The 129,578-nt window shown below is 45.0% G+C and overlaps 3 protein-coding genes across 23 annotated transcripts; 2 read left to right on the top strand and 1 right to left on the bottom strand.

Annotated features, from left to right (window-relative positions):
* Positions 1-22,558: 22,558 nt before the first annotated feature.
* Positions 22,559-80,505, bottom strand: LOC125518776 (exocyst complex component SEC8). Its single transcript, XM_048683646.1, has 34 exons — positions 80,449-80,505; positions 80,019-80,363; positions 70,961-71,092; positions 70,548-70,759; positions 70,221-70,467; positions 69,985-70,083; positions 69,119-69,145; positions 68,777-69,062; positions 67,983-68,176; positions 67,685-67,897; positions 67,384-67,557; positions 61,834-61,938; positions 61,423-61,532; positions 60,976-61,149; positions 60,377-60,500; positions 60,182-60,288; positions 54,978-55,279; positions 54,729-54,895; positions 54,308-54,423; positions 53,125-53,192; positions 52,772-52,884; positions 52,633-52,682; positions 47,986-48,086; positions 42,080-42,192; positions 41,888-41,995; positions 38,848-39,036; positions 37,208-37,293; positions 36,540-36,735; positions 36,376-36,453; positions 23,512-23,613; positions 23,342-23,416; positions 23,155-23,250; positions 22,997-23,046; positions 22,559-22,913 (listed from the first exon to the last, which is right to left on the bottom strand). The coding sequence occupies exons 1-34, from the start codon at positions 80,503-80,505 to the stop codon at positions 22,826-22,828; spliced, it is 4,704 nt and encodes a 1,567-aa protein (XP_048539603.1). The 3' UTR covers positions 22,559-22,825.
* LOC125523591 (neurofilament heavy polypeptide-like) lies at positions 61,946-65,789 on the top strand. 3 transcript variants are annotated; one of them, XM_048688611.1, is made up of 5 exons: positions 61,946-63,439; positions 63,635-63,685; positions 64,221-64,622; positions 64,702-64,818; positions 64,867-65,789. In XM_048688611.1, the coding sequence occupies exons 1-5, from the start codon at positions 63,408-63,410 to the stop codon at positions 64,994-64,996; spliced, it is 732 nt and encodes a 243-aa protein (XP_048544568.1). In that variant the 5' UTR covers positions 61,946-63,407; the 3' UTR covers positions 64,997-65,789. The 3 variants fall into 3 exon arrangements, with proteins under 3 accessions (XP_048544568.1, XP_048544567.1, XP_048544569.1); XM_048688610.1 differs by having other exon boundaries at positions 64,702-65,789; XM_048688612.1 differs by having other exon boundaries at positions 63,630-63,685; positions 64,702-65,789.
* A 1,103-nt stretch (positions 80,506-81,608) lies between the features above and the next one.
* Positions 81,609-95,316, top strand: LOC125525985. 19 transcript variants are annotated; one of them, XR_007291486.1, is made up of 8 exons: positions 81,613-82,226; positions 82,402-82,508; positions 82,605-82,665; positions 82,920-82,974; positions 83,511-83,629; positions 83,744-83,777; positions 86,379-86,482; positions 94,784-95,316. XR_007291486.1 is itself a non-coding variant. In XM_048690996.1 (7 exons), the coding sequence occupies exons 2-7, from the start codon at positions 82,411-82,413 to the stop codon at positions 86,405-86,407; spliced, it is 396 nt and encodes a 131-aa protein (XP_048546953.1). In that variant the 5' UTR covers positions 81,613-82,226; positions 82,402-82,410; the 3' UTR covers positions 86,408-87,004. The 19 variants fall into 19 exon arrangements, 4 of the variants coding, with proteins under 4 accessions (XP_048546953.1, XP_048546951.1, XP_048546950.1 ...); XR_007291498.1 differs by lacking the exons at positions 86,379-86,482; positions 94,784-95,316 and adding an exon at positions 82,774-82,821 and having other exon boundaries at positions 81,612-82,226; positions 82,900-82,974; positions 83,415-83,629; positions 83,744-85,193; XR_007291490.1 differs by having other exon boundaries at positions 82,923-82,974; positions 83,511-83,777; positions 94,784-95,293.
* The last annotated feature ends 34,262 nt before the right edge of the window (positions 95,317-129,578 follow it).

The following is a 129,578-nucleotide window of genomic DNA, read 5'->3' as shown; positions in this document are numbered from 1 at the left end:
CACCGAGGTCTTTCATTGAAAAATTCTTATTCAGGTATCCTTTTATGCTATCCAGAAATTCTATATCGTTTACAATCAATAATATGTCATACACATATAATATCAGAAATGATATAGAGCTCCCACTCACTTTCTTGTAAATACAGGCTTCACCATAAGTATGTATAAAACCATATGCTTTGATCACCTTATCAAAGCATATATTCCAACTCCGAGATGCTTGCACCAGTCCATAGATGGATCGCTGGAGCTCGCACACTTTGTTAGTGTAGCGACCCGACCTCAAACGGTCAAGCCTCATGAATGTAAATATCAAAGTGCAATCACATGTATACATAACATAAACGAATATATACCTCATAAGTCTCAGCGAAAACAAACAATCGGGTGTGAAGTCCCATCAGCGCCATCGGCAAGTTGAATGTGGACCGTAACCCTGAACCGTACTCTTACTCGTCGGAAGAAAAATATCTGCAACATGAGACGTTGCAGCCATGTAGGTCAGTACATTGAATGTACCGACAAGATCACTGTAATAAAAACAGATGATAAACTATACTATATGCAGTATGGCTTTGTGGCTCTGTATCTGAGTTTTGTTTGCGTAAAAGCTGGTTTTATTTTCCCTACTTCAAAGGAATATTAGGAGTCTATACTATAGAGTTTTCTATCATGACATGGTTCCGCCAACCGATGTCTCATAGCCCAGAACAATCATAGGTTGCCCACAATTAAGTTATCAGTCCGGTGTTGAGAGTTCCGAGATAGATCCAAGTCCAGAGGCTCAAATTGTCAGTAACCAGGGACATGGCTAATCGATTAGGTTTTAACCCTCTGTAGAGGTTTGTACACTTTACCTGCAAGATTCGATCCCTCCCTTTTCGTCCTTGCACTTCATGATGTTTGAGAACAGGACGATCAAAACATGGTCTTCCGAAGAGTTCCTCTGGCCACTGTTCGGTGCTCATCCAATCCTATCGTAGTTCTACATCTGCTAGCACCGTCCCAGCCAGAATCACAACTAAGGTCAACCAAGCCAGAGCCCAGAGTGACTTGCGGTTGCACGGGTAAGCTTCCGGGCATGAAGTATTCTTCTGTCTCTTTGAGTCTGGGTGAAGCTTTCCGCAAGATGTCATGGTGCTTCTCCATGCATCCCGGCCATCCACTGGTTGCTCCAGGGTGCCCATCAAATCCGTCCTTCACCCAGTAGTGTGTATTGAATTCTTGTCTCGAGTCTCGAAATCTTGAGGTCTTGAAGTCTTGTGGTCCTGAAGATGCAGTCCTTGCAGATGCCATCATGAAGTTGTCGTCATTGAGGTAGAGTCCTCCATTCTCACACCACTCCCGAGCACTCATACCAAACCTGTCTACTATAGCGTAGCATTTAAACAAAACAACGTCCCGGGCTTGGTAACAGGGAGATGGGTTCCTACCTCATGCATTCTACTCAACTACAAGATACAATAACACTACTAGAGGGATTGTTGAAAGGGTGCTACTACATGCAAATAAAACATAGGTATGGAAAACATGGTCAAAGTGAACTTGTCTGGTATTACTTGATGAAGATAATAACGCTCTCAAAAACTTGATACTATCCGTCACTCCGATGTAAAATCTATTAAGTCAACATAGCATTCACATAAGCAAAACACTCTAGCAATAAATTCTATCAATCATATTAACACTCAATCAAAATAAAAGCAACAAAGAAATCCATAAGAAAACCAAATAGAAATCCAAAGAAAATTTTAAGGAAAACTACAAGGAAACTATAGAGTTTTTACTACAACCAACACAAAAGTAGTTTTTGACCTAATTAAACTTAACAGCAAATAAAATACTAAAGTGATAAGTTAACAGAAAAGAAAATAGGTTTTCATTAAAATAACAGAAAGAACTTTTTTATAAACTTTTAGTAGCAAAAGAAACAAATAAAAAGCTTTTATAAAACTCCAACTATGATCTATACAAGTTTTCATACAAAACTAAGGAAAATATGTTTTTAAAGTAAAATAAAATTGCTTACTGTTCAATAAGTGAAACAAAACTAAATTTATCAAAATTACAAAAAGTTTTTTTAAAAACAAAAAAATACTAAGAGACAAAAAAATAACACTAAACTATATAAAATGGTACTGTTTTGCCTAAAATCGTATTTTAAAATAAACAAAAACTAATTTTCAAAAGCCTACTGTTTAGACAAAAGGTCAAGTGATCACTGCAAAAAGAATAATTCAAAAAGATATTTTTAAATAAAAGTTATTAGCAATCTAGTGTTTGTAACAAATTTGTTTGAATTCGAAATGTAAAAAGTTCAAAAATATTTTTTGTTGGTTTTTTTGAAACCGTAGAAAAAAGAATCATCAAAATCGGAGTTGTAGATCTTAAGATATAAAAAACAAAACTAAATAAAAAACAGAAACGATAATAAAAAACAAACGGGTGCTATAGGGCCTAGGTGGGTGCGATCTGTAACTAAACATCGCTCGGGCGATAACTTAACAAAGCGTACACATGTGTTTTTATAGAATGAAACCGGTTGGCTGGTTTGATCTGAACCGTAAACAAATCGTTCAAAAAAAACGATCTACTACACCTATCTAATCTAACATAACGATTCAATAAAAAAATAACAGGAGCGAATAGAGGAGGAGGGTTCGTGCTTACAGAGAAGAAACATGTGTGGCAGAGAAGAAGAGGCCGTTGGGCGGCAGGGCTCTGGTCGTCGGCGGCAGCGAGGATGTCCAGGTGATGCGGAAGTTCGGGGCGTTCCATTTACTGTGGAAGGTGAGGCGGGGGAACGTCGGGGTCGAGCGTAGTGATCTATCCATGGAGATGCACGGAAAAACAAAAAAAATATACGCACACGCAATGATCTATCCATCGAGATGCATAGCAACGATAGGGGGAGAGTATGTCTACGTACCCTCGTAGACCGTAAGCGGAAATGTTTCTCAACATGGTTGATGTAGTCGAACTTCTTCGCGCTTCAACCAATCAAGTACCAAACGCACGGCACCTTCGCGTTCTGCACACATTCATCTCGGTGACATCCCTCGCCTTCTTGATCCAACAAGACGTCGAGGTAGTAGATGAGTTCCGTCAACATGACGGCATGATGACGGTGATGATGAAGTGATCTCCGCAGGGATTCGTCTAAGCACTACAAAAATATGACCGGGGTGTAAATGGTGGAGGGGGCACCGCACACAGCTAGTCAATTATCTGGGGTGTGCTAGGGGCGCCTCCCCCACATATATATAGGTGAGAGGGAGAGGGGAGGCAGCCAGGGTGCGCCCCAAGTAGGATCCGAATCCTACTTGGGGTTCCCCAAATGGTGCCCCCTACCTTATTTCACCGGAGAAGAAAGGGAAAGGGGAAGAGAGAAAGGAAAGGGGGGGCGAACCCCCTTTTTCCTTCTCCCAATTTGGCCTCCTGCCATAGGGGGGCGCGGCGCCACTTGTGGGCTGGTGTGCTCCCCTCTCATGGCCCATATGGCCCATATATTCTCCCGGGGGGTTCCGGTAACCCCTCCGGTACTCTGATAAATACCAGATACACTCCGGAACACTTCCAGTGTTCGAATGCTATCGTCCTATATATCAATCTTTACTTCTCGACCATTTCGAGACTCCTCGTCATGTCCGTGATCTCGCCCGGGACTCCGAACAACATTCGGTCACCAAATCACATAACTCATATAATGCGATATCGTCATCGAACGTTAAGAGTGTGGACCCTACGGGTTCGAGAACTATGTAGACATGACCGAGACACCTCTCCGGTCAATAACCAATAGCGGAACCTAGATGCTCACATTGGCTCCTACATATTCTACGAAGATCTTTATCGGTCGAACCGTTATGACAACATACGTAATTCCCTTTGTCTATCGGTATGTTACTTGCCCGAGATTCGATCGTCGGTATCTTCATACCTAGTTCTATCTCGTTACCGGCAAGTCTCTTTACTCGTTTCATAATACATCACCTCGTGACTAACCTCGTGACTACCTCGTGACAAATCTTAATCTCGATCTATGCCAACTCGACAAACACCTTCGGATATACCTGTAGAGCATCTTTATAATCACCCAGTTACATTGTGACATTTGATAGCACACAAGGCATTCCTCTGGTATCCAAGAGTTGCATAATTTCATAGTCGAAGGAATATGTATTTGACATGAAGAAAGCAATAGCAATAAACTGAACGATCAGTGTGCTAAGCTAACATATGGGTCTTTTCCATCACAGCATTCTCCTTATGATGTGACCCCATTATCAAATGACAACACATGTCTGTGGTTAGGAAACTTTAACCATCTTTGATCAACGAGCAAGTCTAGTGGAGGCTCACTAGGGACACGGTATTTGTTTATATATTCACACATGTATTTAAGTTTCCGATCAATACAATTCTAGCATGAATAATAAACCTTTATCATGAATAAGGAAATATAAAATAACAACTTTATTATTGCCTCTAGGGCATATTTCCTTCAACTTGCATGAAGATTGTTGGAGTGGATCCGCAAGCGATCCCCCTACCTGGTGCGCCAAAGATGTCGGGGTACGATGATCTATGGGACCGACAAGGATCCCTTTGCAGTTTGGTTGGGGTGATCGACAAGCACAGAGAGCAAATCCAATAGTACATGAGCGAGGATTTCTCATGTTTGGGTCGCCATGGAGGTGTAAAACCCTACTCCTGTGTTTGGGTGGTTTAACTTGGGGCTCAAGTTACAAGCACAGCTTGCCGGAAAAACGTGAGCAAGGTGCAACTACTATGTAAGCATGAGCAGGGTGTCGACCCATGCTAAGGTAGTCATGGGCCTCCTTTTATAGACGAAAAGGGGTCACCATAGTGGCAACATGGTCATCACATGTATGTGAATAGTGGCCTCGATGCTATCCAACCTAATCCTGCTGGACAAGAATAAGGGCATTCCATGCACCTTGAGCTGGTGTCCATCCTTTGGCAAAAGACGTATCTCCTTCTGCCCCGTCGACGTGGATGAGCTTATCTTATTAACACGTCCACTAGACGAGTGTTAATAAAGTTGATCTGCATCCGACACGCGTCCTATTGACTCCCCCTAGGCCGCCTACCCGCTTGACACCTAATCTTGATGAGCCATCAGCTGGTCGATGAGGTGGAGCGGCTGAAGGTGTGACGCCCTCGATTCAATCGTACACTAATCATACACGCAAATGTGTACGATCAAGATCAAGGACTCATGGGAAGATATCACAACACAACTCTAGACACAAATTAAAATAATACAAGCTTTATATTACAAGCCAGGGGCCTCGAGGGCTCGAATACATAAGCTCGAATACACAAGAGTCAGCGGAAGCAACAATATCTACAAGTTTTGCCTTAAGAAGGCTAGCACAAAAGAAACATTGATCGAAAAGGCAAGGCCTCCTACCTGGGAGCCTCCTAACTACTCCAAGTCGTCAGCGGTCGTCACGTAGTAGTTGGCACTCTCGGGGTAGAAGTATTCATCAATGGTGTCGTCTGGCTCCTGGGATCCGTCATCTGGTCGCATCAACGGGTATGGGGGAAAAGAGGTAGCAAGAAACCGTGAGTACTCATCCAAAGTACTCGCAAGACTTACATCAGATCTAAACTAAGTATGCATCTGTATCAAAGGGATGGGTTGTATCTGTGGAATAAACTACAGGATGCCAGAAGGGAAGGGGAAAGCCTAGCCTATCGAAGACTAGCATCTTCTGGAAACCACCATCTTGCAGCAACAGGAGGGAGTAGAGTAGCATAAAGTAAAGTAGCAGTAGTGTTATCAACCTCGGCCAGAGATCCTTTCTCAACTCCCTGCGAGAAAGCAATCCCAGAGCCATACTATCCAGTTATCATCACAATCCAATTCTCATCACCATCCGTTTCTCATCACAAATATCCAGTTCTAGTTGTATCGATCGGGATACAACTCCAAGTGTCTGTTACCGTAGGACAGGCTATCGATAGATGTTATCTTCCCTGCAGGGGTGCACCAACTTACCCACCATGCTCGATTAACTCCGGCCGAACACACTTTCCTGGGTCATGCCCGGCCTCGGAAGATCAACACGTCGCAGCCCTACCTAGGCACAACAGAGAGGTCAGCACGCCGGTCTAAATCCTATGGCGCAGGGGTCTGGGCCCATCGCCCTTTGCACACCTGCACGTTGCGAACGCGGCCGAAAGCAGAACTAGCCCCCTTAATACAAGAGCAGGCTTACGGTCCAATACGGCGCGCGTCGCTCAGTCGCTGACGTCACGAAGGCTTCGGCTGATACCACGACGTCGAGTGCCCATAACTGTCCCCGCGTAGATGGTTAGTGCGTATAGGCCAGAGGCCCCTCGGATCAAATATCCAAATCGTAGTGGATTAGGAACGTGCAGTAACGAGCAAAGACTCGCGATCGATGTGACCCCGTCGCCCCGTCTCGAGTACTTGCGGCAAGGGCTAAGAATGCCCGGCCACACCTCGTAAGTATCTCGCGGGCACCTTCCAGGTCAACCCGACTCCACATCACTTGCTATTAAACTCGCGCGGGTACCCCTCAGGGTCGACCCGTCTTTAGTAACATGGCTCAGTGTAAAGTCATAGTAACCATAGTAACTGTGTGTCTAACACCAAGGGGAAAACCCGAGGAATCACCCCCGGTGAATCCCACTCGATGTTATCATCAAGGTGAACGTAGGAGGATCCACCCTCGAGGTTCACACTTGAGGGGTTGCACGACAGAGCGGTAACAGAAGTGGTTAAGGAGGAAATCACCCTCGATGACCTCGACCGTATAGCTACACTGCAGAGATCTCATCAGGAGTGATGTAAGAGGTTCCACCCTCGGCACTCGATGGTAACTCAGCAGAGTTGTACAACTAGGGGGGTGATGTGCGGTGTCGGGGCCTGGACGTCGATCACGTTGATCGAGTCATCGAACATAAAGCGAGGCAACTAGGACAAGCTGGGGGTCACTGAGGGATCACTAACCAACCTATACTAAGCAGTTTAGGATAAGCAGGTAAGGTATGAAAGCAGGTAACAAAAACAGGCTATGCATCAGAGTAGGATCATACAGAAAGCAGTAGCAGTTCTAATGCAAGCATGAGAGAGAAAGAAATGGGCGATATCGGAATGCTCAAGGGGGGGTTTGCTTGCCTGGTTGCTCTGGCAAGGAGGGCGGTCGTCGTCGACGTAGGCGATCACAAGGGCAGCATCGGTCTCGGGATCCACCGGAGAGCAGAGGGGGAAGAAACAATAAATATAAAGCAAACATAGCACCACAAAGCATAACATGGCAATAAGATGTGCCGGGTGTGACCTAACGCGGTAGGAGGTGATACCGGCGAAGGGGGGTAACATCCGGGAAAGTATCCCTGGTGTTTCTCGTTTTCGGACAGATGAACCGGAGGGGGAAAGTTGCATGTTCGCTATGCTAGGGAAGCGTGGCGGACGAACGGGCTGCGTATCCGGGTTCGTCTCGTTGTTCTGAGCAACTTTCATGTACAAAGTTTTTCCATCCGAACTACGGTTTATTTTATAAGAATTCTAAAGTTTAAAGGATTTTTTTCAATTTATTTAATTTGAATTATAAACAGTGAAATGGTTTTTTAACTCAGCAAGGGGCTAGCCACACTCAATGACATGTGGGGTCAAGGAGTTGGGTTGACTCAGTCAACACTTTTACTAGTCAACCAATGAACAGTGCATTGGGCCCTGCTTGTCATTGGCACAAACTATTAATTAGGCTTTTAAATAAAAGAGGCCACATGTCATCTGTATATAGACTATTCTAGCCACTAATTAACACCTAGTAGTACTAATCTAAGCAAGGGCCGGCCACTGCTCTGGCCACATGCACGAGGCGCACACACACAGCACACAAGTTAGTAGGCTAGGAGTTATTAACATAAGATGCTATTTTGTGATTTTTGTAGGATTTAAACTATTCATCAAAAGGATTTGGTCTAGTGGGATAAAATGGAGTTGTCATGTATACTTCCTTCACATATTATTTTTACTAGCGTTAGCACTTGATAAGCTGTGGTTTAGGGGCTGTCCATAGAGCTAGTCAGGTTGAAAAGGCAGAAGCTAGCAAGCGCTACAGTAACATTCAGTTTACTGTAGCGCCGTAGTGCAGGCAGAGGCGCAGAGCAACGGTGGGCAACGGCGTGGCGCGAGCACGGCCAAGCGCGGGAGGGCGCGTGCAGGCGGAGGCGGGGCCTGAGAGCGGCGGGACAGTATGCGGGCGGCAGCAGCGACGGCGGTTGAGTAGTGGCAGCAACGCCCAAGCAGCAGCAATAGCAGTCGGCAGGAGCAGCAAGCACTGGCTGCGGGAGCACGCAACAGCTCCAGTAGACGAGCAGCAGCTGCACGGAGCCATGAACCAGGGACGCAGCCACGAGCCACAGCCACGAGCAGGAGCAGCAGAAGCATGGCGCACGCGCACGTGCAGCTCGAACGCGAGCAGGGGCGCGACGATTGGCCGAAGCGCGGGCGCACAAGCGGTGCTGGCCGGACCACAGGAGCGCCATGAGCACGTTCATGTGTTCAAGTGGCCACGGCAACGAAGACATCGACGGCTGGGAGCACCGTGGCAGAGCTGAGCTCCGGCAATGGTGGCGCGGCGTGGGGAGCGTGCTACGGGTAGAGGGACAGTGAGGGATTGGAGATGGCGCGGGGCTCACCTAGGGAGCGCAAGGTGGCCCGTTGATGCTTTAGTAGCAGCAGAAGGCGGCGAATCGGGGCGGCGGAGTTCATCGATGCCGAGGAGCAAGACGAAGGTGATCCGGTGACGGAGTGCTCCCCGGCTCGCGTTCCTGGGCGTAGAGGAAGTAGCGGACGGCGGCGTGTTTTCTGAGCAGGGTCCCGAGGCGCTGGGAGGATGGTGGCCGCGGCTCCTACGGCGGCGAGGCCCTGACTGCGCTCAGCGAGGTGAGGCAGGCAGAGCGAGCGAGATGGAGAGGGCCAGGGATCAGGTGACATGCACCTTTGCATGTCATGGTGTGACTTGTGGCCCAAATTCATATTTAAACATTGTAAAAAAATCTAAAAAAAATTATGCATGTTCATAGCACATATTAAGATAATTCCTAAAAAATTCAGATCAAAATTTGAAACATACACCAAGAAGCAAAAAAGAGAAACTCATATGTGAATAGTATACAGAGAACCATTCGTAACTATTCATAACAGATTTCTCTTTTTTGCTTCTTGATGTATGTTTCAAATTTTGATCTGAATTTTTTAGGGATTATCTTAATATGTGCTATGAACATGCATGATTGTTTTTATATTTTTTTACAATGTTTAAATATGAATTTGGGCCGCAAGTCACACGGTGACATGCAAAGGTGCATGTCACCTGATCCCTGTCCGATGAGGGCTAGGGTTCGACAGCGGGAGAGATGAGGGGCTCGGGGGGGCTTTAACCTCTCAGGAGCATCGCCGGATGGTCGCCATGTGGCCATCCGCGGCCATGGACGAGGCGCGCGCATCCACGGCGCTCCCGGTGAGCAGTAGGAAGGAGGATGTGGCAAAGTGGGCTGGGCTCCCACTGTTGACCTAGAGCCCAGTCCACCAGTAGTTTAGGTCCTTTCGTATTTTTCTTTTCTGTTTTAGCTTTTATTTATTAACAGAGAGATAAAGGGAACTATTTGGTCAACTATTTCACTTAGGAAAATTTTGGGAGGAGTCCCATTAAATCCCTGGTGATTATGTGACATAAATATTTTGGAGACCAGAATAATTCATTTGATATTTTTCATAAATAGGATAGCATTTAAAAAAATGCTGAATTGGTGTTGTTATAATTGCTAATGCTCATCTTTGCACAGAAGTGATGTTGTGTTCCTTAACAAACAATTGTTATGGAAGTTTTGGCAAATGATGAACATTTTTCCAGCAACTTTTGAGCAACTTCAAAATTCACTTGAAAAATGAATTTGATTCCAAAGTGGAATTTCAATGAGATTTGAATCAAGGGTGATCAAGCAATGCTTAGTTAGCTTAATCACAGAGGTTTACTGTAGCATGACACCGGGGGTGTTACAGAAGGGCGAGAGGGAGAACTTTCCGACAAGTAGCTTGCCAGGTCTTGGCTTACCGGTGCGAATCTTGCCGGCAACTGAAGTCTTGATTCTCAATACTAATTTAGTACTTCTCAGTCATCTGCCTAGAGGTCTTCTTCACGGTCTTGGTGCCCAAGTGTTGAGACTTGGATTGAGCTATCCTCCGGCAAGCCCTTGTCGCCCGGAGGCCTGCAACTGCATGTGCACAAGTCTAGGGTACTAAAGGACCCCTACTTTAGTACACCAACACATGCCGACTTCACCATGGAGCAGGCATAGGTGCACTTCAATGCCACCATGGCGGATGTGCAGCCTGCACCGGCGCCTTTGTTGGTGTTCCAGCAGGCGCAGGAGGAACAAAGATACAACTTGTTCCTCCTCGAGCAGCACCTGCTAGAGGAGAGCCAGATCTACGGCTAGCACGAGAGCGAGGTGGCCGTGGCGGCCATTGCCAGGGCGAATGCCAACTTCGTCGTGGAGCAATGTGCCATCTACGATGCCATACGTGCTCAAGCCATCACTCGCCAGGAAGCGACCGTCGCCAAGGTGCGCCTCCAGGTGATCGCGGAGGAGAACAATGCGAGATGCACCTCCTACACGCCGTCGATGAACTACCTGTGGCCTGGTGGGACGACGACAGCGCGGGCGGCTCCATTCCCACCATGGACCTCGTGTCCACCGGCAACGAACAAGGCGCGGACTCCTCCGAGGATGAGTACCGCATGGGAGGCGGTAGGGCCTTGTGTCCCATGTGGGCCAGTCCATCTCCCACATTCTACTCTTCCTCACCGGAGATCACAACTTCACTTCATCGGTCTTATCACCAGTGCTCATGGAGACGGCGGATGGAGGATGACACGGGCTTGGTTGCCGGGCGCCGGCGCCATAGGATAGGTTTATGGTTGATAACCCACAAGTATAGGGGATCAATTGTAGCTTTTTCAATAAATAAGTGTCAAACCTAGGGGGGAGCTAAAGTAGAATTTATATTCTCTTCAAGTTCTATCGACCACCGATACAACTCTATGCACACTTAACGTTTTCTTTACCTAGAACAAGTATGAAACTAGAAGTACTTTGTAGGTGTAATGCTAGAACTACTTTGCAGGAATAAAACTAGAAGTACTTTGCGAGCTAATAAAAGTTGATTGTTTAGTGGGAAGCTTTTTGTAACACAAGAGAATGATTTGTTCCTAGGCAATCGATAACTAGACCGGTAATCATTATTGCAATTTTATATGAGGGAGAGGCACGAGCTAACATACTTTCCGTACTTAGATCACATGGACTTATGATTGGAACTCTAGCAAGCATCCGCAACTACTAAAGATCATCCAACCATAGCATTAAGTAACAAGTCCTCTCCCATACGCAACAATCCCCTTACTCGGGTATAAGCTTCTGTCACTCTCGCCATCCACTATAAGCGAATTATGAATGTATTGCAACACCCTATGGTGGTAATCCCACACGCTTGCACGACACGGAGGGCACCATAGGATGGCACCAAAATAAAACATACAACTCAAACCAATCACGATCATCAATCAATCCATAGGACAAAACAAACCTACTCAAACATCATAGGATGGCAACACATCACTGGATAATAATATGTGGCATAAAGCACCATGTTTAAGTAGAGATTACAACGGGGATAAGAGGTGTTACACCGCTGCATAGAGGGGAGAGAGTTGATGATGACGGTGGCGAAGTTGTTGGCGTAGATCGCCTTCATGATGGTTGCCTCGACGGCACTCTGGTGCCATCAGGACAGAGGGGGAGAGAGCCCCCCTTCTTATTCTTCTTCCTTGGCCTCCCCCCTAGATGGTGGAGGTTTCCCCTTTGGTCCATGGTCTCCATGGCTCCCGGAGGGCAGGAGCCCCTCCGAGATTGGATCTCTTCCTCTATTCCCTTTTATTTCGCGTTTCTGTTTTCTGGCCAAAAACCGTTTCTTAAATTCCTGGAGACCCGTAAATCTAATTTGGCTGAAATTTTGAGAGGCTTTTTATCCGGATATTATATTTCTTGTGGCTGAAGGACACCTCTAACTGACTTGCAGGTGCCCCACAAGCCTGCCCGGCGCGCCTAGGGCAGGGGCGCGCCGTCTAACCTTGTGGCCCATCGAGCATCGTCTCGCGTTGATTCTTTCTCTCAAAAATCACTTATATTCCAAAATAAATCTCTGTAAATTTTTATCGCGTTTGGACTTTGTTTGATTTGGATATTCTACGAAACAAAAAATATGCAACAAATGGGAACTGGCACTGGGCATTGGATCAATATATTAATCCCAAAAATAATATAAAATGTTGTCAAAAGTATGTGAAGGTTGTAGAATATTGGCATGAAATAATCAAAACTTATAGATACGACGGAGACGTATCAAAGGTCGGGTCGGTTTTTTGTTTTATATGTTTGAAAACTAATGAAAATCCACCGTGTTTGCATGAATGTCGCCTGTTTGTATGAAATCAGCCCATGTTTGCATGAATTTCATCTGGTTTGTCGAAAAAGTGTTTGCAATGTATGCGAACAGCGTTGGACGGCGGTCTCCCGCATCCGTGTCCGCGGACTGTTCCCCTTGTCCGCGAACGGATGTGGGAAGAAATTTGCGGGTTTCCGTTGGAGATGCCCTTATATCCTTCTTTTGGGGTTTAGAAGAATATCCATATTCAATTGGTTTATGTGGAGATAATGCCAGAAAAGTATTTTAGGCTTGTTTCCATCTTAAAGGTTATATATATTTCATTTTGCCCAAGTTAAGTTAGAAAAAATTCCTAAATGGATTAAGGCACAAATAAGAAGCTTGTTAGTACAAAATTACGATGTTCTTCAGTGTGGTGTTATGAAACACAAGGAGTGACAGGCGCTCACAAGACATGCTCCGCGTAATGTTTTTGGGTGGGTTTATGTTAGTTAAATTTTTGTTGATGTTATACTCAAGAAAATCTCTATAATGCCATAACTCATTTATTATTAATCAATCAAACTCATCAATAGTATAGTCTTCTTGCTGAAGAGCATGCTTATGGCGAACCATAAATAGGTAGAAAGAATCATCAGACGGATGATAGCGCTGGCAAAGATGAATCCACATCTCAAAGACATTACTCAGCCCCATAAACTCAAAAGCAAATTGAGGTAGAACACTCGAAGCGAGGGCAGCCGCAACACGAGCATCACATCACATCACTGAGTGTAGGCAGCCAGATCATCTTGATAAACGAAAAGAATCCGAATAATCCAAGACCTGCTAGTTATAAGGGAAACGTTTATGATCGTCGTGCCGGCAGAACTTTTGCGCCGGTCCGCTGCATGCACGTGACGTGGACTGGGTCCCACGCACATCTTTATCCCAGCGCTGCTAGTCCACAGAAATATTATCCCTTTGATCGTCTTTTCTCCCTTCGAGAGCTCGTCCGCCTGCACCGCTTCTTTCCTCTCCGTTGTCGTCGCCATGGCCAGCAACCAGGCTAGACCGGCGAGGCTGCTTGCGTTGTCGTCGCCATGGCCAGCAACCACCCCAAGATGCCTCAAGCTGGCTCTGTCGGCACTGCTCCGGCGAGCGCCACCCTCCTCCTCTGCTGGAACTGCCCTCCTCCTAGTCCTATGGTTGCATCATCGAGAAGCAGACAGCGAAGCTGGAACCAGCCATTTTTTTGATACAATCGACCAACGCAAAAGCTAGAACCATAGTTGATTTTTGCTTCAACCAACAAGCGAGCTGGAACCATAGCTGGGTTTTGCTACAACCAGCATCGATATTTGCTACAATCGGCGGCTGTGTAGTTTTGTGGCCGGCGACGACAAATGGATGCAGGTGGAGATCAGGAAGCTACAACCGTGCTTCGAAAAAGCTACGAGAGGTTACAAAAATGTTTCAGCAGGGTGGACTGGCATGTTTGCATCGAACGACGGTGAACTTGTGACCGGTGATGGCAGGCAGCTTCAACCTATGACTAGAAAGCTGCAACCGGCAGAAGTAAATGTTACAACCATACATGCACGAAGCTACATCCATGTTATCTAGATGAAGCTTTTTTCATCGTCGGATGAAACTTTTTTTGTCGCCAGATGAAGCTTTTAGTGATCCTGGAAGACGTCCTGGAAGGCGTTGGGAGGGAAGAAGAAGCAGTCAACGACCTGCGCCGGGGGAGGAGGAGGGGGAGGAAATACAAGTAGGCCTGCGCAAGCGAGATTAGCGCCGGGGGGCGAGATGGGGAGACGTGCGCGAGCGAGATTAGCACCACGGGGATGAAAGGAGTCGTTGCTGCTCGTGCGCGCAAAAAAAGGGTGATGGAAGGGCGTGATCTAACGGCCCGAGCGAAGCGATCGGACGCTGGGCATTGGACCGGCCGAATCGTTCGGCCGGCGCACCGGCGCGGATCAGTGCCCTAGTTATAACCAGATCAGCGGCAATCCTGGTTGCATCCCTATCAGGATCAGAAGAACTGGACATTGCACTCTCTTTTTTTATGAGCAAGCCAACTAGTCCTCAGAACCGAGTCAGAGAGCAGTCCAACAACCGAACGAGCATAGCCGAGCCGGACACGAGAGCTGAGCCAGGCTGGTCACATGAGCCGAGCCGGTCAGAAGCAGATCACAAGATGCCCGCGATCACATGAACAACTCACAAGCAGTCGATTTGATTAGGACAGCGAGGACACTCGCGTCGATGGGGGCCGGCGGCAGATGTGCAGAGGACCCGCGGCAGGCTGTCGGTGGCTGATATGCGGAGGGCAGGCGGAGCAGAGGCTGGCGGTCCGGCGGCGACGGAAGGCGGGCGGAGCATAGGCCGGTGGTCACGGCAGCGGGCGGAGCAGAGAAGCAGCCGGTGACGGGACGAGTTGCAGCAGGAGGCCCTCGTGAACAGGGCGACAACCTGCTGAGGCGGGATGGACCAGGGCCGTACCTGAGAATCTGGGGCCCAGTACAAAATTTGAAATTAGGCCTTTTATATGCAAAATACTAATTATAAGGTTACTTCAGATGGTTGGCGTTGTGTCATCGTGTGGGATGTGGTTGGCGTTGGAAGTTGGAATGTTGCACAGGAGGTTAAACATTCATTTTTAATTACTCTCATGATTAATACGGCTAATTGCTATTTAAGATAAATTTGAGGGCCCAAAAATTTTAGGGGCCCTGTGCTGCACCTGCTTGCGGTACGGGCTTGGGATGGACCAGGTGGAAGATCCGGCTGCAGCGACCGAGCTTGAAGAGGAAGAGTCGGCGGCCCGTGCGAACCAGGGCGACGGCCTGCTGGGACGAGTTGACCAGGAGGAAGATCCGGCGGCGACGTGGGGACGCATGCAGGAGCGGCTGCTAGGGCACATCAACGGGAGATCAGCCGGACGCTGGAGAACCACGAGCACGGCTGCTCGGATCGATCGAGTTTGATCCAGATGGATAGCACGAGATGGTGATGCTAAACAATTTAACATTGGGAAACGCTTTGTAGCAGTAGTCTGATTTAGAAGCAAACACCCTACCACTCAGACCACTCAACACCCCTTGGTTCTAGCTTAGTCTCACGGTTTTAGATAAAACCGTTTCACACATATGCTAACCACCGGCATATCACGCTATGTATAATAAGATGACATAACCAGGCTATAAGAATTAAAATATTATATCTTTGCTTAATTGGAGGAGAAAGAAAAGGAGAAAGAAGAGAAGCGGGCTCGCCGTCAATCGCACCTCTGCTGTACTCTCCAGTTGTGCCGCCAGTTGCCATCTACTACGCGGCGTGCTGCCTTCACACCTCAACGCCGGCCACACCATCCACCCACTCTGCCCAGATTTGATCCCCCCGCTCCATCTCCCACACGATGGGCCCCTAGGGAGACCTCGCCGGTGAGCCATCCCGACATTAGGGGGACGTCCCACCCATCTCCTCTACGTTTGATGCGACGGTTGGAGAACAAACAGATGCATCCAGCCTTTTTCCTCTCTTTGAAGCCTCCCTCTCAGAATAGAAGGTATCGTCAGTGCATCAATCTTCTCTCATTTCATCATCGTTTTTACTTGGTTCACATTGTTCTCCGTGTGATGATCTTTAATTTCAACACTGTAACTAGGTGTCAGTGTTGGGTGTGGTATATTCATAGGTACACATGTTTATTGTGCGCCACATATTGACTATTGTTGGTGTGAAATTGTTCTATTCATTATTACGTCACTAAATCATCATGCAATTTAGTTGTTTTTGGTTTTCAAATCACCCTAACTTCCATAGCTATGTTGACGACAATCGATGTTGTCTTTTTAGTGTGGAAGTTCAATGCTTCCAATGAAGTTGAGAATTGTTGAGATAACAACCTTCACGTGCTTCCTATATATGGAGCTTCCAAAGTATACTACAAATATATCGATAGTTTTTTCCTTGAAATACTTCAACCATTATTGTTGAATTTCCAGTATAGTTGACAGAAAGATGCATCTACATGTTTGTGTCTACGTTGTTTAATTTCCATTTCAATTTTATGCTTCCAGTTTAAGTTGGCTCCTACTGACATAGCACATGCATCGTACCCAATAATTCCTCATCCGGAGCACCCTTTTCATGCTTCATATTGACATGTTCTAATTTCAAAATTCCATGCTTCCAAGTAACACTTGTTCTGTTCCTTGGGCTCTCCTTCCATTCTTCTTTCTCAATGAGCTATGTTTTTTGGGCTAGAAAATATGCTTTCATTTTCAATGCTCTATGATTTCATTGAAGATTAATAATATGTATATATCATATTTTCATGGTCCCTGCAAATTATGCTTCTGAATCACCCCTCGACTGCTTCAACCAATATCAGTTTGTGCTATAGACACAACAATGTTGCATCTTTAAAAAAAATTATTGTTCATACATTTTTCTTGCAACAATTTTTTTGTATGAACCACTACTAATGTATGCTTCATTGAATCTCATTTGTGTTTTCATGAAAAATATACAAGATGCTTCTAAAATTTACTTATAAATGTTTCCATGGTAGTGAATCTCGGCTTCAAGCATTGTCATGTGGGCTTCTGTTGTTGTCTAGAGATATTGGTTCAAGCAAGTGAGTGCTTGAACCAATACATGTGAATCTTCTTTTAGTCATATTATTGTACATGCATGTTGCTTCGTGCGGCAATATTTTTTGTTTCAACCACTACTGAGGTTAGCTTCATTATTTCTTTCTCATGTTTTCCATGTACAAATATTTTTCCCACTTGATTCAGGCGCGTCTTTATTTCCAACATAATGCTAATAGTGTTGAGTGTGCTGGACCAAGCATCACTTCTTATAAGAGGCTATCTTGTTGAAGAAAAACTTGTGACGGTGCGGAGGTTTCATATGATCAGTTAATTGAAAACGTACATCGAAGCTGACAATGCATAAGTGAAATTAGTGTTGTTGTTGTAAAAAGAATTGTTTATGATTTGTATATGAATTTTGAGGCCCTCTATATTTCTGTTTTGTGTTTCCACAGACGATTCCATTGGCGAAGCAAATGTTTTTATCAAATGTGAATATTATTTTTGGTACACCAACTAATGTTTCCAAAGCAACTAAAAAAAGTCTTCCATGTCATAGAAATAATGCTTCCATGGATAAAATAAAAAGATTTTTATCGCATGGTTGAATGATATGTTTCCATCGCAACGTGAAAGGGTGCTTCCATCGATAAAAGTAATGCTTCTATGATTGAATAATATGTTTGCAACCTGAAAGCGTGCTTCCATTGACAAAAAGTAATGCTTCTATGCAAAGTTGCCACGAAAAAGTTCTCAAAGAAAAAACTTGCCATGAAAAAATGCATCTACGAAAATATATTTTTTGTATTTGTTTATTTGAAGCACATCGCAATGTAAAAGTGATGTTTCCTTGCACAAAAATGCATCTGGAAAAATAAAAATATATTTGTTTCCTGGAAGCAAATCACAATTATTTTCGGTAAGTAATTAGATGTGATTAATGCATAAATCCCCTAACTAACGGAAAGCATCCATTAATTAAGCAAACCAACACACCAAACGTGGGATTTGTACTACCAAATCTGACGGCGGTGATTCTTCTCATCCTACGGTCATGCACTGGTCTGATGAGAAGCAAGGGATCAGTAGTCTGATCCCTAGCGGCTCCCTTTAACATTATGGGGAAACGCTTTGTAGCAGTAGTCTCAGGGAAACCAATAGCGATCAAACTACTAATCCATGTGCTTCCATCAGACCATTGCTCTACCGTACAGTTGGATAGGAGAGCGTAGGATGGCGCCGCTACATGTAAGTTTCCACTTTATTGGTAAGCAATACTCCTTTGATGACACCCTTTAACTATCCCGAAAATTACTCACGGTTAGTGCTCTGCGCTACCTTCGAAATTTGCTCCCGTAAACAAACTACCCCTGAAATTACTCATGGTTCGTTCCTTCAATGTTGAAAGCAAAACCCAGGCATAGGTGATATGGAATATTTGACGCATACTGCGCTAAGGTTGGAAGCATTATTTTGCTGTGTATGAAACATATTGCACTAATGTTGAAAGCATGAACAGTACCCAATAGAAATTTTCGTTCAAGTTTAGATGTGTTGCATCATTTGGCTATTGTGTAATGCTCCCTCCGTCCCAAAATAATCGTCGTTGATCTAGTACAACTTTAGTACAAAGGTGTACCAAATAAACGACACGTATTTTGGGACGGAGGGAGTAGATAATAGAAGCATCGTTCTTATGCGTAAGAAGCAAAAATAGAGCAAGGACGGATACACCATTGGCAAAAAATGAAGTATTTAAATGTGGGAAGAAGCAATTAGATCTGTTCCAAACACAGTGAAAAAATGCTTCCAGAAAACTAAAAATTATGTTTTGAGAAACAATTACATGTATTTCTGGTGTGAATGCATGGTTAAATGTATGCTTCCAAAATATTGGAAATCTATTCAGGTACATTCCCATCGAAGAGAAAGACTAGGAGAGTTACACGGTTATCGGGTAGCATAAAGGCTTCGGCCAAAGACGCGTCCGCTGGACCATAGCAACAACAACGCAACCTGGGTGCCACCACCAACTACGTTGGCAACGGGAACAAGAGGGATCGATGCAGCGCGCTGACAAGATCGAAGCAATGGTGGTTAGCACCAAGGCATGAGCACAACAAAAAAGAATTGAATGTGTTCGTCACCAGGCAGCAAGCCGAGGGAGATGGAGCACGGTGGTGGGACAGGGCAGCAGAGATCTTATGCGCCTGACGTCCTCTTGCGTGGGCTTCGTCGCTTCGACTGCGACTTCTGTGGAGCGTCTCCTTCATGTCGCCATGGGATGAGGGTGCATGATGATCTCGCTGTGGCCAGAGCGATTAGTGGCACAACGAGATCGGATATGCAGGCGGTGGATTTTTCGGCGTTTCACGGATAGAGCATGATACCGTTAAGGAGATTGGTGTATGGAAGCCGTCAATAGGTGGTTAGGGTTCCAAGATAATGGATGAAGAGGTGCAGTTGGTTAGCAAGTCTCAAGTATGGGAGTGTCATTGGATGGAAACGCTTGCATCAACGACCCTAAAGGCGTTTGACGAGATTTCAAGGATCATTATACTGATAGGAAGGGTTTCCCATATTACAGGGAGGCCAAAACCATCATTTATTTATGTACAAGTGGGATGCCACAAGACTAGAATGTGAAATGTCAAAGGGCATCATCAACATAACTCTAACACTATTTAGAAAACACATGTCACATAACAACCCCCTCCTCGCAACACGATTCTACAAGAACACACTAACTATTTGGTACTTGTAACCTAATATGACTCTTTGTCCAGGCAAATTTGAACCCAAATAGATCTAAAAGTACCACCCTCGCATCAATGTGCCAAACTTTTAGAGGTAGCCAACATTAGTTACACATGACGAATTACCAACATAATATGTGATAAACATATCCTTAATCATAAGAAAGTGCATTTGCAGCAAGATGCTCATCCATAGGGACCCTACGAAATTTAGGATGGTTTCTTAATCATATGTTTGGTTCACTGTTAAAAAGTCATGACTCACACATTGTCCTCGTTCTCCCCTAGAAACACGTAGTCAGCCCCTACCCTAGCTGCCACTAAGGTTTTCTCATCGCCTCGCCTCGATGCCCCTCCTTCTCTCATCTGGCGTCCTTATTGGTTGCTAGTCTAGTGGGGACCTGCCCCTTTCGTTTGTCTTAGTTCTAGTAGGTCATTGTTTTCCTTAGGTTTTGATTTACTAGCAGCATCGATGATGTGGTGGTAAACAATGACGCATTAGAATAAGGTCTCTCTGACCACTACTTACCTGAACAACGTATAAGCCATGAAGGTTATCTTTGGATATTGGTAGTTCGTACTTTAATTAAGGAGGCAGTTGATTGTCTTTTGGTACAACAGTTTCGATCTCTTTCGATTTGTTCGAAAACATGGTCCTATTTCAAGATTGCAAGTGTACGCTACACGGGGGAGTGAATTACAAAAAACATTGACATTGAAGGCTAGGGTTGCAGAAACCACACTTCTACAGTTTTGTGCCAAAAACCACTAATTTCGAGGCTAATTTTTTGCAAAAAACACTAGTTGACGGATTTGATTCATTTGATGACAATTATGACATGTGGCGCCCACAAAAGCTGACGTGGCATAACGGTTCGGACTAACGTTGTTAGACTTTCTTTTTGCAAAAAACTCCTTCGAACAAACAAACAGCCAACTCCCAGAGGTGCCCGATCCTGCCGCCGTCCAGGAGCCCCCGCACGTCCTCGTCCGGCCGGCGAGCCACCGAAGCTGCAACGCCACAGCTGACCTCCTCCCCTCTATATCACTCGTGCGCCACCGCCGCCATTTCCCCGCCACATCGGGCCGCCGCCGTCCCCAAGCCGGATCCGGCCACATCTGGCCGCCGCCGTGGCCTCCAATGCTCCCGCCCGGTACTGGATCCGGCGAGGACGCGCCCGCCTGGGAGGGCTGCAAGGCGTGGTTCCAGCTCCGACCTCCTCTCCCTCCTACGCACCGGATCCGGCGGAACCCGACCGGGAAAGCGAGCCGCCACCGCCCGTCGCCATGGCTGTGGACCTCGCCGTCGCGCCTGTCCCTCTCAGTGACCTGGACCTCGCAGAATTCGACCGCGTCATGGCGTTCAAGCACGACGTGCGGGTCATGCTTGCGGAACAACCACCGTGGTCTCCATCGACGGCCGCCATATCCGCGTGCGCAGCGACGGCGGGAGCCGGAGACCTCGAGCGCCTGGTCGACGGACCCTGCGGAGGCGAGGTGAGAAACGACAACGGTGTAGGTGCGCGTGTCGGGGAGATAGCAGAGGGTGGGGACTCCGGCTGCCGGCGCCGGCGCTGGCCACGAGCACACGCCGCTGCCACCTCCGTGGAGGACAGATGAGGAGGCAAACGACGAGGCGGGGGCTGATTGCTTTTTTCATTTTTGAGTGAGGGTGTCTTTGTGAAATTACGGGGACTGTTTTGTAAATCTGTATAAATCCACCGTCGAACACCTCAAATGTCAGCCGTTACGCCACGTCAGCTTTTGTGGGCTTGACCTGTCATAATCGTCATCAAATGAGCCAAATCTGTCAACTAGTGTTTTTTATAAAAAATTAGTCTCGGAATTAGTGGTTTTTACAACCTTAAGCTTCAATATCGATGTTTTTTGCAATTCACTCCGGGATGATGCCCCAAACTAACATTACTTCAGCATTTACTAGTATGACAAGAACTTTTGTAGGCGTGTCCTTCCCTTGCTCCATGTTCAGCGGAGAAGACGATCAATATGATTTTTGTATGTAATTTAATTTTAACTGGTTGTTTACGCCTTCTTGTCTTTTCATTGTATCGAGACTTAACCAATATGATTTTTGATGTAATTTATGTTTAACTGGTCATCTGAGACTTGTAACCTTTCAACTGTACCTATTACTATTTTCGTTCAGAGTCATCAGATACCCTCTTCATTCACAAATATACGTTTGACCTACTACTCTTTTCTTTTATAATTATCAGATACTCCCTTCAATCACAAATATACAATGTTATAATTTTTTTTTCAGAATTGAATGTATATATACACATTTCAGTGCGTCTATTTACTCATTTCAGTCAATATATAGTCCATATTAAATTATCTAAAACATCTTATACTCCCTCGGTTCCTAAACATTTGTCTTTCTAGAGATTTCAACAAGTGACTACATACGGAGCAAAATGAGTGAATCTATACTCTAAAATATGTCTACATACATCTGTATATTGTGTCCATTTGAAATGCCTAGAAAGACAAATATTTTGGAACGGAGGGAGTATTTGTTAATGGAGGGAGTACCTTTTAGTGTCTTTCTTTAAAACTAGAAACTATGGCTCACCACAATTTGCTAGCACATGGCTCGCATTCGGTCTTAAATTCATGGCCACAATTGGCACATTTGTGGTGACTATTTACCATGTGCTATGTGGCGGCAACAATTTGAATAACGGAACACATGAATCTGAGAATTTTATTAAAATTACGTCCAAAAGATTACACATTTACAACAATCAAGAATGAGCATTCCAGTCAAAGCACTACAAATTTACAGTGAATGAGACAACAAATAACACATTACCTACACTGTAGACATCAAAAGAAAAAAACCAAACAGAAATAACAAAATTAACTACAGCTACAAAGAAAGCCGAGAAAGATACAGTGAGACATCTGCCACCACTTACAGCTAAAATCATCTTGCCCAATTCAATTTAATGACTCAAAATCTGTGAGATACGTCGTTCAGCATCCATTGGTATCTCTCTACCAGGTACATTGACCTTTAGTATGCTCAAGTATCTACACAAACAAAGTAACATCAAACTAAATATGGTTAACCAAAAACAATGACAATGTAAATGAAAAATATTCGACACGCTTACTCTTTTGCAGAAAAAAAATATTCCTGTTCAGCAATGAACCCAAGCAAAGACTGCACATTGAGGAATAGGGTGATTAAAGCTTCAAAGAAAAACACGACTATATTCGCAAAAAAGGAAAAAAACACGACTATGGATACGTGGTATTATTATTAGTGTACCTCGAAAGGCAGGTTTAGTAGCTCATAGAATGTCCGAACACGATCTAATCTCTGTTGGACTGCCTCACTATCAATGGAAGGTATGGCTGCAAGTGCCTGCATAGAGAGAAATAATTTACACATGTGACTATGGAATCGGCCATCTACTTGATCTATCAAAAACTATTACTGCAAATGAAAGTCCTACCTGTTCTAGTGCTATCGAGTTTCTGCATATTTGTTGAACTCCCAACAGGTTGATGGACTTCATTAGTGCGAGTGCCTTTCATAATTGAACAACCGTAAGTAGGATATCTGGAATCTGCTTTGACAGTAGAGGCTTATAACAAGAAGAATAAGCAGTGATTCGGAACAAACCTTTATTGATGCATTAGCAGCAACACTAGAAATCCCACCAAATACATAGTTCCTTTTCGATTCTGCGATGTAAGGAGCCATTTCTTCATCCCTACGTGCAATCTGTCACATTGTAAAGCCCAGCACATGTTAAAGGGCCCAATAATATCAGTAAATTGAAGAATGCAGCATTACTCAATGTGCACTATGTGATGTGTGAGTACAAAATATGAACTTGAATTTTTATCTAGATGCATATGCATCCAAATCGATACTCCTGTTTCACTTTTAATAGTGTACCTATTCAAAAGTTTAGCCTAAACAAACTCTTATAAAATTTCGGTAAGGATTAAATTAAGAACTAAGCCAACTACATCCTCTCACAGTGTTTTGAGGCTCTGAACCATTCGATCCGCTCATTTAACGCTCCAGATCATCCGATCACCTGCTCCTCCCACCACGCCCCCGTGAGTGAGGGCTTTGCACCACGCTGTCCTGGTGTCCCGGCCAGCCCAACTTTATTGGACTGCTGCTCCAGAAACTGAGTTGGGTGCCTTCTAAACTCTACGCGCAACGCAGATCCTCCGAGACCTTTTCTGAGTCTTTCAGTCAGAGGCTGCACTGACTGGTGAGTGTTCCATGGGTCTCCAGCACCTTCCCAGATGTTGTCCTGCCAGCTGCAACGGTTCGACCCCATCGTATACAATGCCTCCTGAGTCAGGTGGCGGAAGAATAATGGCAAGGTAGCTCGACTATCCGACTTCCGTTGCAGTTACTCTTACTGAAGAGTGGAGATGCGTTACTGCCCGTCTGCCTCCTTTTTCTAGCTCCACCCAAGGTTTGCATCTGCCTTTCTATGTGATAATTTGGCCACAATCAAAATAGTATTGCCATTGAAATTGAAAAGAAAATGGAAGAACTTGTGGCATGTGGAGCAGATGAAGGAACTGATGAGTACTTCACAGCAACCAAGTTGTTTGCTAAGTTTGAAAATCGTTGCTTCTTTAACAATATGAAGACTATCGAAATAGGTGTTAGGATCACACTTTAGACATGTGATCATGGAAGTGTTATTTCCTTCCTTTATGTTATGTCGCTTGAGACTTATTGAACTATATTCCCTTTATGTTATGTCGCTTGAGACTTATTGAACTATATTTCCCTTTATGTTATGTCACTTGAGACTTGTTGAACAATATTTCCCTTGACGTTATGTCACTTGAGACTTGTTGAACAATATTTCCCTTTATGTTATGTCACTTGACACTTGTTGAACTATATTTCCCTTTACCTTATGTCACTTGAGACTTGTTGAACAATGTTATTTTGTTATCGCTCGTGTTGATCATGACATGCACATATTACTTTGTTATCTTTTGTGACTATGTAGATGAGCACAAGTGGCAGCCATAGTGAAGAGTCCGAAACTGATTCTGATGCTATGGCAATCTCAAAGGAGGCAAAGGCAGAAAAGGTACATGATGGCTGCACTTGTTGGTTACTTGTTTCACTTGCAAATTTGTGAATCTCTTTCAACATTATTGAATCTTACTAACAATTGCATAAATTTTGTGCCAACATCCTCACCAAGCTACTCCAAAAGCTTTATTTGTGTAAGTGTGAGAATTGACAAGATCCGCTACCAATTGTGCTATTTCCATAATACCGAATTGGATGATCATTGATCCATCTTCAACATCGGATAAAGTACACTTGGTCTGGTTCTTTCGTTTCTTTCACTAACATATTTGCTTGAGAAGATGGATAGGCCAAGTACTTCTACAAACCCTCTCTTCGACAAGCAAGAAGAAGAGCCATACAACTACGTCACCAAGAATCAACTATTTGGTGCGCAAAGAGCTTTGTATCAAGCTAATGAAGCTTTGAGCGACCGCGTCGAGCAACACACCAGCGACTTGAGGCACTCCGAAGCAAGAACAAGAGACTACCTCGACAAGAAGCTGTCATCACAAATGGACAAGTTCCACACCTTGATGGTCAACCGTTCTTCTACAACTTCATCATCATCATGACGGCGCCACTCAAGCCTACATTCTCCGAATTCATCTTCGGACGCAAGCCTCCCACAAGTTCGTTCGCCTCGTCGCCAAGCGCATCAAGATCATCAAGCTTCCGACAATCCTTTCCATGGCAATGGTTTGCAAGACCGCGTTAAGGAGCGTGAACGTAATTGTCGCCAAGAGCAAGTTCCACAACGCCAAGAACAAGAAAACCAAGACGGCGACGCTCTACAACAAGAATGACAACACCGTGAGGAACAAGCCCTAGAAGCTCAACGTGCCCTGCGCGAAGCCACACGAGCCGTCAACGACCGCAACCGCCGTGTGCGTGAACAACAAGAGGCCCTCCGACGAGAGCGACAAGACGAAGCCGCACGCCTTGAGGAGCGCCAAGAGTTGAGGAACCGTTCAAGAATTCCACGCCCTCAACGTTAAGTTAATCAAGCGGAGCACAAGGAGCAAGTAGTTCAAGACCCTCCACCAAAACGAGAGCGTCAACACCATCGTCACCTACACAATGAAGAGCAACGCTACGACAAGCTCAAGTTCAACATGCCAAAGTTCTCCAGTAGCAACGACCCCGAAGATTGCCTCTCATGGGCATTGAAGGACGACAAGATATTTCGCCTTCACAATTATGACTAAGAGAAAAAAAATCGCCATAGCCTCACTTGAGTTCCAAGATTATGTCTTCATTTCGTGGGAGCAAGTCATTGAGCGGCGTGAAGCAAAAGGTGACCCACCCATCATAACATGGAATCAAATGAAGGAGGTCATCAGAGCGCGTTTTGTGCCTACTTACTATAGTAGAGATCTCTTCAAGAAACTGCAACTTCTCAAGCAAGGCACCAAGTCCGTTGAAGAGTACTACAAAGAGATGGAGATTGCCATGATACTAGCCAATGTCACGGAAGATGAGGAGCAAACTATGGCACAGTTCTTGAATGGACTCAACCACACTATCAAGAAGATCACCGATTTCCAACCACACACAAATCTTCTCGAGCTAGTGCACCAACCTACCAAGGCGGAACGACAAGTGCAAGAGAACTACAAGTACGCCAAGTATTCCTCCCAAGACCTACTGTTCATACAATCAAGCTTCAACGACTACGACGCCTTCTCCCTCGACTAAAGCATCACCAAGCAACAGTGAAAGTCAAGCTACAAGAAACCTTCGACATCTTCAAGTCGTCCTCCTACTACAAGCAACTATAAGCCCAAAGCTTCATCATCACCTACTCAAACGGATGAGACCAGCACCTATGACTCTATGAGTGAAAGAAATGGAAGCACTTGAGCACATGACAATGCACCGCCAAGTGAATGAAGATGAAGACGAAGTCTTTTTCTGACAATGACTTGAGCCCCGCCAAAGCAGGCCTTGACACTTCAACACCAACAAGACGAAGACCAACGTTGCCATATCTTCCACGCCAAAGCAGGCATCTACGGACGCTCCATCAAGGTCATCATCGACGGAGGAAGTTGCCACAATTTGGCAAGCGAAGAGCTATATTCCATGCTACAATTGGTAAAGATGAGACATCCTCGCTCCTACAAGGTCCAATGGCTTAGCGACTCCGGCACCATTCAAGTGGAGCACACCGTGCAAGTATCATTCAAGATTGGGCCTATGAAGACACCTCGGAGTGTGATGTGGTTCCTATGTCCATGTGCCATCTCCTCTTAGGAGGACCTTGGCAATTCGACCGCGGCGTCATCCACAATGGGCAAACCAATCGCTATACTTTCAAGATGAAGGACAAGGAGTACGCGCTACAACCCATGTCGCCAAGTCAAGTGATCGCCGGCAAGCAAGCATCTATTCATCATGGAGAGAATAGTGAGCGGGTGAAGCACCCAAAAGAGAGTGAGCGCCACAAATCAAAATTGAGTTCCTACACAATGAGCAACAAGAAAAACTTAGTGCTTTTAGCCACCAAAAGAGACATGAGGGATGTGAGTGAGAGCCCATCGAGTGTCCTTCACTTTGTACTTGTGTGCAAAGATGAAGCGGTGAGGTCTAATACTTCACGGGATCTACCTTTGGTGTTGTCTCGTTTGTTGCAGGAATTCAAGGATGTGTTTCCAGATGAGCTACCTCCCGAACTCCCTCCACCTCGCGGAATCGAACACCGCGTTGACCTCATTCCCGGTGCACCTTTACCGAACAAGGCACCATACCGCGTCAACCCCGACGAGACAAAAGAGATTCGACGGCAAGTCCAACATCTCATGGAGAATGGGTATGTACGCGAGAGCTTAAGTCCATGTGCCGCTCCGGTTATTCTTGTGCCTAAGAAAGATGGTAGTTATCGCATGTGTTCGGATTGTCGTCCCATAAATGCTACCACCGTTCGTTATAGACACCCCATTCCACGCCTTGATGATATGCTGGATGAACTTAGTGGAGCCACCATTTTCTCAAAAATTGATCTTAAATGTGGCTACTATCAAATTCGCATTCAAGAGAGTGATGAATGGAAAACGGCTTTCAAAACCAAATATGGCTTGTATGAATGGTTAGTCATGCCTATGGGCTTATCCGAAGCGCCTAGCACTTTTACACGTGTGATGCATTATGTTCTTCACAAATATATTGGCATATGTGTTTGTGGTATACTTTGATGATATACTTGTGTTTAGTCAATCTCTTGAAGATCATGTCATACATCTTAGGGGCGTCTTGCAAGTTCTTAGAAGCAAGTGTCATTATGCAAATATGGAAAAATGCGCCTTTGGTGTTGATAAGCTTATTTTCTTAGGCTTTGTTGTGTCTTCTAAGGGTGTTCATGTTGATGAGTCTAAAATTGACGCAATTAAAACTTGGCCACAACAAACCAATTTGCAACAAGTGCGTAGTTTTCTTGGTCTAGCCGGTTTCTATCGTCAATTCGTTAAGGACTTCAGCATTATTGCATCGCCATTGCACGCATTAAGTAAGAAGAATGCACCATTTGTTTGGGGTCCTTCCCAAGACACTGCATTCCATGAGCTTAAAAACTTGCTTACGCATGCTCCATTACTTGCCTTACCCAACTTCGATAAAACTTTTGAAGTGCATTGCGACGCTAGTGGTAATGGCATAGGAGGCGTGTTGATGCAAGAGAAGCGCCCTATAGCATACTTTAGCGGGGGGAAATCCAGAGCACAACTTAACTATCCCATTTATGACAAAGAGTTGTATGCTTTGATGAGTCTTGCATATTTGGGAGCATTATCTTCGTCCTCATGAATTTGTTCTTCATACGGATTATGAAACGCTTAAATACCTTAAGGGTCAAACGAAATTGAATAAGCAGACATGCCAAATGAAGTGAGTTCATTGAGTCATTTCCTTATGTGATCAAGTACATCAAGGGTAAGGAAAATGTTGTGACGGATGCTCTTTCACGCAAATGCATGCTTGTGACCCAACTTGAATTGAATGTCATAGGATTTGAGCACATTAAAGACTAGTATGCGCATGATGCTTCATTTGCTATTCCGCATAAAACTCGGGAGCGATATTATATCAAGGATGATTATCTTAACAAGCTTTGTATACCCAAGTCTTCTCTTCGTTTGTTGCTTTTGCAAGAGGCTTACGGCAAAGGACTTATGGTACACTTTGGACGCAACAAGACATACGTAACGCTCTCCAACAACTACATTTGGGCCAAGATGTTCTGTGACGTCTCACGCTACACCAACCGATGCTCTACATGTCACAAAGCTAAGTCTAAAGCTCAATCCCATGGTCTATATATGCCACTTCCTATTCCTTATCACCCATGGGAAGATATTAGTATGGATTTTGTGCTTGGTTTGCCTAGAACTCAAAATGGAAAAGATTCGGTATTTGTTGTTGTGGATCGTTTCTCTAAGATGGCACATTTCGTTCCGTGCAACAAGATAGATGATGCTTCGCATGTTGCAAATCTCTTTTGTAGGGAAATCTTGAGATTGCATGGAGTGCCCAAGACTATTGTGTCGGACCGCGACGTCAAGTTCCTTAGCTACTTTTGGAAGACACTATGCGCCAAGCTCGGAATCAAACTACTCTTCTCATCGGCATAACATCCGCAAACCGACGGCCAAACGGAGGTCACAAACCGGACGCTATCTACTCTCCTCTGCGTGTTCATCAAGAAGAACATCAAGGAGTGGGAGGAATGCTTACCCATCGCCGAGTACGCCTACAATCGAGCAAGACATTCTACTACTGGCAAGTCCCCTTCGAGGTCGTCTACAGATTCAACCCGTTATCCTCATCGGACATTCTATCGCTACCACTACAAGAGCGCACTAACATGGACGTGAGTGCACGAGCAACTTATCTCAAGAAGGTGCATGAAGAAACACGACAAGCAATCGAGCGCCAAGTACAACGACTCGCGACCAAGCTCAACATCAACAAGCACCCCATGATATTCAACCTAGGAGATCTTGTGTGGATACACCTTCAGAAGGACAGTTTCCCGAACGAGCGCAAGTCCAAGCTACTACCTTTTGCCGACGGACCCTTCAAGGTGCTAGCACGCTACAACAACAATGCATACAAGATCGCCATTCCACATGACAAGTACAACGTGAGCGACATCTTCAATGTCAAGGATCTATCTCCCTTCCATGGTGATAAGGTTTTTGATCCGAGGTCGGATCTTTTCCAAGGAAAGGGGGGAGATGATGCGGAGCATCCTACAGTCATCCCCATGGACCTACCTTCGTCTCCCAAGACACCACGTGAACCAATGACTAGAGCTCGAGCAAGGGCTATCGAAGCCGACGTGAACTCGCTCCTCTCCGAACTTACATACTCCTCCACATGTGAGACATGGCTACTACCTGAAGAGGAGACCTTGTCTGTGATCAAGTACTTGGAGTAAGGCCATGAAGCTGCTACCACCTACGTTTTAGGGTTAGCATTGTGATAGCTCAACATTGAGATAGAGCTTTGCTCATCCACTTACCCCTACTCCCATGGAGATCAAGGCCTCCATGTGAGAAGATCTCCCAAGTGGATTCAAGACCCCCTTGTGGGAAGATCCTCCAAGGATTCAAGACCTCTCTCCTTCAAGGATTGGGATGAACTAGCTACCCTTTGTACCCTCTTGTGTTGACTTTGGATCTTGTATCTCCCCTGTGTGTATGTGGATCTAGCACATAAGTGATTGAGTTTTGTCTATTTGAGTGTTTTCCCTCTCATGTTCTTCGTGTTCTTCTTGGGATCCCCCTCAAAATCGTGAAAGATCGGCCTTAGGAGTTCCACTCCACATCAGCTATCCCAATTGTGATGGATGTTTAGCTACATACAAAGGGCAATAGTACCATGTGTCGGAATTTAACTTTGCATATTCGTCTCTACGCAAAGTCATTGAGCCTGCATTTGGTGTGTTCAAGATGAAATGGCATATTTTACTGAAAATGCCAAGTTACCCATAGGCCATGCTTCCAACATTGTGGTTGGTGATGATGCGACCATGCAAGCAACTCGCGAGGCGATTGCTAATGGATTGTTGGCAGATCAAGTATAGTTTCACATATTAGTTGATGAGACTACGATGGTAAGTGTGTATTTTGGATGATATGTGTACGTATGCAAGCCTATGATGGTTGGTCCATATTTTGGATGATATATTTCGTATATAAGACTGATGGATGTTGCTTATTTTGGATGTTATGTGTCATTTTCATATATCGGATGGTATATTCCTACCATCATTACAATTCTAGAAAAAAAAAATCCATATTTTTTTGGCTAAATCTCACTTTATCGAGTCAGAACACGTAACATGTGCTTTAATCTGCATATAAACATCATCGTCGACACTCCAGAACGTTACTGACATTTCACAACACCTATAGCTCCTCTGACCAATAACTGAGTAAACAAACAGCCAGATTCTGATTCTCAGGAATCAAGAGCGACAGCTGATTCTCAGGAATATAGAGCCAGGGGATTCTAGGGAATCTGTAGCCCAAACAAAGGGGGCCTTAGTACATTGCATGTTGCTATATAGCATAGGATATGCAGATATGGCCCTGGTTAACCTCTAGATAAATGGGTTACCAATAAATTCAGTTAAATGGCTGATTCACCGATTAATCCCTACTCAGCACCCAACCGATAATGACTATTTGAGCGCAAATTCCTGTCAATACTAGGGTTCTATTTTTGAAGAATGTATTATCTGCCGATCTAACTACAGGCAAAGAACAAATAAACAATATGCAAATTGATTGGTCCTCCGGTGACTCCATGGCTGATTTGGTTATCAATGCTAGAAGAAGTTTTGGGAAGCCCTTCTTCACTGAAGTGGTTTTCATTGCCTGCTGGAATATCTGGATTGTCAGAAATGCTAAGGTTTACAGGCATGAGAGAGCTGGTTTAACAAGTGGAGATATGCTTTCATTCATGATATCAGTCTTATGCAATACAAAGTGAAAGCTGCCTACAAGGATGAGCTCCTGAGATGGGTTTCTTTCCTGCCCCCTTGAGGCCCTCTTTTGTGATCTTCTGTTTCTCTCTTTTGTATTTTAGTTTGATTACCCCTTGTAATCCTCCCTTCGTAATTGTTTACTCCTCTTAATAAAGCCTTTGATATGTTGTGGGGGTTTTGCCCTACAGTTCCCAGTCAAAAATAAATAAACAATATGCATTCCTATGGCTTGCCTGTTGGCAAATTTGGACATACCCCTGTGTCATGTTTACAGTGTTGAATTTAGCTTTTAACAAGTTGCAGGGCTAAACTGATCACGGGTTCATAGTGCAATTTACTCTTTTATATACAGTTTGGCATTGTGGTAACTTTTCGCAAGTGCTTACTAATTTCCATTTGTGGATATAACGGTTAGTTGAAAGCATCATCTTTAGATTGTTTTACTTAAGTCAGTAAATACCCCCCTATGTAATAAGATTCTATAGTAAAAACAATCATAGATTGGCTCTAAAGAACACTAAAGTTGTACTCATACTTGTTAGAGTTATATTTATGGTGGCCTTTGGCCTTTTGCATTCTGGCCTTTGGCCTTCTCTGTACATGTATATATGATGGCTTTTGCCTCCTGATAATACAAAGTTGCATTCCTAACATGGTATCAGAGCCTAGGTCTAGGGAATCTATATCTGGCGGCTCCCTCGTCCTCCTCCAGACGCCAAACTATATTTATGGTTGTCGCTCTACATCGACACCTTTTGCGACATCCACCGGTGCTGTTGGCCCCTCTACATCGGCTACTTCATAGCTGCACCGCCTCCTCTAGCCGCTTCTCTGCATGGTGTTGGCCGTTCTTCATCGGCTCTTCCCACGACTTCCGCACTTGGTGATTGTCGCCCTACGTTGACTCCTCTCGCGGCTTCCGTGCGTGGCGTTGATGGCTCTGCGTCGACTCGCTACTCTCCATCGACTCTACATGTGGCTTCCACGGGTGGTGGCGACTGCTCATCGTCGACAAGTGTTTCTACCTCGACCTCTTCTACTGTGTCGTTGTCTCTTCTACTGTGTCGTTGTCTGCACGTGAGATTGCACAACTACGATGCCTGCTTGATGCTTGGGATTCTTCACCGACAGTTTCTGAAGGTTCCTGACTGACTCTTCTAGCAATGAGAAACCACCTTCAACCCATTCAGGTACATCCCCATGGATTCTTGATACCGGAGCATCTTTTCATATGACTTATGATTCTTCCACTTTGACCTCCGTTCGGCCTGTTGAGTCTGTTGTTCGCGTTCTTACGGCTGATGGCACTCCCCTCCCTGTAGCTAGTCGAGGCACTCTAAGCACTTCTTCATTTCATGTTCCCTCTGTAGCTCATGTTCCTCGACTTACCATGCAGCTCATATCTGGTGGTTAGATTGTTGACTCTAGTTGTAGGGACATTCTCTACTTTGATTCGTGTTCTGTTCAGGATCGTCGCACAGGCGCTCTGCTTGGTGATGGCCTCGACGCTCTAATGGTCTCTGGGAGCTTGACTGGCTTCGTCTTCCCTCCGCTGCCACCGCCGCCAGTCTCACCGTCCATGCTGCTGCATCTACCAGCTCTTTTCAGCAGTGGCATCATTGTCTAGGCCATTTACGTGGTTCTCGACTCTCATCTTTGGTTCATCGCGGTGTTATGGGGTCTGTATCCGGTAACGCTTCGTTGGATTGTCTAGGTTGTAGGCTTGGCAAATAGATTCAGCTACCCTATCCTCACAGTGAGTCAGTGTCTGAGCGCCCTTTTGATCTCGTTCACTCTGATGTGTGGGGTCCGGCTCCCTTCACTTCGAAAGGGGGTCATCGCTACTATATTATCTTTATAGATGATTTTTCTCGGTACACTTGGATCTATTTCATGTCTTCTAGTAGTGAGGTCTTATCTATATACAAAAAATTTGCTGCCATGGTTCATACCCAGTTTTCCACCCATATTCGTGTTTTTCGCGCAGATTCAGCTGGTGAGTATATCTCCCATGCGCTGCAAGGATTCCTTGCCGAGCAGGGTACTCTTGCTCAGTTCTCGTCGTGCTGTTAATGCTCAGAATGGTGTGGCTGAGCGCAAGCATCATCACCCTCTTGAGACGCGTGTGCGATGATGATCACAGCCTCTCTTCCACCTCACTTCTGGGCTGAGGTTGTTACCACTTCCACCTATCCATCTGCTGCTCTGTAGGGTGGTATTCCTCTTGAACGTCTTTCTAGTCGTTCTCCTGATTATTCGGCCCTTCGATTGTTTGGTTGTGTTTGCTATGTTTTGCTTGCCCCTCGTGAACGCACCAAACTGATCGCTCAATCTGTTGAATGTGTCTTTCTCGGATACAGTGACGAGCATAAGGGCTATCAGTGTTGGGATCATGTCGGTCGTCAGATGCGTATATCCCGAGATGTCACCTTTGATGAGTCTCGTCCCTACTACCCGCGTCCATCCTCCTCAGCCTTTTCCACAGAGGACATCTCTTTTCTTACGTTTCCGGATACACCCCCATCGGTGCCCAGTATTCCTACTCCTCGTCCCGCTGTTGCAGATCCGACGCCGTCCTCGCCTATGGTTTCTTCTCCTCCCTCATCGCATGACTCTCCACCTTCATCACCGATACCTTCCTCTTCTCTACCTTCATCACCGATACCTTCCTCTTCTCCACCTTCATCACCGATACATTCCCCGTCTCCACCTCCAGTGATTTCACCTCTCCCCTCCTTCCCTTTCCATTATACTCGTCGTCGACGTGTTGTGGATGAGTCTACTGATGTGCCCTCTACTTCTGATGTGTCTTCTTCCTCCTCTCGGCCGACTTATGGTCTTTGTTCTCGGCCTTGTCCACCCCCTGATCGATATTCTCCTTCTCACTATGGTCTTTCTACCGTTGTTGAGTTGACTTCTTATCGAGATGTCGTTGTTCATCCTGAATGGCAGTTTGCCATGGCAAAGGAGATTGCTGCCCTTGAGCGCACCGGCACGTGGGATCTGGTTTCTCTTCCTCCTCGTGTTCGTCCCATCACTTGTAAGTGGGTCTATAAGATTAAGACTCGCTCTGATGGTTCTCTTGAGCGTTATAAAGCTCGTCTTGTGGCCCATATGACCACTGTTCGCACACTTCTCGTTGTGGCCTCTGTTCGCCACTGGTCCGTGTCTCAGTTTGATGTTAAGAATGCCTTTCTTAATGGTGAGTTGCGTGAGGAAGTTTATATGCAGCCACCACATGGGTATTCAGTTCCTGATGGCATGGTTTGTCGTCTTCGTCGCTCTCTCTATGGCCTTAAGCAAGCCCCCCCGCGCTTGGTTTGAGCGTTTTGCCTCGATGGTCACTGCAGTCGGTTTTTCACCCAGTGCTCATGATCATCACCGGCGACGATCTTGAGTACATTGCCTTTGTCAAGGCCCGTCTCAACGAGCAGTTTTCTATGTCCGATCTTGGTCCACTTCGTTACTTTCTTGGGATTCAGATTTCTTCCACCTCTGATGGCTTTTTTTTATTTCCCAAGAAAAGTATATCCAAGATCTTCTTGCTCGTGCGGCTCTTAGCGATGAGTGCACTGTTGAGACTCCTATGGAGCTTAATGTTCAACTTCGTGCTTCTGATCGTGAGCCCTTGTCTGATCCGACTCGTTATCGTCATCTTGTTGGGAGTCTTGTCTATCTCGCTGTCACTCGTCCGGATATCTCCTATCCTGTCCATATCCCGAGTCAGTTTGTTTCTTCTCCCACTTCTGTTCACTATAGTCACCTTCTTCGTGTTCTACGGTATCTTCGTGGCACTATCTCTCGTCGTCTCTTCTTTCCTCGTTCCAGCTCGTTACAGCTCCAGGCCTATTCAGATGTTACCTGGGCTAGTGATCCTTCGAATCGTCGTTCTCTTTCTGCTTACTGTGTCTTTCTTGGTGGTTCTATCATTGCCTGGAAGACGAAGAAACAGACTACAGTTTCCCGTTCGAGTGCAGAAGCTGAGTTGCGAGCTATGGCTCTTCTCACTGCAAAGGTAACTTGGTTACGCTGGTTACTTGAGGATTTTGGTGTTGCTGTTACTACACCTACTACACTCTTGTCAGACAGTACGGGTGCTATCAGTATTGCGCGGGACCCAGTGAAACATGAGCTTACCAAGCATATTGGTGTTGATGCTTTCTTTGTGCGCGCTGGTGTGCAGGACCATGTTATTGCTCTTCAGTATGTGCCTTCTGAGTTACAGCTAGCGGACTTCTTCACGAAGGCCCAGACTAGAGCGCAACATGGATTTTGTCTTTCCAAACTCAGTGTTATGGATCCACCATGAGTTTGAGGGGGGTGTTAAGAGTTATATTTATGGTGACCTTTGGCCTTCTCTGTACATGCATATATGATGGCTTTTGCCTCCTGATAATACTAAGTTGCATTCCTAACAATACTAACGTGGGCTGGCCTACCTGAGTTGTAAGAGAGATGATGAAGTCATCAGGATCTTCAGCGTCTTGATCTTCTACATATTCTCTTTTTGTCATTTCCTGAATGTTTGCAAGAAAATTATTGACATGCGATAAATCCATCAATAACAACAGAGTAATACCATCAGAAACTTGAGTACTATTACCTGCATGTGATATATTGTCTCCAACTGCATTTCCAATCTCAAGACTCTAACACAATCGGTTGCTAGCCTTCTGTACTCATTAGCAAGAGACGCAAGGCTTTTCGGAATTGCACTAGTTGTGCGAGTATGGTGACTTTGGTGTATGTCACTTTTGTTTTCTGAGATGGTGGATGGACTTATAAATGACTCACCAAGCCTGAAAGTTCAAAGGAGGCAAAACCATAAGCATGCAGCACAGGAATTCTCGCGATGACAGATCGTAAGCGATGATACAACCAAGAAGATCAGCAAAAAGGATTAAGTATTACTCCCTCCGTCCCATAATATAAGAACGTCCCATAATATAAGAACGTTTTTGACACTACACTAGTGTCAAAAACGTTCTTATATTTTGGGACGGAGGGAGTATATGATTGCTAACTACTCCCTCCATCCCACAATGTAGCTTGCAAAAATAACTTATATTGTGGGACGAAGGGAGTATTCTTTAATAGGGTGCGACTGGAATCAGATGTATACTATAGCTGGAATGTGTTGATGCTTCATATTCGCACAATGTTCTAGTGCACTAACTGAATCTACCCTATTTGCCCCTCTAGTGGATATCAGTGGAATAGTACTGTAGTTCAACAAGATGGGTAGCTAATCGAGTGAAACAATAGGTTTACCTTTCAACTGAATCTGCTAAATATTCTAAGGAGTCGCTAAGAGATGCCAGCAATATCAATTTCTGGTCATCATGGATCAAGTTTTCCTGCATACCAAGAATAACAGTTAACAATTAGCATGAAAATATTATAATCATATACTGCCCAATGTCTCTCACATTTCAGGACTATAATAACGCCTCTTGAAATAAAAAAGTTCAACTTGTCCCTTCCACAGTAAATATTACTCCCTCCGTCCGGTGAAAAGTGTACATATAGAAATTTTAGGACAAACTATGGAGTGAAGTAAAAAGTGCATTGGAAAGGTGCAAGCCACCATCTCTCTCCTCTTTAATTACCCAACCTCCAATGAGCTAAGTGCATGTAGAAATTAAGACCATATGTGTAGAATGTTATTGGTCTTGATTACCGTGTGATGAGAGAGAAGCATTTTTTCCTACTTTCAAGTGCATTGGGAAGCTAGAAGTATACTCTTTTGCGGACAAATTTTAAATCCAAACGTACACTTTTCGCCGGACGGAGGGAGTATGTATAAGTATGTATCTTATATGAGACTGTATTTTGTGCATGTGCTTGAGCTCCTCAGCCACACAGATGCTTAAGAGATATATGCAGAGATCTTCGGAACAGAGTAGAGAAGGTAAACATCAAATCAAATCAACGTGTGAAATTGGTCATCTCCGACTATCTTTCAGTACTAAAATATATAGAACCAGTGTACATCAGCACGAATGATGAGAAGGCAATGGCGTGTAGGTTCATACAATCTTGCCCCCACATGTAATTGAGAGAGAAGAGTACATCTTCATTATATAATACTCCGTATCAGACAAGACACGTGAGTCTGTACAACCAGTTAAAAACAAAACACTGCATGCATCTTTGTCCTCTCTTTTCTCCTGTTCTATTCTATTCCATCTCTCATTCATTCAAATCCAGAATCCCTTTCTCTCATTTGTCTGACCCTCACTCCAGGACATGCTCACTGCTGGTACGCTCCTTCTCCACATTCTACAAGAGGCAATGCCTAGAAAGGTAGGCCATGTGAAGTAGCTATTGGGCCGAAGTGGGCTCTCTAGATTAGCAGCAATTTTGGTTTTCTATTTAAGAGAAAATGTCTCATCACTTTTAGAACTTGTTAAGCGTAACTAATCGGACTACCAAATGGGGAGCTACTGAATCAGAGTAATCTGATTCATGAATCGGTTATCAGATTCGCGGACCAGAGATGTATACCCCCCTCGAATCCGAATCCAATTCGTAGAAAGTGATGGATCACAAATTGCGAATTGAGCAGACTGCGAATCTGGTAACATTGTCAGCTTTTGAAGATAAGGCGTATCAGCCAAAAGTCTAGAACATTATCAGCTTTCAAGACATGATCAAACTAGAATTGTGGTGTATATCTTCTTCTAACATCAACAACTGGAACCTGTTAGTGCATGCCTCAGGAGAAAAAAACCATAAAAGTATATTGACTAGCAGAATAATAGCACATAACTTATGGATTAAAATGCATGTGCATGCAAATTCACACCCCCTCCCCCCCCCCCCCCCCCCCCCCCCCCCACACACACACACCCACACCAAAAAAAGGAAAATGCATAAGTACTAAAAAGTTTGAACGTGACAAAACATACCTGTTTTATCGGGCACATATCCAATAGGAGGTCACTTAGTTCAATCTCCACTTCAATTCCTGCATCTGGAATGTCGTTATCAAGTTGACCGAAAGACTTTTGCAAAGAAGCATTTGCAGGGTCCAGGCGCATTAAACTTTCAACATCACTCCGTGAGAGGAGAATATAACTTTGTTTCTCAAGAACAGCCTGCATTTTGCCAGAATATAAAAGGATCATGGAGAAAACAGAGCGTAGAAATACACTTGGACTGCAAAAAAAAGGGACTTGTTTTTATTAATTTAGCACCAACGGAGTTGAGCTACAAGAGCATCACTGCATCAAAGTAAGCTGTGATTGCTTAGAAAATTGCTAGCAGAACTCACCCAATAAGATTAGTTGTTAGCCATGAGTTACTAGTACGAACGTTAAATGTAGACATTGCAAAAGACACTTGCTTTGCCTGCTGATTTGACCACCTCCATATAAGGTGTGAACATTCCCACCCCTATCCTCGAACTACCCGTGGCAGGCTGAAATTTCCGTGAATGGTTCCAGATGATTATGGAGCTGTACTTGCACATTGAAAACGCTATACAGGCCCATGACCCATACTTCAAGCAGAAAAGAAATGCGGCTGGGGAACTTGCGTGCGTAAATGTGATCACATATGGTGGCCCAGCTGATTCTATTGATGAGATCATTCAGGTCAGAGAGCACGACCATATTGAGTTTATGGAGAATGGTGAAAGCTGTGGTTGCAGTCTTTTGGGAGTACTTGCAATTACAAAATGAAGAGGACACCACAAAGGCTTATGGCAATTGGTGCTTAAGAGGGTTCACGAGGATATGCTTGGACGCATCACTCGAATGCATTGGAGGTGGAAGAATTGCCCTGTGCCATGGCACGGCAGTTCTTTTGACATGTCCACTAACCAATAATCACTCCACAGTTACCAGATTCTCTCAGTTTGCAATTCGGATTCATGATTCACGATTCACCAATTTCCATGAATCGAATTGACAGGGGGTATACATCTCCTATTCGTGAATTAGGCGTAGGATTCACAAATTGATTGCATGGGATTCGAGATTCTGTTCTATTTGTGAATCAAAGATGAAATACATTTTAAGAAATAAAAGATATAGAAAGAAACGACCCATCAGGCAGTTCGGCTGGCTCAGCTAGTGCCACTCCCAAGAACAATTGGACGCTCAGATAGTGACCTCCATTCAAATTAATCCCCTCCTCATTTCTGCCCTAACTCCTTTAGAAGCTGAAACCAAAACCACCAGCCACCACTCCTCACTTCCTTCCTCCAGCCAAGCCACACGCCCGCTGCTCCTTCTACTTTACTGCTGCTGCCTGCTCCCACCTTTTCCAGTGCCATCTCGATGCTGCTCCATGCTGGCTGCAGCTCCCTCCCATCTCCTCCCAACAGCACGTCCAGGCTGCTCCTGGTTGACTGCTACTCCCATCTCGTCTGCAATTAATTGCGATGATAGCAGAGTTCAGCAGCAACAGAGGTGCCACATCAGGCAGCAACAATGAGGACACGAGGGACACCCAAGTTCCTGTTTGTTCGTCCTCCAATCACAAATCAGACAGCAAATCAGGTGCGAATCGAATGAATTCAAACCCCAATCTACAATTGATCTAGATCAGAGTTCGACGATGGTTTGAGCGAATCCGGTAACTATGAATCATTCTTGAAGTTGTTGCTTTCCAGGATCTATGGATTTGTGAAGCAGCACAAAGGTTGTGGAGGAGCAACTCCACCTTGCTGCTACAATGTGTACAGCACAAGTGTTGAAGGAACAGCTTCAACGTGCTGTGCTAGATATCGCTCTAGAGGCGAATGTAGGCCGATAGGGCAGCAAGAGTTCAATCCAGAACTCCTAGGGCACAAGATCTACTCCAAGATCTTAGATAAGAACAACAAGTTCTATTATAGGTAGTGGGTACATAGTCTGGTTCCAAAGTAGAGGTGAGGACCTCTATTTAAGCCCCGTTCGCTTCAGAGGATTATGAAGCATAGGAAAGTAAAAAAGTGTAGGAACAGGGGTTCCTTGTAAGTACAATACGGAGGAATTGAAACAGAGGAAAGAAACAATGGATGTGCGTTCGGAATATCGGATGGGCCACCAGAGGTCGTACTAGTAATAGTCAGGCAGCAACAGTATCTATGAGAATTTTTTTATTCGCATATAGGCATTCTTCTCTCACACCTCAACTCTATGACAGCATATTTTACTCAGCTCGTCAGGAGGGCAGCCTCGGGCTTCCGCCAAAAAAGTGATCAGAGTAGATGTGTTTATTCCTATGGAATCAACACTGTTACGAATCATTTCCTATGATCTACTGTAGCAGATTCCTTTGAAAAGAACGCAACAAAGGAAAAAGAAACCATGGAACTCACAATTCCTTAGGAATGTGTAGAAATCCTGTGAAGCAAACGGGCCCTTATAGGGCTTTGGGAAGCCTTCACATACTTCTACTTATAGCTGGAACACTCGGAACACTCTAGGAAACATTATTTAGGATTCACCATTCTATTCACAGCTACTTATAACTAGAGAACTCTAGAAACAGCAGGTAGGGTAAAGAAAAGAAATACTACACTAGACTGGAAGCATCTAGAAGTAGCTAAACAGATCTGGCATGTGTTTTTCTTTCTTCTTCTTCTTTTTTCTCATCTATTGTTCCTCATCAATTTGGCATGCATACTTTGTGTTGCCTGGGTTTCAGAATGACATTTCCTCTCTGTGCAAGGCTAGCTGCTAGCCACAATGATCTCACAATGACGTCAATGTTCCACATCTAAAGTTGACTGTCCATATCTATGGGTCTCGTCTAAACCAAACAGATGTGGGATATACAGCTCGGCAGCCGAGTTTCAGAAGTGCACACTTATTAGTTTGTATTTCAAGTCAGCAGAATTAGAAGAAGAAGAAGATAAGGATACAGCCTGCCATATAACTAGAACATAAAAGTAGTAGATTTAATTCACATATAAGAATTGCATGTTCCTGAAACCAACAGACAAGTGCATAATTATACCTCCATATATGATGCACGGCATCTTTCGTGTGTACGTTCCAGAAAGGTGCGAACATACTCAACAAGCTCAGCAGCATAGATCGGCATCAATTGAACCCAACCAAGAACCTAAGGAGACAATGAGAGAATAAATATTATTAAGTACAATTAAGAGTTGAAAGAAAATCCATGTTTCAATTACTAAGGCATTACCTCTTTGGCAATTATATCAACAGCCAGAAGCCCTTGTAGTACAGGGCGGCCATTCTCCACTAGTGAGCTATATACTGAGGTTGCATTTACACGTGGTCTAAATGCTGCTGGACCTGCCAAACGACATAATAAAGTTGTTCTAATGTGCAAGGATGAAAATTTCAGGAATAGGTTACTGCAGCCAGCCAACCAGCCAGCCACCATACATGCAAACATAGTTTTGGACACCAAATTCGACACAATGTTTAAGCGCACTTCTGATGCACAATAGGGTCATGATATCGTGTAAAGGATGATTTAATGTTGGACTGTGTTATGTGGGGGGCGTGCCCCTCAGTGTCTTCTGTGGGAGACTACACTATAAACTTTTATCTCTTAAACCATCAACCCGATTGATGATCCGTTCTATCATTGGCTTCATTGCCGCGAGATCTTTAAAACTACATCCCGTGTTGTATGTTTTGACAACATTTTTTTGTCAGTAATTACGACATTAATTTCACTTACTTTTTTCGAGAAAACGCAAAAGCCTTGCGTTTCTTTTCATTGAAAAGAGGGGCGGGGGGGGGGGGGGGGGGGGGGGGGGGGTTCAGTTACAGACATCCTAGGATGTGCGGGTTACAGCAGGTGAATTAATGTACATCCCAGGTTTGGGGCAGCACAAGTCGGAGGCCAGGTGCCCCGGCTGCCGCCCATGAGCGAGCCTCGTCCTGAATGCTATCTAGGAGCGCGTTAAGGGATGGCGTTGCATTGTCGAAGACGCAGCTGTTCCTGTGCTTCCAGACCATCCAAGGCACGAGCAGCGCGACAGATTTCAGGGCCTTGCGAAGGGTCAGCGGCGTGTCTTCCTTGGCATGGTTCCACCAGTCCGTAAGCGACAGTTCCTGCGTTGGGATCGGGGCCGGTATGCATAGCCAGGCCAGGGTCTCATGCCATGCCTGTCGGGCTAGGGGGCATTCCAGCAGCAGATGTTGCATTGTCTCCGGCTGCTGGTCACATAGGAGGCAGCGGGGATGATGTTGGAGACCGTGTCGAGCCAGCCTCTCTGCCGTCCAGCAGCGGTCCTGGTTGGCTAACCAGTGGAAGAACTTGACTCGCGGCGGCGCCCAGCACTTCCAGATTAGCTTCCAGGAATGGCAGCCCGTTGATCCATGGAAGGTGGCCGTGTAACAGGACTGCGCGGAATAGGTGCCGCTCGCCGTCCATCTACAGATCAACCTGTCCGGTGTGGTGGAGAGCTCGGTGCGCTGCATGATCTGCCAGAGCTGTAGATACTGACCAATCTCGTGGAGGCCGAGGTTGCCTTGGATGTCGCGTCCCAGGAGTTGCCATTGAGTCCGTCCGCCACGGTTCTTGTCGTCCGTCGTCGCTTGGGGATGCAGCCATAGAGGTTAGGCATGAGCTCGCGCACGGATTGGCCACCGATCCATCGGTCCTCCCAGAGCAGGGCGATCTGCGCATTCCCAATGACCGTGAATGTGGATGCCCAGAACAGGGCTCGTTCCGTGGGCGAGAATTGAAGGTCTAGCCCTTGCCATGCTCACTCCGGGCCCGTTCTGGAGAACCATAACCAGCGTAGTCGCAGGGCGAGACCGGCACGCTCGGGGTCTCGCACGCCCAGGCCCCCAAGCTCGATGGGGCGGCAAACTCTGTTGCAGTTCACGTGGCAGTGTCCGCCATTGGCAGCGGCCCGTCCAGCCCAAAGGAAACCGCGCTGAATCTTCTCGATCTGCTTGAGGTTTTTTTTTGGGGGGGGGGGGGGGGGGGGGCGCGAACGCAAGCAGTTGGTGCACAAGGATGGCACACAAGACCGACTTGACCAGCGCGAGGCGCCCGGTTTTAGTCATCAGCCAGGCCTTCCAGGTCGGTAGGCGCGCGGCGACTGCATCTACCGTGGGTTGTAGCTGGGCGGCAGATGGGCGGCGCGTGGACAGGGGGATGCCGAGGTAGGTGATGGGGAGAGTCGCCACCGGGCAGCCGAGGTGCGCGATCATCTCCGTGGCTGCTTGGTCGCCGTGCAAGATGGTGGCGGAGCTCTTGGTGAAGTTCACCTTCAGGCCGGAGGCCCTGACGAACAAGGCGAGGATCTCCCTGATCGCAGTGGTGTCGTCCGCTGTGGCGTGGCAGAAGACCATGACGTCGTCGGCGTAGAGGGAGATCGCCGGGATGTGGCGCCGTGGGTGTAGTGGCTGCAGGATGTCCAGGCTATGTGCGCGTCGTAGGAGCCGTCCCAGGATGTCGACGGCGAGCACGAAGAGCTACGGGGACATGGAGTCGCCCTGCCGGAGCCCTTGCCGGTGCCATATGGGGGGGGGGGGGGGGGCCTCGCCGTTCAGGAGGATGCGCGTGCGACAGGAGGATGGCCGTCCACTCCAAGAATCTGTTCCCGAATCCGTATTGGCGTAAAACCTCAAAGAGGAATGGCCATGACAGGGAATCAAAGGCGCGCGAGGTCGAGCTTGAGCATGACTCTCGGAGCTCCCAGTTGGTGCAGCAGCTTGAGTGACTGCTTGACAAGGACATAGTTGTCGTGCAAGCTCCTTCCCGAGATGAAAGCATTTTGGTTGCGGCTAACCAGGTTGTCCAGCTTGGCACCGAGGCGGATCGAGAGCACCTTGGCGAAGATTTTGGCCACAAGGTGTATCAGGCAGATCGGCCGGTAGTCGCGCAGCCCCTGGGCGTCGGCTTTCTTTGGCAGCAGCGTCAGCAATGCTTGGTTTGGCACCGAGGCGGATCGAGAGCACCTTGGCGAAGATTTTGGCCACAAGGTGTATCAGGCAGATCGGTCGGTAGTCGCGCAGCCCCTGGGCGTCGGCTTTCTTTGGCAGCAACGTCAGCAATGCTTGGTTCAGCTTGTAGAACCCCCTTCCTCGCAAGTCATATAGTTGCTGGAACACGTCAAGGAAATCCTGCCTGATGGTTGTCCAGCATGCGTGTAGGAATTCTGTTGTGAACCCGTCTGGGCCTGGCGCCTTGCGGGCGGGGAGGCGCTTGACAGCCTCCCAAATCTCCTCGGCGCTGAACGGCGCATCAAGGTCGGCGAGGTCGGTCGGCTCGATGAGCTGTGACAGGTCCAGGGAGTGTTCCCGGGCGGTCGCCGTGCCAAGCAAGGCCTTGAAATGGGCGAAGGCCGCCTCGGCCATGTCAGTGTGGTCCGTGAGCACCCTGTCGTCCACGGCCAGGCTGTAGATGTGGTTCTTCTGCCGACGGAACGAGCACTGCCGGTGGAAAAAACTGGTGCTGGCGTCGCCGTCCTTGAGGTTGGCGATGCGGGAGTGTTGGCAGGCGATCGTGCGCTCCATGGATGCGAGCCCAAGGTAGGATATCTTGAGCTGCTTGCGGAGCCAGGCCTCCGGTGGCGAGAGGTTGCGCGATTCCTGGGCTTGGTCGAAGCGCGAGATGAGCTCCCGTGATATCGCCAGCTTGGCCTTGATGTTGCCCGTAGACCTGGAGCTCCAGCTAGTGAGGCTAGCCGCCGTTGCCTGTAGCCGGAGCATGAGCCGGTGGAAGGGATCGACGTGATGCGTAGCGCCCCAGGCCGCGATCAACACATCAAAGCGTAGCCAGTATTCCTCAAAATGGAACCGCCGGTGTGAGGTGGGCATGGGCGAGCAGTCCAGCAGCAACGGGGCGTGGTCCGACACCATAGCCGCAAGGCATCGAAGGTGGCATCCGCTGTGCGCGTCCTCCCAATCAGCGGTGCAAAGAACACGGTGTCATTCATTTACTTACTTACTGGATTTATATACCCTTAGTTACCAAATTTATATAACTTAGTTTGCAGTACAGTGTCATTCATCCGGTCACTATAATATAGTAACTGGTACTATAAAATAGTAACTGGTACTATAATATAGTAACTCGCCAGAGAAAAACCTGACGTGGATCTTTGGAACATGGGGGCCAATGCACCCAAAATGGAAAAACAATTTTAGAAAAATCAAAAAGAGTTAAAAATTTCTGAAACTTCTTTGTAACAAACATGGTCAGAGTAATACTCATGTGAAAAGTTTTGCAGAGGAATGACTCATGGTATCCTTGGTGGATCGACATTATAAAAGTTACTACTCACGCTTTTTGTAATCTCAAATTTGTTTTCTTGGCGAAGGAGTCGGTCGAAGCTTTTCACACTAGCGTAGCACAGCCAGAGGCAGACCGGCGTTAACGGGGGCTTGGACTTGCGAAATGAACGCGTGACGTTGATGTGGGCTTGGACGTGCGGGGTGGACGAGCAAGCAGACGGTACCCAGCCAGAGATTATGGCCGATGTCACATGGCGGCAGGAAGAGCAGCAACGACTGAAGAGGCTTGGACCTGCGAGGTGGACGAGTGGGCGTTGACTTGCGGGGTGGAGAAGCACACAATAGCTCGGCTAGAGACAGCGGCCGGTGTCAGGCGACAGCAGCACCCACCGAAGCGATGGATCAAAGCACAAGTTGCACGTGCAAAAAAATTGACCTATGCTCTAGTGCCATGTTAGGACATATGCAACTTGTATTTCCTAGGGGCCAATGGCCAGTACACACACACACACACACACATGTGCAGGAAACCCCTCATACAACAGGGAAAATATATACATGGAACATAATATAACGCTAACAGCTAACATGGTCCACACATCACCGATACTAAGAGGTGTGCAGGGAGCGGAGATCAGGATGAGATTAAGGTTGTGCTATCTCAGAGCAGCTGTCCGACGTCGACGGCGGCGATGAAGGAACTAGGGCGATAAAACTTAACTTTTACTCCAGCTAACTGAACAAACCATAACGTGCGCAAGCGGATATGTTTCGGCATGATACAGTAACAGTGTAACACGATCAAGCTTGCCGACGCCAGCAGATTGATTTTCCTACCGCAAATGGCAAACAGTTGCTTCAATCAAGAGAACAAGACACGGGGCCACACGTGGCCTCGTACAACAGGTACGTGTCCACGGCGGTTGTGCACGCGCAGCACAAGCACATGTGATTGCACGACAGCAGCAACGCACGACTCATAGCTAACCCGCCGCCGATACCAGTGCCTACACCCGGATGTACTGATGTCGCACCTCATGGAGGCACGCGTGCTGGTGAACCAACCCTGTTGGATGGCACGGACTAGTCGCTATTCCGCGAACTGTTGTCCCCCCCCCCCCCTGTGTCGCCCTCCAGGAACCTGGTCCTGCAGAAGACAAACACTACTAGGAAGTTATACGCCACACGCCACGTGACTACCAAACTAGTAGATGTTGTAAGGCTACAGCCGCATGTCAATTTAGGGGGGGGGGGGGGGTGGACTAGGAAAGAGGCGACGACTGGAGGCTCCAATCCTGAGTTGCTGCTGCTTGTACGCCGCGCTGGGGCGAAGAAAGCGACGCAGTTGAGCCCGCCTGGGGGTGTTGACAGAACACCTGCCTTTTCCTATCTCTCACAGGAGCAGCGCAAAGCAGCCTGACTGGTCAACTTGTTCCCCTTCAGTTTTTCGGATTTTGCAAAAATAACCTTGAGAAACATCCCAACTCATCTAGGCCAAACATGGTCAAATTATGCCATATCAGGAAAATACGTATGCCAATCAGTAAAAGACAAAAGACCATTCCAAGTTCAGTGACTAAAGTGAATTATTGGACAAGTTTAGATGAATTTTCGTTGTGGAAAGCCCAAACTAATAAATGTATTCTAATAACTCTACATGTGTATAAAATTGTAAGGTCAAAATAACAGGCTGTCTTGTTCTTTGGCTGCTAGTAGTTTCTCAATCTCTGACCAGAATCTCCATCATGTTCACAACAAAATACATCGGTTTTCATGTTTAAATTGGTGATTCACCGACTTATGTTGTAGTCCTTTCATGCAGCATAGCAATAGATAAAGAGTAGATCACACTTGCTATCTATTGGTGGGAAGTAGTTGACTTACTAGATATAGCCTGCTGAACACATTTTCTATAGTCTACAAATATTGCTGGCAAGAAGTGCTCCTTCAAGAAGTTGTTCACAAAAGCCAATAAGCCATCATTCCTGCACAAAGTTCAAGTGTAAAATGTCACCTAAGATTCTACTAATTCAAAAGTACTCTACAGCATAGATGATTGGGAAGGCTTTCGGTCCGCTAATATCATTTCCATGTGGCGAATGAAAAAACTTCTGTTTACATGGTTAAATTTTGGAAGACTTGTCGCATGTGTTCTGAAATGGTGTCTTGTTGAGAATACAGGGAGTACTGGGGCTGAAATGGTGTCTCGTTGAGAATACAGGGAGTACTGGGGTGCAAGGACAATAATTCTCGAAATTTTAGAAAAGATATAGCCTGCAGGATATACCGCCAATTAGGTCCTATCGTTTGTCCAAGGACTATTTTGAAACAGCCAATCCTTACATCGACTTTACTTATTCTTTATGCTGCCTGTAAATAATCAGTACTGCTCCAGCACCTCTGCAAAGGTGTGAACCTGTCAAACTTTTGATTAAGAGCATAAAACGAGGGAGCGGAAACCCCTTGGGAAACCACAACTCCAAACAAATAAAATAAATACATCACAGTCATGAACCTGTCTAGATTCTCAAGGTACATGTTTGCTTCAGCCTACCAGCCACAAAATAATGAAGGAGAAAGATATGAAGGACTCAATGAGCATGACGAGAAAAGGAGACTCATGGACGACAGAGGAGAAATAGTGTTAGTTTGTGGAGGAGGGGAAAGGGAAGGAGTCACACGGTCTTCTTGGAACACTTCAAGGTGTTAAGGGTATGATCATTCCTAGGGTTTGGCGTCATGTACTATATACCATTGTGTCTGCTTAGCAGCTCAAGTTGACATTACACACTTGCACAGGCGCCTCAAGCCGTCTTTAAGTGATTACAGTTATGTACTTACGATCTTATCTCTGGAAATGATTTCTTGCGTAGGGGAAATTATTTTACCGGCTCGATATTAATGAATTATTTATAGGAGGCTAGCTAACTGATTTTTATGTAGGGGCACTACATAAACTATGAAACCATGAACATACAAAGAATGCGATATAAATGGCAAGCAGATGAGATGTCAAAGCTTGAACAATAAACTAAGTTAAATGTCATTCAATAACACCACGCTATAGGTGAAGAAAAAATATTAATTAAACAAAATCACTTCTGCAGTTAAGTAAGCTCCTCTCAATTTCATTTTAAAAGTTTTGTCTTGATTTATGAAAGAAGTTATACTTTCTGGTACCAGCAATCCCAGTGCACTTACGGAGTGATGCCTTTGGACAAGTTGTAGATACTTGTATGCACAGAACTAACAGAAGGTGTTGGATGTGTGGCCCATGTATTGCTGGCCCAAGTGGCCCAGGCCAATTGGGCTGACCTAGTTGAGGAAGAACAGAGGAAGGGGAGTAGTGAGCAGCCAGACTGAGAAGCGGCACGAGTGAGAGAGCGCTAGCTCCTCCACAGCCAAGCCGCCACGACCAGCGACCCGAGGTGCGTCTCCAAGGTCAACATTGTGTGCTGTTGCGGCTTGTGGTGCTGTTGCTGCTCGAGTTGCTGCTTCTGCAGCTGTTTGCGGAGGAGGAGGAGGAGGAGGCTGTTGTTGCTGCTTGCACTTGAGTGCTGCTGCTGCTGCTGGTTGAGGGAGAGAAGGACTGCTACTGTTGTGTGGCTGAGCTGCTGAGTGTGGTTGCCAGTGAGGAAGATGACAGGTGGTGAGGTCAGGGTCATGGATTCGGTGCGGTCAGATGATGGATGTTCGTGTGGTGCAGAGGAAGGAAGACGGCACATAGGAGATGAAGAGTTGAGAGGAGGCGGAAATGTGGCAAGCAGAGACTTGGAGGAAGCTGTGCTGCGTGCACATCTGGTTTCCGCCGAAGCGTCCTTAGATACTGAGTTGGCAAGGGTGGCTCGCATGATGTACATGACAACGTTCATCACGGATGTCAGAGAGGCAGCGGTCATCGAGGAGGAGAGGACAAGTTCAGCCCGCATTATCTGTACTAATGAAGATGGCACTGAAAAGGCCACAATTGCTGCTCATAGGACTGATCCAGAGTGGGTTCTAGACTCTAGTGCTTCTAAACATGTTGCAGGTGACTTCAGGGAATTTGAGTGATATGATATGTACTGCTATTAAGTTATCATCAGTCCTACATGTGACAGCTTTCCCGGTCAATCTGTTGTCTATGAGTGCTCTAATTGACCATGTGGACTGTAGGATAACAGTTCACAGAAGAATGTGCTTGATTGTGGACAGGCCGACTGGAAGGTGGATAGGGACTGGAACAAAGGCATAGGGGACTATGGTACATGGACCGTGAGGGGCTTGGTCAGATGGGCAGCCCACTCAAAGTCGCGCAAGATGTTGGAATGTCTGCAACGGTCCATTGTCCAGCGGCTTCGACGTTGGGCGTCGAGTGGACAGACGCCTCGGTCTATGAACCATCCATTGGCCAACCCTCCAGTTTGACAACAGTGCGCGACCCAGCAGAGCTCCACCTACTTAGATCGACGACCCCACAACAGGGCTCCACTCAATCCCAAGGCCCTCAGCTAGCTCGACTACGACCTTCATTGGGGCAACCCCTATTTGGCCCTCTCTTCTGTGAGTGGATTGTCATTCTCCTATCCTCTAGTAGCACGCGAGCACAAAGGTTGTTCGCTAGGGCCCGAGAGTTTGGACTGTCACGTTGCCTCGCGCCCCGCGGCCTGATGACTACCATCTCGCTTTACGCAGACAATGTTGTCACCTTCTGTCACCAGGATAGGGAGGAGTTGCCCACTCTACACAGCTTGCTTGCGCTCTTTGGGCGAGCATTGGGGTTGCACACCAACTTCACAATGTGCTCGGTGTCCCCTATTGGTGATCAGAGGGGGAGGCCCTGGAGGCTGCATCAGTTATGGAGTGTTCGTTAGCTCCCTTCCCGATCAAGTACCTCGATTCCCCATTACTCCGGAAGCCCTCAAGCAAGGCACTGCAGCCCTTGGTTCATGGAATTGTTGATCGCCTCCCCACTTGGAGTGTCCATGATGACGAAAGAGGGACGCCTCACTTTGGTCGAGTCGGCCCTGCCTGCCATACCATTGCACTGGCTAGTTATGCCGGAGATGAACAAGACCCGGATCCATGTTGACAAGATATTGAGAGGCTTCCTCTAGGACGGCAAGGCGTCAGCAAACGGCGACCACTGCCACATTAACTGCATAAGGGCATGTAGGTCCCTCTGCCTGGGTGGGCCGAGTGTCCCGGACAATGCCCTCCTTTGGCGTTGTACGACAATAGCCCCCCCCCCCCCCCCCCCATGAGGCAAATTGTTGGAAGCTGAACTGGAAGACTTGATCTCTCCCATGAGTCAAGTTCTTCATTCACTAGCTTCCCAGGATCGTTGTTGACATGCCAAGCGGTTGGCGCATCGAGGCTTGCAGCACACACCTTCATGCGTGATCTATGAACAATTGGAGGAGACGATGGCCTACCTCATTGGTTATCACTTCCCGCGCATGGTATGGCATTAGGTGCTCTCATGGATCCGATCGACGGCACACCCCCTGCTACAGGGATGTCTTCATGGAATGGTGACAGAACTGTATCCATTCCTGCACCGATACGAAAAGGCACGTCCTCGATCATCATGTTGGTGGCATGGTGCATTTGGAAGCATCAAAAAGCAATAATCTTTGACAACGCTCAGCTCTGCCTATCTCAGTTTCTTGAGCGATCAAGGCAAAACTACGCAATGGACGATGGCAGGCAGGAGAGATTTGGTGGCTTTGCTTCCAGACATGGCAGCGCCTACCGCTTAGTTGTGTTGCCTTGTAACTTCGGGTGTGGTCCTATCAGGGCTTGTACAAACTACAAACTCTTTATATCACGAAAGAAAATAAATTGCTCAAAGTCCAATAAAGAGCCTTCTTTTAGATGGTGTTGTCCCATGACAAGCCTGGTAAGCCAAGTAAGCCAGGAGAATCTGGTCCTTATAGAGAAAATTGGCCAGCAAATCATATGAGGGTTCCTTTTAGGGGAGTTTCTTCGCATGACCAAGCATGATGATCTACGGTAAGCTGCCTCGAAATTAGTGGTGCAAATGGATCTGTCAAGCTTATCTCGAAAAGAACTTCAACATAACTCAGTCGTTAGGCAAGGCCTAAGCTTGTGACATCTTTAAATACAAGCTAAGGAACATTCAGAAATAACATCGTAAAGTTCGTCTCTACTTATACTCCCTCCGTTCCTAAGTATAAGTCTTTTTAGAGATTCCACTATAGAGACTACATTCGGATGTATATAGACGCCTTTTAAAGTATAAGTTCACTCATTTTGCTCCGTATGTAGTCTATAGTGGAATCTCTTAAAAGGCTTATATTTAGCAACGGAGGGAGTAGATACTACTAACTCTACTGTCTGGGAAAAAAGAAGGCTGGCGTCAGAAACATGGGATGATAAACACACACATTACACCACATATCATCAATGAACCTATATAACTCAGGTTATTAGACAGCATTAAGGTACACACTGAATAGTAACTGTAGGAGTACAGGTGCACAATTTCACAAATGAATCAGAATCAAAATTAAATATTTAGCACATTACCCAAGTTGTGAATACTTTCGAGGAAGCATCAATCCTATTTTATTCATAAACTGCAAAATAGAATAAATATCATCATGAACCAAGTAATCAAACCGTCATAGGATCGTACAAGTTACAAGGGACGTATGTGCCAGGTTACCTCAAAGACAGGACGGTAAACTGATGCAGCTAGGAAAATCCCTTGATCAGGTATGATGCTTGCTGTTCCATACCCTTCTTGGGGTACAGCTGGGTTTCTTCTCCATCCTTGACCTATGACATTGATCGAAATAGATCAGAATTGAACATACTCACTATATGGCACATATACAATAGAACAGAGAATGCAAAACCATGCAAAAGCAGTAATTAGCTGACGACCTAACGTGCATGAACAATGTCCAAAATGCAAAAGCAAGCAGAGTAACATCTACAAATAATAGAAAAAGACATGTAGCATGATGGAAACATCGTCGAGTCCGTATGATACATATTAATATGGTTAGAACATACCTTCATTTTGCGCAGAGATTGCTGCATCTGTAACGCGAAAAGCAAAAGAAAGGCCTTCTGATCCATCCCTGACGTAAGAAAGTTTAGCAGTTAGAGACGTAAAAAGAGAAGCAAACCTAAGAGGTCAAAGAATACTCCCTCCGTTTCTTTTTACTCCACATATAAGATTTGTTTGAAGTCAAACTACACAAAGTTTGACCAAAATTATATTTTTTTTAAATATCAACATATACAATACTAAAGTTATATAGTATGAAAACCTAATTTCATGGTCAATTTAACCTCTTACACAAAGTTTGACTTCACACAAAATTTATGTGCAGACTAAAAAAAGACAGTTTTCATTGGAGGGCTTAGGTGGGAATAATTTTTCATTGCACAGCATGGTAACTTTCAAAGAACAGAAAAGAAAGACATCACCAATAAAACCTCTTATACAGTGCCTAGCACACATCTCCACACACATGAATGGCTTAGATATAGGGCTCAGCTGTGCTTGGGCACTGTTTTGGATATCCGATTTATCTTGTGCTATTTACAAACTCCAATGACAACTCCATCTTGTGCTATTTGCATTAGAACATTTATCCATATGCCATGTAAAGATTATATCTTTATTGTGCTAGCTTGTGCTAGAGTAGTACTCCCTCCGTTCCTAAATATTTGTCTTTCTAGAGATTTCAATAACTGACTACATACGGAGCAAAATGAGTGAATCTACACTCTAAAGTATGTCTATATACATCCGTATGTGGTAGTCTATTTGAAACCTCTAAAAAGACAAATATTTAGGAACGGAGGAGTAGTTGGCATGTTTATGCTGTAGTAGCTCTCTGGCAGCAGCCATAAAAAATGATTTTTAATACTTGACTTCATCCAGACAAACAAGTACTAGGGTATTGGGGATTTCAGGGGTAGGGATAAGGGGTTCACCAAATCCCTTCCCATCCCTAATACCCTTGGGGCTGTAAAACCACTAGTGCCAAGCAAGACAAAGGATTTACGTGTATACGAAAATAGAGAGTAACTCCAGTTGCACCGGACATTGAGCTAATATAGGATTGTCGGCCATTGTTCAAGGGATTGCCAAATTACTGGTTTAATTACAATGCTTAACTGAATATGTATATGTAATAAACAAATAGAAAAACATTATGTAGGCCATCAATGGGTGAAGACTTGCCTCTTTTCCTTCACTGGGTCCTTATTTGCAAGCCTAGCTGTTTGAACAGCTGCATCTGCAGTAGCAGCTTCTGGAGTTGCCCGCAAAATTTCACACAGAAGTTGCTGGCACTCGCTCTAGCAAAAAAAGGGGAAGATGGTAGGAGAAATAGAAGACACCAAAACATGAAAGAGTATTGCAGTAGTACAACTACCCATTTCACTGAACAAGGGAGAATGACTGTGGTAGTCCACCGAATAACAAATTCACATGTTATACAATTTCTTAATACCGTTTCAAAGGATAAAGCATATTATTTTTATTCCACAGCAGGAAAGGAACACATGGCGTTACATTGAAATAGAGAAAAAATGGAAAATTCTAGAAATGGATGATAGAAGCAAAAAATCATAATTTAATATAACAGAAAATTTATGGCTACCTGAACAACTGACAGAGAGAATGCAACACTAAAACCACCAGTAGGTTGGGAGTATTCAGAATCTGGATTCCAGCTTGTGTCCCCATTTGCCACATGAGGTGTGTTTACACTGTCAACGTCAGTTGATGATTTTTGTTCAAGAAGCTCTCCAACAGTAATATGGTTCTCTGCCAAGTGAAGAACTTTTTCATACATACATAATCACGGGATTTAGCTTTGAAAGTGCAAGAAACTGAGCTGAGCGCTTACCAAGTATGCCTACTAGACACTCAAATATTGAACCAAGAAGCTGACTAGCTGCATGCTGAGCATCTCCTGTGGGTGCCATAACTGGAGAGATGGGACTAGCAACAAGTTGTGTTGCCAATGTCGATGCCTCATTCTTCTTTTTCTGTTTAGGTAGTTGGTAACGGGTGACAGCTCCATGTGAATGTGACACATCCGATGCCGTTCTTTTTGCAACTTTATCTATATTGGACTTTGAAGCCTCTCTAGCATATGATTTAATCTTTGAAGTGATAACATCATGAATTGTCGGGCGAACTCTTTGGCTGTAACAAAAATACAAATAGTTACAAACACGAACATGTAACCTATAATAATCTAAACAGCACTGAATTTCTTTTCTCCAAACCACCAATTTAGAATTAATAAAGCTATATATAGAGAGAGTTAATTTGATAAAGCTAGTGCAAACTCATCGAAATCAAAAAATGCCACTGCAAAAATCAACTTCGGGCGTCGCAATGTGAAGGAGGGTGTGGGAAAAATATCCTCAAATTCAGCACGCATCAAAGCGTGTGTGGCCGTAGAATGAGGCATGGACCGGCCTGTCCATGTCACATGAAAACCTCCACAATTGAAGGACCCTGCAATATTATCAAAGTCCTATAATTTTGGTCTAAGTTTAGCAACCAACCAACACCAAGATCGATGTCAAAGCCACCTAACAGAATTGCAAAGCAATCTGCCATGAATTGTTGATCCCCAATGAGTAGGGGCCCCGCACGCCAATGTTTTTATGGCGTAACGCGTTTTATGGCGACCGACCCCCTTCACAACATTATAGCGCTTATGGCGTATGGTGTGGCGACATCATAGACACAACCTTATGGCAAATGATAGCAAATTAAATCACAACTTCATAGGCATAATCTAAATCTGTAATCTGTATGAATTGTACACGACTACTATTAGATGTATATAGTGCACTGTGTATATATCCCGTTGTATAAGGGGCATCATGCTTATTTCCCTAGCAGTATATGTTTCAGCCCTTTGGGCTCATATCGAGCCAGGGAAAGGCCCTGACCTAGCACCACGCCGCCACCCCCTGCATCTTGTTGATCTCTCTCTCCCCCCCCCCAAATATCTCCCTCTCCTCCCGATCCAGACCCAGACGACCCTCCGCCCCTCGATCCAGCCGGCCTGCACACCCTCCCTCTACACCGGCGACACCGACCACCTCGACCATGGCTGGCCGGTGCTCCCCCACCTCCCAGGTCGTGCTGGCCCTCTGTTCCCTCTCCCTGTCACACCTCATCCACCACGCCTCATCCACCACGGACTCCTCGGCTCTCCGTCCTCAGCCGCCGGAGAGGACGAGGTACGCGGCTAATTTTCCCCGCCATGGCCGCCTCTCTCTGTCTCTCTCCCGCCACAGGCCAAACATACTGCGAGCCTGGACGCCATGGGCTGGGACCACGCCACAACGTTATAGCGACGATATACCGACGCCTTAAAAACCTTGCCGCACGGTGAACACCTTTACTAGCCACCTGGTAACCGTTGGCCACATTACCCTAAAACTGGGCAGAGCAATAGCGGATAAGCTTACTCGTGCCAAGGTACCTTCATCAAAGAAACTCTGTTGATCCCATGTCCATAAGTGTAGTGTAAGTAGATTTCCCGATAGACACGTCCAATTGTGCGGTGTCCATTGTTAATAAGGCGTCGCTTAGGCGAAGATGATTTGGAGTCAAGGTGCCCTGCCATCGTCGGACTCGCCTTGACAACTTCGAAAGCCACCTTAAGCACTGAGGCATCTCGAGCGTCGGACTAGGTGCGCAAGGCAACGCTTTGGACCAAATCAGACGTCGTGGGGGCTTCTCAGGCAGGGTCAGCAGAGCTCCAAGCAGGAACCAATGTCCCGCGGGGGAAACAGATGTCTCACGCGCAAAACGATAAGAGAGAAGGGAGAGAGAATAAAACCAGTGTACGGTCTACGCTTGGGAGGGATGGCTCTCCATGGATCTTGGCAGCGGCAGACGAATAAAGAGTGAAGATCCGACGGCCTCCTCACCAGTCTCCCCATCATCTCTGGCGTAGGCACGGAGCACTCCCCCAGCAACTACAAGGTGTGGCTTCTCTCTTGTCCTCTCTCTCTCTCACTTCTCCCCACCTTTTCTTCCCCACCTTTGCTTTTTCTCATCTGCATCTGCTAGATCCTCCTCGGCATGTTTCCTCACAAATCTGCTTCTCCACCCACAAGGCCATAACCCCACCATCACTTCTCTCCGTCCCCATGTTTGATCTGGTTGCTCAGCTGACTGGCTCTTTTCTTTCCTCTCGCGGCTGATGGCCCTTCTCTTGGTGTTGTTGCTTTAGCCAAGTGTGACTGTTGTGATGGATCTTGTGGCTGGTACAGATCATGATCTGTTCAATGACCCTAGGAGAAGAGCTACATCCAACGATCCAGCTTGGGAGTATGGGTTATGGCCGAAGGAAAGTTTTACTCCAATGTACATTTTTTATAATGCTAGCTGTTAAATCTCCTAATGGAAGTATGTGTCTAAGGCATCGCCTCGCCTTACGCTTTAAGCTCTTAAGAGGTGATATTGATGGTGTTGGTCGCGTGAATGCTCCATAAACCTGTAAGTGCCTTGACATGTGTGGCCAGACACATGTAACTCTTCACCATACTCCTCGATGAAGTCATTGGTGTCAACATACAAGTCGAAGACCTCAATATTGAAGAGTTGATCAGTGAGCACAACGATGAACAGGCGCAAACTAGTCATCGCAACTGAAACAATGGTCTTGCTTTCGGCGTTCGGCAATCTCTATGGACGAATTCAGTCAAAAGATGAAGATGTCATGGTAGGTGTCGTAGAAGTTGCTAGGTACCCCTAGACCTGACTTGGCCATGGGGTGCAAACGGGCATGTGAATGCTCTGCAGGAAGAGCAAGCTTGAGGGGTAAGGGTAGTCGTAGGGTGAGTGCGCTCATAAGCAAGCACTAAGCAAGTGTGAGACTGATCGCCTCATCCAAACCAGTTGGATAGGAGTGTTCCAAGTAGGTGTGTATGGGCTCGGGCCCCCATCAAGAACAACTCAACTCCAGTTCCATCCAGTTGTGGAGGCGACGGAGTGCGGAAGGTCGGAGAAGCATTAACTGTAGCAGACGACTGACTGATCAAACGGGCAACAAGAGACCGCACCCAGCTTGTTGTTAGGGTGGACCAAATTTTGTGGTGCAGAGCTTCTTGAACAAGTCCCATGGAGGACGTCCTTCACTTCCGTGTACTAGTAGTACCAAAGGTGGGCATCACACGTCACATGGAAGGACGCAAGCCACATCACATTGAATTAGCCAAATGAGAGGATCTTCTTTGCCATCAAATAGGGGAAACTCCAATATAGCAAACTTGGCCAGCACCAGAATAGAGGCAGGTTCGACATGTGGGTAAGGTGTGGTAATGAATTGAGCAACGGGCGTTGTAATTGGTGGTGGGTAAGTAAGTGTGGGGGTAGCAAATGGTAATGGCTGGTGGCGTAGGAAAAGCGTCTGATCTAGGTGGCAGGCCATGCAAAAGGTGGAGGAGGTGTTATAGGCTTGGCCCATGATGCCCGTGGCTGCGAGGCTAGCGTGTTGTATAGTGTTGGGGAAGGCCGGATCTCGTACTTCACCATCCGAGTGAACATGTAGGGAAGCTGCTCCCGGGTGGCTACAAGTGCTCGCCCGTGCTGCTAGATGGTTGCAAGGGCTTGTGCCCAAGGTGCAACAGCTTCGAGCGAAACGTCTTGGTTCACTTGGTGGTCGTGGGCCTTTTCCCCAAGACCAAACATGGAGGCTTATACCAAATTGGAAGAGCCCTTGCCTCGTAGGGCTATTCCGTGACCTAGAGGGGTTGTAGGACCAGAGAGCTTCCAGCAGGGAGAAGTTGTCAGTGGTAGCAAAGGGTAACAAGGTATAGAGACAAGAGAGGAAACTACTCCCTCCATTACAATATCTAGTGCGTATAAGTTTTTTAGGAATATTCCAGTTTGTGGTGCGTATCACTCCCTAAACACTTCTCTCGACCAAAATAACCTTCCGCAACACCACGGGCGCATAGCCTCCCTTTCCTCCCAAAAAGAACACATCTCCAGATCGAAGGGAAAAATGTGCACGCGCTTCTTTCTTCTGTACGAGAAATCCAAATCGATCCCAATCTTCTCGTAATCAAGCACCCTTGCCTGCCTTCGATGAGATAGATGCGGGGAGAAAGGTGGTGGAGGCGGCGCCACCGGAACGGTCAGGAGCATGGTGGACAGAGGTAAGGGGTTGTGCCCTGCTTCTCCGTGTCCAGCGACGGCGGGCAACGTCACAGCATACGTGGCCGCGTTCTCTGCGCCGTTGTCGGACAGCGTCACCACATACACTTCCGGCTTCCCCACATCCACCGACGACGGCCGGCGGTGCCGCGTCCACCGCCTGCATCCCCACATCCATGGCATGTGTTTGCGTCTGCGAGGGCATGGGACAAAGCGACCGGGTGGGGCCATTCTCATCCGAAGTTCGCCTCCAGCGCATCTGTTGGTATTTGAGCCCCATGCTCGCTAGATAGAGGAAAGAAGGGAGTGGACCGTTATTAATTCTCCCTACCTAGACTTCATGTGGCTGCCTCATTATGTAGAGGTTTGCCTTGCAAACTCCAAATAGAAAACAACTTACGCTTTCCTAATACTGAATGATTCCAGTACCACACAACTAAGACTTTCCATAAGTGATTATTACTTCCTTAATTAACTAGGACCAAAACCCTAACCGGATTTGTTGCCAGCCCTAGCCTGGCTCGTATGTCCTCCACCTACTCTTCAATTTCAAAGAGTTTTCAATGCCATTTATCGAATTAACCTGTAGTTCTAACATTAGCACATTAGCAGACAACACTTTCTTCGGTATTATTGCCTACGCACTATTGGGGGGGGGGGGGGTACTAGCCTTATTTTTCCCAAATATCTCCATTTTTCGTAAGAATATAAATAGTTGTTCTAAAAAATTGGGCAAAACAGGTTACAGCTATGAACTTCAATCTTATGATCTTTCCCTGAATTTAGCACCAAATAAGGATTCCTTCTTCTTAGGAAGAAGGATATTTATCCAGTCTACTCAAAACAAAAACTAATGTCTAATAGATGCAAAGCTTACTCAGTGTGACAAATATATAAAACAAAATAGAATGTAAATACCATATCACAGCTCCAGCAGCTGCAACCTTTTGAAGCATGGATAAGCATTGCACCAATGTTCTTAAGTATTTCACATTGAGGGGAGCATCTGCCTTTCTCATTGATTCCTAAAGCAGCATTAAAAATAAATAAATAACTCAGGTAATTTGACCCCAAAATAATGTTAACCCACAATGTACAGAGAATAAGCCATACAAGGAACTCGTCTGGTGTAGCGCAAGAAAGGAAAATCGGAATTTCACAAGAGAAACTTTTGGAATCCTTCCGACCACACCCACCACCTAAGCTACTATCATCGTCTGGGCCATCAAATGAAGAACTGAAAATATGGAAACAAAAAAAATCAAAAATTAGATAACAAATACTAGTTAGTTTATTCCATACATAAACAATGACCTTCTGACTATTTGATACAGATGCAAACAACAAGAAATGGCTAACATAGTAATATATTTCATTGAAACAACTCAACAAGGATAACACAGTAGCTTAGCAACTCTGTATACCTATTTTACTGTTTACATGTGCAGTTCTGGTAGATTCACTAAACATAAATAGAACTGATTCGAAGAAATAATTAATGAATTTGATGGGCATTACTCTGAAGCATATAATTGTTCACGTCTTGCAGGTATTCGGCAACTTATCATTTACGATAGCTATATGATATATAATGCATCAAAACTTTTGAGCACAAGAATGGAATTACCACAATCTAGTTTTTTACGTTATGAGATGCAAGGATATCATTAGCTCCATCATAACTTGGAATAAGCATAGGGAATGGAACATACCATCCAACAGAACTAGTTTTTGTTATCCCATCTGCAGTAGCTGGTCCACTAAAGTGATTTTCACCTTTAATAGACATTGTTCTCCTGGACAGAGGCTGCATGCTGTTTACTAAGCGACCAGTGGCTCCAGAAGTTGGTATGTCCTCACTGTCAACCATGCTTAAAGTCACCAAGCTGGAAAAAAACACAGATGAAGAGCTGATGATCAATGACAGAATTTGAATCGAGAATCAGTTGACACGTATGGTGATCATTGCCAAAAGAGTTACCGAGAAGTCAAAATCAAAATAAAGATTCTCAAACACACTTACTCACTGGTGTTCACACTGTCATAGTAAAGTGCGTGTAAAAATGTGATTGTAAAATAGTTACAAGACATAAGATGGCTACAGAAAAAATGGGGAATAATCAAAACAAGCCAAAAGGAATTGAGGACATGAAATGTACCTATATTCACCATTGTTGTATAGGTGGCAATGCAGCTCTTCCAAAATTTTGTAGAACAGTGCACCACGCAGCTTTGTTAGATCAGATCGAACATCTTGAAGAGCACCTACCTTTAAAATTTTGTCAATACGTGAAAATGCTAAGATGAAAGGAAGAATGTGTCATCATAGGATAAAGAGCTATTTTGAAGTACAGAGTGTATTAAGAGGGTGACCAGACCAACAGGCATATAAAAGATAAACTTATTGATCTCTCATACGTCGCTAAATGGAACTGCACTTTTATGTGTTACCGACCGGAAGTGCATATTCTGATAAACTAGCACACGGTGCAGACTTTGTAAATTGCAGCAGGCATATTGCAAATAAGTACACTGGCCTGTTACAAAAGTACTTGCATGTTAAGACTAACCGCTTGAAGGCCTTCCCGCTCTAGCATCAGCATTGACTGAACATGCAACTGCACTGCGGCGTATAGCTGCTTCTCTGCCATCAAGTTTTCAATCCGAGCAGGAACCTGCAGAAATTCAGTAACTTAATACTGAAATAAACTCTTGGTAGTTGGGACATAAAACATGCTAAGGCTGAAATGAGCACTTAGGAATGTACACTGTAAAAGCTAGAAATTAGATACATACTCCAGTATCCTATAAGGAAATATTGCTTAAAACCGCTCCACTATGAAATATTGGCTGGACCAAATGATTGATGCATTAAGCAAACATAACATTTCATTTCAAAGGCAAAAACAGCAAGGAATTGTGACTTTCACATGATTTGTGTCGAACAATGCAGGTTCACTTCAACCTCCTTTCTACACTTCAGCTAACGATTCAAAAGAAACTGCCAACAAAGAATTACAGACCAGTCTCATCCAGTCAATGATAATTATTCGAGGCAAGGATGAAGGAGAAGCAAACCACCACGAAGACACAATTTTTTACATACAAGAAAAAATCACCGGGATTTATGTTCCAGATGTTTAAATAAAACAGTAAAAACTCATATGAAGGGTACATGAAATAATAGCTTCGATTATTCTCGTTGAGACTTCAATCATACAATTCTGACTAAACTTCAAACACATCCAAATATGTCACAGGGCATGTGACTTCAAGATTAGTTTCTTGGGATGTCTTAAGATAATGGTAGGCAAGAAGATTTTGCAGCATTTTCGACATAGCGCTATCCTACACATGCAATACACGCTTTTTGCAACGCTATCCTACACATGTTGAATTAGCCACCGATGAAATAACCACCCAACAAATGCTTGAAAGAATGATACACGATTGACAAAAAAATAGCTCCTCCGGAATCAGCCTCGCTGATGAATATTAATTTTCCTAAATTGGCACTAAAGTGTGCCATTGAGCAGACAGAGAAAGGGAAGAGCATCCGTCTGTCGAGAGAGATAGAGGAGGCCATTATTGTGAGGGGTTTTAGTTTGGGTAAATTTGATATATGCCACTATAAAGTTTCCAGTTCTGAAATATGCCATTACTATTCTTTGATTTAGAAACATGCCACTAAAAGTTCACATGCTTTGAAATATGCCATTGCATACCCTTTTGGAGGATTAGACATCGTAATATGTATGTATACCTCTTCATAATTTGTACATGGACAAAAGTACCCCTTGGTCAACTCAACGACACCACCGATTCAACAGATCAAAAAAAAAGAACAGCCCCGATCCCCTTTTCGTATCGTCTTTCTCTGTCTCCTCGCCCCTGCTCCCGGCCGCTGAGCCTCCACTCCCGCCGCCGCGCCTCCACTGCTCCCGGCCGCCGCACCTTGATCCGCCGCACCTGGCCTCCTCCTCCTCCATTTTTTACCCCCGCAGCCGCGCCCAGCTCTCATGAGTCCTGACCAACGCCCCTGCTCGTATCCTCTCTGTAAACCTAGACGAGCAACATGGAGGTAACCAGTGGTGATGGTGGTGGTGGGAGGAGCGTTTGATTCCCGCAACTCTACGTGTGGAGCATGGAAGAATCCAGCCCCATTCCCCCTTCCTTGTGAGTTTGCTAATCCTCTCCTGCAGCAATTAGTTATTTACTTTAGTTGAAATTTGTGTGTGTGTGACAATTTTTTTGGAATTATTCATTCTTGCTCTGTAGGTCTGGACAACCAGATTTGTTTGCGTTGGATCTTAAAGTTGAATCGTTTAGCACTAACCATCCACCGGCCTTGAAATCTTACTTCAAGGGCAGAGTGTTGAAATGGGTTGTCGACCGCAAGTCGTTGACTGTGGATGCTATGATGTCCGATTTAGCTGGTGTTCTTAAGTTTGGGGTTAATCAGAGGGCTCATGTTTGGTATTCTGACAGGAGCAAGCATGAATCTGTGTGTCTAAACCATGACTCCCAACTTCCTGCTATGTTTGACATGCATCTATCAGAGAGGTTCGTAGAGCTTGTTGTGAAAGTTTCTAACGTTCTTGCTCAAAATGATGAAACAATTCAGAATGAGACCACTCAAAATGACCCATCTGCAGTAGCACATGAAGATATTTCTCAAGACAATCTAACTCAGCCAAATTCAGAAACTGAATACACAGACGACATTGATTCATTTGACTTACCAGAGGAGCATGTAGGTGTTGACGATGAGCACATATACGGTGTCGAGCCTAAGACCGTTAATGTGCCTGTTGTTCAGATGTTGGATGATGATGAACCAGTTGTTGATGGGCATATTCAAGAGGTGGCTATAGATGATGATGATGATCCTAGTGAACTGATAATTACCCATGACCCACAAGACCCACTTTGTCCATGAATACTATTCTCTGGAGAGGTTCCAAGCTGCATATGCTGGTGTGATTGCACCAATGACAGATAAATCAGAGTGGCCGGAAGTTGATCTAGGATTTAAGGTACACCCTCCTGTACAAACGAAGAATGTGCCTGGTAGGCCTAGGAAGGTGAGGATTAGAGGTTGGATGGAACCTATGAGAAGAACAGTTAAATGCAAGAGAAGTAAAGGATTTGGTCATCATCAGAAAACTTGCAAACTTCCTTTTAAATTAGACGATAAAGAGGAAGAAGAGCCAGATGATGGGGAGCAAGAAAAGCCAGATGATGTAGAGAAACAAGAAAAGCCCGATGATGGAGAGCAACAAGGACTAGACGGTGGAGAGCAAAAAGCAAGTGAGGAGGTGGATCCAGCCCCTAAAGAGGTGCAACCAGCCACGAAAAGGTATTAGAATTTGATCATATCTTTTCCAATTACATTCAGCTTGTCATGTGTATTTGGATCATATTTTCTAATTTTGCAGGAAGAAGGTTGCAGCAAAATCCACAACTCAAGGAGCTTCTCAAGCAAAAGGCAAGAAGAACATTGTATCAAACTCAACTAAAACTCCAGCTGAAGGCAAGAAAAAGGCAGCAGCTAAATCCCCATCAAATGGCAAGGAAAAAGTAGTTCAAACAAGCTCAGGTAAATCCCCAACAAAGGGTGGGAAGAGAAAGCCAAAGGGTACTACACCTACAAAGGAAAATGGGTCTGCAACCATTAGAGTGACGCCAGAAGTCGGAACCAAAAGGAAGTTGAATGATTTGATTAGAGAGTAGTAGTTGCTTGTAATTTGTGTTTTCATCTTTCAAAACCATCATGTGACAATTGATTCTCTGAACTGGTCATGATTTGTGTAATGTTATTTTGCCCAGAATTGGGGGAATTTAGGATGTGAACTGATGCTATTTGGCCAAGTGGTGTGATATTTAAGTCAAGTTGCCAATTGATGCATACCAGTACGAGCATGTGCTGTCAATTTTGCTTCATGTTGCTACAGACTTCAGGTTTTGCATCTGCTAATCATATACTTCTATACATCATCATTTCTATAGCTAACCTTAATTGGAACAGCAAGCAATGCATTCCAGTACAAGTAGATGCTGTCAAATTTGCTTCAGTAGCTACAGGCTTCAGGTTCTGCATCTGCCAGACATTGCTACAGGCTATCTGTTTGCCCAACACGCATCACTGCCTGCCGCCGTCGTTAGCGTCGCAAACACCAGTACCAGCGGCGAGCCATGAACAGCGAGGAGCCGCACGCGACATGCACACGTCCATGCTACCCTTCGCGGCCAGGTGCATCGCCGTTGTGCCGTTGTTCTCGGCCTTCGTTAGTGCCAAGCACCAGCGACGAGCGGTGAACAGCAAGGCGTGCAGAATAGAGATGTTGGGCGAGGGCAGCACTCTGGACCAGCAGCTATGAGGAACTGGAGGAGGTGGCGGCTGGGAGTAGCGCCGCCGCCGGCGGCGGTGGCGGGAGCAGATTTGAGAGACGAGAGAAAAAGGAATCAGGAGTGGCAGGTGTTGACTTGGCCAAGGGGCAGCTTTGTCCATGTACCAAATACAAAAGGAAATACACACATGTTAGGGTGTCTAATCCTTCAAAAGGGTATGCAATGGCATATTTCAAAACATGTGAACTTTGTAGTGGCATGTTTCTAAATCAAAGAACAGTAATGGCATATTTCAAAACTGGAAACTTTATAGTGGCATATATCAAATTTACCCTTTTAATTTTGCCAGACAAAATCAAACAAAATACAAAGCATGGGATTAATTTCATCACTTTGTGGTGTTAATTGCATGGCTTAGTTAGCACTTCTTGCAATAAAGACAATTAAAAATAACTAGCAACCACGAGAAAAGTTTCACCTTCTTTACATTGTTGACCAGATTTTATGGATGGTTAAGGTGACTAGTATCCCTACACACTCGTACTTTCATTGGTAATCTCTACTTTTAAAGGGGAGTTGGTAGGTTCGCCTTGCCTCCCCCCATCCTCGCTTGGTTTTCTGTAGATTTTTTTGGTAATCTCAACCGATGCCGCACAAAACAAAAACCAACGTATATAGTGTAACTTGAAATAATCTGAACCAAATCGATATTTTTCTTTGAGTGAAGTGCATTGTAGGTCCCTGAACTATTTCAGGGGTGTCACCTAGGTCCTCGAACTATGAAAATCATCATCTGGGTCCTCAAAGTGTAGTAAGTGTGTCATCTAGGTCCAAAATCAGCTCAACATTAAAGTAGTCCGAGGACCTATATTTTGCTTAGCATGACACACTTGTTGTACTTCCGAGGACCTGGATGATGATTTTCATAGTTTGAGGACTTACGTGACACCCTTCAAATAGTTCAAGGACCTACTATGCACTTCACTCTTTTTCTTTCCTTGTCCTACTCATTCCCTTGAAACAAAAAACAACATCTATTAATTTATGGAAAGTATCATCTAGCGTTGGACAGAAGGATCACGTTAACTATGGAGAGCATCATTCTTTTCCGGTTTTAACTATAGCATGCTTAGTGCAGTTAAATACCTCAAGCAAGGATCGCCTTAATTTAGGGAAAGTATCATTTATGTGGGCTCCTCCTAAAATCTCTCGTTCCCTTTCCGTCATCTTCACTTTCTGCCACGCGATCCTACCCCGATGACGTCAATGTGGGACGGGCCATAAGGGGGGAAAAAAGCACTCACGGCGTCTCTATTGAGGCACTCGTAATATGTTTCCCACGTTGCAACACAGGCAATTAGCTAGTAAGTATAGATAAGCAGCTTACGGAACTATGATCATTTTTCCTTTCGTAATTGGTCAATATTTTTGTCAGAATATCATAACCCACACATCTAGCAGTTTATAAGATTTTTCGTTTCTAGATTAGACAAACTGTCCTGGCATGATTATTAAATGTACCAAACATGAGTATGCAACAGCTGGGCTCATCTAGTGCATACGGAATTTTAACAACGCAAAGAAAATGGCTAACACATGCTAAAAAATGATATTGTTGTTCCATCCCACAAATGTCCTTTTTTTGCATTTGTGTTGATCATCAACGTCTGGTTGCAGAATACAGACAGAGCCTAATTACCAACTTACGTTTAATGTAATGTTGCTGCCAAGTAGTACATAATTGTATCGGGTGAAGTGTGCCCACTGACCTTGGCAACATCCTCAACCTGATCCAGCAGGGAGATCACGTGGCGCAGCGTGAGGGACCTGTACCATAGCTGCCCAAGGTGCTGATTCTTCCTCCCAAGCAGCTTTTTGGCCTCTGACATCTCCCCCTTGAGGCCGGTGATGCTCTCGGCGGACTCGCTGAACAGCCGCAGGATCTGGCACCACACCGTAAAATGATAAAAATAAAATGCAACGGCGACTACACTCTCCAAAATGGACGGGGATGAATAATCCGCCAGGGAGAAGGAATGCGCAGGTGGTGTGGCGGACGGGCGGACGGACCTGGGAGTAGTTCTGGATGGCCTTGTTGAAACCATGGTGGTACGCGTGGACGACCTCGTCAACGACGTCCTCGATGAGGTCGCTCTGCTCCTTGAGGAACTGGATCTCGCCATCGCGGTCCTTCGAGGTGAGGATGTGCACGACGTGCGGCAGCGAGTCGAACCGCGCCGCGGCCCATCCCTCGTCGATCCGCGACAGCCCTTCCTTCAGGTACTGCACGCACGCACGCCCGGCCAGACCCCAATTTCAAATTCCATATAAATTCCAGGCGGAATGGAGGGATGTATTCGGGACTTACAGATTTGTCGGCCGGAATCGGGAGGCCGTCGAAGTTGCCACGGCGGTGGCGGTTCATCGTTACCGACGGCGAGGCGGGACCAGGGGAGACGAGCGAGATCTGGAGAGAGTGGGTAGGGCGTCGGAACCGGTAAGAGGCTGAATTTCGGGTTTTGACCCTTTTATCAAAAAGAATTTCGCGATCTGGCCCAGTTTAAAAAAAAATGACTCTTTTGCTACTGCCACGGGGCTCGGCGATAGGGTCAGGCATCTCAGCAAAAACGAACACAGCCGTCAACTAATAACCAGCACATTATCACCCTACCGTCAAGGGCCTCAGCCGTATGTTATGGGAGGCGGTAGGGTTTATGTGGTTTTTGCCTGGGAACTTGCTGTAACCGAAAACGATAAACCCCTGACAATAGGTTATGAGATCCTATTGTCAGGGGCTTGGTGGTGAGGTCCTGTGGTTTTGCATTTTTACAAGTTTTAGTAATTGTTTCCTTTTTAAAGTTTTATCACAGCAAACAATACAGTATAATATATATTTAAGAGACTAAAATTATAATATATATTTAAGAGACTAAAATATGCATATCTCACATAATATGACATGTTATCACACTTGAGATATTAATAGCAAACAGTACTACATAGTTTCACAAATAGCAAATGATTCAAACTAATACATAGTTTCACAAATAACACATAGTTCGACAACCCCAACTAACACAAGTTGTTTCGTAAAGCCAACTAAAACAATTACACTAACAAGCCAAGACCACAATTACGTGCTCCTTCCTCTCTTGGAGGTACGGTCCTTATTGTTCTTTGAACGATTCTCGTCTGGCTTCTTCTTGCGCCCTTCTCGAGAAATCGGTTTTTGGAATGGGGATGGACTCTGCCAATCCTTCTTTGGCTTATTCCTCTTCGGAAGCTGAGATGCTTGAGTTGATGGAGGTCTGTAATCTTCATTGTACTCCTCCTCCCCATTTCTCTCCTCCCCATCTTCTTCTTCATGGGCCTCCTCCTCCTCTTCCTCCTCCTCCTCCTCAACCAACCTAGACGACGAGGCAGCATGGCTCGATGAAGCGACGTTACCCTGTGTAGCTACAGGATCATGAGCTCAACCGAGCCAGCGCACCCAAGCAGGGTTACCAGCTTGTGGCAACGCTTCACGAACTTCTGCAGTCACAACGAAACAAGGACATAATACTGATCAGATTTAGGGATGGCAGTTTTGCCCATGGGTATGGGTACCCGCAGGTACCCTACCAGTAAACAATGGGTATGGGCAAGACTTGAAGAGATTTTCTACCCACGGGTAATGGATACCCATACCCGCAAAATATATGGGTAGAGCATGGGTAAGAAATTGTACCCATGGGTAACCCAATGGATACCCAGAAAAAATGAAAATAACTCCTATAACATATGGGGTTAACATCCAACTCATATGGTCCAACCCTAAATCTCGTATTCCTTAAACAAGTCATAACTCATAGGCTCATAATCACCTGCTCGCCACTCCTCATACGTCCTATCTGACTCCTCAAAAAGATGAAATAGCGACTCTTCGCTACCAGACTCTTGTCGAACACTTGATCCAGCGATCCACAATTCCCACCACCGCCTTCCACTACGTCGGCCTTCCACCAACCGCTGCTCATACTCCCTTGATGCCTCCAAGAGGCCACCCACTAGAGGAGGCCACATACGTGCTATACTACTCTACCATGATCACTTGAATTTTGAACTCATGTCTCTACCTCTTAAGAATTTGAATGCTATATATTGTACCCGATGGATACCCATTGGGTATAGGATACCCGATGGGTATGGGCATGGGTGTCGGTTTATACCCATGGGTATTGAAGTGGGTGGGTATAAAAAGTTTCTATGGGTATGGGTTTGGGTAGAAGGAGGTTGTACCCACCCATACCCTACCCATTGCCACCCCTAATCAGATTTATGGTTGCAAATGAATGAGAACATAGGGTATTTCTAGGCAGCTGGAATGTTACCCTCATCGTCTCCCTCATGTTGTTCTCAGAATCTCCGTTCCCGGGGGCATGACCTAGTGCATCCGAGCCATCAAAGATGCATCTGTTCAGCCCGCCGGACTGTGAAGGCGTAAGTGAGTACAATGATGAATAAAAAATTACATACAACCGCCGGTTCAAGACGGAAGAACACAACTTACCACTCTATTGATCAGGGGTGCAAACTACCTAAATCCACCCATGTCTCTGATGCTGGCCTGGTAGGCCTCTTCCTCGGGGGCATCCTCCTCCAGCTGCGCGATATCTTCTGTCATCCACCGAGGCCTGAGACGAAGACGGTGCTTCTGGCCATCGTCGTACCACCTCATGTGTTGGGCGTTATCACCCCAGTCAAGCACTCGCCTCTCCACATCTTTACGCCACCTGCGCCGGTTCCACTCCGTCACAAAAGTTTTATGCTGCGCTCCCCAATCTGTGATCGACTGATTTTTCTTCCGGCTCATCCTACAAGGCATAAACAACACAAAACATCATAAGAACGTCAACCACAATGAAATCATGATAACGGAGGACAATGCACTCACAAGTGGAGTTCGTGGCCACCGGTATCGTTCGACATGCCCGGTGGTGTATGCTGGTAGATCCCAAACTGCGCGGCCACGCGGTGTGGCAAGTGCCACTCGACGGCGCACACACATAGCATGGGCACCATGCATCGCCAAAGATCGTTGTCCTCCTCGCACATCACGTTCAGCTCGAACCCCCACTCTTGGTCATGATACGGCCACCAGTTTACCTATTACACAAACATTGGTAAGTTCCCAATTGGCGTCGAAGAGAAAGGTGAGCTAGTTCATATACCTGCAAAACCGTCAAAGCGGCCATCTCATTGGTGAAGGCCTTGTACGAATCCTTGGATGTGCCTGTGTAGAGACCCACAACGTCCCACTCGTAAGCTACGGTCGGGTATCGAGTAGAGTCGCCATCTTCGCCATACGCATCCCATGGACCTCTTCTTAACTTCTCCGGACGCCCCCACCGGCAGCCGCTCCCACATCCAAATGGAGAGGGCCCACACATATCCACCCATACCAGAAGTATCTTCCGTCCTCTTGGTTGCCTCGTCAAGCTACAAAACAACAATTGATGATCAGATATAACACAATATCATGGAGCATACATTCGTAAAAAGCAATGACATACTCTCTTACCGAGCGGTATAGGTAGGCGAGAGAGGCGGTCCCCCAACTGTACCCTGCATCCCAGACGGCTAGGAAGAAGAGATACGACCAGAGGGCAGAGTGAATGAAATATGCCCTAGAGGCAATAATAAAGATGTTATTTATATTTCCTTATATCATGATAAATGTTTATTATTCATGCTAGAATTGTATTAACCGGAAACTTAGTACATGTCTGAATACATAGACAAACAAAGTGTCCCTAGTATGCCTCTACTTGACTAGCTCGTTAATCAAAGATGGTTAAGTTTCCTGACCATAGACATGTGTTGTCATTTGATGAACGAGATCACATCATTAGAGAATGATGTGATGGACAAGACCCATCCGTTAGCTTAGCATTATGATCGTTTAGTTTTATTGCTATTGCTTTCTTCATGACTTATACATATTCCTCTAACTATGATATTATGCAACTCCCGAATACCAGAGGAACACTTTGTGTGCTATCAAACGTCACAACGTAACTGGGTGATTATAAAGATGCTCTACAGGTGTATTCGATGGTGTTTGTCGAGTTGGCATAAATCAAGATTAGGATTTGTCACTCCGAGCATCGTAGAGGTATCTCTGGGCCCTCTCGGTAATGCACACCACTTTAAGCCTTGAAAGAAATGTGACTAATGAGTTAGTCATGGCATGATGCATTACGAAACGAGTAAAGAGACTTGCCGGTAACGAGATTGAACTAGGTATAAGGATACCGACGATCGAATCTCGGGCAAGTAACATACCGATGACAAAGGGAATAATGTATGTTGTTATGCGGTTTGACCGATAAAGATCTTCGTAGAATATGTAGGAGCCAATATGAGCATCCAGGTTCCGCTATTGGTTATTGACCGGAGATGTGTCTCGGTCATGTCTACATAGTTCTCGAACCCATAGGGTCCGCACGCTTAACGTTCGATGACGATTTGTATTATGAGTTAAGTGATTTGATGACCGAAGTTTTTTCGGAGTCCCGGAGGAGATCACGGACATGACGAGGAGTCTCAAAATGGTCGAGAGGTAAAGATTCGTATATTAGAAGGTTATATTCGGACATCAGAATGGTTCCGAGTGATTCGGATATTTTACCGGAGTACCGAAGGGTTACCGAAACCCCCCAGGGAAAGTATTGGGCCTATTGGGCCATATTGGAGGAGAGGAGAAAGGCCACGTGAGGAGGGGCACGCCTCCCTTGCCCAAACCGAATTGGACTAGGGGAGGGGGCGACCTCCCTCTTTCCTCCTCCCTCTCTCTCCCTTCCCATTTTTCCCTCTTCGGTGGAAGGAATGGGGGGGGTCGAATCCTACTTGGACTAGGAGTCCAAGTAGGACCCCCCCCCTATGGCTCGCCCTCCTTGGCCGGCCACCTCCGCCTGCCCCCTTTATATACGGAGGCGGGGGCACTCCAAAGACACAATAGACAATCTCTTAGCCGTGTGCGGTGCCCCCCTCCATAGTACAACACCTCGGTCATATCATCGTAGTGCTTAGGTGAAGCCCTGCACCGGTAACTTCATCATCACCGTCGCCATGCCGTCGTGCTAACGGAACTCTCCCTCGTCCTCAACTGGATCAACAGCTCGAGGGACGTCATCATGCTGAACGTGTGCTGTACATGGAGGTGTCGTACATTCGGTACTTCGATCAGTTGGATCGTGAAGACGTTCGACAACATCAACCGTGTTACTAAACGCTTCCACTTTTGGTCTACGGGGTACATGGACATACTCTCCCCTCTCGTTGCTATGCATCTCCTAGTTAGATCTTGCGTGATCGTAGGAAATTTTTGAATTACTATGTTCTCCAACAGTGGCATCCGAGCCAGGTCTATGCGTAGATGTTATATGCACGAGTAGAACACAAAGAGTTGTGGGCGATAATAGTCATACTGCTTACCACCAACGTATTACTTTGATTCGGCGGTATTGTTGGATGAAGCGACCCGGGCCGACATTACATGACCGCATTCATGAGACTGGTTCTACCGACGTGCTTCGCACACAGGTGGCTGGCGGGTGTCTGTTTCTCCAACTTTAGTTGAATCGAGTTTGACTACGGTCGGTCCTTGTTGAAGGTTAAAACAACACACTTGATGAAAAATCGTTGTGGTTTTGATGTGTAGGTAAGAACGGTTCTTGCTAGAAGCCCGTAGAAGCCACGTAAAACTTGCAACAACAAAGTAGATGACGTCTAACTTGTTTTTGCAGGGCATGTTGTGATGTGATATGGTCAAGTCATGATGTGATATAATTTGTTGTATGATATGATCACGTTTTGTTAAAGTTATCGGCAACTGGCAGGAGCCTTATGGTTGTCTCTTTATTGCATAAGATGCAAGCGCCATATAATTGCTTTACTTTATCGCTGTGTGATAGCAATAGTTGCAAAACCAATAGTTGGCGAGACGACCATGTGACGACATGTTGATAGAGATCAAGATGATGGAGATCATGGTGTCATGCCGGTGACGATGGAGATCATGACGGTACTTTGGAGATGGAGATCAAAGGCACAAAATGATGATGGCCATATCATGTCACATATTTTGATTGCATGTGATGTTTATCTTTTTATGCATCTTATTTTGCTTAGTACGACGGTAGCATTATGAGATGATCCCTTACTAAAATTTCAAGGTATAAGTGTCCTCCCTGAGTATGCACCATTATGACAGTTCTTCATGCTAAGACACCACGTGATGATCGGGTGTGATAAGCTCTACGTTCACATACAACGGGTGCAAGCCAGTTTTGCACATGCAGAATACTCGGGTTAAACTTGATGAGCCTAGCATATGCAGATATGGCCTCGGAACACTGAGACCAAAAGGTCGAACGTGAATCATATAGTAGATATGATCAACATAGAGATGTTCACCATTGAAAACTACTCCATCTCACGTGATGATCGGACATGGTTTAGTTGATATGGATCACGTGATCATTTAGATGACTCGAGGGATATCTGTCTGAGTGGGAGTTCTTAAGTAATATGATTAGTTGAACTTAATTTATCTTGAACTTAGTCCTGATAGTATTTGCATATCTATGTTGTAGATCAATAGCTCACGTATAGCTCCCCTGTTTTATTTTTATATGTTCCTAGAGAAAATTAAGTTGAAAGATGATGATAGTAGCAATGATGCGGACTGGGTCTGTGATCTGAGGATTATCCTCATTGCTGCACATAAGAATTATGTCCTTGATGCACCACTAGGTGACAAACCTATTGCAGGAGCTGATGCGGACGTTATGAACGTTTGACAAGCTCGGTATGATGACTACTTGATAGTTTAGTGCGCCATACTTTACGACTTAGAATCGGGACTTCGAAAACATTTTGAACGCCGCGGAGCATATGAGATGTTCCAAGAGCTGAAATTGGTATTTCAGACTCATGCCTGTGGTAAGAGGTATGAGACCTCTGACAAGTACTTTGCCTACAAGATGGAGGAGAATAGCTCAGCTAGTGAGCATGCGTTCAGAATGTCTGAGTACTACAATCACTTGAATTAAGTGGGAGTTAATCTTTCAGATAAGATAGTGATTGACAGAGTTCTCTAGTCACTATCACACTTCGTGATGAACTATAACATGCAAGGGATAATGGAAACGATTCCCAAGCTCTTCGTGATGCTGAAATCGGCGAAGGTAGAAATCAAGAAAAAACATCAAGTGTTGATGGTTGAAAAGACACTAGTTTCAAGTAAAAGGGCAAGGGAAAGAAAGGGAACTTCAAGAAGAATGGCAAGCAAGTTGCCACTCCTATGAAGAAGCCCAAAGCTAGACCTAAGCCTGAAACTGAGTGCTTCTACTACAAAGGGAATGGTCACTGGAAGCGAAACTATCCCAAATACTTGGCGGATAAGAAGGATGGCAAAGTGAACAAAAGTATATTTGATATACATGTTATTGATGTGTACTTTACTAGTGTTCATAGTAACCCCAGGGTATTTGATACCAGTTCAGTTGCTAAGAGTAGTAACTTGAAACCGGACTTGCAAGATAAACAAAGACTAGTTAAAGACGAGGTGATGATGTGTGTTGGAAGTATTCCAAGGTTGATACGATCACCATCGCACACTCCCTCTACCTTCGGTATTAGAATTGAACATAAATAAATGTTATTTGGTGTTTGCGTTGAGCATTAATATGATTATATCATGTTTATTGCAATACGGTTATTCATTTAAGTCAGAGAATAATTTTTGTTCTGTTTATATGAATAAAACTTTCTATGGTCATACACCCAATGTGAATGGTTTATTGAATCTCGATCGTAGTGATACACATATTCATAATATTGATGCCAAAAGATTCAAAGTTGATAATGATAGTGCAACATATTTGTGGCACTACCGTTTAGGTCATATAGGTGTAAAGCGCATGAAGAAACTCCATGTCAATGGGCTTTTGGAATCACTTGATTATGAATCATTTGATACTTGCGAACCATGCCTCATGGGCAAGATGACTAAAACTCAGTTGTCCGAAACAATGGAGCGATCCACTAACTTATTGGAAATAATACATACCGATGTATGCGGTCCGATGAGTGTTGAGGCTCGTGGCGGGTATTGTTATTTGCTAACCTTCATAGTTGATTTGAGCAGATATAGGTATATCTACTTAGTGAAACACAAGTCTGAATCATTTTGAAAAGTTCAAAAAAAATCAGAGTGAAGTGGAGAATCATTGTAACAAGAAAATAAAGTTTCTGCGATCTGATCGCGGAGGCGAATATTTGAGTTACGAGTTTTGGCCTCCATTTAAAACAATGTGGAATAGTTTCGCAACTCACGCCACCTGGAACATCACATCATAATGGTGTGTCCGAACATCGTAACCGCACTTTATTATATATGGTGCGATCTATGATGTCTCTTACCAATTTACCACTACCGTTTTGGGGTTATGCATTAGAGACAACTGCATTCACGTTAAATAGGGCACCATCTAAATCCATTGAGACGTCACCGTATGAACTATGGTTTGGCAAGAAACCCAAGCTGTCGTTTCTTAAAGTTTGGGGTTGCGATGCTTATGTGTAAAAGGCTTCAGCCTGATAAGCTCGAATCTAAATCGGAGAAATGCATCTTCATAGGATACCCAAAAAGAAACTATTGGGTACACCTTCTATCACAGATCCGAAGGCAAGATTTTTGCTAAGAATGGATCCTTTCTAGAGAAGGAGTTTCTCTCGAAAGAAGTGAGTGGGAGGAAAGTAGAACTTGATGAGGTAGTTGTACCTTCTCTCGAGTTGGAAGTAGTTCATCACAGAAATCAGTTCCAGTGATGCCTACACTAATTAGTGAGGAAGTTAATGATGATGATCATGAAACTTCATATCAAGTTACTACCGAACCTCATAGGTCAACCAGAGTACGTTCCGCACCAGAGTGGTATGGTAATCATGTTCTGTAAGTCATGTTACTAGACCATGACGAACCTACGAACTATGAGGAAGCGATGATGAGCCCAGATTCCGCGACATGGCTTGAGGCCATGAAATCTGAGATGGGATCCATGTATGAAAACAAAGTATGGACTTTGGTTGACTTGCCCGATGATCGGCAAGCCATAGAGAATAAAAGGATCTTCAAGAGGAAGACGGACGCTGATGGTAGTGTTACTATCTACAAAGCTCGACTTATTGCAAAAGGTTTTCGACAAGTTCAAGGTTTTGACTACTATGAGATTTTCTCACTCGTAGCGATGCTTAAGTCTGTCTGAATCATGTTAGCAATTGCCACATTTTATGAAATCTGGCAAATGGATGTCAAAACTGCATTCCTTAATGGATGTCTTAAAGAAGAGTTGTATATGATGCAACAAGAAGGTTTTGTCAATCCTAAAAGTGCTAACAAAATGGGCAAGCTCTAGCGATCCATCTATGGACTGGTGCAAGCATCTCGGAGTTGGAATGTACGCTTTGATGAGTTGATCAAAGCATATAATTTTATACAGACTTGCGGTGAAGTCTGTATTTACAAGAAAGTGAGTGGGAGCACTACAACCTTTCTGATAAGTATATGCGAATGACATATTGTTTATCGGAAATTATGTAGAATTTTTTGGAAAGCATAAAGGAGTATTTGAAAGGAGTTTTTCAAAGAAAGACCTCGGTGAAGCTGCTTACATATTAAGCATCAAGATCTATAGAGATAGATCAAGACGCTTGATAAGTTTTTTCAATGAGTACATACCTTGACAAGATTTTGAAGTGGTTCAAAATGGAACAGTCAAAGAAGGAGTTCTTGCCAGTGTTGCAAGGTGTGAAGTTGAGTAAAGACTCAAAACCCGACCACGACAGAAAATAGAAAGAGAATGGAAAGTCATTCCCTATGCCTCAGTCATAGGTTCTATAAAGTATGCTATGTTGTGTACCAGACCTATTGTGTACCTCACCATGAGTTTGGCAAGAGAGTATAATAGTGATCCAGGAGTGGATCACTCGACAGCGGTCAAAATTATCCTTAGTAGAATAAGGATATGCTTCTTGGTTATGGAGGTGACAAAATTTCGTCGTAAAGGGTTACGTCGATGCAAGTTTTGACACTGATCCGGATGACTCTAAGTCTCAATCTGGATACATATTGAAAGTGGGAGCAATTAGCTAGAGTACCTTAGTGCAGAGCATTGTAGACATAGAAATTTGCAAAATACATACGAATCTGAACATGGCAGACCCGTTGACTAAACTTCTCTCACAAGCAAAACATGATCACACCTTAGTACTCTTTGGGTGTTAATCGCATGGTGATGTGAACTAGATTATTGACTCTAGTAAACCCTTTGGGTATTGGTCACATGGCGATGTGAACAATAGAGTGTTAAATCACATGATGATGTGAACTATTGGTGTTAAATCACATGGCGATGTGAACTAGATTATTGACTCTAGTGCAAGTGGGAGACTGAAGGAAATATGCCCTAGAGGCAATAATAAAGATGTTATTTATATTTCCTTATATCATGATAAATGTTTATTATTCATGCTAGAATTGTATTAACCGGAAACTTAGTACATGTGTGAATACATAGACAAACAGAGTGTCCCTAGTATGCCTCTACTTGACTAGCTCGATAATCAAAGATGGTTAAGTTTCCTCACCATAGACATGTGTTGTCGTTTGATGAACGGGATCACATCATTAGAGAATGATGTAATGGACAAGACCCATCCATTAGCTTAGTATTATGATCGTTTAGTTTTATTGCTATTGCTTTCTTCATGACTTATACATATTCCTCTGACTATGAGATTATGCAACTCCCGAATATCGGAGGAACACTTTGTGTGCTATCAAATGTCACAACGTAACTGGGTGATTATAAAGATGCTCTACAGGTGTCTTTGATGGTGTTTGTTGAGTTGGCATAAATCAAGATTAGGATTTGTCACTCCGAGCATCGGAGAGGTATCTCTGGGCCCTCTCGGTAATGCACATCACTTTAAGCCTTGCAAGCAATGTGACTAATGAGTTAGTTACGGGATGATGCATTATGGAACGGGTAAAGAGACTTGCTGGTAAAAAGATTGAACTAGGTATAAGGATACCGATGATCGAATCTCGGGCAAGTAACATACCGATGACAAAGGGAATAACGTATGTTGTTATGCGGTTTAACCGATAAAGATCTTCATAGAATATGTAGGAGCCAATACGAGAATCGAGGTTCCGCTATTGGTTATTGACTAGAGATCTGTCTCGGTCATGTCAACATAGTTCTCGAACCCGTAGGGTCCGCACGCTTAACGTTCGATGACGATTTGTATTATGAGTTAAGTGATTTGATGACCGAAGTTTGTTTGTAGTCCCGGATGAGATCACAGACATGACGAGGAGTCTCAAAATGGTCGAGAGGTAAATATTCATATATTGAAAGGTTATATTCGGACATGGGAATGGTTCTGAGTGATTCGGATATTTTACCGGAGTACCAAGGGGTTACCGGAACCCCCCGGGGAAAGTATTGGGCCTATTGGGCCATATTGGAGGAGAGGAGAAAGGCCACGTGAGGAGGGGAACCCCTCTCCTTGCCCAAACCGAATTGGACTAGGGGAGGGGGTGGCCCCCCTCTTTCCTTCTCCCTCTATATCCCTTCCCCTTTTCCCCTCTCCGGTGGAAGGAAGGAGGGGGCGGCCGAATCCTACTTGGACTAGGAGTCAAAGTAGGACTCCCCCCTATGGCACGCCCTCCTTGGATGGCCACCTCCTCCTACCCCCTTTATATACGGGGGGGGGGGGGGGGGGGCACCCCAGAGACACAACAGACAATCTCTTAGCCGTGCGCGGTGCCCCCCTCCATAGTTCAACACCTCGGTCATATCTTCATAGTGCTTAGGTGAAGCCCTGCGTCGGTAACTTCATCATCATCGTCGCCACACCACCGTGATGACGGAACTCTCCCTCGTCCTCAACTGGATTAAGATCTCGAGGGACATCATCGTGCTGAAGGTGTGCTGAACAGGGAGGTGCCGTACGTTCGGTACTTAGATCGGTTGGATCGTGAAGACGTTCGACTACATCAACCGCGTTATTAAACGCTTCCGCTTTCGGTCTACGAGGGTATGTGGACACACTCTCCCCTCTCGTTGCTATGCATCTCCTAGTTAGATATTGCGTGGTCGTAGGAAATTTTCGAATTACTACGTTCTGCATAACATAGAGTTCCCGGAGCAGCCTGGAAACACGACCTCTATGAGAAGGTACCACAGGTAGGCCCTCGCTTACTACGCCACCGTACCCTCCTCATCATTCACCAGGCATTTCTTCCGGTTGTTTAGGAGCCAGGGCAGCGATACACCGGATGTCCGGTTACCCTTAGCGTCGGGGCAGTCGCCGATGAGGGTGGTAACCCTCTGCTGCAGTTGGTCATCTCCACTCGCCCGGTGAGTGCATGACCCTCGATCGGTAGGGTCATAATCATCCCACAATCCTCAAGGGTCACTGTCATCTCCCCGCATGGGAGATGGAAACTATGCGTCTCGGGTCGCCACCGGTCAATCAAAGTCGTGAGAGCTGCGTGGACGAGCGTCGGCGGCTGACGCTTGAACTGCAGGACGAAACCAAGCAATCGGGCTCTCCTGAAGTACGACGCGTAGCGCTCGTCGTACTCCATTTTCACGGCATTCGCATGACCCCTCATGCGCAGTGGCGGGAGCATCTGTCAAAAAGTGGACGCCAAAAGTTAGTTACTTAGTTTCATCAATCCGAAAAACCTGGTTCAATATTCCGATTGTAGTACTTACCACTCTGTTCTCTATGAAACGGGCACGATGACCCTTGTTGAACGCATAGTCAAGCATGGAGTACCGTTTGCCAATGTTGTCCGCAAGAGGTGCCCGCCTAAGTAAAATTTCATAAACATAAGCATTATAAGCATAAGCATAAATAAAAAATGAAACATGGTTGATTCATTCATATAACATTCATATATTTATTCATACAACATTCATATATAACATCCACATGCATCATATATCAAAACAACTTCCTCCCCTCCAACATCCATCATATCATCATTTTTTTAACAAAATAAATTATAAACTAGGGTTCATCTTGAGGGTTCACCATTTTTACTCGAACAACATCAACTACTTGCATCCTATATCAACACAAATTCCTCCAATATGCATCATATCATAAAAAATTAACAAAAAATTATGAACTAGGGTTCATCTTGAGGGTTCACTATTTTTTCTCCAACTACATCCATTACTTGCATCATTTAAACCAATAATGAGGCTGGGCAACTCGCTCCCAGAATGCTCCCCCGATCGCTTCCTTCGATGGCGTCCGATCCTGGTCAACGCGGTCTTTTTCTCGTTCCTGGTCATTTCGATCTTCGCTGGGAATTGAGCTCTGCATTTTGACCGGCCGGTAGATCCTGAGCGGACGATGACTTGTGGGGCTCGCGCTTGGTTTGATTGGCTGGGTGCCGATTTCTTCGGTGCGCGGGGCAGCCTCTCCTGCCGCGCCGCGTGCGCTCAAAGCCCGCATCATGGGCGCTTGCGAGCGCAGGTTGTGCGCTGCTCCCTGTTTGCACGCAATTTCTGCTACACCACTTGTGTTTTGCCAATGATGGGTGGGCCGGTGCTACCCCTTGTCCCACTCGTCGGCTGCCCTGGCTGCATGTCTCATGGTGTAGGTTAGAGTTTTCTCGGTTAACTGCTTTTGGCTCGTCGTGCGTGGCCCGCATGATGCATCGTGGGAGTTGCTGCATCCCACGTCAATTGCTGAGGGGTGGGCTGGAGCATGTGCACCCAGCTTGTGCACCCATGATTATGCTGACACAATGACGGGTGGGCCGCCGCTATTCCTGGTCCCGCTCATTGAATCCTCCATTGGCTGGGTTGCAATTTCTCGGGTGAACCACACTTGACGAGTCGCGTCACGCGGTGCCCGCGTACAGCGTTGGAGGAGACGGGGAGCAGTTGGCCGCGTCGTGCGTCGTGACGTTTGCGGGGCCGTGTCCTCGAAACCCCCTCGCCCAGTCCCCTTGCTCGCACGCGGCACCCCTCCCTCCCTCCTCGATCTCTATCCCTCCTCAGCCGCCACAGCAAGAAGCCACGAACCCTAGCCATCTCCCTCTCCTTGCGTGTTCATGCTCATCGCCGCCATTCCCCCGATCTCCATCGTTGCCCGACGCCTTCACCGGCTAGCTACCATGGATCCATGGCCGATGGGAGAGTACGCCGTCATCGACCCATCGCTTAGGTTGGTGGCACATGGGTCGGGTCTGGGCAGAAGGCCGGCGCCTGCGGGGGAAAACGGCGGGGGTTGGTGCGGCGGAAAATGAGGACGGGGTTGGCCGTAGAGGGAGGCTCGCCGGCCGGAACAGCCGGAGCAAGGAGGCAGTGTCGGCCATGGAGGAAGGCCCACTGGCCGGAGCAGCAGGAGCAACTGCAGCCGCTGGTCAGCTCGACGCATCGCCTCCTCCGCTGCAGCCCGCACGGTCGAGAGGGGCAGCTGCGCCGTAGCTGGCGGCGAGTTCAGTGGCCGCCTCCTCCTCTCCTCTTTGAATCCAGTAAGCTCCCGATGTCTTTCCGCTTTAATTTGTAGGATTTGGCGAGCTTGCTCCTGCCTTCTTCTCTTCCTCAATGTTCTGTCTCGTCCCTATCATTTGCCTTTCGTTAATGGTCTACTCTGCTTGTTTTAGCCATTTTTAGTTGATTCTAATTATGTTGATCATTTTTCTGTAGCAGGTGCCTATGCGTTCCCCTCGGTTGGATTGTTCATCCTTCTTCGCCGATGGTGTGCTCGTCCGTTGCAATAGCCTTCGTGTGCTGGATGAACACTGCCGGTTGAGGTTGGTGCCCTTCTTTACTTGATTCTTGCTTCTTCCTTCCTTTTCCCTGCGCCCTGGTAACCTCTGTGTTCTTCCTCTTGTCCCCGACGTGTGCAGGTTGGTTTCTTCCTGTTATGTCCTGCATCGACAGTCGCATCTTTCTGCCATTGCCGTTGAGGTTAGTCTGCGCTCTGTTTGCTTGCATGCAACATGTTCGATGAAATTTGTGTGTGGTGACCTTTCTTTTTTTTCATCTCGTTTTGTCTGCTGGTCCGCCTTGGTATAGTCCTCTGTATAGCCTGCTTTCTTGGCCTGGTTCTGCTTTCTAGCTCTGGTAATTAGCTGTTGGTTTGCTTGTCTATAAGCCTGCTGTTTTTATGCTTGTGTGACCGTTGTGCATGTACTCTAACAGGTCTATCTCCGTTTGTCTAGCAGGTTCAACGATCTGCTAGGTTGCTGCATCTGCAACTTTGTGCTGTTGTTCAAGGTTTGCTTTATTCTTTCTTCCCTACATGCTCGTTCTTTCTCTAAGTACCATAATACTGCTATGCTGTCTCTAGCTACATACATTTACCTTTCTTTGTCGGTCTAATTGTCTATTGATGGGCCATGGTTATGTGAACTTTAATATGTAATAATATATGGTATTTAAATTTGTATTGTTCATTAGCGCCTATGATTTTGCGCCAAAGAGTCGTCCTATATCCAAGTTTCTATATATTTTTTACACCATTGTAGTCCATAGCTTGCTTCAATCCTGCTACACATTGGATTGAAGATAGGTCGTCCATTTCTATTTACTTTTTTTGTAGATTGTGAAGTCATGGCCCCAGTTTATATTCATGTTTAGTTTGCTGTGTAGTTCATGTATGCTCTGTAAAGAGCATGTACAGCTAATGGGTTTAATTCGTTTGTTCCTTTTTTTAGATGTTCCGTATCGGTGCATAATTCAATTTGATCCATACAGTGCCAGTGATTTTGTAAGATTTGCCCACATATTTTGAGGAAATAATTATGCTTCAGGAAATAAGCTGGTCAGCTCTGGGGCAAAAGGTCAGCAAATCTGCTTGGCTGTTCCTCCCAAGGTGATGAGAGATTGCTTGTTGCAGAGTACATGCCTAGAAAGACATATATCTTTCACTGTGAGTATGTTAACTGCTTGTGAGCAGGCCACTACTTTACAAAGTTTATTACAGCAGCAAGGACACTATGCTTTGAATAGTTGACCCGCCCTCTGTTTTTTCGTCCATGGGCAGAGTGGGTGGAGGTGCATCGCCTCAGGATGTCAAGGTATAGGGATGGAATCCTTATTTCACAGTATGTTTCTGTTCTTACGATAAGTGACTCATGTTTCTTCTGTGTAATGCTAGGATAAAGTTTGATTTTCTCTGTACTACTCCAACTTGGTCCTATCTCTAACTACAAAAATTTTATGTATCGTTTTAATTTAGATTTTATTATTATTAGAATTAGATGGTGTGCATTGAATATGAAAATAGGGCCAAGTATTACTATGGCGTATATCCTATTGAGTTTTCATGGGACCTTGAGGCTCATTGTTGATCTCTTTGTAGCTTATAAAAGATAGTTATATCATTTTACTGGATGTATAATCAGAAAGGTGGGCCAACAAACTGTAACATGTGACATAAAATATGATAATGCGGGCTTCCTTTATTTTTTTCCATGGGCAGAGTGGGTGGAGGTACACAACCTCAAGATGTCAAGGAATCTGATCCTTATTTTACAGTGAACTTAGAAGGGTTTTCCATCTTATAATATGATAATGCATGCTTCCTTACCTTGACCAGAATTTAGCATTTTGGCATTGCCTCCTTACCATGCAATGTAGGCTTCAGCACCATTTTTTAAATGTAAGTCATCATTTGTGCCGGTCCTTATCAAGCAGTTCCTTATCAAAGGGGATTTTGATGTTCTCGCTGAAACAGAGGACTTGAATTGATGATTTCTAGGATTAGTAAACATTAGCATAATCCTGATTATCTAGTTGAGAAATCTTATATTTTAATTGTGATAAGTAATGTAGGCTGCAAGAGTTGTCTTTTAAGTAATGAAAATTCTTCTGCCAGTAGCTAATGCTGTTTAGAAATTTTGATTTTCTTTTGTAGCTCTCTTCATTTTTGTCACTGGTTTACATTTGTTTTATATCTTTCTCATTCTGTTCGTAGCATTTTGTCATGTTTCTTCCTTTTTATAGAGCTATTTTTATGTTGTGTTAAGAATTTTGCCTAATTGATGGCTCAAATGATTGCAAACATATAATCTTGTCGGCTTGAGTGATTGCGGGCATATCGACTACAGGAAAACGTAGCCACAGAAGATTCTTGCTTCCCTTTTTTGTTTTTGTGAAATTGCAGTCAAGCTACTTACATATGACTCTTATTAGGGCATTCGAGAATTCTCAAATTGGGTCTGCTTCTGTTTTAGCCTGATTTATGTTTCTACTGTAGGTGTTGCTCTATGGCAATACATACTTTTTGCACTATTGAAGAGATAAGAATAGAGTGCTACCTATTTATGCTTTTAGTATGGCTTGATATACCGAGGCCCTGTTGTGGAACTGATATTGTTTTTTTATGTTGGAACAAATGATGGTTTGATCTGTGTGTAGTTGCATTGTTTATTTCTCAACAGGTGGAGATCGAATTTAATAATTATATTGACATGCCCCGGTGCTTTTTGTTATTGTAGTTGCCTAATTATTGTTATCTACTTCCTCAGATCCAAAATAAGTGGTGGTTTGAACTAAAATCATGGCATTTATTTTGGATTGGAGGGGGTACCATTTTTGTTCTTCTGCAACATAGCATGTGCAGTACTATACTCCTTATTATGCTAAGGCACTATGCGTGACTTCAGAAGATTAACATTTCCAAATTTTATTGTCGAATTGTATGGTCTATACATCTTATACAAATATGTTCTTTTTTTCAACTCAGATTTCTTGGCGTGATAACCATATTTTTCAACCAACAAAATGCTTCCTTAACTAGTCTATACATGTCATACAAATATGATTTCCTTTTCGTAAATCTCGTACTGCAGATCTTCTATATCTACTCCACTACCCTATTCCATGGCTCCTCGTGCAGCCATGTGATCACTTTTTCCCGCACCGTTCAATCTCTCGCTAACTTCGCGACTCAAACTTCTTCCGCATGGGCCATAAAAAGCTAGTGCTCAGTTTCCACGCCTGGGCTGCCCCCGTGCCAAACTTGTGGGCTCAATAGCTTCTCCCCGCAGCCCACCCCAAATTAGCCCCAACGTTTGCATTAAATATGCCTCCTCATTTTTAGGACAGTAAAACCGAGTCTAAAGCGAGCTCTCTCACGCCCTGAACGTTTTCGACAATTGGATTTCATGTCCAAGTCATCTCTAGCCATTCGATCTGCCTCAGACATCACTTTTCTCGCTTTGTGGGTTGACTGTCCTAAGTGGACGCTGCTTTGGAAGAATTTTCTAGGCCATGTGGTTGATTGGGCCACTCCCCTTGAAGCCCATCTTAGCTTCACGAAGGAAGAATCGGTCAGGCGCTGGTCAGCGATGTCTCTTCCTAACCTCCCCTATCTTAGGCCCCTTCCTTCCCCACTCTCGGCCTAACCCTAGCCGCACACCCTTCCTTCTCCCGGCTTAACCCTAACCCTAGCCACACCAGTGAAGGATTGATGGCAGAGTGAGCAGTCGGGCAACGACTACGGTGAATCCCCCTTCCCAGTACCCTGGATCAGCCCCATGGCAACCTCGCGTGCTCCCTTCCCGACCTTGACCTCGAAGAACGGCTTCCCATACATCTTTGTCTCGTTCGTGTATAATTTCCTTCTTACATCAAACAATCACTCCTGATGGCATCTCAATCTCATTTTTGCACAGGTGTTGCTATATTGGATGTGGTAAATTGATTTGGGCAGATCTTGAAGATAAGGAGGGGGAGAGGTTGTGGCGGCAGGCAAACACAATCGACAGAGGTCACTAGAGTATGTTTTTAAGTTATTTTCCCTATACCATATCAGCTAGATGAGGTTGAAAGTGTGTTATATCGACTAGAGGGGGGTGAATAGGCGATTTTTACAAATTCGTCACTAAGGAATTTTAGGGTGAGGAAATTCCTAAGAAACGAACTACTTAGCAGCGGAATAAGTACTCAGATGCAAGCATAACAGAGTAGTAGCACAGACATCATGATGAAATGAAAGCAAACACAAAGTACAAGTAGCGTAAACACAGGATAAGCAGGCTGAAGACAAAGTGACTGAAGAATTAGGATTGAGGAAATTGATAAAGTATTTATTCAAAATCTTCAAATAGTAACGATCAAGTACTTATACACAGAAATGAGGAAATGAAAGGGTTGAGGAAATGGAACCAGTTAGCTTGGTGAAGACAGTGAATTGGTTGACCAGTTCCAAGTGCTGTGATAGTCGTACATCTGGTTGGAGCGGCTAGGTATTTAAACCTGAGGACACACAGTCCTCACCGTATTCTCCTTCAACTAAGGTGACACAGACCTCGCCCAATCACTCGCGGTAAGTCTTCTGGTGACTTCCAAACCTTCACAGACTCGGTCACTCGGCGATCCATAATTTCCTCTTGGATGCTCTAGACCATGACGCCTAACCGTCTGGAGGATGCACAGTCGTTAAAGGTAACAAGCGTCGGTTCCACACATGAACAATCTCTTCAGTGATGCTCAATCACTTTGGGTTTGTAGGTGTTTGGGTTTGGGTTTTCCTCACTTGATGATTTTCGATCAAAGTCCTGTAGGATGGGATGCTCTAAATGACAAGTGTCAGTTTCTCTCGGAGCAGGCAACCAACTAGTGGTTGCAGGGGTGGCTATTTATAGCCTAGGAGCAGTCCGACATGATAAGAGATAAATGCGCTTCAATGATATGACTGTTAGGTGGGTAGATATTTTGGGACAGCTGGCGTGTAGCACAACAACGGTCGGAAATTTGTCTATCAAATTCCTTAGGGCTATCATGTTCCTCACTTGTAGGCAATCCGCACTGGCGAATTCCTAACTCCTCAGCCAAAACAAATTCCTCAGAGAACAAAAGATCTTCGTCTCTGTCACTGAAGAAATTGACCGAACTGTATGAGATTTCCAATGGCTTCACTTGAAAGGATTGGGTAGGTGTAGGATTTTGAGATGAACATCCCTTTGGAAACTTTTCCTTAGTTTTACCTCGACCCCCTTTAACAGTACAGTGTTTCCTATGACTCAAGAAAGAGAAAAACGATACTACGAAAAACAAAAGTCTTCACGCTTCATAATCCTCACATGAATATCAAGTCTTCAGGATCACACCAATTTCTTCACTTTCAAAGTCTTCAGAAAGCCAAAGTCTTCAGTTGAAGACATTCATTTTTAGGGGTCGACTTTCTCTATAAATATCAAACTCCTCATAGACTTATAGACCTGTGTACACTCATAAACGCATTAGTCCCTTAACCTATAAGTCTTCAATACACCAAAATCACTAAGGGGCACTAGATGCACTTACAATCTCCCCCTTTTTGGTGATTGATGACAATATAGGTTAAGTTCTCAACGGGGATAAACATATGAAGTGTAAATACTGATATTGAGGAATTTGATTGCAAGATATAGAAGAACTTCCCCTGAAGATGTGCATATATGAGGAATTTGATTTGAATAGCAAATGCACATTGCAGAGTAGAATCATGGAGATCCCCCCCTATATCTTGTAATTCATACACGCATTTAACATATGATATGAAGAATTTGAAATGCATGATGAAATATGGTGACTGATGTAATTCAGCATGCGTGCATTAACATATGAGGAAATAATATGCAGAAAAACAGAGCAGAAGTATCAGACCACCATCGTACTTAAGTTTACAACTTGATCCAACAAAAACTTCAAAAGAGCGAGAGTTGTAACTTAACAAAAAAAATGACCATATATAGAGACCCGTTTGAAGACTAACTCAAATTTCTCCCCCTTTGTCATCGAATGACCAAAAGGGACAAAAAATGAGGACTAACGCCCCTGAAGAATATCATGATGAAGTCGATGGAGGAGCACCAGCGTTGTTGGGCCTGCTGCAGTGTCGTTCAAGTCTTCGGCTTCATTCGTCTCGCGTGATGAAAAATATGAACTGGCCACCAAGTGAGGAACTTTGACCTTCTTGAATTTCTTCGAAGGTGGCTGAGACCAGTCAAAGTCCTGTTGGAAGCCCATCTGCTTGAGATCTTCTTCACCGTAGAGGTGAGACAATACAACCCAGGTACAGTAAAAAACTTCATGCAAGTAGTAGTGGTTCTTCTTGACAGTGTTTTGCGTGATTGTCATGTTTTGAAGAATTGAACCAAACTGACGCTTGACCCACTTGTGATTGCGATCCACCTTCTGATGAAGACTGAGGAGAAGTTCACGATCAATCATCACCCTTGGAGCAGTGGCTTGAGGATATTGCTTTGAAGTATTTGCGGCAGTGTCATGGGTGGCAGAGTCATCATTGGTGGAGCAAGATGTAGCTTTGCGAAATTGTCCATCCAATGGACGAATGCCTTCATCGATAACAGCAGCCTTGCCCTTCTCATCAGTTGAGGAAATAGTCCTTTTGAGGACTTCAATTGGGGGTAAGTAGCTGAGATGGCGTTGACAATCAGCCTTGTAGTTGATTGAAGACCTTGATCTGATGAATCTCATGATCCAGGGAGCGTAAGGCTTCAATTCAAACGGTGATAGAGCTACATTTGCCAAAGTCCTCATGAAGAAATCGTGCTAGTTGATAGGAATACCATGTATGATGTTGAAAGGAAGATTCTTCATGATGCCAACAACTTCTTCATCATCAGAGTTGTGGCCCTTGATTGGATTGAGGGTTTTGGTCAATATTCTGTATATGGTCCTTGGCACATAAAGCAGTTACTTGACGAGGAATTTGGTTCTAGGAGCTTGACCTGGCTTCAAAGGCTTCATCAGAACTTGCATCAGATGGTTGGAGAGCTTAGGTTCATCATAGCCGCGCCTTGCACCTTCAGTGGGAGGATTGACTGGGAGACATGAAGCAATTCAGAGACCAGAGCTTTGTAGTGAGTGTTTTCTGTCATCCAGTCCAATACCCATGAATTCACATCTTCAACATTGCCAGTGATGTGCAACATGGCATAGAACTGAAGAATGAGTTCTTCATTCTAGTCATAGATGTCGGTGCAGAGGTTTAGCAGCCCAGCGTCATGAAGAACACTAAGGACTTGGGTGAAGCACGGTAGCGACTCCATGTCCACATGAGGAATCTGCTCATGGTCAAAGATCTTGTCCTTATCAAACAACAACGAGGAATATAAGTTCATCTAGAGAGCATTCCAAAAGCGCTTGCGATAAAGTCGAGCATCATAAGGATTGTAGTCAGTGAAGAAGATATGCTCATTAAAGAAGTCATCAGCCTTGAACTTCTGCTTCTTGGTGAGAGGATTCAGTTGCTTGGGCTGAAGATTTGCAGTTGAAGTCTTCACAGCCTCTTGAATCACAGTCTCTGGAGCCACAGGCTGAGGAATTTCAGGAGCAATGTCATCATTAGCAGCCTTGGCCTCCATTTCTTCAGCAACATTTGCATCAGCACTAGTGGCGGGAACTTCTTCAGGAATAGTGAGAAGAGAAGCTTGATGTTCTTCAGAGCCCGTGTGAATTTCTTTTGTTTGGACTAGGGACTGAGGAATCTGTTGCAGAGGGGAGTAGAGTGGTGAATTGGGGTGATGACTTTCCCAGTAGTCATCATTCAGAATAGGAGTTGTACACCCAGTGTCCACATCTTCATCTTCATCATCTATTTCTTGGATGCCTGCCTCTTCAGCTGTGAACTGAGGCATGGGCGATGATACCTGTGGAGTTGAAGGGATGTTATCCACTTCAATTTCTTCATCCAACTGCTCTGTCGAAGCAGTAGAAGAATCTTCTTCATCAGATTCACTTGGAATCACATATTCCTCAACAAAGGGAATAATCTCCTTTGATGACATGCTTGATATGGGAAGAACATCTATGGGGTTTGCATAGGAGCATGTCAAAGTCTTCACTTTCTTCAGAGTTGGAGACTCTGAGGAAGCAGATGCTTTCCTTTTCTTCACAGCTGCTTGCTCCGCATCTTTGGTTTTCTTCGCTTCTGATGCAGAAGAAAGGTTAGAACTTGTCGTCTGTGCAGGAGGAGCAGAGGAAATTGGTGTAGTTTCTTCAGGTGCAACTGATGTAGTTGCCCTGGTAGGTTCATTTTCTTCAGGCGCAGTAGCAAAAGCTTCGACTGGCCTGGTTTGTTCTTTAGGCGCAACACTAGAGGTTGCCCTGGCAGTTTCTTCAGCGGCTGTAATTTCTTCATCAGCCCTAGTGCTCTCATTTTCTTCAGCAGTCCGATTTTCATCAGCAGTGCTGGCATGTTCTTCAGTAGGCTGATCAGATGCTTCAGCCTGAGGAATTTCATGTTGCATTGGGGCTGCAACATTTGAGGTGAATCCCTTGGTCAACTTGATGAATCTGACTTTGGCTCCCAACCAATCAGCATAGTATTGGTCAAATGCATCACTGTTTGCAGAGCTACAAGGTCATCAGGTGATAGCTTCAAAACATTTTGCTTCAGAAAGCGCTCTTTCTTGTACTGAGCTTTCTTCACCTTCCTCCCCTATTCAGATTTCCATTTTTCCTCATCAATGAAGGCCGTCAACACATGACTTTGGCCAGGAGTGAGGTTCAGCTCAGGCAAAGGAGTGTTGGGGTCCTTGTGCCATAGGTCGATGAAGTCTAGGATCAACTTTGGATCTAGTATCAATGGCACATTACTGCCTTTGGCTCTAGCGACCCTATGCTGTCTTTCTGGTGATTTCTGCTAATTTCTCATCATCAGCTTCGTCTTCACTTGACGGTACTTGGAAGGCAACCTGCTTCTTGTGAGGACTTGGCCTTGTGCCTCGTCTAGTAGTGGCCTTTTTCTTCAGTAGAGTTGGGCCTGTTGAGGACCGAGGAGGAGCTGAAGAACTTGCATATGCTCCTGAAGCAATAGAGATACCAGTTGTCCTTTGGCACGAGGCAAGATGCGCAGGTGCCGAGGACTTTGCAGCAGTAGCTGAAAGTTTTGCAACCGTGGGAACTGGAGCTGCTTGAGGAATATGCCGTGAGGGCTTGGATGAGCTTGGCCGTGAGGACATTGCTGAGGAGCTGGGCTTGTGTGCATGCTTCTTGGGCATAGACTTCTTGGGCTTGCTAGCAGAGGCCTCAGCAGCGGCAGCAGCAGAATCTTCATTGAATTTCCTCACTGCTTCTTTGGCCATTTTGGCCAACTTGGCTTGCCACTTGGCCCATTCATCTAAATAATCCTCACCGCGCTTGAGGCTAGTGGGATCAGCAACTTGGCCAGGTGCCAATGGAGGTCTTGGGCAAGGAGGGTGTAAAGCGAATTTCTTCATGTATTTTGGAGTTACATATCTGTACTCCCTCCATTGCCGTGCCCATCTCCTCTCTATCCTCTGTATGCACCTTGCGCTGATTCTTGTTCTCCTTGCCATGTTTGGCTTCATCAGGAGTGCAATAGTCCTCATAGATGTCATCTGGGATCTCAAAAGTTGTGTTCACTTCTGGTCTCTTGCCTCCCTTCTGAGGTCTCTTGCCATCAGCCATTTTCTTCAGCTGAGGAATTTGAACAACAGAATTCTTTTAAGAGGTATGCAATTTGTCTTCGAGGAACGCTGCAAATGAGTTAAGTTCATGAGAACCTAGAAATTCAGCAGCTGACATGTGTACCTGTGAACATAGTATATGTGCGAAGAATTTGGAGAGGTCACATGCGTTCTCAGAATTTTTTCAAAAAAACAAGTTTGAGGAATTTGACCAGGAGTGTCTTGAGGAATTTCACTAAGCGGCCTTTGACTTAGGTTCCAGAGTTGTATAGATTGAAAATCTACACAATTGAGGAATCTTGAAGAAAAACGTTGCTTAGAGAAACAAATTAAGAAACAGATGCATGTGTGGTGTTTAAGAGTGTGGAAGTTGAAGAATAAACACCTTTTGAAGATTTTGTGGAAATCATCAGAATCAACAAGGGCAGTAAAAATAGATTTTTATTTACCCTTGACGAAGAACACGATGAACCAGGAGTTGAAGATAGGAAGTTCGTCCGTTCGGATAATCCACGCCCTAACTTGGCGGTGGAAGACAGCTACGGCGGCGGCGGAGTGAAGATTTTCGTGGCCGGCGCGAGTACGACGGCGACGAGGTCGAGGCAGTGAAGCTCTTCCTCACCGGCGATGATGGAGAGTAACGACGACGCTAGGTCAGAGAGCTCGAGCGAGGGGAGTGAGGTTGAGCGGGGTAAATGCTCTGAGGAGGGCGAGGGGTATTTATAACCAAGGTGAAAAACCGCTCGTCCGAGGAAAATTGACGAACGTGCCCCTGACCCTTCTCATCCTAGCGACATGTGTCACCCACGTACAGTGAGGCGGAGATCGTGTGAGATTGTGGGTGAATAGGATAATTATATTGTGGGATGTGGAACGGTTTGAGCGGCAAAAGCCAAAAATTCAGATAAGAAAATTTTAAAGTTTCGTTCGCAAATTCTTCAGCTGACAAGAACACGGTGAAAGATTTTGAATGGGTTTCAAATAGAACACACATGAAGAATTTGTGAACAGACTAGGTTGAGTTTAGCATAGAGGGGGAAGGGTCCGATCACATTCACTTAGCAGAAAAGGCAACTTGAAGATTTAGCAATTTGTGAACAGACTGGGTTGAGTTTTGCATAAGTGTTAGGATGTGTGTCCTTTTCAAAGAACATTCGAAGATTCTAAGATATTTAGCTCACACCGCAACTTGCTAAATCTCTTCTCATCCAAGGGCTTTGTGAAGATATCGGCTAGCTGTTCTTCACTCTTCATGTGCTCGATAGAGATGTCGCCCTTCAACACATGATCATGAAGAAAATGATGACGAATCTGGATGTGCTTTGTCTTCGAGTGATGAACTAGGTTATGAGCAATCTTGATGGCACTCTCATTGTCACAAAAGAGTGGCACATTCTTCACATTGATGTCGTAGTCCTTGAGGGTTTGCTTCATCCATAGCAATTGAGCACACACTAGTATGTGTCGATGCTATACAAACATTTTTAACCCCTTTCCGCGACGACATGTGGGACCGTCGCCAAGTGAGTGTGGGCGATAGGGTGTCCTTCCCACAAGACGCAAAAACCGTCGAGGATATGGAGTAGTGATCCAGAGGCCTTCCAAAATGTAATCATGTGCGATGCAGCACACACTAAATTCTTTCGCACGTGTGGTATCGGTGATTAAACGTTTCTAATGACGCAGTGAAACCATACGGTCTATCGTAATGAACCGTTTGAAAAACAATATGTAAGACACACGGGCCAACATATGAACTATGTGCGATTTGGGCCCCATCGCACACGAGTTTTCTGCGTAACCCGTCTGCCATGCAAGACTCCATCGCACACGTTTGCCAACAACTATCGTCTGCGATAGTTTTCTAACACAAACAGTTCAGGAGCCCCTTCGCACACATACAAGTGCTACAGACCGTTTGTGATTTGTTGGGTATCACCGACGGTTGCCGCAAGAGTGACGTGTGCTTTTCGTTTGGGATCCCACACGTTTCCTGAAAAAAATTACGACTGGGATTGTATTTTACATTGGGCACGGTTTACTCCGAGTTCTCGTGTGCGGTAACGCGATATCACAAATGGTTCCGGAGACCCTATGCACACGTAGTAGCGCTGCAAATCGTTTGCGATCTGCTGTGTATCACCGACGGTTCCGCTACGATTGACGTATGCTTTCCGATGTGGATCACACACACTCATTTAGTTGAACCGTGTGCGGAGCAATTGCCAGGTTAAAACAAAAATATCCCATTTTGAATCAGCATGCAAAAAGCAAATTCGCCACAATATTCAATTGAACAAATAAACAAAAATATCACATTTTGAATCGGCACGCAAAAAGCAAATTCGCCATAATATTCAATTGAGCAAATAAACAAAAATATCCCATTTTGAATAGGCACGCAAAAAGCAAATTCGCCACAATATTCAATTGAACAAATAGTGTCCACACGAAGAACATTCATCAGATTTCGCAACAATTGCAATTGAACATATGGTAGCTAAATTCCAATGATTTGTCCACACATATATGCATTACATAATTAGTCATAGTATACCAAATTCGAAGACCTCATCAGATGGAAAACAATGGATCCATGTGTTATTTGTTTAGCGGCTAACTCTTACTCAATGTTTCAGGAGAAGGCATGCTGAAATCTTCATTATCACCAGTGGGATTGATGTAGTGATCCGGGAAGAAGTCGCTGATAAATCTCAGAACCATCAGCAATTCACCAGCCGGGAGCGGTTCAGGGGTCCTCGGTTTTAAGATGAGTTGCAGTATTTTTAAGATCAGAATGTGCCATATGAGTGGAGGAGAAGATATTAGTTAAGATAGACTTACTGGCACTAATTCGCGAGGATCGTCACAACTATCAGTAGATTTGCAGATGGAGATCATGTGTCTGCAAACATAGTATCCACAAAGGTTGGTCCCTGCTTCTTGCTGAGGACACTGAAATTTTTTGTATAAAATTAGTCATGTATTTGTCCTGTTAGGAACAACCTAACCGGTGTTAGATGTATTATTTTTTCTTTGGACAAAATGGAAAGAGGTTTGTTTAGAAGCTTGAACATTTGACTAGAGTAAGGAAAGGTATTTGCAGACTGTTGGATAAATTTTCAAAAAATAACGGATTTCGGTGTGTTACCGGAGAAACGAGCTCGTGCTGCAAAGGTAGTTCCCTCTTGAACAGGTTCCCTGGTTTAGTTTTCCACAATGCAAGCACACTGCAAATGATGATGAATTTTGACAACATCAATTATTGAACCAGATATGAATGCAAATTAATTTCAACATCATAGAATTCAATACCTATCCATGAATTGCTGAAGATGCATCAGATCCTGAGCGTTTGTTGACTCTCTGAGAGCGTCAGATCCTGTGTTCTTGTTTGGAACAATGAATACCAATATCCAGTGATTGCTACATATTAAGAAAGCCATGAGCTTATGAATTATGTCAAAATCTGAAAGACAATAAGTGTATGCATGGTTGCTTACTTGACTTACCGTTCATGATATGACCAGAGAAATGATTCTGCATGGGACGTGTTTTCGAAGAGACGGATGACCGTGATAACGGCCCAGTCCCGTAGGTCCTTACCATGTATTGTTGTGCCATTTGCTAATTCATGATCTATGAAATACACACTCTCCCTTTTTCTTCTCTACGCGTTTAATCCCTTGAGAGGAATAAAATGCAGCTAGCTATTTATCATTTACAGCCTTGTATGGAGAAGTTGATCAGAGTTTGTTAAGTACTTACAAAATCAGGCATCTAACAAGAGTGGCATCGAGCACGTTGAAGTTGAAGAAGGTATGTAAGTCCTCAAAACTCACATCGATGGAACCATCATCATGTCGGAAATGATCTCTGTTGTAGTGGACTAGCAAACCATGATGACCTGCTGACATTAGATCCATGCAATATTCATGTAACTCTCGGCAACTAAAAGTATACGCCAACAAGAAATGGCTGGCCATGGACGTAATAGCGTGCTTGAAGTACATCTGCTTTACTTTCAGCAGGCAACAAACATACTTCTTCATCATCCATGGCGTGAGAAATAATATTACTCCCCGATTCGAACAAGTTGTTGTTAATTTGGTTCTGGGCTATGAGTGCTTTAAGTAAGAGCCAATCGTTCTCTTTCCTCTTCACTTTCCCGTCGCGCTTCCTCGGGGGTGTAGCCTTTTTGGCCACTTCCTTCTTGGTACGTGAAGCATTTCTGGCAGAATGTCTGGTTGCCTGCAAGGTAGACTGCCGAGCAGACGGTGAAGCTTGGATGGACTGCTTAGTAGATGGTTTATCTATGGCAGACCGCTGAGTTGGTGGTGCTGCTGTGATGGTCTGCTGGGCTGTAGGAGTAGAGGCATCAGACTACTGACCATGCGTCGAAGCTATGTCGGGTTTCTGCGCAGGTGGTGCCAACTTGTCGGTGTGCTGAGGAGGTCATGCCAACGCGTTGGTTTGCTGAGCAGGAAGTGCTAGCGCATTGGTATGCTGATCATGCGACTGTAGATTGACGGGCTGATGAGCAGTCGGTTCTGGACCTACAGACTGCTTAGTAGGCAGTTCCAAAGCATCAGACTGCTTAGCAGTCTATTCCACCAGGATGGTCTGTTTAGCATGTGCTGCAGCTGGGTCTCCCCCCGCTGCTTCAGCAGCCGGCATCTGAACTGATGGTGCGTTTTCAGCAGTTGTAGGCCTTGCCACTGGCTGCTTTGGGGTGGAGGATGACATGGCATGTACGCCACAAAGTCGGGCCGGCTGATCACAGGTTGATGCATCAGCCCGCGAGAGCTGCTGTGGCAAGGAGAGCGTCAGTGGTTGAGGGGCGACAGTGGTTTCTCTTGACGGGGCTTCAGGGATCTCATCGATGAACTCTATTTCCTTTCGTGGCCACTGGATGTGATGTAACAGTGTTTCTCCCAAGGTCCTTTGCTCATCGAAGTCTCCTAGGGCATTCTTTAGGGCAAATTCATTGAATCTGGGCTTTACTTCAGTCACGTAGCACTTCACACAGCCCGGCTTGAATGGCACATTGTCCAAGAAGAGGCCATCTTCCAAGAAGGGTGGGCAAACCCAGGCTGTTGCACATTTTAATGTACCTTCATAATGTGTAAGCACGCCCTTCAGTCTATCTTTCATTCCAGATAGATCAGATATAGCATCATCACGAGTAGCTGCAGTCTCAGTGTCGCTGGGGTCAATTGATGCACAACTACTCTTGTGCAGTGTTGTCGTGCAATAAGCAGCATCCTCCATGCCCGCCTCCCCTCCCATCTGCTGGCTATCTGTCAGTGTTAGAGTCTTCTGCATCATCATTGACTCCTCATCATCCTTTCGAACAGTCGAATAAATCTCCTTCCTTAACCATTCATACAATGCATTCTGCTTCATTTCACTCCTCGCTTTTTTCATGCTGAGCCTCTCTTCTTTGCTGGGTGTGAAAGCCCTCTTGTGCGGGACATTAACACCTATACCCCTTGCACGGCCAGGGGGCTCTTTTGTTTCCAGAGCAATGGACAGAATGTCACATGGCCCTAAGTTCCTATAGAACCTTCCAGGGATCTTGGAAGCTTCTAACATCACTTGATACAGTTTGGCATCACGTGAGTTTTCAAAGTAATAAGTTCTGTCATCACGCCTCTTTGCACGTGCCCGCAAGTAGTCTCTGGCGCGTTCGCCCCTGATTTCACTAAAGGCCGGATTCCCACCCGCCGCCACTGCTTCTTTGTCCTCCTGTTCCATATCAGTTTCATGCTGTAGTATCCTGCCACACCCATACGGTGGGGGTGTATGTTCTTCTTCTGAAGTTCCGATTGCTTGAAACTCTTCTCAGCAAACTCTTTAGTTGCCCTGACCCTTTTGAATTCTGCCCAGTCTACCTTTGTAATTTGGGGGTATGTGGGGATTGGGTCCTTGCCTTCACTCAAGTACTTCTTGTATAACACGTGCTTCCAATTTCTCCAAGCATCCCTAGCCTTCTTTAGTGCAGCGTGTTCCACCTGCATTCTCCACTGCTCTGGAACGTTAAGTGATCCATGATCTTCCGGACTATCCTTCACCGTGTTTCTGTGTCAGCCTTCCAAAACCCCGACAGATTAATGTTGAGCCTTGCCCTGCCAACAAATCCACACACACTCCTGAACCTCGTGCGTGATTTATCTGGTTTAGTTGGAGCCAAAGACTTTAAATCAATCTCGGTTACTTCATATACACCTTTAGGCTGGTGTGTGGGCTTCCTTGGAGCGTTCCTCCGTGTCCTGACCAGAAGGGTAATTGCTGCAGCTCTATCCCATTCAAGGTTACTTGATCCCTCACAATCTGCTGAAGACCTAGGGTTGTCCGAATCAGATGAAGATACATCGCCTGAAGCATGAGTGCTGTCGCTGCTACTCGGCATCTACAGGGAACACATGCGAAACTCAGGAAAGGAGGATAAGCATAAAACTAACAACTTGGTATCAAGCTTTCTAAACATGCCATGCAATAATTTAGAAAATGTACAACTAATTTGTTAAGTTTGTGTGACTCGGGCGCCCGCGATCTGTAAATAGGCAGTAACTTATTGGAACAAATATAGCTTATATGTAGTAAGGAAGGTAGATAACGAACATATGTAATCTCTTCGTTATTTTATAGCCAATTTGGGAACATAAGGAACGGAATTGGAAGAGGGATTGTGAGGAAATATGCCTCACCGTGATGGAGAGCAGTAACTAACAGGCTTCTTAATGCAAACCCGGCCGGACCACATGAGAGGCGTGGGTTACTACATCGATATGCTCGAGGGTGGCTGGCGAGCAAACAAAGATGGCGAGGCGCGGTCCGCCGCGTGTTGGGAACAACAGTGTAGGTAGGCTTGACGCCGAAGAGCGGGCACACGGCAGGGGTGAGCACGATGGCGCCGAAGAGGGTTCTGCTGTGGATCTGGGGGAGGGGGGAGCTGGTGATGGAGATTGGGTGGACTAGTTGAGTGAAACGCGGGCGGACGGTGGGGGAGGGTGTTGGCAGCCTAGGTGAAAAGGGTGAAAAATATCCCCAGTCGACGCGCGCGCGAAAAGGCCTATGCAAACGGTTGCCTCTAAGCGCTTGTGTGCACAAAAAAATCGTTTGAAATGAAGACGTACTAATTTTGAAATGAAGACGTGCGTTTATCGTTATGCCTCTAAATTTTTCCCACGTAAAGCAATCACAATTATACCACGTGTTTGATTTGCTAGCGCATTTCAGGTCTCGTGTCCTATATGTAAGACATTTTTTGGCATTTACCGTGCATTTTGGCATATAAATCAATTCCTAGCCGGACTGCATTTCCTGTTGAAAGAGATGAGGATTGTTGTTCGATCTAGGAGCATCCAACGGTGCAGACATATGACCCGTGGGGTTTGGGTTCTGGCCAATCAGAACGCACGACTCAGATCGCGCGCGCAGCAAAGGGGGGGGGGCATCGGCCACGGTTTGGTAGGCACACGGCTTTCGTGTGTGAACCGTGTGCTATTTGAAAACATATTTTTGGGAGGGGCTATTTGAAAACATTTACATGTGCTGTCGAAAGGGATGAGGATCGCCGTTCTATCAAGGAGAATCCAACGGTGTAGACATATGATCCATGGGGTTTGGGTTCTGGCCAATCAGAATGCACGACTCAGATCGCGGGCGTGGCAGAGGGGGGGGGGCATCAGCCACGGTTTAGTGGACACACGGCTTTCGTGAGTGAACCGTTTGCTATTTGAAAACATTTACATCACCTAACATCATATTTTTGTTCGAATGAAATCATGAGCTCATCGTTTCACCTCCAATTTTTTCCATAGTAAGTAATCACGATTGTACCCTATAGTTTGATTTTCTAGTACATTTTACCAAGCGGCAGGCCTCGCTAGCAATCTCAAACTATGAATATGCAAAAAAGAGATCTCGTTTGTATGTATGTATGTATGTATGTATGTATGTATGTATGTATATATATAGTCGCAACTACACGTGCGTGTTAGCAAGATCATTTGTGTGTTGGTTTGCGAGTTTTCATTCATTGTGCGAGAAACGGGGAAAAACTTCAAATAGTTTGGCCGCAGGGTGTGGCCAGAGGCGTAGGCCTTGTTGGTATTTTAATTTCAGGAAATGCATATATAGTCCGGAAAATAACGAAAATCATTGTGTCACTGTCACGTGCTCTCATGATCACATGGAAAAAAATTGGTAAAGATTGGCACAAGTTTTGGTGCTCGCACCTTCCATACTGGAACATCTCACAAGAAGGATCATAGTTTCTAAAAGGAGATGTGGCACTTCGGACTACAAATCGTCAGTTACTAGCTACATCGTTCCGACCCATTTGAGGTCATCTGATATGTTTAAGTCATTCTTTGCACTTACCTTGCATTGCATTTTAGTGCATATATAATTAATTAAAGTCAAAACCCTACTACAACTACATTTGGGTGTTTTAGTTAGGCTATATATACTTAGGCTACTCATAGTGGGGAGTGTCATATACTAGTATCATGCATATATAGTGTATGATACTACCTTTAATTAATTAAAGTGCATAGTATATGATACTATCTAGTTGACATGCATAGAGTATGATACTAGTGTATGCTACTACCTTTAATTAATTATAGCGCATAGTATAATACATAGAGTATAGTATCATAGATCATATTTATTGCCATGCATGACACAAATTAGCATCACATTTAACATGATACAGTATCTACCTATATGTTACTCTAACCCTATATATATTTAATTCTTTGCCACATCAGCATACTTGCTATTTCCGAGTGCATGGCATCGTCGGCTATGACACCACCACTATGGCCAGCCTTATATAGTGGGGAGTATCATATACTATATATAGTATCATGCATATGATACTAGTGTATGATACTACGTACGTACCTTCATAGTGCATATATAGTATCATAGAGTAGTATATATATCATAGATGACCGTATTTATGGCCATGCATGACACAAAGTAGTATAGCATTTATTATATATATATATATGTTACGGTATCTACCTATGTTACCGCTTCTTTGCCACATCATCATATTTGCTATTCCCGAGTGCATGAAACCGGTTATGATACCCCCACTATGGCCACCCTAATAAGGCTGGTCGTAATATGGGAGTATCAAGTGGTATGATGCATGCCAACTAGACTTTTTGGATGATGTGGCACATAGTTAAATGAGGAAAGAGAGGGTGTGGTATCATATCATGATACCATATCATATTAAATGTTGTACTACTTTGTGTCATGCATGGCAATTAATAAGGCAACCTAAGATACTAACTTATGATATTATGCATGTGCGCATTATGGAGGTATTACTGATCATATACTAGTATCATGCATATATACTCCCTCCTTTCTGGTTTATAGGCTTATCTCAAAATTTTAGTTTTCCCATTTTATAAGGCTCAATTTGGTTGTTCCCCATCATATGTCCAGATTCCAAGGTGCATTAAATCATTGCATGCAAGTATTAAGAGAAAGTTGACCAATGCATGTACTTTATGCATGCATGTATTGTAATTAATACATTGGAAAACATATTTTTTTGAGGAAAACAAAAGCATTAATTGGGTGTTTTTGCAAACTACAAAAAGTATTCCACCACTCACCATCTACCTTGGTAGGTGAGATTTTTGAATTTGTAATGGGGAGTATCATACTAGTATCATGCATATGATATATACTAGCGTATGATACTACTTCCGTACTACATAGTATCATAAATTAGTATCTTAGGTTGCCTTATTAATTTTCATACATCAAACAAAGTAGTACAACATTTAATATGATACGGTATCATGATATGATACCACATCCTCTATTTCCTCATTTAATTGTGTGCCACATCATCCAGAAAGTCTAGTTGGCATGCATGATACCGCTTATGATACTACCATTACAACCAGCCTAAACCAGAACGGAGGGAGTATGGTACTAGCTAGTCTATGATATACTAGCTACCTCACTAAGAGCATGATTAATAATGCATCCAATGGTCGGCTATAAGAAGTTGCCATGTCGTATACAACCAACCTCTTAGTGGGCATGTACAATAATAAGTTTTAAATACGTACTAGTTTATCAATAGTTGGCCCACCTTACATCCTCACAAAGTGTCTTGGGTCTCGTGTTGCAGCTGGCTCTACTAACCAAGAGCCCGCTTCTCTTCTCTCTCCTCTCCTCTTTCCTCCAACTAATAAGCACATATATATTATTCTATTCCTTATAGCTTGCTTATGTCACTCTATTGTACTTGCTCTAAGACTAGCCACAATGGAGAGTAACATACACTAGTAACATACACATGTCCCTAGACTATGTTACTACCTTTAATAGTGGGTAGTAACATAAGTATGGTAACATGCAAAGCCTCATTTATTAGGTTATAGACTCATATTGCATTGGGACATCTGATGTTACAGTAACTAGCTAAGTTACTCAAAATACCTCTCTCCTCATTAACTCATTGCCACATAAGCAAATTTGTTGAGTTGGATTCGATGTTACCGCTGAAGTTACTCCCACTGTGGCTAGTCCAATGCATAGTATCATAGAGTAGCTAGTATCATATGTAGTACTTTATTTATACTATTGGTGCTATCCGTACTATTAATGATGAGAGCGATTATGCTTATGATATGAAAAGGCCCAAGCTTGGGGATGCTATGTTTGATGAAGATGATGTTTTTGATAATATATTTGCTGGAATTAATGTTTGTCCCAAGCTTGGGGATGCAACGTTTAATGAAGATGATATTTTTAGTCTCCCAAGTTTTGATATGCAAATTTATAATGATGATAGCATGCCTCCTACTTATGATGATTATTGTGATAATACTTATGCTATAAAGAGTAGTGATTATATTTATAAAACTTGTCATGAGTATGATTACCCCTTTTCTGAACATTACTCTTTTAATGTGGAAACAATTTATAGTATTCAAGTCTCTTATGATACTCCCACTATTCCGAATGAGAAGAATCTTGCTTATGTGGAGAGTAGTAAATTTTCTATGCTTGTAGATCATGAAAAGAATGCTTTAGGTGCTGGTTATATTGTTGCATTCATTCATGATGCTACTGAAAATTATTATGAGGGAGGAACTTATGCTTGTAGGAATTGCAATAATATCAAGTTTCCTCTCTATGTGCTTAAAATTTTGAAGTTATGCTTGTTTTACCTTCCCATGCAAGTTGATTCTTGTTCCCACAAGTTGTTCGCTCACAAAATCCCTATGCATAAGAAGTGGGTTAGGCTTAAATGTGTTAGTAATATTCTTCATGATGCTCTCTTTATGTTTCAACTCTTATCCTTTATGTGAGCATCATTGAAATCATCATGCCTAGCTAGGGGCGTTAAACGATAGCGCTTGTTGGGAGGCAACCCAACTTTATTTTTGTTCCTTACTTTTTGCTCCTGTTTAGTAATAAATAATTTATCTAGCCTCTGTTATGATTGAGTTTTTATGTTTTAAATTAGTGTTTGTGCCAAGTAGAACCGTTGGGAAGACTTGGGGAAAGCCTTGTTGATCTTGCTGTAAAAGACAGAAACTTTAGCGCTCACGAGAATTGCTGCCATTTTTTATTGGAGAGTGATATTTAGTTAATTCCTTTTGAAGATGATTAATAGATAAATTCCTCAGGTCCAGCAATTTATTTTAGAATTTTTGGGGTTCCAGAAGTATACGTTTGATCCAGATTACTACAGACTGTTCTGTTTTTGACAGATTCTGTTTTCTATGTGTTGTTTGCTTATTTTGATGAATCTATGAGTAGTATCGGAGGGTATGAACCATAGATAAGTTGGAATACAGTAGGTTTAACACCAATATAAATTAAGAAGGAGTTCATTACAGTACCTTGAAGTGGTGATTTATTTTCTTATACTAACGGAGCTCACGAGTTTTCTACTTTAAGTTTTGTGTTGTGAAGTTTTCATGTTTTGGGTAAAGAGTCGATGGATTATGGAATAAGGAGTGGAAAGAGCCTAAGATTGGGGATGCCCAAGGCACACCAAGGTAATATTCAAGGACAACCAAGAGCCTAAGCTTGGGGATGCCCCGGAAGGCATCCCCTCTTTCGTCTTCGTTCATCGGTAACTTTACTTGGAGCTATATTTTTATTCGCCACATGATATGTGTTTTGCTTGGAGCGTCATTTTATTTTCTTTTGTTTTGCTTGCTGTTTGAATAAAATACCAAGATCTGAAATTCTTAAATGTTAGAGAGTCTTCACATAGTTGCATAATTATTCGACTACTCATTGATCTTCACTTATATCTTTCAGAGTAGTTTGTTGTTGCTGTAGTGCTTCACTTACATCTTTTTAGAGCACGGTGGTGGTTTTATTTTGAAGAAATAGATGAACTCTCGTGCTTCACTTATATTATTTTGAGAGTCTTTAGAACAGCATGGTAGTTTGCTTTGGTTATGAAACTAGTCCTAATATGATGGGCATCCAAGAGGGATATAATAAAAACTTTCATATAAAGTGCATTGAATACTATGAGAAGTTTGATACTTGATGATTGTTTTGAGATATGAGGATGGTAATATTAGAGTTATGCTAGTTGAGTAGTTGTGAATTTGAGAAATACTTGTGTTAAAGTTTGTGATTCCCGTAGCATGCACGTATGGTGAACCGTTATGTTATGAAGTCGGAGCATGATTTATTTATTGATTGCCTTCCTTATGAGTGGCGGTCGGGGACGAGCGATGGTCTTTTCCTACCAATCTATCCCCCTAGGAGCATGCGCATAGTACTTTGTTTCAATAACTAATAGATTTTTGCAATAAGTATGTGAGTTCTTTATGATTAATGTTGAGTCCATGGATTATACGCACTCTCACCCTTCCACCTTTGCTGGCCTCTCTAATACCGCGCACCTTTCGCCGGTATCATACACCCACCATATACCTTCCTCAAAATAGCCACCATACCTACCTATTATGGCATTTCCATAGCCATTCCGAGATATATTGCCATGCAACTTTCCACTGTTCCATTTATTATGACACGCTTCATCATTGTCATATTGCTTTGCATGATCATGTAGTTGACATTGTATTTGTGGCAAAGCCACCGATCATAATTCTTTCATACATGTCACTCTTGAGTCATTGCACATCCCGGTACACTGCCCGAGGCATTCATATAGAGTCATATTTTGTTTTAAGTATTGAGTTGTAATTCTTGAGTTGTAAGTAAATAAAAGTGTGACGATCATCATTATTAGAGCATTGTCCCAATGAGGAAAGGATGATGGAGACTATGATTCCCCCATAAGTCGGGATGAGACTCCGAACGAAAAATAAAAAAAAGAGAGAAAAAAAGAGGCCATAAAAAAGAGAAAATGCCCAAATAAAAAAATAATAAAAAAATGAGAGAAAAAGAGAGAAGGGACAATGCTACTATCCTTTTACCACACTTGTGCTTCAAAGTAGCACCATGATCTTCATGATAGAGAGTCTCCTATGTTGTCACTTTCATATACTAGTGGGAATCTTTCATTATTGAACTTGGCTTGCATATTCCAATGATGGGCTTCCTCAAAATGCCCTAGGTCTTCGTGAGCAAGCAAGTTGGATGCACACCCACTAGTTTCTTTTATTGAGCTTTCATACACTTATAGCTCTAGTGCATCCGTTGCATGGCAATCCCTACTCACTCACATTGATATCTATTGATGGGCATCTCCATAGCCCGTTGATACGCCTAGTTGATGTCAGACTATCTTCTCCCTTTTATCTTCTCCATAACCACCATTCTATTCCACCTATAGTGCTATGTCCATGGCTCACGCTCATGTATTGCGTGAAGATTGAAAAAAGTTGGAGAACACTAAAAGTATGAAACAATTGCTTGGCTTGTCATCGGGGCTGTGCATGATTTGAATACGTTGTGTGGTGAAGATGGAGCATAGCCAGACTATATGATTTTGTAGGGATAACTCTCTTTGGCCATGTTATTTTGAAGAGACATAATTGCTTGGTTAGTATGCTTGAAGTATTTTTATTTTTATGTCAATATTAAACTTTTGTCTTGAATCTTATGGATCTGAATATTCTTGCCAAAATAAAGAGAAATACATGATGAATATGTTAGGTAGCATTCCACATCAAAAATTCTGTTTTTATCATTTACCTACTCGAGGACGAGCAGGAATTAAGCTTGGGGATGCTGATACGTCTCCAACGTATCTATAATTTTTGATTGTTCCATGCTATTATATTATCAACTTTGGATGTTTATGGGCTTTATTATACACTTTTATATTATTTTTGGGACTAACCTATTAACCCAGAGCCCAGTGCCAGTTTCTGTTTTTTCCTTGTTTTAGAATATCACAGAAAAGGAAAATCAAACGGAGTCCAATTGACCCGAAACTTCACGGAACTTAATTTTTGGATCAGAAGAAGCCCAGAAGACTTGGAGTGCACGTCAGGGGATCAACGAGGAGGCCACGAGGCAGGGGGCGCGCCCACCCCCTAGGCGCGCCCTCCACCCTCTTGGGCCCCTCGTGGCCCCCCCTGACGCACTTCTTCCTCCTATATATCTCCATATACCCTAAAATGATCGGGGAGCACAATAGATCGGGAGTTCCGCCGCCAGAAGCCTCCGTAGCCACCGAAAACCAATCTAGACCCGTTCCGGCACCTTGTCGGAGGGGGAATCCTTCTCCGGTGGCTATCTTCATCATCCCGGTGCTCTCCATGATGAGGAGGGAGTAGTTCTCCCTCGGGGCTGAGGGTATGTACCAGTAGCTATGTGTTTGATCTCTCTCTCTCTCTCTCGTGTTCTTGAGGTGATACGATCTTGATGTATGGCAAGCTTTGCTATTATATTTGAATCCTATGATGTTTCTTCCCCCCTCTACTCTCTTGTAATGGATTGAGTTTCCCCTTTGAAGTTATCTTATCGGATTGAGTCTTTAAAGATTTGAGAACACTTGATGTATGTCTTGCCGTGCGTATCTGTGGTGACAATGGAATATCACGTGATTCACTTGATGTATGTTTTGGTGATCAACTTGCGGGTTCCACCCATGAACCTATGCATAGGGGTTGGCACACGTTTTCGTCGTGATTCTCCGGTAGAAACTTTGGGGCACTCTTTGAAGTTCTATGTGTTGGTTGAATAGATGAATCTGAGATTGTGTGATGCATATCGTATAATCATACCCACGGATACTTGAGGTGACATTGGAGTATCTAGGTGACATTAGGGTTTTGGTTGATTTGTGTCTTAAGGTTTTATTCTAGTATGAACTCTTGGGCTGTTTGTGACACTTATAGGAATAGCCCAACGGATTGATTGGAAAGAATAACTTTGAGGTGGTTTCGTACCCTACCATAATCTCTTCGTTTGTTCTCCGCTATTAGTGACTTTGGAGTGACTCTTTGTTTCATGTTGAGGGATAGTTATGTGATCCAATTATATTATTATTGTTGAGAGGACTTGCACTAGTGAAAGTATGAACCCTAGGCCTTATTTCCTAGCATTGCAATACCGTTTGTGCTCACTTTTATCATTAGTTACCTTGCTGTGTTTATATTTTCAGATTACAAAAACCTTTATCTACTATCCATATACCACTTGTTTCACCATCTCTTCGCCGAACTAGTGCACCTATACAATTAACCATTGTATTGGGTGTGTTGGGGACACACGAGACTCTTTGTTATTTGGTTGCAGGGTTGCTTGAGAGAGACCATCTTCATCCTACGCCTCCTACGGATTGATAAACCTTAGGTCATCCACTCGAGGGAAATTTGCTACTGTCCTACAAACCTCTGCACTTGGAGACCCAACAACGTCTACAAGAAGAAGGTTGTGTAGTAGACATCAGGTTTCCAAAAGGAGATGTGTCAATTCAAACTCCCATGGCCGGTGACTTCATCGTTTGGCCTCATAAAAATTTCCACGATACGCAGTCACCATTATACCACGGGTTTGATTTTCTGGCGCATTTCAGGTATCGTTAGCTATATTTAAGACATTTTTTGAGATTAACATGCATTTTGTGCATAAAAATAAAATTACAATCGGAACTGCATGTGCTATCGAAAGGGATGAGGATCGCCGTTCGATCTGGGAGCATCCAACGGTGCAGACGTACGATCCGTGGGGTTTGGGTTCTGGCCAATCAGAAAGCACGGCTCAGATCGTGGGCGGGGTGGCGGGATTTGGTCGGCACACAACTTTCATCAACGGACCGTGTGCTATTCACAAACCAGATTGCATATTTTTGTTCACACATACTGTAGTGAGATCAATTGAGTGTGCTACCTCTATGATATAATAATAATAATAACAAAAAACTGTTCATATTCATTGCCTGAGCTGACAGCATATCAAGGTCAACATATTAACGGTTCTTACATCAATAGAAAACCGGGCATAACTCACAAATTCAGTACACGCGACAGTTCTAAATTGAACGAATTAAGTTGCAGGGTAGGCATAAAGACTAGTCCCACGGCTTAATTCCCATGTACATGGGGGAACTGGGATCATTACATTGACCCCGAATGAACTTGGGTTTTATGATGATTTTACGCCTCTCTGTTACACGGGTGCATGATCCCTTGGCTGGCAACTCATCAAATTCATCATACTCGTCCTGATCGGCAACATCGTCGACACCCAGTACCCTTCTCTTCCCATGCATCACTAAATGGCAGTTCTTATGCAAGGGGTCATCCACAAAAAAAATCTGGGTAGCATCGCTGGCAAGGATGAATGGGTCCGCGTGATATGCCATCGTTGTCCTATTAACACAGGTCTTCTTGTACTCATCAATCCTTACCTGACCAAGAGGGATCCATGCACACCTGAATAATGCCACCTTATCTTTCACATAGTCAAGCTCCCAAATCTATTTGATGGTTCCATAGTATACCCTTTTATCAGCTTCATTTACAGCCATGCATTCTATTCGAACACAGCTGTTCTGATATGAGGTCTTCTGATCACGTTCCTCAGTGTAGAACATGTATCCATTTATGTCATATGCTTGGTATGTCAACACCGTAGGTGATGGCTTTTGTGCTAACCACGTAGCAGTGTCATTGATGGACCCTTGTGCCAAACGATTCTTTAGCCATTCAACGTAGTTATTAGTGTGCTCCTTCATCTCCACATCTAATGAAGGCACCATCGGTAAGAAGCTTTGGCGTATCTCCGCCAAGTGTTCTTCGGCATAAGCATTGAGAACTGAGCTGTTAAGCAGTACCGTCAAATGGGCTTTCTCCGCCAATTCTCCGGGTGCAGCCATTTGCGTGCCAGCAATGACCGGCTTACCTTTCAGCCTTCCCTCATGGCGAGTGATACGTCTCCAATGTATCTATAATTTTTGATTGTTCCATGCTATTATATTATCAACCTTGGATGTTTTATATGCATTTATGTTGTAACACCCCGAGAATCATGCTACAGTAACTCCACGCTAATGATGCCAAGTCATCATTATTATGCCCTAAGAAAAACATTTAAGAAATATTTCAGTCTCAATTTCAAATTTTAAAATAAAGTCAAAACAATAATTATCCAAACATAAAAACTAAAGTGTTCATAATATTGCAAAAAATCCCAAAGATATTATAAAAATAAAACCAACATTATCTGAGACTCCAAAATGCCCCTAGATATTTTTGCATGACCCAACAACACCCTTCCACGCATGTTTAAATTTAAACCAAAAAACAAATGTTTTGAAATGGGGTTCAAAATTTTTGTGGAAGTGCCAATTAATGCAGTCTAAATTATGTGGCTACTTGCTTGTTTTACAAAAGTCAATTCGTACTAAATAAGAATGCAAAACTGAAAATAAATAAATAGGAACAGAAAGTAAAAGCAAAGAAAACAACAAGTCTAATCTACTAGGCCACTTGGCCCATCTAACAGAAACCGGTCCAGCCACCCCCTCGTCCCCTTCCTGTCGCTACAGGTGACAGGGGGGCCGTGGCGGCCATCCGCCGGCCGTGGCCGTGCGTGGCGGCCATCCGCCCCCTTGCCCCGCCTATAAGCCTCGGCGCCCTCACCCAAACCCTAGGACGGCCCTGCCTCTCCCACTTCTTCCCCTCGTTCGCCCTTTCCCTCACTGCTTCTCTTGCCCGTGCGTGCTCGTCAACGCCTTCCCGTCGTTGACGCGGCCACCGGCGACCGTTCTCCGCACGGAGTAGTCCAGGAGGACCTCCACCGTCGATTTCGTCCATTCGGAGCATCAAATCGAGCGGAACCTTCCCGTGCGCTCGCCATCGAGCTCCTATTGACCACGTACATCGCCGACCCCCGTCGTCGATTGCCTCGTCTCCGGTCCACCTCCGGCCTCCCCATCGCTTTCGTTGGAACCGTTGTGAGCTTCTCTTCCAAAACCCCCTCTCCTCCTCTCGATTTCGTCGTCGTAGCCACCGTCCCCGACTCATACGAGCTCCCGCGTACGCGTACTCATACATGCGGCTCCTGCCCATGGCCACGCCCACTCGCTGCTGCCGCACGTTTGGGCCGTGCCCATCCTGGCCACACGCACGCGCCCGCCACCGCTCGGCCGCACGCGTGCGGCTCCAGGCTCGCTACTATGATGCGTTCTGCTACTATCGTCTGCTAGCTCCTGCTGCTCCTTAGGCCGCTGCGCTGCTACTTTGCTGGCTGCTGCCGCTGATTAGCCACAGCTGCTTCTGCTCAACCCTACTACTGCTCAATCTTGCTGCTGCGCCACCATGCTGCTGCATGCGGCTGGCCATGGCAAGGCCATGGCCGGGTGTGCCTTGTGTGTGCATGAGTTGTGTGGGTTAATTCGAGTAGGATTAGTTTAGTGCTAGATTAGTATACTAACAAATGACATGTGGGTCCCCTTCAATTAGATTAAATAAATCATTTTAAATATTTAATAAAATTCTGGCATGTGGGACCCTGACACTGTTCACTTTGACCAGTCAAATTGACTCGGTAATTCGGATTAATTAAATATAATAATTTCAGAAATTCCTGAATATTGATAAAACTTTGGAAAATCATATAAAATAATCCGTAGCTCGGATGAAAATACTTTGTACATGAAAGTTGCTCAGAACGACGAGACGAATCCGAATACGCTCTCTGTGTATCTATCACGTGTCCCTAGCTTAGCGAACATGCAACCTTTCCCCTTCGGTTCGTATGTCCGAAAATGCCAAACTTCGGGAAAGCATTCCCGGATGTTATCCCCTTTGCCGGTATCGTATAACACTGCGTTAGAACACCCATAGCACCGCTTATTGTCTTGTCATGCATCTGTTTGCTTGTATTTACTGTTTCTTCCCCCTCTCCTCTCTGGTAGACCCCGAGACCGCTGCTGATGCCCCTGTGATCGACTACGTCGAGGACGACACTTCTTCTTTTTCAGCAGAGCTTCCAGGCAAGCAAAACCCCCTTGAGCATTCCGATATCGCCCATTTCTTTCCCTCTCATGCTTGCATTAGATTTGCTACTGCTTTATGTATGATCCTACTCTGATGCATAGCCTGTTTTTGTTACCTGTTTTCATACCTTACTGCTTATCCTAAAATGCTTAGTATAGGTTGGTTAGAGATCCATTAGTGACCCCCACCTTGTCCCAGTTGCCTCGCTTTATGTTCGATGAGTCGATCAACGTGATCGACGTCCAGGCCCTGACACCGCACATCACCCCCTAGTTGTACGACACTATAGAGTTACTATCGAGTGCCGAGGGTGAACCTCATACATCACTCCCGATGAGATATCTGTAGTGTAGCTATTCAGTCATGATCATCGAGGGTGATTTCCTCCTTAATCACTTCCTTTACGGCTCTGTCATGCAACCCCTCAAGTGTGAACCTCAAGGGTGATCCTCTTACGTTCACCTTGATGACAACATCGAGTGGAATTCACCGGGGGTGATTCCTCGGGTTTTCCCCTTGGTGTTAGACACACAGTTACTATGGTTACTATGACTTTGCACTGAGCCATGTTACTAAAGACAGGTCGGTCCTGAGGGGTACCCGCGCGAGCTTAATAGCGAGTGATGTGGAGTCGGGTTGACCTGGAAGGTGTCCGCGAGATACTTACAAGGCATGGCCGGGCATTCTTAGCCCTTGCCGCAAGTACTCGAGACGGGGCGACGGGGTCACATCGATCATGAGTCTCTGCTCATTACCGCGTGCTCCTAATCCACTACGATTTGGATATTTGATCCGAGGGGCCTTTGGCCTGATAGCACTAACCATCACATGGGCATAGTATGGGCGTTCTGCGTCGTATACATCAGCCGAAGCTTAATAGATGCCAGCGACTGAGCGGCGCGCGCCGGGTTGGACTACGTAAGCTCCTGCCTTGTTGAAGGAGGTATCTAGGTCTGCTCACCGGCCGCGTACGCAACGTGCAGGAGTTCCTGGGGAGATGGCCCATGACCCCTGGGGGCATAGGCTTAGTCCGGCATGCTGACCTCTCTATTAAGCCTAGGTCGGGTTGCGGCGTATTATTTGGCCGAGGCCGGGCATGACCCAGGAAAGTGTGTCCGGCCGGAGTTAATCGAGCGTGGTGGGTAAGTTGGTGCGCCCCTGCAGGGAAGAAAACATCTATCGATAGCCTGTCCTACGGTAACGGACACTTGGAGTTGTATCCCGATCGATACAACTAGAACTGGATACTTGTGATGAGAAATGGATAGTATGGCTCTGGGATTGCTTTCTCGCAGGGAGTCGAGAGAGGATCTCTGGTCGACGTTGATAACACTTCTACTACTTTTCTTCATGCTACTCTACTCCCTCCTGTTGCTGCAAGATGGTGGGTTCCAGAAGATTCTAGTCTTCGATATGCTAGGCTTTCCCCTTCTTTTTGGCATTCTGCAGTTTAGTCCACAAATACATCCCATTTCCTTTGATATAGATGCATACTTAGTTTAGATCTGATGTAAGTCTTGCGAGTACTTTGGATGAGTACTCATGGATGCTTTGCTACCTCCTTTCCCCCATACCCGATTGTAGCGTCCAGATGACGGATCCCAGGAGCCAGACGACACCACTAATGACTACAGCTACCCCGAGGGTGCCTACTACCACGTGGAGACCGCTGATGACTTGGAGTAGTTAGGAGGCTCCTAGGCAGGAGGCCTTGCCTTTTTGATCGTTGTTGCTTTTGTGCTAGCCTTCTTAAGGCAAACTTGTCTAACTCATGTCTGTACTCAGATATTGTTGCTTCCGCTGACTCTTGTGTATTCGAGCCCTCGAGGCCCCTGGCTTGTAATATAAAGCTTGTATTATTTTAATTTGTGTCTAGAGTTGTGTTGTGATATCTTCCCGTGAGTCCTTGATCTTTATCGTACACATTTGCGTGTATGATTAGTGTACGATTGAATCGAGGGCGTCACAAGTTGGTATCAGAGCCGACTGCCTGTAGGAATCCCCCTTCCACACTCCTTGGCCAAAGTCGAGTCTAGTCACTGAAAAACTTTTACTAACACGGCTGTGTGTCCTATGGGCCCACGTCGCCATTGGATGGTGTTAGGATATTTTATTCCTCGACCTATACTCTGGGACCCTGATCTCTCTTCTATTCGGGTTTAAAATGAATTGCTAACTCTGACTCTATGTTCTCGTAACTACTTCCTCCTGGAGAGCCCCTGCTTTCCAGATGATGGCTTGATTCATCAGAAGATTCTGAAGATACTCTTTGATGTTCTCTCGAGACTTTGTGCCCACCGCTTTTGCTATTCCCGACCACCGATAATCCCTATGGATAACTAATTATGCTTGTCGTTCATACCTTCGTTCCCAGTTGCCCTTGTTATTACTTGATACCCTGAAAGATTCTCCGATATTCCGAGAATCCTTTGAGCCTACTACTTTGCAACTCTTTTCCATGTTAATACCCCAATGAACAATTCCTCGCACTTACTGGGGACCCGTCCATCCCCAGTTGTTTAGGTGACTAACAAAAGTCTTCAAAATACTATTCGATCTTTCGAAAATCCTCAATAGCCTTTTGTTCTTGAATTTCTTGCTTGCTCACATTATCGGTAATCCCATAAGTATAGTAATCTTATCGGCATCCTTCGTCACTATCCTTTTGAGTCCATTGATTCAATATGTTGCCGATGCTCGCGATCCTCGGTTGAATCCTAGAATTCATCGTTCCGGCTAAGGCATCATTTTGAATAGGAGTTGGTTCTCGACCAATCAAATTGCCGTCGATTTTACCCCTAAGTCTATTCTACTTAAGCATTCTTAATCAGACCGTTGGCTTCTGATCCCTTGATTTGGAAATCATAATTCATTTGCATTTGAGCTTTGGTTTAGTCAGTGGTTTCTATAATTCAATGCCTTTGCATTGTTTCTTCCACTGGTTATGTGCCAATGCTCACATCAGCACCATTGTGGATCGCCATATCCATTGTTGGATTGTTATCCGACAGTGTCCTTCATAATTAATCACCTTGTGAGTTCTTTCTCCGATACATAATGCCTTTGGTAAATTGTATCCTCTCATTTTTTTCAACCATGCTCTGCTTTCGAGCTGGTGATATTTACTATTGAAGCTTGTGTTATATCCACAATGCCCCGATGGGTAAAACCTATGCCTTCCTTAACATGTGTGAACTCGAAAGTTTTCTCGAGTCATACTCTTCTGGAGCTTCGCCACATAAAATTTCAACACTAAACCTTCTTCTAGGACGAGAAGTGAATGGAAGGTTATGCATTGAAGACGTGGGAGTCGGCCTTGGACCTTGTGTTCATGCCGATGGACACGATGTAGATCTTATCATGGCAGCTTCTCTTAAGATTAATTGTCCCCTTGGTATAAGTTCATCTTATATTTGGGGTTTGGTCCTTTGCAACCGTGGTTCTGACCATATTTTCTCCTTAATACCATTTCTCGGACAAGTTAAAGCACGTGTCTTCTACAGATCAATGCATCTCCGCAACCTCTATTTTTATCTTCCTTCGAGTATTGCCCTCCGGTATCTCGAGAATAACAAAGAACTATGTTGCTTCCTATGAGTCTTCATCTGGTATTGCTTCTCGTCGATTTTAGGATTCCCCGGGTTTTGAGTTGTTAGTCACTCGAGAACGCTGATAAGTGAATCAATTCCACACTCCGATTCTATAACTCTAAGTAATTTTTGTTGCTTACGAGTTTAATAATCCTTCAAGTCATTCCTAGCCTGATCGGCTATATCATCATCATGCTAAATTTTAACTGTGCTACTTGGTCCTTCTTCCCGGAGCACAATTTTTGACGATGAGCTAAGCCTACGTCGATCTTCCTCGTCATATCATGTCACCTTGAACAGCAAGCTTGACTTCGAGTTTGTGTCATACCCGTGGTTCCAATAACCTTTCGCTTCATCATTCTTTTGACTGGATGTCATCGCCGATCGATTACATCTTCATGAAATCTGTCGACAAATGTGTCGTGATCATCACCAACATTCCGAGCTCTTCCAGGATATCAATCAAATTCATGATGCTAAGTACCATCCTCGTCCCTTGGTAATTTGAGTTACCATCGACAACATCCTTACCTTCCTTTCGTCACAAACTTATTCATGTTATGGATGCAACTTGCTATCCGGCTTGTATTATGTTCTACCTTGAAGTATTCCTGTCTTCTATCTCAAGGATGTTTTGAGAATGTCACCACCTCTTAAGAATTCTTGACATAGTAATACTTCTTGCCATCTTCGTTCATTTCTTGGTCCCAGTGTTGATTCTAACTGGGATACCAACAAGTGAATGCTGCTGTTTGGATTATGTACTTATAGCAACCTTATTGCTTTGAAGTTAATGATTGATATAGACCATTGGTTATTGAATCACCATTCTAACATTGATCATGCTACCTAAGCCCATATTTCGGGTCCTTTCAACGAATGTTTAATTGTGTATGTTTTCTTCGAGCATACATCATTATATAATTTGATCTGACAAATGTTATCTCCTTGTTCACAAAATTGTGGAACTCCATCTTTTAGAAATCTCAATGAATTATCGCTGAGTGCATCAGCCACCTCCTCATCCTCTCCTTGGTTTAATGATGAACACATGATTTGGAACTTGCTTCCATAGTTCATTTCTTGATAATCTTGCAACGCCATCTCGTCAAATTGTGTTGCACCCCTTCCTTCTCAGGCATCATGAGTCTGAGGTATCCTAACACCAATCAGTTCCGAGTCTCGGTCAGATATGATGGTTGGAACATATTTCCAAGAGTTATAACATTGGTCTTTTTATGAACTGGTAAGGTGATGTCATGCCTAGCACACCTGACCGGAGGACCTATTGTTATAGTTTCCTTTTAGCAAGGTTATCCATTGTTCCCTGGGGAAATTGTAAGACTTATTCAACAAGTTGTTCCTAATGGATCCTTGTGTATCCAAAGTCCGACCTTTACTTGATGACCATGTTAACGCTATCTCGAAGCATATCTTTGGTACTCCGATCATCAATAAGAACATTGGAAACATAATAGAAAACTTTCTTTATCAATTATCCAAACACCGTTGTATGGGTAATGTCATGAAATTCCTCCCCTTACCTAAATGTCTTTGTACTTTCTATCCTGTTGCGTATATCAATCTCTGCTTGTCCTTTGGAAGGAGATACTCTCATACTTGAGTATAAACACCTTTTCCTTTCCATTGGTCTGACATAATAATCACATTTTCCTTTCCGTTGTTTTGTTTAACCTTTCTTGTGATCTATATGACATTAGCAGTAATATTTCCCTGCTTATGTTAACACCTCGGTGTACAATTCCGTCAACAAGACCCTGTTACTATTGTTGATGATATTCTGGTAGCCACCGATGGACAAGAACTTTGCCTAATGGTACGCCTCGTTCAACGAGCAGGAAAATGGTTCTCTTGGTCCCTCGCCCTTGGTACCGATGTTGTTTCTGACATAACTGACAGGCTGTCCCCTGACATGCCTTGCTATGACGATAGTGCAAGATGTCATCACCCTTTCTACTCTTAAACCACTTGGTGGGCCCATAACCCACAGTTCCACATGATCGAAACCTGACCTCCTGTACATCCCTGTTTCTAAAGTTATTCCTCACACTTGGTTTCATATGAAAATCACGGGCCACCTTCCTAGAGATGATCTACTCTAGTATCCAACGCAAATATTTTTCGTTGCTCTGAACCCCCCTTTTCACGTTCTGATTAGGTATCGAATGATTGCCTACCTATTCGAAACTTTTGTACCATCACATATTGCTCTCAATGAGTTCCCTGAGTTATAACTTGAGAAATAACCCATGTCTTCTTCCCTGAGTTCACCGTCAGATACCCACCTTTATGGAGATGCGTTCTTCCAGAATTTTTCCCTCTTATCGTATCCGTAGGATGATGAGGATCCCGAAGAAGGGATGACTACTCCATCATGATGAGCTAAAGCAGAGAAATGAAGACATCAATGTATGGATCGACCTCTTCGAGAAGATTAACCAAGACCGATAAGACACGTTAGAATTTCATAACAAGAAGCATCCCCCTTACTACATCTCTTAAATCTCGGGACGATATTTCTTATAGTGGAGGAGATTTGTAACACCCCGAGAATCATGCTACAGTAACTCCACGCTAATGATGCCAAGTCATCATTATTATGCCCTAAGAAAAACATTTAAGAAATATTTCAGTCTCAAGTTCAAATTTTAAAATAAAGTCAAAATAATAATTATCCAAACATAAAAACTAAAGTGTTCATAATATTGCAAAAAATCCCAAGGATATTATAAAAATAAAACCAACATTATCTGAGACTCCAAAATGCCCCTCGATATTTTTGAATGACCCAACAACACCCTTCCAAGCACGTTTAAATTTAAACCAAAAATCAAATGTTTTGAAATGGGGTTCAAACTTTTTGTGGAAGTGCCAATTAATGCAGTCTAAATTATGTGGCTACTTGCTTGTTTTACAGAAGTCAATTGGTACTAAATAAGAATGCAAAACAAAGAATAAATAAATAGGAATAGAAAGTAAAAGCAAAGAAAACAACATGCCTAATCTACTAGGCCACTTGGCCCATCTAACAGAAACCGGTCCAGCCACCCCCTCGCCCCCTTCCTCTCGCTACAGGCGACAGGGGGACCGTGGCGGCCATCCGCCGGCCGTGGCCGTGCGTGGCGGCCATCCGCCCCTTGCCCTGCCTATAAGCCTCGGCGCCCTCACCCAAACCCTAGGACGCCCCTGCCTCTCCCACTTCTTCCCCTCGTTCGCCCTTTCCCTCACCGCTTCTCTTGCCCGTGCGTGCTCGTCAACGCCTTCCCGTCGTTGACGCGGCCACCGGCGACCGTTCTCCGCACGGAGTAGTCCAGGAGGACCTCCACCGTCGACTTCGTCCATTCAGAGCATCAAATCGAGCGTAACTGTCCCGTGCGCTCGCCATCGAGCTCCTATTGACCACGTACATCGCCGACCGCCGTTGTCGATTGCCTCATCTCCGGTCCACCTCCGGCCTCCCCGTCGCTTCCGTTGGAACCGTTGTGAGCTTCTCTTCCAAAACCCCCTCTCCTCCTCTCAATTTCGCCGTCGTAGCCGCCGTCCCTGACTCATACGAGGTCCCGCGTACGCGTACGCATACATGCGGCTCCTGCACATGGCCACGCCCACTCGCTGCTACCGCACGTTTGGGCCGCGCCCATCCTGGCCACACGCACACGCCCGTCGCCGCTCGGCCGCTTGCGTGCGGCTCCAGGCTCGCTACTGTGCTATGTTCTGCTACTGTCGTCTGCTAGCTCCTGCTGCTCCTTAGGGCATCTCCAGCCGTTGTGCCCCCCAGGAGGCATTTTTTCGGCCTCCTGGGGAGGCCCCGGCGAAAATTTTACACTGGGAACGAAGATTCTTCCAGCCATCCCCCCATCCCAGCACTTCTTTCTCTTCTTCCCCGTGCGCCATCTCTTCTTCCCCCGTATGCCCCTGCAGCTCGCCGCGCCCGCACACCCTTGCAGCTCGTCCCGCGCACGCCCGCTCGTCCCGTCGCGCCGGCCTGCTCGCCCTCCGCCGCCAAACTGCCTTCGAGGCCTCCCGCGAGACCGCCTGGCCTCCACCACCACCCCATCTTGCCCTGCTCCATCCACGACCGCATCCCCGAGTCCCAGCTCGCGTTGACTCGAACGGCGGCCGAGGCGTCTTCTGCGTTGAGCTACTTCACCCAGGCGCCACGGCCACGCGCGCAGCCTCTTCGACGGCTACTCCTCGCCCGGCCACGCGCGCTCCTCCTCCGCCCCGGCCACGCGCGCTCCGGCCAGCGCCCGCCCCGGCCTCGCCAGCTCCGGCCAGTGTCCTCCTCGAGCTCGCTGTATGACGGCTTCGGCCAGCGGCCTCCTCGAGTTCGCCCTGCGGAAGCTCCAGCACGCCCAGGCCGGCGCGCGACGACCAGGGCGGCAGCGTGCGGTGCGCGGTGAGCAGAAGCCGCGCCTGTCCCGTGGCCGCGCCCGTGGCCGCCCCGGCCTTGCCTGCTCCGGCCTCGCCCATCCCGGCCTTGCCTGCTCCGGCCACGGCCCCGCCTCGCCAGTTCCGGCCAGCGCCTGCCCCGGCCAGCGCCCGCCCCGGCCGCGCACGGCGAGCTCCTGCCTCGCCCGCCCGTAGTACATGGAGAGTAGAACCGGGGAGAGAGGGAGTGTGGGCGTGGAAAGGAGAGAGGCAGTGTGCTGCACATGGGTGGGCCTGGAGAAGAGAAAGGGGGAGAGAGAGGCTGGCAAGTGGGGCAGCGCCTGCAAAAACCTAATGCCGGCGTCCCCAGCTGCCCCCCAGCGGGCTGGGTGCGGGGTGGGCATGCCGACGCTAACTTTTGCTAAATCCGGCGCAAAACGACGTCTTGGGGCCCTGACTGGGGTATTTTTTACTCGCCGGCGTCCAAAAAAGCGCCTGGGGGGGGCTTCTTGGGGGCCTTAGTGGAGATGCCCTTAGGCCGCTGCACTGCTACTTTGCTGGCTGCTGCCGCTGATTAGCCACAACTGCTTCTGCTCAACCCTACTGCTGCTCAAACTTGCTGCTGTGCTACCATGCTGCTGCATGTGGCTGGCCATGGCCTCGGGTGTGCCTTGTGTGTGCGTGAGTTGTGTGGGTTAATTCGAGTAGGATTAGTTTAGTGCTAGACTAGTATACTAACAAATGACATGTGGGTCCCCTTCAATTAGATTAAATAAATCATTTTAAATATTTAATAAAATTCTGGCATGTGGGACCTTGGCACTGTTCACTTTGACCAGTCAAATTGACTCAGTCAATTCGGATTAATTAAATATAATAATTCCAGAATTTCCCGAATATTGATAAAACTTTGGAAAATCATATAAAATAATCCGTAGCTCGGATGAAAATACTTCGTACATGAAAGTTGCTCAGAACGACAAGAGGAATCCGAATACGCTCTCTGTGCATCTGTCACATGTCCCTAGCTTAGTGAACATGCAACCTTTCCCCTTCGGTTCGTATGTCCGAAAATGCCAAACTTCGGGAAAGCATTCCTGGATGTTATCCCCTTTGCCGGTATCGTATAACACTGCGTTAGAACACCCCTAGCACCGCTTATTGTCTTGTCATGCATCTGTTTGCTTGTATTTATTGTTTCTTCCCCCTCTCCTCTCCGGTAGACCCCGAGACTGCTGCTGATGCCCCTATGATCGACTACGTCGAGGACGACACTTCTTCTTTTTTAGCAGAGCTTCTAGGCAAGCAAACCCCCCTTCAGCATTCCGATATCGCCCATTTCTTTCCCTCTCATGCTTGAATTAGATTTGCTACTGCTTTATGTATGATCCTACTCTGATGCATAGCCTGTTTTTGTTACCTGTTTTCATACCTTACTGCTTATCCTAAACTGCTTAGTATAGGTTGGTTAGAGATCCATTAGTGACCCCCACCTTGTCCCAGTTGCCTCGCTTTATGTTCGATGACTCGATCAACATGATCGACGTCCAGGCCCTGACAACGCACATCACCCCCTAGTTGTAAGACACTACAGAGTTACTATCGAGTGCCGAGGGTGAACCTCATACATCACTCCTGATGAGATATCTGTAGTGTAGCTATTCAGTCGTGATCATCGAGGGTGATTTCCTCCTTAATCACTTCCTTTACGGCTCTGTCGTGCAACCCCTCAAGTGTGAACCTCGAGGGTGGATCCTCTTACGTTCACCTTGATGACAACATCGAGTGGAATTCACCGGGGGTGATTCCTCGGGTTTTCCCCTTGCTGTTAGACACACAGTTACTATGGTTACTATGACTTTGCACTGAGCCATGTTACTAAAGACGGGTCGGCCCTGAGGGGTACCCGCGCGAGCTTAATAGCGAGTGATGTGGAGTCGGGTTGACCTGGAAGGTGCCCGCGAGATACTTACGAGGCATGGCCAGGCATTCTTAGACCTTGCCGCAAGTACTCGAGACGGGGCGAGGGGGTCACATCGATCGTGAGTCTCTGCTCGTTACCGCGTGCTCCTAATCCACTACGATATGGATATTTGATCCGAGGGGCCTTTGTCCTGATAGCACTAACCATCACATGGGCATAGTATGGGCGTTCTGCGTCGTATACATCAGCCGAAGCTTAATAGATGCCAGTGACTGAGCGGCGCGCGTCGGGTTGGACTGCGTAAGCTCCTGCCTTGTTGAAGGAGGTAGCTAGGTCTGCTCACCAGCCGCGTACGCAACGTGCAGGAGTTCCCGGGGAGATGGCCCATGACCCCTGGGGGCATAGGCTTAGTCCAGCGTGCTGACCTCTCTATTAAGCCTAGGTCGGGTTGCGGCGTATTGTTTGGCCGAGGCCGGGAATGACCCAGGAAAGTGTGTCCGTCCGGAGTTAATCGAGCGTGGTGGGTAAGTTGGTGCACCCCTGTAGGGAAGAAAACATCTATCAATAGCCTGTCCTACGGTAACGGACACTTGGAGTTGTATCCCGATCGATACAACTAGAACTGGATACTTGTGATGAGAAATGGCTAGTATGGCTCTGGGATTGCTTTCTCGCAGGGAGTCAAGAGAGGATCTCTGGCTGAGGTTGATAACACTTCTACTACTTTACTTCATGCTACTCTACTCCCTCCTGTTGCTGCAAGATGGTGGGTTCCGGAAGATGCTAGTCTTCGATAGGCTAGGCTTTCCCCTTCTTTCTGGCATTCTGTAGTTTAGTCCACAGATACATCCCAATTCCTTTGATATAGATGCATACTTAGTTTAGATCTGATGTAAGTCTTGCGAGTACTTTGGATGAGTACTCACGGATGCTTTGCTACCTCCTTTCCCCCATACCCAATTGTTGCGACCAGATGACGGATCCCAGGAGCCAGACGACACCACTGATGACTACTGCTACCCCGAGGGTGCCTACTACCACGTGGAGACCGCTAATGACTTGGAGTAGTTAGGAGGCTCCCAGGTAGGAGGCCTTGCCTTTCCGATCGTTGTTGCTTTTGTGCTAGCCTTCTTAAGGCAAACTTGTCTAACTCATGTCTGTACTCAGATATTGTTGCTTCCGCTGACTCTTGTGTATTCGAGCTTATGTATTCGAGCCCTCGAGGCCCCTGGCTTGTAATATAAAGCTTGTATTATTTTAATTTGTGTCTAGAGTTGTGTTGTGATATCTTCCCGTGAGTCCTTGATCTTGATCGTACACATTTGCGTGTATGTTTACTGTACGATTGAATCGAGGGCGTCACAAGTTGGTATCAGAGCCGACTGCCTGTAAGAATCCCCCTTCCACACTCCTTGGCCGAAGTCGAGTCTAGTCATTAAAAAAGTTTTACTAACATGGCTGTGTGTCCAATGGGCCCACGTCGCCATTGGATGGTGTTAGGATATTTTATTCCTCGACCTATACTCTGGGACCCTGATCTCTCTTCTATTCAGGTTTAAAATGAATTGCTAACTCTGACTCTAGGTTCTCATAACTACTTCCTCCTGGAGAGCCCCTGCATTCCAGATGATGGCTTGATTCATCAGAAGATTCCGAAGATACTCTTCGATGTTCTCTCGAGACTTTGTGCCCACCGCTTTTGCTATTCCCGACCACCGATAATCCCTATGGATAAATAATTATGCTTGTCGTTCATACCTTCGTTACCAGTTTCCCTTGTTATTACTTGATACCCTGAAAGATTCTCCGATATTCCGAGAATCCTTTGAGCCTACTACTTTGCAACTCTTTTCCATGTTAATACCCCAACGAACAATTCCTCGCACTTACCGGGGACCCGTCCATCCCTAGTTGTTTAGGTGACTAACAGAAGTCTTCAAAAATACTATTCGATCTTTCGAAAATCCTCAATAGCCTTTTGTTCTTGGATTTCTTGCTTGCTCACATTATGGTTAATCCCATAAGTATAGTAATCTTATTGGCATCCTTTGTCACTATCCTTTTGAGTCCATTGATTCAATATGTTGCCGATGCTCGCGATCCTCGGTTGAATCCTAGAATTCATCGTTCCGGCTAAGACATCATTTTGAACAGGAGTTGGTTCTCGACCAATCAAATTGCCGTCGATTTTACCCCCAAGTCTATTCTACTTAAGCATTCTTAATCAGACCATTGGCTTCTGATCCCTTGACTTGGAACTGATAATTCCTATGCATTTGAGCTTTGGTTTAGTCAGTTGTTTCTATAATTCAATGCCTTTGCATTGTTTCTTCCACTGGTTATGTGCCAATGCTCACATCAGCACCATTGTGGATCGCCATATCCATTGTTGGATTGTTATCCGACAGTGTCCTTCATAATTAATCACCTTGTGAGTTCTTTCTCCGATACATAATGCCTTTGGTAAATTGTATCCTCTCCTTTTGTCAACCATGCTCTGCTTTCGAGCTGGTGATATTTACTATTGAAGCTTGTGTTATATCCACAATGCCCCGATGGGTAAAACCTATGCCTTCCTTAACATGTGTGAACTCGAAAGTTTTCTCGAGTCATACTCTTCTGGAGCTTCGCCACATAAAATTTCAACACTAAACCTTCTTCCAGGACGAGAAGTGAATGGAAGGTTATGCATTGAAGACGTGGGAGTCGGCCTTGGACCTTGTGTTCATGCCGATGGACACGATGTAGATCTTATCATGGCAGCTTCTCTTAAAATTAATTGTCCCCTTGGTATAAGTTCATCTTACATTTGGGGTTTGGTCCTTTGCAACCATGGTTCTGACCATATTTTCTCCTTAATACCATTTCTCGGACAAGTTAAAGCACGTGTCTTCTACAGATCAATGCATCTCCACAACCTCTATTTTTATCTTCCTTCGAGTATTGCCCTCCGGTATCTCGAGAATAACAAAGAACGGTGTTGCTTCCTATGAGTCTTCATCTGGTATTGCTTCTCGTCGATTTTAGGATTCCCCGGGTTTTGAGTTGTTAGTCACTCGAGAACGCCGATAAGTGAATCGATTCCACACTCCGATTCTATAACTCTAAGTAATTTCCATTGCTTATGAGTTTAATAATCCTTCAAGTCATTCCTAGCCTGATCGGCTATATCATTATCGTGCTAAATTTTAACAGTGCTACCTAGTCCTTCTTCCCGGAGCACAATTTTTGATGATGAGCTAAGCCTACGTCGATCTTCCTCGTCATATCATGTCGCCTTGAACAGCAAGCTTGATTTCGAGTTTGTGTCATACCCGTGGTTCCAATAACCTTTCGCTTCATCATTCTTTTGACTGGATGTCATCGCCGATCGATTACATCTTCATGAAATCTCTCGACAAATGTGTCGTGATCATCATCAACATTTTGAGCTCTTCCAGGATATCAATCAAATTCATGATGCTAAGTACCATCCTCGTCCCTTGGTAATTTGAGTTACCATCGACAACATCCTTACCTTCCTTTCATCACAAACTTATTCATGTTATGGATGCAACTTGCTATTTGGCTTGTATTATGTTCTACCTTGAAGTATTACTATCTTCTATCTCAAGGATGTTTTGAGAATGTCACCACCTCTTAAGAATTCTTGACATAGTAATACTTCTTGCCATATTCGTTCATTTCTTGGTCCCAGTGTTGATTCTTACTGGGATACCAACAAGTGAACGGTGCTGTTTGGATTCTGTACTTCTAGCAACCTTATTAGTTTGAAGTTAATGATTGATAGTTCATTCTTAGACTATTGGTTATCGAATCACCATTCTAACATTGATCATGCTACCTAAGCCCATATTTCGGGTCCTTTCAACGAATGTTTAATTGTGTATGTTTTCTTCGAGCATACATCATTATATCATTTGATCTTACAAATGTTTTCTCCTTGTTCACAAAATTGTGGAACTCCATCTTTTAGAAATCTCAATGAATTGTCGCTGAGTGCATCAGCCACCTCCTCATCTTCTCCTTGGTTTAATGATGAACACATGATTTGGAACTTGCTTCCATAGTTCATTTCCCGATAATCTTGCAACACCATCTCATCAAATTGTGTTGCACCCCTTACTTCTCAGGCATCATGAGTCTGAGGTATCCTAACACCAATCAGTTCTGAATCTCGGTCAGATATGATGGTTGGAACATATTTCCAAGAGTTATAACATTGGTCTTTTTATGAACCGGTAAGGTGATGTCATGCCTAGCACACCTGACCGGAGGACCTATTGTTATAGTTTCCTTTTAGCAAGGTTATCCATTGTTCCATGGGGAAATTGTAAGACTTATTCAACAAGTTGTTCATAATGGATCCTTGTGTATCCAAAGTCTGACCTTTACTTGATGACCATGTTAATGCTATCTCGAAGCATATCTTTGGTACTCCGATCATAAATAAGAACATTGGAAACACAATGCAAAATTTTCTTTATCAATTATCCAAACACCGTTGTATGGGTAATGTCATGAAATTCCTCCCCTTACCTAAATGGCTTAGTACTTTCTATCCTGTTGCGTATATCAATCTCTGCTTGTCCTTTGGAAGGAGATACTCTAATACTTGAGTATAAACACCTTTTCCTTTCCATTGGTCTGACATAATAATCACATTTTCCTTTCCGTTGTTTTGTTTAACCTTTCTTGTGATCTATATGACATTAGCAGTAATATTTCCCTGCTTATGTTAACACCTCGGTGTACAATTCCGTCAACAAGACCCTGTTACTATTGTTGATGATATTCTGGTAGCCACCGATGGACAAGAACTTTGCCTAATGGTCCGCCTCGTTCAACGAGCAGGAAAATGGTTCTCTTGGTCCCTCACCCTTGGTACCGATGTTCTTTTTGACATAACTGACAGGCTATCCCCTGACATGCCTTGCTATGACGATAGTGCAAGATGTCATCACCCTTTCTACTCTTAAACCACTTGGTGGGCCCATAACCCACAGTTCCACATGATCGAAACCTGACCTCCTGTACATCCCTGTTTCTAAAGTTATTCCTCACACTTAGCTTCATATGAAAATCACGGGCCACCTTCCTAGAGATGATCTACTCTAGTATCCAACGCAAATATTTTTCGTTGCTCTGAACCCCCCTTTTCACGTTCCGATTAGGTATCGAATGATTGCCTACCTATTCGAAACTTTTGTACCATCACATATTGCTCTCAATGAGTTCCCTGAGTTATAACTTGAGAAATAACCCATGTTTTCTTCCCTGAGTTCACCGTCAGATACCCACCTTTAGGGAGACGCGTTCTTCCAGAATTTTTCCCTCTTATCGTATCCGTAGGATGATGAGGATCCCGAAGAAGGGATGACTACTCCATCATGATGACCTAAAGCAGAGAAATGAAGACACCAATGTATGGATCGACCTCTTCGAGAAGATTAACCAAGACCAATAAGACACGTTAGAATTTTGTAACCAGAACCACGCCCCTTACTACATCTCTTAAATCTCGCGACGAGATTTCTTATAGTGGAGGAGATTTGTAATACCCCGAGAATCATGCTACAGTAACTCCACGCTAATGATGCCAAGTCATCATTATTATGCCCTAAGAAAAACATTTAAGAAATATTTCAGTCTCAAGTTCAAATTTTAAAATAAAGTCAAAATAATAATTATCCAAACATAAAAACTAAAGTGTTCATAATATTGCAAAAAATCCCAAGGATATTACAAAAATAAAACCAACATTATCTGAGACTCCAAAATGCCCCTAGATATTTTTGAATGACCCAACAACACCCTTCCAAGCACGTTTAAATTTAAACCAAAAATCAAATGTTTTGAAATGGGGTTCAAACTTTTTGTGGAAGTGCCAATTAATGCAGTCTAAATTATGTGGCTACTTGCTTGTTTTACAAAAGTCAATTGGTACTAAATAGGAATGCAAACCAAAAAATAAATAAATAGGAACAGAAAGTAAAAGCAAAGAAAACAATAGGCCTAATCTACTAGGCCACTTGGCCCATCTAACAGAAACCGGTCCAGCCACCCCCTCGTCCCCTTCCTCTCGCTACAGGTGACAGGGGGCCCGTGGCGGCCATCCGCCGGCCGTGGCCGTGCGTGGCGGCCATCCGCCCCTTGCCCCGCCTATAAGCCTCGGCGCCCTCACCCAAACCCTAGGACGCCCCCTGCCTCTCCCACTTCTTCCCCTTGTTCGCCCTTTCCCTCACTACTTCTCTTGCCCGTGCGTGCTCGTCAACGCCTTCCCGTCGTTGACGCGGCCACCGGCGACCGTTCTCCGCACGGAGTAGTCCAGGAGGACCTCCACCGTTGACTTCGTCCATTCAGAGCATCAAATCGAGCGGAACTGTCCCGTGCGCTCGCCATCGAGCTCCTATTGACCACGTACATCACCGGCCGCCGTCGTCGATTGTCTCGTCTCCGGTCCACCTCCGGCCTCCCCGTCGCTTCTGTTGGAACCGTTGTGAGCTTCTCTTCCAAAACCCCCTCTCCTCCTCTCAATTTCATCGTCGTAGCCGCCGTCCCCGACTCATACGAGCTCCCGCGTACGCGTACGCATACGTGCGGCTCCTGCCCATGGCCACGCCCACTCGCTGCTGCCGCACGTTTGGGCCGCGCCCATCCTGGCCACGCGCACACGCCCGCCGCCGCTCGGCCGCTTGCGTGCGGCTCCAGGCTCGCTACTGTGCTATGTTCTGCTACTGTCGTCTGCTAGCTCCTGCTGCTCCTTAGGCCGCTGCGCTGCTACTTTGCTGGCTGCTGCCGCTGATTAGCCACAGCTGCTTCTGCTCAACCCTACTACTGCTCAATCTTGCTGCTGCGCCACCATGCTGCTGCATGCGGCTGGCCATGGCAAGGCCATGGCCGGGTGTGCCTTGTGTGTGCATGAGTTGTGTGGGTTAATTCGAGTAGGATTAGTTTAGTGCTAGATTAGTATACTAACAAATGACATGTAGGTCCCCTTCAATTAGATTAAATAAATCATTTTAAATATTTAATAAAATTCTGGCATGTGGGACCCTGGCACTATTCACTTTGACCAGTCAAATTGACTCAGTCAATTCGGCTTAATTAAATATAATAATTCCAGAAATTCTCGAATATTGATAAAACTTTGGAAAATCATATAAAATAATCCGTAGCTCGGATGAAAATAATTTGTACATGAAAGTTGCTCAGAACGACGAGACGAATCCGAATACGCTCTCTGTGCATTTGTCACATGTCCCTAGCTTAGTGAACATGCAACCTTTCCCCTTCGGTTCGTATGTCCGAAAATGCCAAACTTCGGGAAAGCATTCACGGATGTTATCCCCTTTGCCGGTATCGTATAACACTGCGTTAGAACACCCCTAGCACCGCTTATTGTCTTGTCATGCATCTGTTTGCTTGTATTTACTGTTTCTTCCCCCTCTCCTCTCTGGTAGACCCCGAGACCGCTGCTGATGCCCCTGTGATCGACTACGTCGAGGACGACACTTCTTCTTTTTCAGCAGAGCTTCCAGGCAAGCAAAACCCCCTTGAGCATTCCGATATCGCCCATTTCTTTCCCTCTCATGCTTGCATTAGATTTGCTACTGCTTTATGTATGATCCTACTCTGATGCATAGCCTGTTTTTGTTACCTGTTTTCATACCTTACTGCTTATCCTAAAATGCTTAGTATAGGTTGGTTAGAGATCCATTAGTGACCCCCACCTTGTCCCAGTTGCCTCGCTTTATGTTCGATGAGTCGATCAACGTGATCGACGTCCAGGCCCTGACACCGCACATCACCCCCTAGTTGTACGACACTATAGAGTTACTATCGAGTGCCGAGGGTGAACCTCATACATCACTCCCGATGAGATATCTGTAGTGTAGCTATTCAGTCATGATCATCGAGGGTGATTTCCTCCTTAATCACTTCCTTTACGGCTCTGTCATGCAACCCCTCAAGTGTGAACCTCAAGGGTGATCCTCTTACGTTCACCTTGATGACAACATCGAGTGGAATTCACCGGGGGTGATTCCTCGGGTTTTCCCCTTGGTGTTAGACACACAGTTACTATGGT

Source organism: Triticum urartu, chromosome 7 (genome assembly GCF_003073215.2).
Source record: "Triticum urartu cultivar G1812 chromosome 7, Tu2.1, whole genome shotgun sequence".
Classification (NCBI taxonomy): domain Eukaryota; kingdom Viridiplantae; phylum Streptophyta; class Magnoliopsida; order Poales; family Poaceae; genus Triticum; species Triticum urartu.
Note: the sequence above shows the minus strand (reverse complement) of the source record. Positions and strands in the feature narration are given on the sequence as shown.

Coding starts and splice junctions, on each gene's coding strand:
- LOC125523591 (XM_048688610.1), top strand. CDS start 63,408: ATGGAAGAATCCAGCCCCATTCCCCCTTCCTT. Junction 63,440..63,634: donor AGCCCCATTCCCCCTTCCTT/GTGAGTTTGCTA, acceptor CTTCAAGGGCAG/AGTGTTGAAATGGGTTGTCG. Junction 64,623..64,701: donor GTGCAACCAGCCACGAAAAG/GTATTAGAATTT, acceptor CTAATTTTGCAG/GAAGAAGGTTGCAGCAAAAT.
- LOC125518776 (XM_048683646.1), bottom strand. CDS start 80,505: ATGCTTGACTATGCGTTCAACAAGGGTCATCGTGCCCGTTTCATAGAG. Junction 70,084..70,220: donor CCGAGGAAGAGGCCTACCAG/GCCAGCATCAGA, acceptor ACGCCTTCACAG/TCCGGCGGGCTGAACAGATG. Junction 60,289..60,376: donor CTACACCAGACGAGTTCCTT/GTATGGCTTATT, acceptor ATGCTGCTTTAG/GAATCAATGAGAAAGGCAGA.
- LOC125525985 (XM_048690994.1), top strand. CDS start 82,411: ATGCGTTCCCCTCGGTTGGATTGTTCATCCTTCTTCGCCGATGGTGTG. Junction 82,509..82,604: donor GATGAACACTGCCGGTTGAG/GTTGGTGCCCTT, acceptor CGACGTGTGCAG/GTTGGTTTCTTCCTGTTATG. Junction 83,630..83,743: donor AAAGACATATATCTTTCACT/GTGAGTATGTTA, acceptor GTCCATGGGCAG/AGTGGGTGGAGGTGCATCGC.